The sequence below is a fragment of the Salmo salar genome, chromosome ssa04, assembly GCF_905237065.1.
Source record: "Salmo salar chromosome ssa04, Ssal_v3.1, whole genome shotgun sequence".
NCBI lineage: Eukaryota > Metazoa > Chordata > Actinopteri > Salmoniformes > Salmonidae > Salmo > Salmo salar.
In genome coordinates this window covers 23,535,762-23,679,940 of record NC_059445.1, presented here as the reverse complement: position 1 = coordinate 23,679,940, position 144,179 = coordinate 23,535,762, and the positions used below count along the sequence as shown (strand labels likewise).

Genomic DNA, 144,179 nt, shown 5'->3' with positions numbered 1-144,179 from the left:
CTCCGGGCAGACGGGCCGCTCTGGCAGCTCCGGGCAGACGGGCCGCTCTGGCTGATCCGGGCAGACGGGCCGCTCTGGCAGATCCGGGCAGACGGGCCGCTCTGGCAGATCCGGGCAGACGGGCCGCTCTGGCAGATCCGGGCAGACGGGCCGCTCTGGCGGCTCCTGACTGGCGGGCGGCTCTGGCGGCTCCTGACTGGCGGGCGGCTCTGGTGGCTCCTGACTGGCGGGCGGCTCTGGCGGCTCCTGACTGGCGGGCGGCTCTGGCGACTCCTGACTGCCGGGCGGCTCTGGCGACTCCTGACTGGCGGGCGGCTCTGGTGACTCCTGACTGGCGGGCGGCTCTGGCGACTCCTGACAGGCGGGCGGCTCTGGCGACTCCTGACTGGCGGGCGGCTCTGGCGACTCCTGACTGGCGGGCGGCTCTGGCGACTCCTGACTGGCGAGGCTGGGCTGACGCACTAGATGCCTGATGCGTGGGGCTGGTACTGGATGTACCAGTCTGGGCACACGCACCTTAGGGCTAGTGCGGGGAGCGGGAACAGGCTGAACAGGACTAGGCTGACTATTTGGAAGCTTGGTCCGGGTTGCTGGTACTGGTCATGCTAGACTCGGAGTACTCACTCCCGGGATACTCCGAGAGGAAGGAACCGGAAAGACTGGGCCATGGAGGCGCACAGGTGGCCATGATCGCACCACCTGCACAACCCGTCCTGGCTGGATGGAACTAGTAGCCCTGCACAAGCGGGGTGCTGGTACAGGGCGGACTGGGCTAAATATTGGTCAGGACGTGACAATGTTACCCTAGCTACTAACTCCACACACTACAAACGTTGTACTGTACTGGGCATGTTGTTATTGAGAGACACTCCAAAGATTAAATTCAAATCAATGAAGAAAATTCCCAGAGATGAAACTCATAAAATGAAACTCTACAACAATAACTTTTCACACATGTATTTTTTGTGCACAAATAGTCGTGGTTATACATCTTTTTGGGGCATTCTTTTCAAAACATGTAGTTTTACAAACACCAGAACGTAGGCTACAAACTACTTGTGAACCAAATAAGAGAGCACAGAATCCCCTACCTGATTGCCATCCTCCTTAGAGGACAGTTTCTGATCAGGAGGATTTATCAAAGACAAGACCAACATACAGACTGGACAATACAGACCAATGCATCACATCACTTCTGCAAATTGCTATTTACACCGTGAATAGTGAAATCTAAGGTCAGCCTAAATATCTTATATTGAGGGATAATTAGCATTTTAAATTATTTTATCTAAAAGAAATTGTACCAAAATAAATTATCCAATGTCATTGGCCGGTAATTTTGTGTCACGACTTCCGCCGAAGTCAGTCTCTCTCCTTGTTCGGGCCTCGTTCGGCGGTCGACGTCACCGGCCTTCTAGCCATTGCCAATCCACTTTTCATTTTCCATTTGTTTTGTCTTTGTCTTACACACCTGGTTTCAATCCCCCAATTACTTGTCCATTATTTAACCCTCTGTTCCCCCATGTTTGTTTGTGAGTGATTGTTTTTATGTAATACGGTCCATTTATTGTGGGCTCGCTTATTGTGTATTTTATTTTGTCTATTTTAAGTAAAATATGTTTATTTACTCATATCTGCTGTCCTGCACCTGACTCCTCTACACCAGCTACACACAGACTACATTACAGAATCACTCACCCGAAGAATGGAGTAAGCAGGAGCAGACGCCCTCCCTGTGGACATAGAGGAGCGCATCCAGCAGCACGCAACCATATTGCAACATCTGGGCACCACCATGGATCGCGTGCTGCAGAAGATGGATCGTGAGAACGTGCCCACCCTCGTCTCCTGCCTCTCAGGCAAAGCCCTGCAGTGGGCCAACGCCATATGGAGTGAGGGAGTTCACCCGCCGCTTTCGGGCAGTGGGCGGCATTCATCCCCTGGGCAGAGATGGCCCAAAACTCACTCCGCCGCTCCTCCACTAACCTCTCTCCTTTCCAGTGCATACTGGGGTAATAGCCGGTTCTGGCACCTTGGCATCAGAGCCAGATCAAAGCTCCTGCAGTGGACGACTGGTTTAAGCACTCGGAGGAGACCTGGGACGCCGCCCATGTGCACCTGCAATGGGCCGTGAGGCGGCAGAAGGCGAGCTCCGACCGCAACCGCAGTGAGGCCCCGGTGTTCGCACCGGTGGACCGGGTCTGGCTCTTGACCCAAAACCTGCCCCTCTGCCTGCCCTGCCGGTAGCTGGGTCTGCGGTTTGTGGGGCCATTCAAAGTCCTGAGGAGAGTGAACGAGGTATGCTACAGGTTACAACTTCCCTCAGATTACCGTATTAATCCCTCGTTTCATGTGTCTCTCCTCAGGCCGTTGGTGGCTGGTCCACTCCAGGAGTCTGAGGTGCGGGAGGTTCCTCCACCCACACTGTACATCGAGGGGGCCCAGGCGTATGATGTTCGAGCCATCCTGGACTCGAGACGTTGGGCGAGGGGCCTTCAGTACCTCGTGGAGTGGGAGGGGTATGGTCCGGAGGAGAGATGCTGGGTGCCGGTGGAGGACGTCTTGGACACTTCGTTGCTGCGGGAGTTCAACCGTCTCCATCCGGATCGCCCTGTGCCTCGTCCTCCGGGTCGTCCCCAAGTTCGGTGTTGGCGCGCGGCTCAGGGGGGGTACTGTCACGACTTCCGCCGAAATCGGTCCTTCTCCTTGTTCGAGCGGCATTCGGCGGTCGACGTCACCGGCCTTCTAGCCATCGCCGATCCAATTTTCATTTTACATTTGTTTTGTCTTTGTCTTACACACCTATTTTCAATCCCCCAATTACTTGTTCATTATTTAACCCTCTGTTCCCCCATGTTTGTTTGTGAGTGATTGTTTTTATGTAATACGGTCCGTTTATTGTGGGCTCGCTTATTGTGTATTGTTTTTTGTCTATTTTGAGTAATATGTTTATTTACTCATATCTGCTGTCCTGTGCCTGACTCCTCTACACCAGCTGCACACAGACTACATTACATTTTGCTTATGTTAACCAAAAAAAAGTCTTAATACAAGTAATTTATCTTATAACAGCCGACTCTACTGAGGGCCGCACTAACCAGATGGAACTCAACCTCCAGGCTGGCACAGACCATCTACTTTTACCAATCTGATCTACGTGCACTGTTCCGGATTATGAGGGACAATCAGGATGACTGGGATGGTGAGACCCTGACCATGGCCTCCAGATTTGATCTTTGACTGTCAAAGGCATCCACCTGCTCATGGCCTATGATGGCATTTTCAATTAAACTGATGCATTTTTCCATGTTCTGCAGAACAAAGTCATGGAAATGGGTTTCTGCCATAGCCTGCTGGCTGCAACCTGGTTTCAGAGCATTTTGTATAATTCTGTACGGAAATCCGAGACACTCCATTTAGTATTATATATTACGCTTTGTATGGTATGTATTAATTTGTGGATGTCCATCACCCATTTAGTATGATATATTATGAATAAGAATTTGTATTATATGTTACGAATTTGCAAAATGTACAATATGTTAGCTAGATGGCTAACTTTAGCTAGACTAGGTTTTAGAGTTAGGGTTAAGGTTAGGGTTAAGTTTAGGAGTTAGGCTAAAGAGTTAAGGTTAGGGTTAAGGGAAAGGTTAGCTAAAAGGGTTCATGTTAGGGTTAGAGGAAGGGTTAGCTAAAAGTGTTAAGGCTAGGGGAAAGGTTAGCTAACATGCTAGTAGTTGCAAAGTAGCTAAAAAGTAGTAAGTAGTTGAACATTTGCTAATTAGCTAAAATACTAGCGTTGTTAGTGATGCAATTTTTATCTCGCAACCTTTGGGTTGCTAGATGTTCATATTATACATCTACCAATCCACCCCAACCAACCTACGTTTTTGCCTTAACTTACCATCTGTCTTATCTAACCATACCAAACATAACATATCATAATAATTTGAGTGTCCCGGATTTACATTTACTATGTCAGGTCTATGAGACCAGGCTGACAAACTCTGTGGCAAAAATCTGCTTTATGAGTGTCTGTGTGCGTGAGTGGGAGATGGGGACCAGAAAGTGAAAGTGCCTAGCTGGCCTCAGAACTCACCGCAAGTCACAGCAGAGCTAAGATAAGGTACTTTCCACATAAAGTGAAAGTAAAGTCAAACTCTAAAACAATAACTTTTCCCAGAGGTATTTATTGAACACAAACAGTCTTGATAATTAATATTTGCTTGAAGTTCTTTTCAAAACATTTATTTTTACAAACACCAGAAAGTAGGCTCCAAACCACTTGTGAGCCAAATAATGTGTGGATGAAGAATCCTTATTTTGGACAGTTAGTATAAAGTAGGCTAACCATTATGGGTGCTTAGAGAGAGAACAGAATCCCCCTACCAGATTGCCATCCCTCCTTACAGGACACTTTCGGATCAGGAGAAAAAAGAAGAGTTATCAGAGACCTGACCTGTATCAGACCAACATATAGACTGGACAATACAGACCAATGTATCACATCACTTCTGATAAAAGCAGCAAATTCCTCTTTAATACCAATTTAGTTATTGAATTTGTATTGGACACATCTAACTTCAAATGCAGAATTGACCCCAACACTGATTTAGTCATAAACAGCTCTTACAGAGCAACCTATTATAATGATTTGTTGTTATTTTATTGATATTGACAGATATAGGCATGTAGTAGTCTACATAATATTCATGAGCATTCCATTTTCTTTACAATGGAGAATTCCCTGGATCATAATAAATAAAACAAACTCAGATACACAGATTTGAAGTGCAACTGAGCACTTAACATTCACCATAGGGAGGGACCGAGTCCCCGTCATGTAGATAAACCTGGTTTATTGAAAAACATGCTAAGAATATAACACCCTGTGTAAACAGTGAAATCAAGATATAGTTTGTTTCAACCATTCCATCCATCCAAAAGCGTTGCTGTAAATGTAGAGTTTGAAACACTACCACCTACTCAAGGTGATAAGAGATCTGGAAGTCAAGATCATGTTTGTTTCCATTTTTTGTATTTCCCACAAAATGGAGGTAGGAAACCCTTTCCGCAGGTGTCAAGCATCTGCACTGATCCACAGATCCTCCTTTGTGTTGAAATAGTCTGCTCATGCATTCCAGACTCACATACCCATTGCGCTTAGCCATGTACAGTACGTCCTGTTCAGAAACACCCTCTAGATAGGCGTAGATGTGAAAGGATTAGATAGGTATGTGGAGATATTCCCTTTTTTACTTATACCTATCCATTTTCAAATATACATAAAGTGAAGTGACTAAGGGGTAGGGGTTAGATCTGAACATCCAATCACAGAACCTGTGCACTCTGTTTACAGTGAGCTCCAAATGTATTGAGACAGTGACACATTCGCTGTTCTTTTGGCTCTGTACTCCAGCACTTTGAAACTATACAATGACTGTGAGGTTGAAGTGCAGACTGTCAGCTTTAATTTGAGGGTATTGTCATTTATATATTACATGTACTTTTTGTACATACTGTAGTCCCCCCATTTTAGGGGACAAAAAGTATTGGGACAAATTCACTTATGTGTATTAAAGTAATCAAAATTTTAGTATTTGGTCCCTGATTAGATCAAGCTTGTGACTCTACAAACGTGTTGGGTGCATTTGCTGTTTGTTTTGGTTGTGTTTTGTGCCCAATAGAAATTAATGGTAAATAATGTATTGTGTGATTTTGGAGTCACTTTTATTAAATAAGAATGGAATATGTTTCTAAACACTTCTACATTAATGTGGAGACTACCATGTCCCATTTCTTTCTATCGTAATGTAAGTCTTCTTTTTCCTCTAGGCCTGACCGAGGTCCAGGATCAGGAAGAACAAAAAGGCCCAGTTTGTCAACACCCATAAACTGCTGCTGCTCCAATACAAGTATGAGGTGAGACAGTGAACGGATGGTGAACTGGGCAGTCATTCATTCTGTGCTATGAGTCTAGTCAATCTACCCTTGTTAGAAATGAACAAGCCTCTGTTATAGCTGAAGTCTTCAACTTCCTTCCCAGACTGATGTTTTGAGGATTCTTCTGGGCTACCTGGCTCAGGACAGAGAGAGGCCACTACTTATACAGGTGAGTGTAAAACAAAGTCTTTAGTGTTGTGATGAATACAATATATAGATTTATGACAATGTTGTTGACTGTGTGTGTTCAGGTGCTGCGGTCGCAGTGCCAGACCTGGGCCAAACCCCTCTGGTGCAGCAGCTCTATGTGAGCCGGGCTCTGCTGCTGTGTGTGGGACTACTGAGACATGCAGAGATACAGGAGCTACGCTCAGGTAACACCCCCAACACTACGATACAGTATTATGTCACACGATTAGAGCTGTTCACACTACTTTCTGACCTCTGGCTTGTGTTCATTGGAAAGCATTTTCCTACAGAAAACGACAATGGGCGTTTTGTTATGGGTTTTGTCCATGTAGACACGCCTTGTTGGAAGTCCAGTTTCTTCTGTTTGGTGCCTAATGATCACGACCCTGATGTACTTTCCCCTGTCAGAGCTGCTGCAGTGCATGCTGGGAAGGACGCAGAGCCACCTGGACAGCAGCGTAGTGCGTGTGAGACGCATGGGCATGGTGGTGGGGAAGTGTCTCCACTCCTGCAGGAACATCAGCGGACTCAAGCTCAAATTCGAGGTACAGTATGGCACCTTACCCAAGGTTTTGGGTGTGTCTCAATAGTCTGAAATGGCTCCCTAGCTTCTGTTCTCTGCTCATGCTGATCTAAAAGAACTTGACAGGTGAAAATAAATACCATAATGCTTCCACATACTGTAGCACTGTTGTATTGACTCTATGTTCCTGTCCTGTCCTGTGTATTAACCAGTGATGATTCACTTACCCCTTACGATATGTCAGCTGACCAGGAGATGAGCCAAGTCCCGCCTATCTACCTCTGAGACTGTCTGGAGGGCGGGAGGTGGACATTTAAGCTTATCAACACTCTGTTGAGGGACTGGTTAGGAAGAACACTTCCACTCACAGAGAGGTGATAGGTCACACACGACTTAATGTTAAATATTTACATCCCCTTATCGGTTCATCGCATTTAAGTGCCAGGTGTAGATTATCCATATCCATTACTTTGAGTGTTTTACTAAATGTATTTATTTTTGTGTTGCAGGGGCAGTCAAGAAATGGAATGGCAAGGCCACAGAACATGATCTACACAGAGCTGTGGAAGATTACCTCAAGCCTGCCCCTGGTAGAGCCGGGAGTGGTGTTTACCACTGCAGCCTGCCATGGTGGTGGTGTTTACCACTGTAGCCTACCATAGGGGTGGTGTTTACCACTGTAGCCTACCATAGGGGTGGTGTTTACCACTGCAGCCTGCCATGGGGGTGGTGTTTACCACTGTAGCCTACCATAGGGGTGGTGTTTACCACTGTAGCCTACCATAGGGGTGGTGTTTACCACTGCAGCCTGCCATGGGGGTGGTGTTTACCACTGTAGCCTACCATAGGGGTGGTGTTTACCACTGTAGCCTACCATAGACCACCACACCTTTAGCAGGCTTGGAAAGTGGCATTGATCTGTTTGTCTTTGTTTGATCCATTTGATTGGTTCAGTTTTCAGTAATTGAATCCTTTGACATATTGTTGATTTAAAAATGTTTTTAAAATGCACTGGATGGGTCGAAAAGATATACTAAACTTACATACCATGCACAATTTTGACATAGCGGAAGATGCATAATGAATGTATGCTGTTTCTCATGCTAAGATAGACCAAGATATGTGTTGCTTTTGCGCATACTTGTTCATTGGTTTTGCAAGTCGGTTGATTGGTTTTGCAATATGTTTATGCCATTGATTAAAAGAGTAAGAATAGGATGCAATGTCCAACCCAAAATCTAAGCTTGTTTTACTCCATTGTTTGGAAAATTAATTGTGAGAAGAAGAAGAAAAAAAAAAAAATCGCAGTTGGTTGCATAGATAATTATTATTACTAAATGTTACATGAAATGTATATATTAAATATCAAAACCGAATGAAAAACCCATTTGTAAATATGTATTGGCAATAATTCACTTAACTGTGAGGCATGGAATATTTTTTTCTTTTTTTTGTCAGGCTGGATGTTTGAAATATGAGTAGACATGATGATTGGAGTCATGCTTCTTCAGCAGTGGAATAAAGGCAATTAGCTCTTGAATGTTGTAAAGAAAATACTGTGTGTAAATACTGGAATGTTGTATGATTGTCAGTGGCGATTTTAGCATGTAAATCTCTTGGTGGGCATGTCAATCTTGGTGGGGCAAACTCCCCCAAAAAATGTAGACGCATGCCAGCTAATCCACCACACAACACAAAACAATACATTAATTGCACTATAACGGTGACAAACGGTGCCCACAAACTGTTAGGGCCTACACAAAGCTGTCCGATCAGCAGAGATTTAATTTCAGCACCATGGAGTGAATCCTTACCACCTCTAAACCTGGCTATCAGCGGAGCCTTGTCTGGCAGTGAAACAGTTAATTCAGCCTCATTTACTGCCTTTTTAAAAAACATAGCTGATATGGCTGACTTGCTTAAACAAATGTGGTTTCTACTGACAATTGAGATGTACAAACTATGGCATAAGGGGACGACAAGCGTATAAGAGGCAATCCGTAATTTCGATTACGACATTAATGAGCAAGGTGGAACAGATGTAATCAATATAACTATTTGTTCAGCACTTTTGAAACGTACAGCGACAGAATTCAGAACATGGTCAGAACCCTAAGATAAATAAAGGGGGCATATAAGCAGACAATGAAAGCGCTTTCATTTTTCGATGATTACGTTTCTCTAAACAGGCTATAGGCTACATGTGCACCACCAAGTCAGAACAGTAGGCTAAGTTATGAGGGGGAAAGGGATCAAATTATTAGGGTAAGCCACATGGGCTACTAACAGCTAACTACACAACATACACTTAGTATTACTTTCTTAGCTACAGTATACATATCTCGTATTGTGTTCCGGAACTCCAATTTGAGCAGCAGCAGCTGAAAAATGAGCTCCTACAAATATTGAAATTTACATGGTTTTTAGAGTGAAGTACATCGGAAAAAATCTAAAGAAAACTGCAAGACTGAATAGGAGAAAAAACAAGCAACAAACAAAGAAGATAGGCTTTTGAAAAATAACTATTTTTCATAAAATTGTAGTTATCTTAGCTAGCTGAATTGTTTACCAGTTGCTAAGCAGTTGCTAGGGACTCTTTTGGAAGAAGCTAGCTAGCTAACGAAGAACAACAAAGAATATCTAGTTAACAGAAGAAAAGAAAGAGAAAATCAGGACAGAAGAAAAAGGATATCAAAGTGAAACAGTTCTCTAAAGACACAGGAGACAATAATACAAGAAACAACACTTCTGTAGCTTGTCAACTATGTGTCTGTCTATCCCTGTTCTCTCCTCTCTGCACAGGCCATACAAACGCTTCACACCGCGTGGCCGCTGCCACTCCAACCTGGTGGTCCCAGCGCGCACGACCCACGTGGAGTTCCAGGTCTCCGGCAGCCTCTGGAACTGCCGGTCTGCAGCCAACAAGGCTGAGTTCATCTCAGCCTATGCTACCCTCCAGTCCCTAGACTTCCTGGCGCTGACGGAAACATGGATTACCACAGATAACACTGCTACTCCTACTGCTCTCTCTTCGTCTGCCCACGTGTTCTCGCATACCCCTAGAGCATCGAGCCAGCGGGGTGGTGGCACTGGAATCCTCATCTCTCCCAAGTGGACATTCTCTCTTTCTCCCCTGACCCATCTGTCTATCTCCTCATTTGAATTCCATGCTGTCACAGTTACCAGCCCTTTCAAGCTTAACATCCTTATCATTTATTGCCCTCCAGGTTCCCTTGGAGAGTTCATCAATGAGCTTGACGCCTTGATAAGTTCCTTTCCTGAGGATGGCTCACCTCTCACAGTTCTGGGTGACTTTAACCTCCCCACGTCTACCTTTGACTCATTCCTCTCTGCCTCCTTCTTTCCACTCCTCTCCTCTTTTGACCTCACCCTCTCACCTTCCCCCCCTACTCACAAGGCAGGCAATACGCCTGAACTCATCTTTACTAGATGCTGTTCTTCCACTAATCTCATTGCAACTCCCCTCCAAATCTCCGACCACTACCTTGTATCCTTTTCCCTCTTGCTCTCATCCAACACTTCTCACTCTGCCCCTACTCGGATGGTATTGCGCCGTCCCAACCTTCGCTCTCTCTCTCCCGCTACTCTCTCCTCTTCCATCCTATCATCTCTTCCCTCTGCTCAAACCTTCTCCAACCTATCTCCTGATTCTGCCTCCTCAACCCTCCTCTCCTCCCTTTCTGCATCCTTTGATTTTCTCTGTCCCCTATCCTCCAGGCCGGCTCGGTCCTCCCCTCCTGCTCCGTGGCTCGACGACTCACTACGAGCTCACAGAACAGGGCTCCGGGCAGCCGAGCGGAAATGGAGGAAAACTCGCCTCCCTGCGGACCTGGCATCCTTTCACTCACTCCTCTCTACATTCTCCTCTTCTGTCTCTGCTGCTAAAGCCACTTTCTACCACTCTAAATTCCAAGCATCTGCCTCTAACCCTAGGAAGCTCTTTGCTACCTTCTCCTCCCTCCTGAATCCTCCTCCCACTCCCCCCCCTCCTCCCTCTCTGCGGATGACTTCGTCAACCATTTTGAAAAGAAGGTTGACGATATCCGATCCTCGTTTGCTAAGTCAAACGACACCGCTGGTCCTGTTCACACTGCCCTACCCTGTGCTTTGACCTCTTTCTCCCCTCTCTCTCCAGATGAAATCTCGCGTCTTGTGACGGCCGGCCGCCCAACAACCTGCCCACTTGACCCTATCCCCTCCTCTCTTCTCCAGACCATTTCCGGAGACCTTCTCCCCTACCTCACCTCGCTCATCAACTCATCCTTGACCGCTGGCTACGTCCCTTCCGTCTTCAAGAGAGCGAGAGTTGCACCCCTTCTGAAAAAACCTACACTCGATCCCTCCCATGTCAACAACTACAGACCAGTATCCCTTCTTTCTTTTCTCTCCAAAACTCTTGAACGTGCCGTCCTTGGCCAGCTCTCCTGCTATCTCTCTCAGAATGACCTTCTTGATCCTAATCAGTCAGGTTTCAAGACTGGGCATTCAACTGAGACTGCTCTTCTCTGTGTCACGGAGGCTCTCCGCACTGCTAAAGCTAACTCTCTCTCCTCTGCTCTCATCCTTCTAGACCTATCTGCTGCCTTTGATACTGTGAACCATCAGATCCTCCTCTCCACCGTCTCCGAGTTGGGCGGCCCACGCTTGGATTGCGTCCTACCTGACAGGTCGCTCCTACCAGGTGGCGTGGCGAGAATCTGTCTCCGCACCATGCGCTCTCACCACTGGTGTCCCCCAGGGCTCTGTTCTAGGCCCTCTCCTATTCTCGCTATACACCAAGTCACTTGGCTCTGTCATATCCTCACATGGTCTCTCCTATCATTGCTATGCAGACGACACACAATTAATCTTCTCCTTTCCCCCTTCTGATAACCAGGCGGCGAATCGCATCTCTGCATGTCTGTCAGACATATCAGTGTGGATGACGGATCACCAGCTCAAGCTGAACCTCGGCAAGACGGAGCTGCTCTTCCTCCCGGGGAAGGACTGCCCGTTCCATGATCTCGCCATCACGGTTGACAACTCCCTTGTGTCCTCCTCCCAGAGTGCTAAGAACCTTGGCGTGATCCTGGACAACACCCTGTCGTTCTCCACTAACATCAAGGCGGTGACCCGATCCTGTAGGTTCATGCTCCACAACATTCGCAGAGTACGACCCTGCCTCACACAGGAAGCGGCGCAGGTCCTAATCCAGGCACTTGTCATCTCCCGTCTGGATTACTGCAACTCGCTGTTGGCTGGGCTCCCTGCCTGTGCCATTAAACCCCTACAACTCATCCAGAACGCCGCAGCCCGTCTGGTGTTCAACCTTCCCAAGTTCTCTCACGTCACCCCGCTCCTCCGCTCTCTCCACTGGCTTCCAGTTGAAGCTCGCATCCGCTACAAGACCATGGTGATTGCCTACGGAGCTGTGAAGGGAACGGCACCTCCATACCTTCAGGCTCTGATCAGGCCCTACACCCAAACAAGGGCACTGCGTTCATCCACCTCTGGCCTGCTGGCCCCCCTACCTCTGAGGAAGCACAGTTCCCGCTCAGCCCAGTCAAAACTGTTCGCTGCTCTGGCACCCCAATGGTGGAACAAGCTCCCTCACGACGCCAGGACAGCGGAGTCAATCACCACCTTCCGGAGACACCTGAAACCCCACCTCTTTAAGGAATACCTAGGATAGGATAAAGTAATCCTTCTAACCCCCCCCCCCCTTAAAATATTTAGATGCACTATTGTAAAGTGGTTGTTCCACTGGATATCATAAGGTGAATGCACCATTTTGTAAGTCGCTCTGGATAAGAGCGTCTGCTAAATGACTTAAATGTAAATGTAAATGTAAATCTCCCTGGCATATTGCATAATTTATGCAGCAGCATACAATAAATTGTTGGACTCACCTTGTGCTGTGCTCACTTGAACAGGAAGGTGGAGCGGCGGTCCTTCTTGTAGGCAAATTTTGTCATCAAACTTTGTCATCAAAGTCTTGCATTCTCTGGCTTTATGGTGCTTTCAAGACAACTGGGAACTCATAACGTCACTGACCTTTAGGTCGGAGCTCAAGAAAGAGGCACGAGTTCCCGACTCGGAATTCCGAGTTGGATGAACGTATTTTACCAGAGTTCCCAGTTGTCTTGAACTCACTGAAGGCTGAGATTACCGAATTCAAAGTTTCCAGTAATTTTGAACATGGCAGAAGTCATGCTGGATTGACACCATGGCCAATGTGTTCAACCTTTTCTGGGCCATGGTGTGTTTGCGAGTGAATGTTTATCCTCAAGGATGATCAATGGAAACAGGATGCACCTGAGCTCAATTTCAAGTCACAAAGCAAAGGGTCTGAATAGGGCTTTCTGAATAGGGCTTTCTCCTATAGAGCTCCATTTTTATGGAATGGTCTGCCTACCCATGTGAGAGACGCAGACTCAGTCTCAACCTTTAAGTCTTTACTGAAGACTTATCTCTTCAGTAGGTCCTATGATTAAGTATAGTCTGGCCCAGGAGTGTGAAGGTGAACGGAAAGGCTGGAGCAACGAACCGCCCTTGCTGTCTCTGCCTTGCCGGTTCCCCTCTTTCCACTGGGATTCTCTGCCTCTAACCCTTTTACAGGGGCTGAGTCACTGACTTACTGGTGTTCTTCCATGCCGTCCATGGGAGGGGTGCGTCACTTGAGTGGGTTGAGTCACTGACGTTGTCTTCCTGTCTAGGTTGGCGCCCCCCCCTTGGGTTGTGCCATGGCGGAGATCTTTGTGGGCTATACTCGGCCTTGTCTTCGGACGGTAAGTTGGTGGTTGTAGACATCCCTCTAGTGGTGTGGGGGCTGTGCTTTGGCAAAGTGGGTGGGGTTATATCCTGCCTGTTTGGCCCTGTCCGGGGGTATCATCGGATTCGGCCACAGTGTCTTCTGATCCCTCCTGTCTCAGCCTCCAGTACTTATGCTGCAGTAGTTTATGTGTCGGGGGGCTAGGGTCAGTCTGTTACATCTGGAGTATTCTCTTGTCTTATCCGGTGTCCTGTGTGAATGTAAATATGCTCTCTCTAATTCTCTCTTTCTCTCTTTCTTTCTTTCTCTCGGAGGACCTGAGCCCTAGGACCATGCCTCAGGACTACCTGGCATGATGACTCCTTGCTGTCCCCAGTCCACCTGGCCATGCTGCTGCTCCAGTTTCAACTGTTCTGCCTGCAGCTACAGAACCCTGACCTGTTCACCGGACGTGCTTGTTGCACCCTCGACAACTACTATGATTATTATTATTTGACCATGCTGGTCATTTATGAACATTTTAACATCTTGACCATGTTCTGTTATAATATCCACCCGGCACAGCCAGAAGAGGACTGGCCACCCCTCATAGCCTGGTTCCTCTCTAGGTTTCTTCCTAGGTTTTTGGCCTTTCTAGGGAGTTTTTCCTAGCCACCGTGCTTCTTTCACACGCATTGCTTGCTGTTTGGGGTTTTAGGCTGGGTTTCTGTTTCTGCTGGGTTTCTGGCTATATAAATATATTTGATTTGATTTGAATACTTATGTAAATACAGTGTTTCTGTTGTTTTTTTTATTACATTTGCAAACAATTCTAAAAACATGTTTTAGATTTTTGATGATGGGGTACTGTGTGTGGATTGATGAGGAAAACAAATAATTTAATACATTTTAGAATAAGGCTGTAACATAACAAAATGTGGAAAAAAGTGAAGGGGTCTGAATACATTCTGAATGCACTGTACATGAAAAGGCACAAAACTGTCTATATAAGGTCCCACAGTTCACAGTGCATGTCAGAGCAAAAACCAAGCCATGAGGTCGAAGGAATTGTCCGTAGAGCTCCGAGACAGGATTGTGTCAATGCACAGATCTGGGGAAGGGTACAAAAAAAATCTGCATCATTCTATAATGGAAGAAGTTTGGAACCACCAAGACTCTTCCTAGAGATGGCTGCCCGGACAAACTGAGTAATCGGGGGACAAGGACCTTGGTTAGGGAGGTGACCAAAAACCTGATGGTCACTCTGACAGAGCTCCAGAGTTCCTCTGTGGATATGGGAGAACCTTCCAGAAGGACAACTATCTCTGCAGCACTCCACCAATCAGGCCTTAAACGTAGAGTGACCAGACGGAAGCCACTCCTCAGTAAAAGGCACCTGACAGCCCACTTGGTGTTCACCAAAAGGCACCTAAAGGACTCTCAGACCATGAGAAACAAGATTCTCTGGTCTGGTGAAACAAAGATTGAACTATTTGGCCTGAATGCTAGCACCATCCCTAAGGTGAAGCATGGTGGTGGCAGCATCATACAGTGGGGATGTTTTTCAGTGGAAGGGACTGGGACACTAGTCAGGATCGAGGAAAAGATGAACGGAGAAAAGTACAGAGAGATCTTGATGAAACCTGCTCCAGAGTGCTCAGGACCTCAGACTGGGGCGAAGGTTCACCTTCCAACAGGACAACAACCCTAAGCACACAGCCAAGACAATGGAGTGGCTTCCAGACAAGTCTCTGAATGTCCTTGAGTGGCACAGCCAGAGCCCGGAATTGAACCTGATCGAACATCTCTGGAGAGAACTGAAAATGTAAAAAAAATATATATATGTTTTTTTCTTTGTCATTATGGGGTATTGTGTGTAGATCGATGAGGATTACTTTTTTTGTTGTTGCGATTTTAGAATAAGGCTGTAACATAACAAAATGTGGAAAAAGTCAAGGGGTCTGAATACTTTCCGAAAGCACTGTATGTATGTATATACAGTACCAGTCAAAAGTTTGGACACACCTACTCATTCAAGGGTTCTTCTTTATTTTGACTATTTTTTACAGTGTAGAATAATAGTGAATACATAAAAACTATGAAATAACACATATGGAATCATGTAGTAACCAAAAAAGTGTTAAATTTTTTTAGATTCTTCATTGCCACCCTTTGCCTTAATGACAGCTTTGCACATTCTTCGCTTGGTGGGCTAAAAATCGGCACCTGCTGGAGGAAACAGATTTTGGGCCGAGTTGGGCCTCTGGCTTCGGCTCTTCCTCTCAGCCTTTACAGACAACAAGGGATGAGAAATGAGAACAATGAGAAACCTAGTCCTACAAAGTAATCCACCCTGAATAGGAATGAGAAAAATGACACTAGGCTGGTTTTATTTTTGCACAAGAACTCTGCCTGGAAGATCTAACAGACGTTGACCAAGTAAAAAAAAGAAATGGGTAAAAGGAACATAGGTGGTTTCTATAGATAAGATGGCATAAACATTTTCTTTGCCAAAAAGATGACAGTTATTAAGAACTTGGAGGTGGTGAACGATGGGAGATTCTTGATATTTGAACTTTCATTACAATCAATCTCAATCCTTTTTGTTTTATGAAAAAATGTGATGTATTGATGTTCATTTCCTCTTTTGATCCCCCCAAAACTAGCGAAATGTAAACAAAACCAAAAAGATATACATATATTTATACCATGGCTGGGTCTAATCATGAATGCTTATTGGTTAAAACTCTGTTCCATTTGACTGCGCAATCCACTGTCTCATCAGCCCAGCCAGGCAATTTATAAACTCTCCACTATAAAAAGCATCTAGACATTATCTCACATTTCTTTTAGACTAACATTTCATTTTCAACAGCGGAGATTTGTATAAACCTTTCTGTCTGTCTCTCCGACATTTGCAACATTGTTTTAATATTGAAATTCGATCTCCTGCTGTTCCATAGTATGAACGTGTCGGGACATGACAGACATGTAGAGTTTCACAGCCAGTCGAAATCATGAATCATGAACTTCCCTGGTCATCTCTACTGCCTCTGATCTGGCGGACTCACTCAAAACAAATGCTTCGTTTGAAATTATGTCTGAGTGTTGGAGTGTGCCGATGGCTATCCGTCGATAAAATAAAACAAGAACATGGTGCCGTCTGCTTTGCTTAATATAAGGAATTAGAAATGCTTTATACTTTTACTTTTGATACTTAAGTATATTTGAAACCAAATACTTTTAGACTTTTACTCAGGTAGTATTTTACTGGGTGACTTTCACTTTTACTTGAGTCATTTTCTATTAAGGTATCTTTACTTTTACTCAAGTATGACAATTGAGTACTTTTTCCACCACTGGGAACTGGAACAGGCTTGTTTTCTTTGTGACACTAATCCGTCTGAAATATCCGCAGGTGGGTCTGGTTTGGTGTGCTTTGGACATACTATACAGTACTAGTCAAAAGTTTGGACAAACCTACTCATTCAAGGATTTTTCTTTATTTTTACAATTGTAAACATTGCAGAATAATAGTGAAGACATCAAAACTATGAAGTATATAAACGATATCATAACCGCCATCGATAAAAGATAGTACTGTGCAGCCGTCTTCATCGACCTGGCTTCTCAAATGACTGCCTCACCTGGTTCACCAACTACTTCTCAGATAGAGTTCAGTGTGTCAAATCGGAGGGCCTGTTGTCCGGACCACTGGAAGTCTCTATGGGGGTGCCACATGGTTCAATTCTCAGGCCGACTCTTTTCTCAATGTCGTCACTCTCGCTCTTGCTGCTGGTGATTCGCTGATCCAACACTACGCAGACGACACCATTCTGTATACATCTGACCCTTCTTTGGACACTGCTAACAAACCACTAAAAGACCTTCAATGCCATACAACACTCCTTCGGCCTCCAACTGCTCTTAAATGCTAGTAAAACTAAGTGCATGCTCTTCAACCGATTGCTGCCCGCACCCTCCCGCCCGACTAGCATCACTACTCTAGACGGTTCTGACCTAGAATATGTGGACAACTACAAATACCTAGGTGTCTGGTTAGACTGTAAACTCTCCTTCCAGACTCACATCAAACATCTCCAATCCAAAATTAAATCTAGAATCGGCTTCCTATTTCGCAACAAATCCTCCTTCACTCATGCCACCAAACATACCCTCATAAAACTGACTATCCTACCGATCCTCGACTTCCGCGATGTCAATTACAAAATAGCCCCCAACACTCTACTCTGCAAACTGGATTACATTTACATTTAAGTCATTTAGCAGATGCTCTTATCCAGAGCAACTTACAAATTGGTGCATTCACCTTATGATATCCAGTGGAACAACCACTTTACAATAGTGCATCTAAATCTTTTAAGGGGGGGGTTAGAAGGATTACTTTATCCTATCCCAGGTATTCCTTAAAGAGGTGGGGTTTCAGGTGTCTCCGGAAGGTGGTGATTGACTCCGCTGTCCTGGCGTCGTGAGGGAGCTTGTTCCACCATTGGGGTGCCAGAGCAGCGAACAGTTTGGACTGGGCTGAGCGGGAACCGTGCTTCCTCAGAGGTAGGGGGGCCAGCAGGCCAGAGGTGGATGAACGCAGTGCCCTTGTTTGGGTGTAGGGCCTGATCAGAGCCTGAAGGTATGGAGGTGCCGTTCCCCTCACAGCTCCGTAGGCAAGCACCATGGTCTTGTAGCGGATGCGAGCTTCAACTGGAAGCCAGTGGAGAGAGCGGAGGAGCGGGGTGACGTGAGAGAACTTGGGAAGGTTGAACACCAGACGGGCTGCGGCGTTCTGGATGAGTTGTAGGGGTTTAATGGCACAGGCAGGGAGCCCAGCCAACAGCGAGTTGCAGTAATCCAGACGGGAGATGACAAGTGCCTGGATTAGGACCTGCGCCGCTTCCTGTGTGAGGCAGGGTCGTACTCTGCGAATGTTGTGGAGCATGAACCTACAGGATCGGGTCACCGCCTTGATGTTAGTGGAGAACGACAGGGTGTTGTCCAGGATCACGCCAAGGTTCTTAGCACTCTGGGAGGAGGACACAAGGGAGTTGTCAACCGTGATGGCGAGATCATGGAACGGGCAGTCCTTCCCCGGGAGGAAGAGCAGCTCCGTCTTGCCGAGGTTCAGCTTGAGGTGGTGATCCGTCATCCACACTGATATGTCTGCCAGACATGCAGAGATGCGATTCGCCGCCTGGTTATCAGAAGGGGGAAAGGAGAAGATTAACCTCTCTAGGCTAGGCGGGACGAATTCGTCCCACCTACGTAACAGCCACTGCTATCCTGTGGCGCGATTTTCAAAACCTTAAAAATCCTATTACTTCAATTTCTCAAACATATGACTATTTTACAGCCATTTAAAGACAAGACTCTCGTTAATCTAACCACACTGTCCGATTTCAAAAAGGCTTTACAACGAAAGCAAAACATTAGATTATGTCAGCAGAGTACCAAGCCAGAAATAATCAGACACCCATTTTTCAAGCCAGCATATAATGTCACCAAAACCCAGAAGACAGCTAAATGCAGCACTCACCTTTGATGATCTTCATCAGATGACAACCCTAGGACATTATGTTATACAATACATGCATGTTTTGTTCAATCAAGTTCATATTTATATCAAAAACCAGCTTTTTACATTAGCATGTGACGTTCAGAACTAGCATACCCCCCGCAAACTTCCGGGGAATTCGCTAACATTTTACTACATTACTCACGATAAACGTTCACAAAAAGCATAACAATTATTTTAAGAATTATAGATACAGACCTCCTCTATGCACTCGATATGTCCGATTTTAAAATAGCTTTTTGGTGAAAGCACATTTTGCAATATTCTAAGTACATAGCCCAGGCATCACGGGCTCGCTATTTAGACACCCGGCAAGTTTAGCACTCACCATAATCATATTTACTATTATAAAATTTCATTACCTTTTGTTGTCTTCGTCAGAATACACACCCAGGACTGCTACTTCAATAACAAATGTTGGTTTGGTCCAAAATAATCCATCGTTATATCCGAATAGCGGCGTTTTGTTCGTGCGTTCCAGACACTATCCGAAATAGTAAAGAAGTGTCACGCGCATGGCGCAATTCGTGACAATAAAATTCTAAGTATTCCATTACCGTACTTCGAAGCATGTCAACCGCTGTTTAAAATAAATTTTTACAAAATTTTTCTCGTAGAAAAGCGATAATATTCCGACAGGGAATCTCCTTTTCGGCAAACAGAGGAAAAAATCCCAAAGGGGGGGCGGTCGGGGTCACGCGCATAAGCTAGTGTCTCTTGATCGGCCACTTGAGAAAGGCGATAATGTGTATCAGCCTGGGGCTGGAATGACGACATTCTGTTTTTTCCCGGGCTCTGAGCGCCTATGGACGACGTGGGAAGTGTCACGTTAGAGCAGAGATCCTTAGTAAATGATAGAGATGGAAAAGAAGTTCAACAAATGGTCAGACAGGCCACTTCCTGTAAAGGAATCTCTCAGGTTTTGACCTGCCATTTGAGTTCTGTTATACTCACAGACACCATTCAAACAGTTTTAGAAAATTTAGGGTGTTTTCTATCCATATGTAATAAGTATATGCATATTCTAGTTACTGGGTAGGAGTGGTAACCAGATTAAATCGGGTATGTTTTTTATCCAGCCGTGTCAATGCTGCCCCCTAGCCCTAACAGGTTAATTGTGTGTCGTCTGCATAGCAATGATAGGAGAGACCATGTGAGGATATGACAGAGCCAAGTGACTTGGTGTATAGCGAGAATAGGAGAGGGCCTAGAACAGAGCCCTGGGGGACACCAGTGGTGAGAGCGCGTGGTGCGGAGACAGATTCTCGCCACGCCACCTGGTAGGAGCGACCTGTCAGGTAGGACGCAATCCAAGCGTGGGCCGCCCAACTCGGAGACGGTGGAGAGGAGGATCTGATGGTTCACAGTATCAAAGGCAGCAGATAGGTCTAGAAGGATGAGAGCAGAGGAGAGAGAGTTAGCTTTAGCAGTGCGGAGAGCCTCCGTGACACAGAGAAGAGCAGTCTCAGTTGAATGCCCAGTCTTGAAACCTGACTGATTAGGATCAAGAAGGTCATTCTGAGAGAGATAGCAGGAGAGCTGGCCAAGGACGGCACGTTCAAGAGTTTTGGAGAGAAAAGAAAGAAGGGATACTGGTCTGTAGTTGTTGACATGGGAGGGATCGAGTGTAGGTTTTTTCAGAAGGGGTGCAACTCTCGCTCTCTTGAAGACGGAAGGGACGTAGCCAGCGGTCAAGGATGAGTTGATGAGCGAGGTGAGGTAGGGGAGAAGGTCTCCGGAAATGGTCTGGAGAAGAGAGGAGGGGATAGGGTCAAGTGGGCAGGTTGTTGGGCGGCCGGCCGTCACAAGACGCGAGATTTCATCTGGAGAGAGAGGGGAGAAAGAGGTCAAAGCACAGGGTAGGGCAGTGTGAACAGGACCAGCGGTGTCGTTTGACTTAGCAAACGAGGATCGGATATCGTCAACCTTCTTTTCAAAATGGTTGACGAAGTCATCCGCAGAGAGGGAGGAGGGGGGGAGTGGGAGGAGGATTCAGGAGGGAGGAGAAGGTAGCAAAGAGCTTCCCTAGGGTTAGAGGCAGATGCTTGGAATTTAGAGTGGTAGAAAGTGGCTTTAGCAGCAGAGACAGAAGAGGAGAATGTAGAGAGGAGTGAGTGAAAGGATGCCAGGTCCGCAGGGAGGCGAGTTTTCCTCCATTTCCGCTCGGCTGCCCGGAGCCCTGTTCTGTGAGCTCGTAGTGAGTCGTCGAGCCACGGAGCAGGAGGGGAGGACCGAGCCGGCCTGGAGGATAGGGGACAGAGAAAATCAAAGGATGCAGAAAGGGTGGAGAGGAGGGTTGAGGAGGCAGAATCAGGAGATAGGTTGGAGAAGGTTTGAGCAGAGGGAAGAGATGATAGGATGGAAGAGGAGAGAGTAGCGGGAGAGAGAGAGCGAAGGTTGGGACAGCGCAATACCATCCGAGTAGGGGCAGAGTGAGAAGTGTTGGATGAGAGCAAGAGGGAAAAGGATACAAGGTAGTGGTCGGAGATTTGGAGGGGAGTTGCAATGAGATTAGTGGAAGAACAGCATCTAGTAAAGATGAGGTCAGGCGTATTGCCTGCCTTGTGAGTAGGGGGGGGAAGGTGAGAGGGTGAGGTCAAAAGAGGAGAGGAGTGGAAAGAAGGAGGCAGAGAGGAATGAGTCAAAGGTAGACGTGGGGAGGTTAAAGTCACCCAGAACTGTGAGAGGTGAGCCATCCTCAGGAAAGGAACTTATCAAGGCGTCAAGCTCATTGATGAACTCTCCAAGGGAACCTGGAGGACTACAATTTTATGAAAAATAGTAACTTTTTTCAAAAGCCTATCTTCTTTGTTTGTTGCTTGTTTTTTCTCCTATTCAGTCTTGCAGTTTTCTTTTGATTTTTTCCGATGTACTTCACTCTAAAAACCATGTAAATTTCAATATTTGTAGGAGCTCATTTTTCAGCTGCTGCTGCTGCTCAAATTGGAATTCTCTGGATGTAGTCTATCACAGTGCCATCTGTTTTATCACCAAAGCCCCATATAATACCCACCACTGCGACCTGTATGCTCTCGTTGGCTGGCCCTCACTACATATCCGTCGCCAAACCCACTGGCTCCATGTCATCTAAGTTGTTGCTAGGTAAAGCCCCACCTTATCTCAGCTCACTGGTCACCTTAGCAACACCCACCCGTAGCACACGCTCCAGCAGGTATATTGCATTGGTCATCCCCAAAGCCAACACTTTTGTCCGCCTTACCTTCCAGTTCTCTGCTGCCAATGACTGGAACGAATTGAAAAAATCTCTGAAGTTGGAGTCTTATATCTCCCTCTCTAACTTTAAGCTTCAGCTGTCTGATCAGCTTACTTAACACTGTACCTGTACACAGCCAATCTGTAAATAGCACACCCAACCGACTACCGCATCCCCATATTATTACTTACCCTCTTGCTCATTTACACCCCAGTATCTCTACTTGCACATCATCATCTGCAAATTTATCACTCCAGTATTAATGCTAAATTGTAATTATTTTTGCCTCTAGGGCCTATTGCCTACCTCCCTAATCTTCTACATTTGCACACACTGTACATAGATTGTTCTAGTTTTCTTTTGTGTTATTGACTGTACGTCTGTTTATGTGTAACTCTGTGTTGTTGTTTTTGTAGCACTGCTTTGCTTTATCTTGGCCAAGTCGCAGTTGTAAATGAGAACTTGTTCTCAACTGGCCCACCTGGTTAAATAAAGGTGAAATAAAAATTAAATAAATGAAATAACACATATGGAATCATGTAGTAACCAAAAAAGTGTTAAACAAATCTCGAGATTTGAGAATCTTCAAAGTAGCCACCCTTTGCCTTGATGACAGCTTTGCACACTCTTGGCATTCTCTCAACCAGCTTCACCTGGAATGCTTTTCCAACAGTCTTTAAGGAGCAGCTTTTCCTTCACTCTGCGGTCCAACTCATCCTAAACCATCTCAATTGGGTTGAGGTTGGGTGATTGTGGAGGCCAGGTCATCTGATGCAGCACTCCATCACTTTCCTTCTTTGCCAAATAGCCATTACACAGCCTGGAGGTGGGTTGGGTCATTCTCCTGTTGAAAAACAAATGATAGTCCCACTAAGTGCAAACCAGATGGGATGGCATATTACTGCATAATGCTGTGGTAGCCATGCTGGTTAAGTGTGCCTTGAATTCTAAATAAAGCAGTGACAGTGTCACCAGCAAGAGATGCAGAGATCATCCAATCACCTACTCTGTCACACACAAAGACATGGAGGTTGGAACCAAAAATCTCAAATTTGGACTCATCAGAACAGAGGACAGATTTCTACCAGTCTAATGTCCATTGCTCGTGTTTCTTGACCCAAGCAAGTCTCTTCTTCTTATTGGTGTCCTATAGTAGTGATTTCTTTGCAGCAATTCGACCATGAAGGCCTGATTCACGCAGTCTCCTCTGAACAGTTGTTGTCTGTTACTTGAACTCTGAAGCATTTATTTGGACTGCAATTTCTGAGGCTCTGCAGCAGAGGTAACTCTGGGTATTCCTTTCTTGTGGCGATCCTCATGAGAGCCAGTTTCATCATAACGCTTGATGGTTTTTGCAACTGCACTTGAAAAAACTTTCTTGAAATTTTCCAGATTACAGTAATGATGGACTGTCATTTCTCTTTGCTTATTTGAGCTGTTCTTGCCATAATATGGACGGAATAGGGTTATCTTCTGTTTACCACCCCTATCTTGTCACAACACAACTGATTGGCTCAAACGCATTTAGAAGGACATAAATTCCACAAATGAACATTTAACAAGGCACACCTGTTAATTGAAATGCATTCCAGGTGACTACCTCATGAAGCTGGTTGAGAGAATGCCAAGAGTGTGAAAAGCTGTCATCAAAGCAAAGGGTGGCTGCTTTGAAGAATCTCAAATATAAAATATATTTGGATTTGTTTAACACTTACTTTAATTACTGGGTTTCTACTAAACGAACATATGGAATTGTTTTAAGATGGTCATACTAAGGATCATTTAGCTATTTGATTTAGAATTTTAGGACCCCTGTAAGTATGAAATATATATATATATACTGTATATACACACACTATTTATTTTGGGTTGAAACAGATAGTAAAAACATTTCTCAAAAGGAAGTATTTTTAAAGTGTCTGTCCAATATCAGAGATTTTAACACTAAAGTACTGCCATATACAGTCTTTATTAGGTACACTCATCTAGACCCGGTTCGGACACTCTTTTGCCTCCAGAACAGTCTGAATGCTTCAGGGACATCCTACAAGGTGTTGGAAACATTCCACAGCGATGTTGGTCCATGGTATCATGCAGTTGATGCAGATTGGACGGCAGTACATTGATGCTGCAAACAGCCCGTTCTATCTCATCCAAAAGACTGGGGACTGCGCAAGCCACTCAAGTAAATTGAACTTGGTGTCATGTTTTCCCCTCCTCAATTGTCCAGTGCTGGTGATCGCTTGCCCACTGGAGCCGCCTTTTGTTTTTAGCTGATAGGAGTGGAAACAGTTGTGGTCGTCTGCTGTAATATCCCATACATGACAAGGATTGACGAGTTGTGCGTTCCAAGATGCCGTTCTCCATACCACTGTAGTAATGCGCCGTTATTTATCTGCCTGTTAGCTTGCATAATTCTTGCCATTCTCATTCAACGTCTCTCATCAACGAGCTGTTTTTGCCCACAGGACTGCCGCTGACTGGATGTTTTTTGTTTGTCGCACCACTCTCTGTAAACCCTGGACACTGTCGTATGTGAAAAGCCCAGGAGGTTGGCCATTTCTGAGATGCTAGATCTGGCGGGCCTGGCACCGACGATCATACCACGCTCAAAGTCACTTAGGTCACTCGTTTTGCCCATTCTAACGCTCAATCAAACAGTAACTGAATGTCTCAATGCCTGTCTGCCTGCTTTATACAGCAAGCCACGGCCATGTGACTCACTGTCTGTAGGAGTGATCCATTTTTGTGAACGTGAAGGTGTACCGTATAAACTGGCCACTGAGTGTATACTTCCATTCATTTTTTTTAACTGGTACAGGGCTACCTTCAGACAAGTCTTGTGAGGCTTGTGGGCATCCTAGAGCAAAACAACCAACATGTACAGCACGTGTTTGTGAGAGTCTCCCCTTTGGTGGGGTCATATTTGTGTTACTTCAGACGAGTCCCGTGACACTTGTGGGGGTTGTTAGCAAAACGGAGAACACCATCGTGTTCATCAATCTCATTTTACCATAATTTGTAGGCCATTTTTTTTTATAGGCCCAACCCTTCGGACGCTACAGACGTTTTCATGAGAAGACCAATTTCCGTGATGTCTCCTGGTCCACCTTCCACCGCAGATGCAGAAGGCTGACATCGGCGGATGCGGTATATTGAGACACAGCCCATGCAAAAAACATATCTAGCTTAAACTGATGGATTTTGATGAGCATTCATTTATTATGCTAATTCGATTTCAGCGGGGTGCAGACATCGACTCTAGGGGGACAGATTTCTTTGTCCGACAAGTTGACGTGTTTGGCACTTCAGAGTCAAGAAGTGCGGCTGCGGGTCCGGACTCTGCGCACGCTACGAGTTTGTGTCACAATAGGAGGAGAAAGGCAACTCTAGGTCGGTGTCCTCTTCAGCTTCCCCTCCTTAGAAACGGTCTTGTTTTGAAGAATGTTGTCAGAATCGTATTGTGGACTAACAGCATGAAACTACTAGAGAGTGATATCGAGATGTTAGGAACAGGAAATAACAAATACATATGTTATTAACTGACAGCTATAGTGCTTGCCCGTTTGTAGTCCTAAAAAATAGAAATGAGTTACGGTTTGTTCAGCCATCCCTATGGGGAAAGAATAGGGTTTTGGGATAAATGCAGAAAATAAGGTCTGAGGTTAGTTAACACAGGTTTAGGAGATCTTATACGTTTTGTTCTATGAGATAATGTCCGTCAGTTAACAGGACCTTAATGAATAATGAAGCCTTTATGTGCTTTTTCTGATTACATAAATGCTTAAAAATTCAAAATTGACATTAGCTGATGAATAATTACATCATAAAACAAAAGTATAAGATAACCTATACCTGTGTTTAACACAGGCCTTATTTCGGTGTTTATTATAAAACTGCATTAATTTCCATATAGGCTTTGCCCATCAAACCATGGCTGAGTTAGTGCCTACAAAAAGCCAGGCAGACTAACGTTAGTTAACTAATTAATTTGCTAGCTATCATACAGTAGGCATATAATTAAGAAATACGACACGAGGGGGTGTGGTATATGGCTAATATACCATGGCTAAGGGCTATTCTTTTGCACGCCGCAAAGCGGAGTATTGGCCATATACCACAAACCTCCGAGGTGCCTTATTGCTATTATAAACTGGTTACCAACGTAATTACAGCAGTAAAAATACATGCCTTGTCATACCCGTGGTATACGGTCTGATATACCACGGCTGTCAGCCAATCAGCATTCAGGACTCGAACCACCCAGTTTATAATAATAATTATATAGTTAATATAAGTAGACATGCAATCATAATTGACTGTAGCTCATGTAAAGCACCTACAAGCTACCGGTGGCTGAAAACACAATCGTTGCGGGATGAACGAGTGAGGAATTGCAGGGCAAGGGCGGTCCATTTAAAATTCATTCCTTCCTCCCTCGCACTGCAAGTGTAAACTCGTCAGACGTCATGATAAGTCATCAGAGGTGTCCACTTGATTTGAAGGCTGAGGGTATGTCTTTTAAGCGTTTGGAATGTAACCAGTGTATTGAACAGCGAATGTGTAGGCATTCATAGAACTACGTCACTGTATAGAACGGCGAACGTGTAGCCAAAAACTACAAAGCCCACATGGTAGTGGTACACAAGACGCTGTCTGATGATGCTGCTTTGACAAAAGAACCCACACCCCTCAATACTTACCACAGCCACAAAGTCATAAACCCCTCTATTTCTACAATATTCATAAAATCGGATTTTAAACCTAACCTTAACCACACTGCCAACCTTATACCTAACCTTAAATTAAGACCAAAAAGCACATTTTTGTTTTCATGAATTGTTTTGCATATTTTGGACTTTGTGATTGTGGTAACTAGTGAAAGCCTTAAATCATCCGGAAAAGGAACGCTATTGAGTGAGTTGAATAGCTATTTAGTATTTGCTTTAAACGTTAGTATCGTTTAAATTAATCTGATAGCCATTACATTGGTCAATTATTTAAATGCATGTTGGTTTTGTTCATTCACAACATATATATATTTCTTCAAGAAACATGCCACTGTCGTGGCGGTTTTGCACCAGTTCACGTTAGCTAGCTAGCGTTATTAGCCTTTGATGGCAGTCGGTAGATAAAAGGCAATAGGTGAAATTCTTGCCACTTTGATACTTTCCTCATAGCAGGGAAATAGCGTTCTGTTTAGTAAGCTAGGCAGATAAATGTCATTACTTAATCATTATTACCATATGCTTATTTGCATTCGCCTTAACAAGATACTGACAGCTAGCTAACTCCGTTTAATTTGTGTTTATACCGGTAACTTTGCTGCTTGTTAGTTAACTAACGTTACAGGATCTTGCTATCAGAGCCAAAATGTGCAAGTCGAAGATCTGAATTAAAATTTTGTTGAATGACAGTTTGCAATACATTTTCTTCTGATTTGTTCTCCTTCAAAGCTGTGAAGTTGGCCTACTTGGTGATGGTGGGGTTGTGAGGACCTGGACTACAAGGAAGGCACAAAAGACGACAGGCTGGGAAGCTCTGAAACAACCATCATGCTCAGGAACTGCACTGTCAATGTTAAGGACATTACTGCAAAGCTGTCAAGTGCTCATTGACTAGCTGACCTCTTATAGGGCCCTTATCCCCTACTTTTCGACTTCACGAGTAGACACACTAACAAATGCAGTAAGAGGGAAGTAATATTCACCCACAAACAGACACTCTTGAATTGAAAACATGGTGGATAACCGCTACGCTACGGCCCTGGTCATTGGCTCTGTTCTGAGTCTGCTGGCCACTGTCTATCTCTCCATTGCTGTGGGAACACAGCACTGGTACCAGTACCGAAGTCCGCCCGGCAACCATGAGGCCAGCAATGCTTCGGAGCTCCGTGAGGACTTCATCAACGGGGAGTTTGATGAAAAGACCTACAGCGACACGCTGTTCCGCCTCAACGGCACACTGGGGCTGTGGTGGAGGTGTGTGCAGGTGCCAGGCAAGTCATACTGGTTCAAAGAGCCTGGTAAGAACCTACACACACTAGAGTGGAGGAGCGGGGTCACTGAACACATGACTAAGTCACATTGGTTAAAAGCGTCTGCTAAATGGCATTTATTATATTACTATATATTATTATGATTATATATAAATATATTATATTTATTACAGCGTTCATTGCAGGTGTTGGTACAGAAAGGGTGCGCTGGATACACAGGTGGACCAGTTACACATAGCTGTGCCAATCAGTGTTAAACACCATGCTAATATTGTATTATAAAATAAAGGCCTCCTTTTTTCTGATACCCACACAGGAGCAACACTGGGTTTGATAATTGTATATATATTTGGTGCTTACTTCCAATGAGCCTGGGGTTCAATATGATCGCAGGTTGTCGACAATGCAGCTTTTTAAAGGTAATTTCTGATTGAGCGGACATCTGCAGCGTTTAACCGTGAATGCAAACGTGTGAACATTGCCTTTAAAAGCTGCAATGTCGACAACCCACATCCGATTGAATCCCGGCCTAACTCTCTGTCTCTTCTCTTGTATTTTCAGATCCTAAAATGGTAACACAGTGTGTGAGCTTCACTCTGCCTCAACAGTTTGTACCCAAGTACAAAGAACCAGGGAATCACAACACTGGGGAAGACCTGCTTCGGACATGTGAGTCTTGCCTTGCAGCCACACACACATACAGTGCCTTTGGAAAGTATTCAGACCCCTTGACTTTTTCTAAATTTTGTCACGTTACAGCCTTATTCTAAAATGGATTAAAAATAATAATAATAATCCTCAGCGATCTATACAGAATAACCCATAATGACACAGCGAAAACAGGTATTTAGAATTTTTTTGCTAAAAAATGAAATACCATATTTACATAAGTATTCAGACCCTTTGCTACTAGACTCGATATTGAGCTCAGGTGCATGCTGTTTCCATTGATCATCCTTGATGTTTCTACAACTTGATTGGAGTCCACCTGTGGGAAATTTAATTGATTAGACATGATTTGGAAAGGCACACACCTGTCTATATAAGGTCCCACAGCTGACAGTGCATGTCAGAGCAAAAACCAAGCCATGAGGTCAAAGGAATTGTCCATAGAGCTCCGAGACAGGATTGTGTCGAGGCACAGATCTAGGGAAGGGTACCAAAACGATTTCTGCAGCATTGAAGGTCCCCAAGAACACAGTGGCCTTTCTTAAATGGATTAAGTTTGGAACGACCAAGACTCTTCCTAGAGCTGGCAGCCCGGCCAAACTGAGCAATCGGGGGAGAAGGGCCTTGGTCAGGGAGGTGGGACCTTATGGTTACTCTGACAGAGCTCTAGAGTTCCTCTGTGGAGATGGGAGAACCTTCCAGCAGGACAACCATCTCTGCAGCACTCCACCAATCAGGCCTTTATGGTAGAGTGGCCAGACGGAAGCCACTCCTCAATAAAAGACACATGACGGCCCACTTGGAGTTTGCCAAAAGGCACCTAAAGGCTCTCAGACCATGAAAAAAAAGATTCTCTGGTGTGATGAAACCAAGATTTTACTCTTTGGCCTGAATGCCAAGTGTCACGTCTGGAGGAAACCTGGCACCATCCCTACGGTGAAGCATGGTGGTGTCGGCATCATGCTGTGAGGGTATTTTTCAGCGGCAGGGACTGGGAGACTAGTCAGGATTGAGGGAAAGCTGAACGGAGCAAGGTACAGAGAGATCCTTGATTGAAAACCTGCTCCAGAGCGCTCAGGGCCTCAGACTGAGGCGAAGGTTCACCTTCCAGCAGGACAACGACCCTAAGCACACAGCCAAGAAAACGCAGCAGTGGCTTCAGAACAAGTCTCTGAATTTCCTTGATTGGCCCAGCCAGAGCCTGGACTTGAGTCTGATCGAACATCTCTGGAGAGACCTGCAGCAACGCTCCCCATCCAACCTGACAGAGCTTAAAAGGATCTGCAGAGAAGAGCGGGAGAAACTCCCCAAATACACATGTGCCAAGCTTGTAGCGTCATACCCAAGAAGACTCAAGGCTGCCAAAGGTGCTTCAACAAGTACTGAGTAAAGGGTCTGAATACGTATTTAAATGTGATATTTCTGTTTTTTATTTTTCATTAATTAGCCAAAATTAGAATAAGGCTGTAACCTAACAAAGTGGAAAATAGCCAAGGGGTCTGAATGTTTTCCTAAGGCACTGCACATACACACAATGTATAAACATACTGTAGTTCAAACAACGTTCACTACTTTTATTTAGTTTAAGTTTTATAAAACATGTATTTTTCGTTTTTATATTATTTAGAATCCGTTTTAGTTTTAGGGACAGAAAGTAGACTATGTGTGGGAGGCTAGGAAATGCATCAGGTGATGGGTCAGGTCATAGGTTAGGTTTAAAGGTAGACTCAACGAGATGACATAGATGCACGAAGTTAACAGTAGTAGTGGGTCAATTTCCTCAACAACCAGCAGCATTAAAGAGCGAGGCTAAACTTCTCAGCTGTTTTAGTCCCGTAGCTACCACGTTGTAGAAGCGTGAAGTGCACCCGTATACATGCACAGCTACTTTGTGTTAGAGCGAAGTCTTGCATCACGCTCCTTTCGTTGGATGTGATCGAGTAGTAAGGCTAACAAAGCCGACTGTTCGATGAGTGAAGTCTGGGGAGGTGCATCTGTGACATTAGTGGTTTTCAAACAGCAAGGCTCAGATCAACATGATGGCAGTGTCAACAGCCTTCCCTGTGGCTCAGTTGGTAGAGCATGGTGTTTGCAACGCCAGCATGGTGTGTGCAACGCCAGGGTTGTGGGTTCGATTCCCACGGGGGGCCAGTACAAAAAAAAATACAAAAAAATGCATGAAATGTATGTATTCACTACTGTAAGTCGCTCTGGATAAGAGCGTCTGCTAAATGACTAAAATGAAAAAATGTAAATGTAACATAGCTGCGATTGTTTATCTTTTTTTTTTCTCTTTATAAATGTTGAAATGAACTTTCTAAACCCCCATATCACACACTCAACAGCAGAAAACATAGGCCTAACTTGTACAATGAATTGGTTAGAGAGGTCTCAAAGATCACTTTGATTTGTATCCCCTGTTCTGCAGTTGCACCTCTGACTTCACTCCTCGACTTTCGTCTACAGTCGGTTGCTTGAACCTTACCACTCAAACCCAATCTGTGACCCACCAGATTCAGAAGCTTGAAAACCCTGTTAGATTTATTTTCCTAAAATTTAGAGAGAAAAAAACACTGATCTTTTTTTGTGTTCTTTTTGGAGTCGTATAATTTTAGTTTTTCAAACAGGTTTGTTAATTATTTTATTTCAGTTTCCAGATTAGTTTTAGTTTGTTTTCATTTACTATAATAACCTTGGTTCAAACTAAGTGTTTCATAGAAATGAGTTGGAAATTTGGTGGTTTGTTATTGTTACTGACAGGCATGTGATCTCTTTCCCTTTCTCTCTCAAGCAAACAGACACACAGCCACGCATTCGTAATAAACATTGGTTTGGCATTACAAAGCTCTTTCTTCAGATATTGTTTATCTGTCTACGAAACTATAAAAATAACTTTATTTGTACTGCACTTTTCTGACATTTCTAAATTGGTTTCTCTCGGTGTCTGAGCAGACCTGTGGAGGTGCCAGTTCCTGCTGCCTCTGGTGTCCCTAGCTTTGGTGTTCCTCAGTGGGCTCATCGGTGTGTGCGCCTGCCTCTGCCGCAGCATCACCCCCACCCTGGGTGTAGGAGTGCTCCACCTGTTGGCAGGTTTGAGAACTACATGGATAATCACAATGCCTCTCAACTCCCTTAATCTCACCACACACACAAATTACACCCAACAACACATGTAAAAAGTACTAATGAAAGCTAGGGGATTCATGAAAGTCAAATGTACAATTGAATGAAGTTACATTCATTGTTGTCCTTCCCATCCAGGTCTATGTTCCCTGGGCACAGTGTGCTGCTTCCTGGCTGGCATGGACCTGCTCCACAGGGTCTCAGTGCTTCCCAAAGGTGTGGACGGCTCCCTGGGCTGGTCCCTCTACCTGGCCCTCATCTCCTCACCGCTGCAGATGATGGCGGCCGCCCTCTTCCTGTGGGCCGCCCGGAGCCACCGCCAGAACTACACCCGCATGACTGCCTACCGGGTGGCCTAAAGAGACTGGGGTTTATTTTATATGTCAGGGTTGCTTTCAGTAAGAGCATAACGTTTTGAAATGGAAAATGTGAAGTTGTAGTGTTTCCAGTCACATGCAGACTCCAATTTGTAGAAGGTGAGATTGTTTCTATGAAATGGCTACGTTTCTAAAATTTTTACAAACTGCATGTTTTACTGAATGTGACCCTAAACTAATCCTAAATGGCAGTCTACACAACAATGATTTATACTCCTGAGGGGTATCCTACGAAGCAGACTTGAGTAGTTAGCAAGGTAACTTTGGTCAAGTCCGAGTTCAATTCGGCATACGAAAGTGGCTCACCTTTTAGCCAAATACGTACATTTCTATGGCAACGAACCCTAAAGAACTAACCTGCTCCGGGGCAGACTAACTTGCAGCTAACTCCACTTACCCTGAATAAAATGACTGAGCCTTGAGTTGAGGACCAATGGAATCAGATTCCCCTCTATCAACGATTGCGTTGTCATCCCTTTCATTTGAGGAAGACGAATGATTTAATCAAATGTTTTGTTGGTGTAAAAAAGAAAAAAAATGGTATTTCTTTACACATTTAGTAATGACCAAATGCATTTCAAACTTCAATGTAATGTAACACTTTTGTATATAACGGCCTAAATATTTTGGGGGGGATTGGAGTGGGAAGAAAGTGCTTGTGCGTTGACGAGCACGCCAAAGACGGCATTCACGAGAAGTAATAAAACAAAGATGGCTGGTTAATTTTGGAAAACCCTGAGTAGTTTTAGCTTGCTTCGTTGGACACCCCTCTGCTCTTGGAAGGCCTTTGTATGTTTGCGTCTGTCTTAGCCCAGCGCCAAAGCTGTTAAAGGTCCTGATCTGGGTCTCGTTCCGGGGGGTGCAACGTACTGAAACATTGCGAATAGAAATGTGATAATTAGAGCTGACATTTCTTACTCGTCATGTCAGAGTATCTGAAGGCTCCACAACGTTGCACCCTACTGAACACAACTCGAGTCATTTTGTGCCGGGCTGGGACAAAAGCCTGCGCACTTTGGCCTCGCCAGGACGAGGCATGAAGAGCACATGGTGGCCCAATGATTCACTCTGTAACAGCTACGCATTTAAAGTGTTGTCGTCATGACAATCCTCCCCGTTACTATACCTGAATGACAGATTTTAGGGTGACAACCTTCACAACACCTTAACTACACCCCACAGGGTGGCCTAAACAATCACTCCACCTTAAGCACAACTGTTTGACAGCTGACACTAGCCAATAAAACCTCAAACGAGACATCACCTGTATAAACGTATCCTAAGAGATTCATAGAGACAAGTGGTCAATTTGATTTGATTTTGCGATTAATTTGTCCCCAGCAGCACATACTGTACGGGCATCAGGTAAAACAAAACCTGTGGTTGATTATGAGAAGGTGAGGTGCGTTTTATGTTTTTCTTGAAACCTTTTGTTTGTATGTGCATCTTTAGCGATGCTTTTTTTTTTATTCAAGTAAACAACAGTTGGAGTCATATTTTGCCTTTGCTTCTGTTGCCATCTCTACCATTTATGAATGAAAGCTTTTTGCATCACTGCATGGATGGATAATCCTAGCCTTTTTTGTGGGTTTTCCTAAACTACATTTTTTGTTGTTGTGGTTTTGTATTATGCTATCTATAGCGCGTTGTAGTGACATGACCCCATTTGCCTACATTTAATTTTTTTAATTTTATTTCAGCAGATGACAATTTCCTGCTTAATTTTGTCATATGTTGATTGAATGTCACCTATTGGAATGTAACCACTTCTTTGCCATTGTCATCCATATTTGTTAACTTAAACTTTTTGAATGTAAAGACATTTTGTCCTGTGTTGTTTTGACGCCACTATAGCTAACCTGTGTTTTGATCTTCCTCTTGATGTTTATGATATTTTTTTGGTTATGTTGAAGTAAGTGTAGTTACAATACTTAGGTTTTCTGAAGCCTACAGTGTTTTGAAGCCTGCTTGAAACTACCAATGACAAGACAACTGGCACTAACTCCAAGTACGCTTGGTAAATGAGCACTCAACAGATACGGTTTACTTGGACACATTTTATGAAGGGTGTTTAAATGTGTTGAAACACCTTATGGCTTTTGTGTTTTTATATGTCACTATACCTAAAGCACACTGCTTAACTTTTTTCCATAAGAATAAAGTAAACCTTTGCTGACCTCCGGTCTGGTCTGAGTGTTAATATTGTATGTGCGTGAGAGTGTGTTTTAAATAATTAAATGGTGTGTGTGTAACATGAGGAAAGACCACACCTTAAACAATTTACATCTCCTTCCCTCTTGACAATCAAACAATTTACAACTCCCATTCGCCAATCAATGGCTGTATATACTCACCCATTCCAGTTCTTGTTATCGTGATCTTTGATAGTGTTCTGCATCCCTCCACCACCCATCTCCTCCCTTCTCTGCTCTTCTTGTTTTTTCCAGGATACATTAACTTTGCTGAGAAGCAGATACCACCAGGACTCTCACCCCAAACACTGTCTTCATCTCCCGATACCATAACGTCCAAGAAACCATCCTCCCGAACCATCACGCTCTTTCAACCATTCTGAACCATTATGCTCCTTTAATCATCCAGGGTTCTTCTCGATGCTGTGACACTACCTCTGACGATGCCTACCAAGACAACCACCTATCAATCATCCAACTTCATGCCAAACTAAAGCTGATTTTTGCATGACGACATTCTGCGTTGATACACTACATGACCTACAGTATGTGGACACCTGCTCGTTGAAAATCTTCCAAAATCATGGGCATTCATTTGGAGTTGGTCCCCCCTTTGCTATAACAGCCTCCACTCTTCTGGCAAGGCTTTCCACTAGATGTTGGAACATTTCTACGGGCACTTGCTTCCATTCAGCCACAACTGCATTTGTGAGGTCGGTCACTGATATTGGGCAATTAGGCCTGGCTCGCAGTCAGTGTTCCAATTCATTCCAAATGTGTTTGATGGAGTTGAGGGTAAGGCTCTGTGCAAGCCAGTCAAGTTCTTCCACACCGATTTCGACAAACGATTTCTGTATGGACCTCACTTTGTGCACTGGGTCGATGTCATGCTGAAACAGGAAAGGGCCTTCCCCAAATGTATGCCACAAAGTTGGAAGCACAGAATCGTCTAGAATATCATTGTATGCTGTAGCATTAAGATTTACCTTCACTGGAACTAAGGAGCCTAGCCCGAACCATGAAAAACAGCCCCAGACCATTATTCCTCCTCCACCAAACTTTACAGTTCGCACTTTGCAGATTCGTCCATCGGACTGCCAGATGGTGAAGCGTGATTCATCACTCCAGAGAACGCATTTCCACTGCTCCAGAGTCCAATGGCGGCGAGCTTTACAGCACTCCAGCCAACGCTTGGCGTTGCACATAGTGATTTTAGGCTTGTGTGCGGCTGCTCGGCCATTGAAACCCATATCAGGAAGCTCCCGATGAATAGTTATTGTGCTGAAGCTGCTTCCAGAGGCAGTTTGGAACTCGGTAGTGAGTGTTGCAACCGAGGACAGACGATTTTTACTCGCTATGCGCTTCAGCATTCGCAATCCCGTTCTGTGAGCTTGTGTGGCCTACTACTTCGTGACTGAGCAATTGTTGCTGCTAGACGTTTCCCCTTCACAATGACAGCACTTACAGTTGACAGGGGCAGCTCTAGCAGGGCAGAAATTTGACACACTGACTTGTTGGAAAGGTCTCATCCTATGACGGTGCCACGTCGAAAGTCACTGAGCTCTTCAGTAAGGCCAATCTACTGCCAATGTTTGTCTATGGACATTGCTAGCTGTGTACTTGATTTTATATACCTGTCAGCAATGGTTGTGGCTGGAATAGCCAAATCCACTCATTTGAAGGGGTGTCCACATAATTTGTAAATATAGTGTACCTTTAACCTTTTCCTGCATTAAACTATCTCAAAGGTGTCGTCTGTACGTAGAACATTTTTAAATGGAGCAATGAAATGCAACATTACATCACTATGAAGACAACTAATTAAACAGAAAATGTACATGTTTAATTGAAATACTAGGTTATTGCATTGAACCATGCATCCTTTCACATACAGTATTCCTGAGGATATTTGGTGATGACTAAAAACAATAGAATTAAAAATCAATTGAAAATGAGGTTAGACTAGTCAGTGCTTCTTAAGGTTCTGTGCGTGTTTTCCCTTTAATTCTCCCGCTCTTCAAATTGTCTCTTTTCCTCCCCCTCTACCTTCATCAACCTTTCTTCACTTGCAAGGGGGGGATAGTGAGTGTCATCTTTCGTGCCAGGTGGAATGCAATACTCTTCTCATAGTATGCACACTCGTTCACAAAGTAGGGATGGAGGACTTCTACCCCTTCGTACTTCACTATCTCCCCAGAAAACATCAGGAACATGGGATCTCCCGGATGGAGGAGGCAGAAGTCACGGTCCTGGTGAGAAAGATTCACATCAGCATGCTTTGCATTTAGATAATGTACTAGGTCTATGCTGTGAAGTTATACTAAAATGAAAACAATGCCTTCCAACATGGAGAAAGTTATCATTTGTTTTGTTTTGTTTTAAACCTTCTAATAGTGGGGAAAGCAGAATGTTGCTTGAGAGTGATCAGTGTGCATAAGTAGTAGATTGAGAAAGTCTTCCTATTGGGAAGAAGGGAGTCCTAGTTGGAGGAAATTATCAGATTATGGAGACTAGTGAAAGTAACAAAGTGAATGGTAATTGGCTTTCAGATAACAATCCAATAATGCAATATTTTAGTAATTTGAAGAAGATTAAGCATTGGGATTGATATTAAATTAGAGGCCGCTCACTCTTCAAGGCCTGGTCCACTGCTCTCATGTTTAAGTCATCTGTTGTTTGTGATTTAAGATAAGCTTCCTGTGGAACAATAGCTGCCAGTACACACTGAACTCAAACAGGCTGTAAGAGACACAGTGTGGAAATTTGGGACATTTTGTACACCATTGTATGTCAATGCAACAGGTTAAAAAAGATTAAGATTACATGAGAGTTGTTTACTTTAGAAGGTGCCCAATTCAGCTTTACGGGACACCGTATCATCTGATGTGTCTGAAAAGTGCAGCGTGCTATTCAGGTAGGATGCAATTTTGTATTTTTTTTGTATTTTTAAGAATTTATTTTATCTTTACTGCATATCATTGTTATTATTGTAGGCCTATTTATTCATCTAAACCAATTCTTGAAATATGCTAAATGTGTTTTGTTTCATCCTGCTGAGACATTTATGTTGGCTAAATGAAGTTTGATCGGTCTTTTTAATTATGTGCTCTGTATTTAACTTAAGATATGTTAGAAGTAACTTTTGTAAAATAAATATCATTAGCCTATAGCTGTAATGTGTTGAGTATGGTAGGCACTAACCTTTCTTGGTCATTTCTGCAATATAGACTGTTTAAATCTTCTGTGAAGGTTTTGTTTCATTCTGTTGAGCCATTTTCTTTGGCCAAATTAAGTTCCAACTGTAATGTTGTGTCTGCCTTGGTATAATATTCTGCTCATATTTTCCCTATAAACAATGGCTTGACTTACTTTTGATATTGCCCTAATAAAATGTTGAAACGGTGTGGCTATTAACCTATTATACTGCAGGCCTATGATATTAAGGCAGTCCACTACGGTGCTCCAACTGACTCTGACAGTTGAACTTGAGGTGAGGAAGAAAGTTTTAGGCCTACCAGAGTTACTCCTATAATCTAACAATATAATGTTTATCTTTATAAAAAATATTATAATAGAAAAACAACGAATTAGCCTCCTGTACGCCTATATCTGTATAGCAGACACAGTAGCCTGACGCAGTATCTGACAAGGACAAAGAAATGCATGTCGGTGTCGTAGCATGCCGCCAGCATATCTCTCTCTCTCTCTCTCTCTCTCTCTCTCTCTCTCTCTCTCTCTCTCTCTCTCTCTCTCTCTCTCTCTCTCTCTCTCTCTGGGCTCTGGGGCTAGGCTTAAGATTCTCTTCCTTTATATCTATTTTTAAATATTAATATCATATAGTGGACACCTAAGCCTATACAGTGCCCTGATGCATTTAGCGTACAAACCTCTGACAGCTGAACCGTGAGGTGGACAATTATTGTTTTAGGAAACTAAAAAACAAATAAAACAATATGCTATGAAGTTTTACTTATGCTAAACATGGAAACAAAATGAATAGAGTTTTTGTCATTTGTTATAGGCTGTTTTTAAGGACATGTAAATGTGGCTAATTTGGCCATTATCCATAGTTTATTGTTTGCGTTGGCTGCGTGGGTGGACACTCTAATTGGTTAAGCACCCAATGCATATGGACTACCGGTAAATTTCTCAAATGTCCGATTAAATAAAAACCTTCCCAACTACTTGTCCAGCGTCAAATTGTCATAATCGGAAACCCTGATATGTGTATACTGTATACAGTATATAGTATAGACTACACTAGGGTACAAAATAAACTTCCCAATGACACTGATTCACCCAATGATGAAGGTGAAGCATAGGCTACTCACTGGTGATGGCCGATGAGCTCGTGACAATATCTCAAGATAAGCTACTTTGAAAAACAGTGCTGTTCACTCAGAATCACTCAAAAGTTGTTTCGAATTTTTCAGCAGTAGGCATTTACTTTTCAAACGGTAGGCCTACGTTTTTCTCAAAATTGTATTTTGAAATTTGTGAAAGGCAAACTGGCAGCTGCAACCAACCATAGAAATACAATCCAAAAATGACAGCTCCCACTCATGTCAGAACTGGCAGCCATTGATAGTGTACAAAACTTAATCCACAGCTATTTTTTAGAAGCTAGTTATCCTCTGTCGCTAAATTATACACTCTGGTTTAGTATTTTGAATGATTTAATTTATGTCTTTTCAGACAGGAGTAATATAACTTTAGGAGAAAACATTTTATTTTTGTTGCCTAATTATGGCAAAAGTATTTCAATTTATCAGGGGGTGCTGCAGCTGATTCCAGCAGCTATGCATTGAAGGGTTCATTTACAGGACTTTAACCAACTGCAGGAAGATTCAATTATATACAAGGGCAGAAGGTTCCTGAACCTGTAGTTGGGGATGTATGGCAGCAGTGATTTGATTGGTCTCTGGGTCTCTTGGGTAGTCTACACTCTTCACGAAGGTGTACACATCGTCCACCTCGCCACCTTCAAAGGCACTTCCTGGTAGAGATAAGATGAGAGATGGTTTGTAATTGGTTAATGACTAGAATAGAATCGAAAAATGTAATTTCTCTTGAAAGGAAACTTGTCTTGATACATACATATACGTTATATACAAGAGCACAGGCCAGTTATAGTACACAAGATAGGAAAAAATATGCAAAATACAATAACCACAAATGCCATAAAGACTAACAGCATAGTGTTGAATGGTAGGCACTTGTGCATGAAGAAAATCTAATTGTATCTGTTCCTGGTACGTGGGAGCTAGATGCTTGTAGGTATGAATGATGTTAATGCTATTCTTGTTGTTGACCAAGGCTGTAGGCCAGGTAGCGATGATCAAGGGTTGTTGTGTATTCTGTGTGTAGGGGATGTGAGGGGTCAGCAATGTTTACGGTCGATGGGAGTTCAAGTACCAGAGTTGAAGCACTGGACCCAATCTAGTGTCTGGTCGACTGCCTCCTTCATGATGTTGAAGATGTCGGCTCTGACCACACCATGGGGTTGAGGTCCCACCTCTATCGCTGTGGAGTGACAGCATTAGAATGAACACATTTGTCATGTAAATGTTTCCTATGAACACATAGCACAAGCACAAACACTTACAGAAGCCATGCTTCCCCAGGGAGTCCTGAGAGTAGGCATCAGCTAGTGGTAGATCCAGCAGGATAAACCTCACTGGCGCTGAGGTTATCTTCCTCTGAGAACACAACAGATTAACACTTTACACTCCCATATAACCCAGATTATAGCAGTCAGATGAAGCCCTTCTCCTCATAGAAATCAGGTCAGATGGTGCATGCACATCCCCTTTAAGACAGACATAGAGTCATGTTGAAATTATACTCCAATCAATCCAGCCAGCTAAATTAAGTTTCCATCCAATTGGGAACAGATTTTCATACGAATATTCTAAAATCTGCATTAAGAAAATATGCCAATTTTCCCACCAGTGGTGTGTTTCCACTAAATTAACTTGTTGAGGATAGAAATGAGTGCGTGATGTACTTTTTCGCAATGTGTTTCCATCACATTCTCAACTCTAAAAAAACTGTTGCGTGAAATAGCAAATGTTCTTGGCACTCGCGCTCTAGCAAACCGCAGCGTACAACAGCTCGCAGATACACTGCGGGTAGGCTATGTGGGTAGGCTAGTCTACATTATAAGATTATTATGGGTAAGAGCAAGAATGCTTTTTATTTGTCAAATGGCAGTCAAGCATCGATCATCATGTCACCAGAATAAGGCTCTCGATATTTATTGGAAAGGAGCATCAAGCACTTTCACCATCTGTAACCTAATAAACTCTATAGTTTCCCGAGTCGTAGTGGGAGGACCACACACCATATCACCGTGTGACTCCAAGTTGACTTATACATGATGGTTATTATATCAATATTTGCGCATTAAAGGTGTTTGTAGCGCCATTTCTTTACTATCATAACACATTTTGACACAAAAAGATCCCACCATATCGAATGAACATTGATAAATTGTACCGAAACGTCCTGTTTCCATCGCAGGTGTCATGATTATTTTTTTTTACACAGTGTGACTTTACTCGCATAAAAACTGTGGATGGAAACGTGGTTAAAGACAGCAACAGACAGAATAATGTCCTTCCCCTTCCAGACAGCAATGCTTCCAACCAGCATATTGTCTCAATGACAGTAACAGACAGATTAACCATCCACTTTCCCTTTAAAACAGATTTATTTTTATTTTATTTCACCTTTATTTAACCAGTTAGGCTAGTTGAGAACAAGTTCTCATTTACAACTGCGACTTGGCCAAGAATAAAGCAAAGCAGTTCGACCCTTACAACAACACAGAGTTACACATGGAGTAAAACAAACATACAGTCAATAATACAGTAGAAACAAAAAGGTAAAAAAGTCTATATACAGTGTGTGCAAATGAGGTAAGATAAGGGAGGTAAGACAATAAATAGGCCATGGTGGAGAAGTAATTACAATATACCAATTAAACACTGGAGTGATAGATGTGCAGAAGATGAATGTGCAAGTAGAGATACTGGGGTGCAAAGGAGCAAGATAAATAAATAAATACAGTATGGGGATGAGGTTGTTGGATGGGCTATATTACAGATGGGCTATGTACAGGTGCAGTGATCTGTGAGCTGCTCTGACAGCTGGTGCTTAAAGCTAGTGAGGGAGATATGAGTCTCCAGCTTCAGAGATTTTTGCAGTTCATTCCAGTCATTGGCAGCAGAGAACTGGAAGGAAAGACGACCAAAGGAGGAATTGGCTTTGGGGGTGACCAGTGAGATATACCTTCTGGAGCGCGTGCAACAAGTGGGTGCTGCTATGGTGACTGGTGAGCTGAGATAAGGCGGGGCTTTACCTAGCAGAGACTTGTAGATAACCTGTAGCCAGTGGGTTTGGCGACGAGTATGAAGCGAGGGCCAGCCAACGAGAGCGTACAGGTCGCAATGGTGGGTAGTATATGGGGCTTTGGTGACAAAACGGATGGCACTATGATAGACTGCATCCAATTTGTTGAGTAGAGTGTTGGAGGCTATTTTGTAAATGACATCGCCGAAGTCGAGGATGGGTAGGACGGTCAGTTTAACAAAGGTATGTTTGGCAGCATGAGTGAAGGACGCTTTGTTGCGATATAGGAAGCCGATTCTAGATTTAATTTTGGATTGGAGATGCTTAATGTGAGTCTGGAAGGAGAGTTTACAGTCTAACCAGACACCTAGGTATTTGGTAGTTGTCCACATATTCTAAGTCAGAACCGTCCAGAGTAGTGATGCTGGACGGGCGAGCAGGTGCGGGCAGCGATTGTTTGAAGAGCACGCATTTAGTTTTACTTGCATTTAAGAGCAGTTGGAGGTAACGGAAGGAGAGTTGTATGGCATTGAAGCTCGTCTGGATGTTAGTTAACACAGTGTCCAAAGATGATCGATCTTAATTCCCTCGCACGCAAACAAAATAACATAGAGAGCCTATTTGATGGCCCACATTGGGGGCTGGCAGTACAACTAAGAACAAGAGGACGTTGTTCTTAGTTGTACAAAGATCAGGTCTTGGATCAGTTTCCCTTGTCCTTGATCCTCATTTTATTTAATTGAATTGAAACTCTGGTCACCTGGATTTGTCTATAGATGTGCAGGATGACCCAGTCTTGGTCAGAGTAGGAGATGAGACTGAGGCCCATGTTGGCTGTGGTGTTGTGGAGATCACACACCAGGTCCATGGCCCCCATGCTGCCCTTGGGCCCCAGTAGAGTGTTCAGCTCCTGGGCTCGCCTCATCTCGTACGGAGTGGCGTCCGTCACAGGTGAACTAGGGAGGGAGAGAGAGGGGGAGGGGTGTGGAGAGTGAGAGAGAGAGAATGGAGACAGAGAAAGAGAGAGTGGGAGTGGGAGAGGCAGAAACAGAGAGTGAACGAGTGTGCATACTAGAAGAAAGGTGTATCGCCTTGGCATGGGAGAATGTCAACTACTCATCTTTCCTGGTGAGAAACTGAGAGGAGGAAGTAAATGCCACCAACTCTTTGGGATGTCATCCCTTCAGCTCTGTAGGGTTGAGTAAATCTTGAGTATCAATAAGTACTAAGAATGAATATGAATTATGATATAGTCCCATAAATGCAAAAACTTTAATAGACTGTTCAGATAAGTAGTGGCCTTGGTAGCCAGGCACATAACAGCCCAGGCTGCAAGGTTCAGAATATTCCAAAACAATATCCAAAGTTATCTGGAAATGTTGCCATGACCACATTGTTAATTTACTGACTCCACGGTGGAGGGATATATTATTTGGAAGCTATCTTGTGTATGCTTCCTTGTCTCTTTACAATGCATCGTAAGATCTCATCTTTGATTCACACAGTTCACACCTGAATAGTTAATTTGCCAACAGGTCCGTACTTGTTAGTGGTAAGAAGATAGGATACATTTGTAGTTGTGGTGAACTATCCCTTGATGGATCACACTGATTGCATGTGTAGTTTCATTTGTGCTTATGGCAACCTTTACCTGAGTATGGCGTCGGTGAAACAACGATTGAGGTCCACGTCAGTGTATCGTTTGCACATTTGGACAGCACGCGGGTTGGATATGACTGTGGTCAAGGTCGCCGACCCTACCTTCTCTATCTTCTGCCTCTGCAGCTCCCTCACCAGATACACGCCCGACATCTCGTTGCCATGGGTGCCACCGCAGAGGGCGACGCGGGACTGCGCTGGGAAAGAGACTGGCTCCATCTGCTGGCCAGAGAGCGATAGAGCGAGCGAGCGAGCGAGAGAGAGAGAGAGAGAGAGAGAGAGAGAGAGAGAGAGAGAGAGAGAGAGAGAGAGAGAGAGAGAGAGAGAGAGAGAGAGAGAGAGAGAGAGAGAGAGAGAGAGAGAGAGAGAGAGAGAGAGAGAGAGAGAGAGAGAGAGAGAGAGAGAGAGAGAGAGAGAGAGAGAGAGAGAGAGAGAGAGAGAGAGAGAGAGAGAGAGAGATATAGTAAAATAATAACCAAAGTGTAAGCAAATAGTAATCTTTGAGCTCTCTATCCCATTACTCATTACCGGGGCCATGGTAATGTGGTGAGCAGACATTTGCCTCAGCACTTTTCACCAGTTCTGATTTATTTTTATGAACTTAATGATCTGCTGATGAGTATTTTTGTCTTCTCATACAGGAGCAATAAAGGCCTAGTTCATTGTTAAAACACATTTTTTATTTTATCAGCCAGTGCTGCAGCACCCTCAGCACCCCACCCTCAGCACCCCTAGCTATGAATGCCATACATTGTTAATCTTTCACTTAAACAGTGGGTATAAACCAGAAAAATACGTTTTAGGCTAGGCCTACTGTAATTCATTACAGTTTTGTGGTTTTCAGCCAAAATAAATCACCTGGGGCAACATTACAGCAGGCTAAACTTGCCCGGCTGCTCAGTTCACTTGCCCCAGACAAGGTTTACCTGGTTACAATCAGGAAGAAAATAAAATTGAACCACCACTCTGGGACCTGTGGTGCCACCTCTGCTCATTACAGGTACAAGAGTCAGACAATGCCCTAAATAACCCCAGAGGCCCTAAAGGTATTCCCGGCCATTATGTTCACAGTCTACTATGGACAACTCTCTGCAGTAAGACCATTACTTATTCTGGTTCCGATGTCCCCTGGGGTGGTTAAGTGATTCTTCATGGGCTCCTTGGTCCAGGTTTACTGTATGAACTGAGGCTTGGTAGGGTTAAGTTAATTGTTTAGATTTGAGTTAAGGAGCATTGTTAGCATCCAAGCTGTTTACCATTAACCATGGTTGCACTAAAACAGATTAGATACAGACATTTCTTTCTCTCTCTCTGCAAATGCTGTTCATTAACTTTGAATGCACCAACCTTTACAGTTTTCGCAAGCTAGTGAAGGTCGGCGTTGTTATTTGAAACAATGGGTAGAGGAGAGTGGGGTAAGTTGAGCCAAAGGGGTAAGTTGAGCCACCGGTGTTTCTAGGAAACCATACACAAAATGAACAGTTTGACCAAGTATTTAGGAAGAGGTCATAATTTCATGGAGTCTGTGAAGGAAGAAACCACATGGAAAAAGTTAGTTTCAAAAAACGTATTTTTACCAAGTAAAATAAATGTTTTGTGTTAAAGGTTTCATGACGCAATAGTAGATCATTTTAAGATTATTCTATTCATCAGTTGGGGTCTCTATAAGCTTCAATATGAGGTCCGTAAACCTAGCATGAAATGACCATGGGGTAAGTTGAGCCATTGACAAGTTGACCAAATTTAAGTGTTTAGTTCCTATGCGTAATCCAAAGCATTATCACTGGGATATGAGGTAACAATGAGTGTTAAACGTGTTACAATTGTTTGTTAGGTGTTAAGCCTGTGTTAAAAGATACTGAAAATGATTAAAAGACAAAAAAGTGATTATGTTGAATTGTGTTTGGCAAATAAAGATAAATATGGTCTTAAAAAGGTAGTGGTTATATTTCATTCAGTACAGAAATATGTAGGTGGCTTAATTTACCCTGTCCCACGGCTCAATTTACCTCATACCTGTGGTAAATTGTGCCAGGAGACCCCTTTTTTTGGACAAACTGTTTTCAAAACTGTAATGTTTACATGAATTCAATTAAAGTTGCATTTAGGTAACAACCATTGTAAAACTGTTCTATGCAGGAAACTAAGGCCTGACCTAATAGCTTCTATTCATTGTATGTTACTTATCCACAGTTTAAAAATTTGACTCAGGTTTCTGTCTCTATCTCTGTCATACTCTTATCTCTGTCTTTCTCTGTCCGTCTTTGTCTTTCTCCATGTTATTCTCACTTCCCCTCACTCTAATCCCAATCTATCATAAATTATTCTACTCATCAGCTGCTCACCAGGACCTTGATTAGCTGAATCAAGGTTAGCGCAAAAGCCTACATAACCAAGCTCTCCAGAATGGTTGGCCACCTGTGCTCTAATCTATAAGTGGCTTCTCCTAATGTATTTTGTTGCATGGCACACTATGGAAAAGAACTGTGAATAGAATAAAGCTATTTTCATAGAGAATGGTGTTTCTCAAATGTTCTATCATAAATATATAAAATGGCTCTCAGAGCTCATATTGTATAAATCCATCATGGTGTCACCATACACTGACAACAATGTTTACATCCTGAACTTTAACCCTCTGTCATATAACGTGTCCTGAACTTTAACCCTCTGTCATATAACGTGTCCTGAACTTTAACACTCTGTCATATAAACAGACCCACTTCGTTTGTCTTCCCTGTGCCAGAGAGCAAGGGAAATCTAAATTCTGGACAAACAGGCAAGCAGGAAATGTAACAGCTGATATACCAGTATGTGTTTCCGGCCACTCAGTTTCTGCACTTCAAGGCACACATGTAGTATGTATACAAAACACCCCTCCCACAAACTAGTGTGCAGTCACACACAGACACCAGACACCACACTCAATCATTAACATCCAAAGGAATCCATATGAGAGACAGGTAAGAACTCTAGACATGGTATAGAGAAAGGTGTAAGGCTAGCAGTCTTACCGTGTGGTGAAGGGGAAAGTTCCTTCCCTGGCTGGGACTACAGTCTCCCAAGTTATACTGAGCAGTCAGCAACCTTTGAACTTTTCAACTAGCCCGCCCATGCGTGAGCCAAATTTCACAATCTGTAAACAAAGCAAACCAGGCACTACACCAGGACTTTTCAATGCCAGAGGCAAGAAAGACCTGACACACACACCACGCACACACACACACACACGCACACACAACGCAGACCACGCCCTTAGAAAATCCTCAATTTTCACAGACGGAACTTTCTTTGATCTATCCCTCCCTTCTTTCCTTTCCCCTCTTCCTGGTGCCTCCTGTCCGTTAATGTTATTCTCAGATCAGATTTCAGTTAGCAACATTTATGATGTAATAGGAACTCCCTCTGCTGGTCCTAGACCACTGCAGTACGAAGTACTGAGTCTCCCAGAGAGAGAGAGAGAGAGAGAGAGAGAGAGAGAGAGAGAGGTAAGACATTGATTGTGATCTGAGCCATCATCATACATTTTTCATAAGTTGTTAGGTGCAAGGTTTGTGGGGGGAGAGGAAGGAATGGATGAGAAAGAGAAGGTTAGTGGGGGGTGGGGGAAAGGAAGGGATGGATGAGAAAGAGAAGGTTTGTGAGGGTGGGGGAGAGGAAGGGATGGAAGAGAAAGGCCAGTTTCTTGGACGACTGCAGTGCCATACCAAAATGCAAAGTCAGCAATTGACGTATCTTAATCTACTGGTGCTTGTAATTCATAGCTTTTTACTATTTAATTACCTTTTTAATGTCCTTTTGAGTAAATACTTGCTAATGTCTATACCGTAAAAGAAAGTTTTTCCAAAACATATACTTTCCCTGTGTCAACTAATAACATTCTAAAGTGGGTGTGTTGTACCTCTAATGCTTTCTTAATTTTCTTCCTCATTGCCCTCCCTCTTCGCCTGTTTTGTCCTCCTTTTCCATCTTCCTTTCATCTCCACCACTCTCTCTCTCTCTCTCTCGCTCTTTCTCCAAAGCTGTAATTAGCCCACTAATCCTGTTGGGTCAGTCAATCACAGATAAGACTCAAACAGGACAGGAGAGACTAGGAGCAGAGGTGGCAACACCGAGATCTCTTCTTCATGATGTAACTAAGTAAAACTCCAGAACCTACTTGCAGTAGGAACCTTATGGGTTGCCCTATTGCCTGGGGCAAGTGAACTGAGCATTTAGGAAAACAACAAAACTGAAAAGAATTCCAGTAGGTCTAGCCTAAAACTGATCTTTCTGGTTCATCCCCGTTGTGTACGTGAAAGTGGACAATTTATGGCAGCCGGGCAAGCTGAGCCTGCTCTGTGGTTGCCCTATGGAAAGTGAAGAATTGTGGTTGACCCATGGAAACTGTGGTTGACCCATGGAAAGCACTTTGTTTTCTTTGTAGACGTGCGTCATGCCCGGCCCGCGTAACCTGTGATTTCCATGAATCTAATTGGTCTGGACACACACACACACACACAAATAGAGTCAAAGTTTATTGATCGTGTACACAGATTTGCAGATGTTATAACAGGTGCAAAGAAATTCTACTGCTTCTAGTTCCAACGTGCAGTAACAACACCTAGCAATACAAAACAATACACACATACAAGAGTACAAACAAAGAAATTAAGAAATATCAGAAGGAGCAATTTCAGAGTCTGGAATAAAAATAAATAAACATGGGACAACATCCCTGTGGAACGTTTTCGACAAATTGTAAAGTCCATGCCCCAACAAATTTAGTCTGTTCTGAAAACAAAAGGGGGTGCCTACTCAATATTAGGAAGGTGTTGCTAATGATTTGTACACTCAGTGTATATATACAGTACCTGTCAAAAGTTTGGACATACCTACTCATTCAAGGGATTTTCTTTATTTTTACTAGTTTCTACATTGTAACACATATGGAATCATGTAGTAACCAAAAAAGTGTTAATCAAATCAAAATATATTTTACATTTAAGATTCTTCAAAGTAGCCACCCTTTGCCTTGATGACAGCTTTGCACACTCTTGGCATTCTCTCAACCAGCTTCATGAGGAATGCTTTTCCAACAGTCTTGAAGGAGTTCCCACGTATGCTGAGCACTTGTTGGCTGCTTTTCCTTCACTCTGCGGTCCAACTCATCCCAAACCATCTCAATTGGGTTGAGGTTGGGTGATTGTGGAGGCCGGGGCATCTTTGACTGGGCTGAGCGGGAACTGTGCTTCCTCAGAGGTAGGGAGGCGAGCAGGTCAGAGGTGGATGAATGCAGTGCCCTTGTTTGGGTGTAGGGCCTGATCAGAGCCTGAAGGTACGGAGGTGCCGTTCCCCTCACAGCTCCGTAGGCAAGCACCATGGTCTTGTAGCAGGTGCGAGCTTCAACTGGAAGCCAGTGGAGAGAGCGGAGGAGCGGGGTGACGTGAGAAGGTTGAACACCAGACGGGCTGCGGCGTTCTGGATGAGTTGTAGGGGTTTAATGGCACAGGCAGGGAGCCCAGCCAACAGCGAGTTGCAGTAATCCAGACGGGAGATGACAAGTGCCTGGATTAGGACCTGCGCCGCTTCCTGTGTGAGGCAGGGTCGTACTCTGCGAATGTTGTAGAGCATGAACCTACAGGATCGGGTCACCGCCTTGATGTTAGTAGAGAACGACAGGGTGTTATCCAGGGTCACGCCAAGGTTCTTAGCACTCTGGGAGGAGGACACAATGGAGTTGTCAACCGTGATGGCGAGATCATGGAACGGGCAGTCCTTCCTCGGGAGGAAGAGCAGCTCCGTCTTGCCGAGGTTCAGCTTGAGGTGGTGATCCGTCATCCACACTGATATGTCTGCCAGACATGCAGAGATGCGATTCGCCACCTGGTTATCAGAAGGGGGAAAGGAGAAGATTAATTGTGTGTCGTCTGCATAGCAATGATAGGAGAGACCATGTGAGGATATGACAGAGCCAAGTGACTTGGTGTATAGCGAGAATAGGAGAGGGCCTAGAACAGAGCCCTGGGGGACACCAGTGGTGAGAGCGCGTGGTGCGGAGACAGATTCTCGCCACGCCACCTGGTAGGAGCGACCTGTCAGGTAGGACGCAATCCAAGCGTGGGCCGCCCAACTCGGAGACGGTGGAGAGGAGGATCTGATGGTTCACAGTATCAAAGGCAGCAGATAGGTCTAGAAGGATGAGAGCAGAGGAGAGAGAGTTAGCTTTAGCAGTGCGGAGAGCCTCCGTGACACAGAGAAGAGCAGTCTCAGTTGAATGCCCAGTCTTGAAACCTGACTGATTAGGATCAAGAAGGTCATTCTGAGAGAGATAGCAGGAGAGCTGGCCAAGGACGGCACGTTCAAGAGTTTTGGAGAGAAAAGAAAGAAGGGATACTGGTCTGTAGTTGTTGACATGGGAGGGATCGAGTGTAGGTTTTTTCAGAAGGGGTGCAACTCTCGCTCTCTTGAAGACGGAAGGGACGTAGCCAGCGGTCAAGGATGAGTTGATGAGCGAGGTAAGGGAGAAGGTCTCCGGAAATGGTCTGGAGAAGAGAGGAGGGGATAGGGTCAAGCGGGCAGGTTGTTGGGCGGCCGGCCGTCACAAGACGCGAGATTTCATCTGGAGAGAGAGGGGAGAAAGAGGTCAAAGCACAGATTAGGGCAGTGTGAGCAGGACCAGCGGTGTCGTTTGACTTAGCAAACGAGGATCGGATGTCGTCGACCTTCTTTTCAAAATGGTTGACAAAGTCATCCGCAGAGAGGGAGGAGGGGGGAGGGGGAGTAGGATTCAGGAGGGAGGAGAAGGTGGCAAAGAGCTTCCTAGGGTTAGAGGCAGATGCTTGGAATTTAGAGTGGTAGAAAGTGGCTTTAGCAGCAGAGACAGAAGAGGAAAATGTAGAGAGGAGGGAGTGAAAGGATGCCAGGTCCGCAGGGAGGCGAGTTTTCCTCCATTTCCGCTCGGCTGCCCGGAGCCCTGTTCTGTGAGCTCGCAATTAGTCGTCGAGCCACGGAGCAGGAGGGGAGGACCGAGCTGGCCTGGAGGATAGGGGACATAGAGAATCAAAGGATGCAGAAAGGGAGGAGAGGAGGGTTGAGGAGGCAGGATCAGGGGATAGGTTGGAGAAGGTTTGAGCGGAGGGAAGAGATGATAGGATGGAAGAGGAGAGAGTAGCGGGAGAGAGAGAGCGAAGGTTGGGACGGCGCAATACCATCCGAGTAGGGGCAGAGTGAGAAGTGTTGGATGAGAGCGAGAGGGAAAAGGATACAAGGTAGTGGTCGGAGACTTGGAGGGGAGTTGCAATGAGATTAGTGGACGAACAGCATCTAGTAAAGAAGAGGTCAAGCGAATTGCCTGCCTTGTGAGTAGGGGGGGAAGGTGAATGGGTAAGGCAAAAGAGGAGATGAGTGGAAACAAGGGGACAGAGACGAATTAGTCAAAGGTAGACGTGGGGAGGTTAAAGTCACCCAGATCTGTGAGAGGTGAGCCATCCTCAGGAAAGGAACTTATCAAGACGTCAAGCTCATTGATGAACTTTCCAAGGGAACCTGGAGGGCGATAAATGATAAGGATGTTAAGCTTGAAAGGGCTGGTAACTGTGACAGCATGGAATTCAAATGAGGAGATAGACAGATGGGTCAGGGGAGAAAGAGAGAATGTCCACTTGGGAGAGATGAGGATTCCAGTGCCACCACCCCGCTGGCCAGATGCTCTCGGGGTATGCGAGAACACGTGGGCAGACGAAGAGAGAGCAGAGTTCGAGAGAATCTGTAGAGAAGAATGGGAGAAACTCCCTAAATACAGGTGTGCCAAGCTTGTAGCATCATACCCAAGATTATTTGTCCTCCTGTTCAATAAAATGGCGCCGGAGAAGAAGGCAGACGCTTTACGTGTCCCCAACAGATTGTGATTTTTGTTCGTTTTTTTGCGTTGTTTGTAACTTGTTTTTTTTTTACTTATTTTGAACATAATGTTGCCGCTACCGTCTCTTATGACCGAAAATAATTTCTGGATATCAGGGCTGCGATTACCAACCACGGACTGGAGGAATCCTTTTTTCCCTTTAACGAGTCTGACGAGCCCGACAAGAACAATATACTGCTTTCTCAGGAACAGGCCCAGATCCCCATGATTTGCGTGAAGATGAGGCGGAGAAAAAGGGGCCAGAGGGCAGGCTGCCTTCTGAGAATTCGTAGGCGATCTAATAAACCGCCACATCCTTCCATTCTGCTAGCAAACGTGCAATCTTTGGAAAATACAATCGATGACCTACATGAAAGATTAAACTACCAACGGGACATTCAAAACTGTAATATCCTATGCTTCACAGAGTCGTGGCTGACCGACGACACTATCAACATACAGCTGGCTGGTTAAACGCTGTACCGGCAGGATAGAACAGCGGCGTCTGGTAAGACAAGGGGCGGCAGACTAGGTATTTTTGTAAATAACAGCTGGTGCATGATATTTAAGAAAGTCTTGTCGTGGACGAATCAGAATTAGTTAGGTAACATAGATAATTAAGATGTTTTATTAGTATAATATGCTTATTTGAGGTACTTGTCATTAGAAAGTGTCCATTGGACTCTGGTGTCTTTTCAGTTGCACGTCTACCTTAGCTGGGGCTCAGACACTTGGGGTCCAGAGAGGGCAGAGGTCAGATTTGTCATCATGGGAATGTGTCTTTACCTATTTCTTAAACCATGTGAAGGGATGGCGTGATTAATGGGGAACCAATGACTTGTCTCCACAATGTCTGTGAGCAAGTCACTCCCTCCTTTTCTTTATTGTGGGGAGGATTATGGCAGTAAATGGACCCTTGTATGTCCTCTCTTAGATCTCACACTTATCCTGGGATATTATATGGCCTAGAGGCTCACTCCCTCCAGTGAGCCTGTCCAGGAGTGGGGTCAAGAGGGGGTTTGCTTGAGATGGGAGTATCTAGAGTTGACAATTGATATATGCCATTGGATGAAATAGTTCTGTTCAATACCGTACCAGGGAGGGACGGTTCTAAGGAGACCAGATACTGGGCTATACCATTAATCCTGTTGACATAGCAGTTACTGTCTGATGTGTTTTATTGATATCTGTCATACAAAACTTAACCTTTGTGAACTGTTACTAAGTATCTGTGGTTTGTCAATGTACGTTGAAGGGGGTGTATCGTTGCTATAAAAAATCCCTGTAGCCATTCTGTAATCACCTTGTTCAATGATTCATTTGAGAGAGTGCATTATTGGGGGTCAAGAACTTTTGCAAAAGTATCTTAATTAAGTATTAAAGATGTAGTTTTAACTCGGACTGGTGTGTTTGTAACTCCTCATTTGGTAATGCAGAAATTAGCCACTACAGTCTCGAGCTATTGCTCGCCTGAGGTAGATTATGTCATGATAAGCTGTAGACCACACTATCTACCTACAGAGTTTTCATCAGTATTTTTCGTAGCTGTTTACATACCACCACAGTCAGAGGCTGGCACTAAGACAGCATTGAATGAGCTGTATTCCGCCATAAGCAAACAAGAAAACGCTCACCCAGAGGTGGTGCTCCTAATACCCGGAGACTTTAATGCAGGGAACTTAAATCCATTTTTCCAAATTTCTTTAAATGTGCAACCAGAGGAAAAAAAACTCTGGACCACCTTTAGTCCACACACAGAGATACATACAAAGCTCTCCCTCACCCTCCATTTGGCAAATCTGACCATAATTCTATCCTCCTGATTCCTCTTTTCAAGCAAAAATTAAAGCAGGAAGCACCAGTGACTAAATCAACAAAAAAGTGGTCAGATGAAGCAGATGCTAAGCTACAGAACTGTTTTGCTAGCACAGACTGGAATATGTTCTGGGATTCTTCCGATGGCATTGAGGAGTACACCACATCAGTCATTGGCTTCATCAATAAGTGCATCGATGACGTCGTCCCCACAGTGATCATACATACATACCCCAACCAGAAGCCATGGATTACAGGCAACATCCGCACTGAGCTAAAGACAAGAGCTGCTGCTTTGAAGGAGCGGGACTCTAACCCGGAAGCTTATAAGAAATCCCGCTATGCCCTCCGACGAACCATCAAACAGGCAAAGCGTCAATACAGGACTACGATCGAATCGTACTACACCGGTCGTCGGATGTGGCAGGGCTTGCAAACCATTACAGACTACAAAGGGAACCACAACCAAGAGCTGCCCAGTGATACGAGCCACCCAGATGAGCTAAACTACTTCTATGCTCGTTTCGAGGCAAATAACACTGAAACATGCATGGGAGCACCAGCTGTTCCGGAAGACTGTGTGATCACTCTCTCCATGGCCGATGTGAGTAAGACCTTTAAACAGGTCAACATTCACAAGGCCGCAGGGCCTGACGGATTACCAGGATGTGTACTGAGAGCATGTGCTGACCAACTGGAAAGTGTCTTCACTGACATTTTCAACCTCTCCCTGTCCGAGTCTGTAAAACCAACATGTTTTAAGCAGACCACCATGGTGCCTGTGCCAAGAACACTAAGATAACCTGCCTAAATGACTACCGACCAGGAGCACTCACGTCTGTAGCCATGAAGTGCTTTTGAAAGGCTGGTCATGGCACGCATCAACACCATTATCCCAGAAACCCTAGACCCACTCCAATTTGCATACCGCCCCAACAGATCCACAGATGATGCAATCTCTATTGCACTCCACATTGCCCTTTTCCACCTGGACAAAAGGAACACCTATGTGAGAATGCTATTCATTGACTACAGCTCAGCGTTCAACACCACAGTGCCCTCAAAGCTCATCAATATGCTAAGGACACTGGGACTAAACACCTCCCTCTGCAACTGGATCCTGGACTTCCTAACGGGCCGCCCCCAAGTGGAAAGGGTAGGTAACAACACATCCTCAACACAGGGGCCACTCAGGGGTGCGTGCTCAGTCACCTCCTGTACTCCCTGTTCACTCATGACTGCACAGCCAGGCACGACTCGAACACCATCATTAAGTTTGCCGTTGACACAACAGTGGTAGGCCTGATCACTGACAACGATGAGACCTGGCCGTGTGGAGCCAGGACAGCAACCTCTCCCTCAATGTGATCAAGACAAAGGAGATGATTGTGGACTACAGGAAAAAGAGGACCGAGCACACCCTCATTCTCAGTGGAGCAGTTTGAGAGCTTCAAGTTCCTTGGTGTCCACATCACCAACAAACTAACATGGTCCATACACATCAAGACAGCCGTGAAGAGGGCATGAAAAAACCTATTCCCCATCAGGAGACTGAAAAGATTTGGCATGGGTCCTCAGATCCTCAAAAGGTTCTACAGCTGCACCATCCTGACTGGTTGCATCACTGTCTGGTATGGAAATTGCTCGGCCTCCGACTGCAAGGCAATACAGAGGGTAGTGCTGAACGGCCCAGTGCATCACTGGGGCCAAGCTTCCTGCCATCCAGGACCTCTATACCAGGCGGTGTCAGAGGAAGGCCCTAAAAATTGTCAAAGACTCCAGGCACCCTAGTCATAGACTGTTCTCTCTGCTACCGCATGGCAAGCGGTACCAGAGCGCCAAGTCTAGGTCCAAGAGGCTTCTAAACAGCTTCTACCCCCAAGCCATAAGACTCCTGAACACCTAATCAAATAGCTACCCAGACTATTTGCATTGACTCCCCCCCCACCCTTTTACACCGCTGCTACTCTCTGTTGTTATCATTTACGCATAGTCACTTTAATAACTCTACCTACATGTGCAACTAACCGGTGCCCCAGCACATTGACTCTGTACCGGTACCCCCCGGTATATTGTCTCGCTATTGTTATTTTACTGCTCCTCTTTAGTTACTTGTTACTTTTATTTGTTATTGTTATCCATATTTTTTAAAACTGCATTGTTGGTTAGGGGCTCGTAAGTAAGCATTTCACTGTAGGTCGACACCTGTTGTATTCGGCACATGTGACTAATAACATTTGATTTGATTTGATTTTGATTTGACTCGAGGCTTTCATCACTGCCAAAGGTGCATCAACAAAGTACTGAGTAAAGGGTCTGAATGCTTATGTAAATGTAATATTTCAGTTTTTTTATATTTATAAATTTGCCAAATTTGATAAACTGTTTTTGCATTGTCATTTTTATTTGTATTTTTTTATTTCACCTTTATTTAACCAGGTAGGCTAGTTGAGAACAAGTTCTCATTTGCAACTGCGACCTGGCCAAGATAAAGCGTAGCAATTCGACACATACAACAACATAGAGTTACACATGGAATAAACAAAACATACAGTCAATAACACAGTAGAACAAAAGAAAACAAAAAGTCTATATACAGTGTGTGCAAATGAGGTAAGATAAGGGAGTTAAGGCAATAAATGGGCCATGGTGGCGAGGTAATTACAATATAGCAATTAAACACTGGAATGGTAGATGTGTAGAAGGTGAATGTGCAAGTAGAGATACTGGGGTGCAAAGGAGCAAGATAAATAAATAAATACAGTACGTAGGTAGATAGATGGGCTGTTTACAGATGGGCTATGTACAGGTGCAGTGATCTGTGAGCTGCTCTGACAGCTGGTGCTTAAAGCTAGTGAGGGAGATATGAGTCTCCAGCGTCAGAGATTATTGCAGTTCGTTCCAGTCATTGGTAGCAGAGAACTGGAAGGAAAGACGACCAAAGGAGGAATTGGCTTTGGGGGTGACCAGTGAGATATACCTTCTGGAGCGCGTACTACGAGTGGGTGCTGCTATGGTGACCGGTGAGCTGAGATAAGGCGGGGCTTTACCTAGCAGAGACTTGTAGATAACCTGTAGCCAGTGGGTTTGGCCAACCAACGAAGCAATGGCCAACCAACGAGAGCGTACAGGTCGCAGTGGTGGGTAGTGTATGGGGCTTTGGTGACAAAACGGATGGCACTGTGATAGACTGCATCCAATTTGTTGAGTAGAGTGTTGGAGGCTATTTTATAGATGACATCACCGAAGTCAAGGATCGGTAGGATGGTCAGTTTTACGAGGGTATGTTTGGCAGCATGAGTGAAGGATGCTTTGTTGCGATATAGGAAGCCAATTCTAGATTTAATTTTGGATTGGAGATGCTTAATGTGAGTCTGGAAGGAGAGTTTACAGTCTAACCAGACACCTAGGTATTTGTAGTTGTCCACGTATTCTAAGTTAGAGCCGTCCAGAGTAGTGATGCTGGACGGGCGAGCAGGTGCGGGCAGTGATCGATTGAATACAGTGCATTTAGTTTAACTTGCGTTTAAGAGCAGTTGGAGGCCACGGAAGGAGAGTTGTATGGCATTGAAGCTCGTCTGGAGGGTTGTTAACACAGTGTCCAATGAGGGGCCAGAAGTATACAGAATGGTGTCGTCTGCGTAGAGATGGATCAGAGTATCACCAGCAGCAAGAGCGGCATCACTGATGTATACAGAGAAGAGAGTCAGCCCGAGAATTGAACCCTGTGGCACCCCCATAGAGACTGCGAGAGGTCCGGACAACATGCACTCCGATTTGACACACTGAACTCTATCAGAAAAGTAGTTGGTAAACCAGGCGAGGAAATCATTTGAGAAACCAAGGCTGTCGAGTCTGCCAATAAGAATGTGTTGATTGACAGAGTCGAAAGCCTTGGCCAGGTCAATGAATACGGCTGCACAGTAATGTCTCTTATCGATGGCGGTTATGATGTCGTTTAGGACCTTGAGCGTGGCTGAGGGGCACCCATGACCAGCTCGGAAACCAGATTGCGTAGCGGAGAAGGTACGGTGGGGTTCGAAATGGTCGGTAATCTGTTTGTTAACTTGGCTTTCGAAGACCTTAGAAAGACAGGGTAGGATAGATATAGGTCTGTAGCAGTTTGGGTCTAGAGTGTCACCCCCTTTGAAGAGGGGGATGACCGCGGCAGCTTTCCAATCTTTGGGAATCTCAGACGATACGAAAGAGAGGTTGAACAGGCTAGTAATAGGGGTTGCAACAATTTCGGCAGACAATTTTAGAAAGAGAGGGTCCAGATTGTCTAGCCCGGCTGATTTGTAGGGGTCCAGATTTTGTAGCTCTTTCAGAAAATCAGCTATCTGGATTTGGGTGAAGGAGAAATTGTGGGGGCTTTGGCGGGTTGCTGTGGAGGGTGCCGGGCTGTTGACCGGTGTAGGGGTAGCCAGGTGGAAAGCATGGCCAGCCATAGAAAACTTCTTGTTGAAATTCTCAATTATAGTGGATTTATCAGTGGTAACAGTGTTTCCTAGCCTCAAAGCAGTGGGCAGCTGGGAGGAGGTGCTCTTATTCTCCATGGACTTTACAGTGTCCCAGAACTTTTTTGAGTTATTACTACAGGATGCAAATTTCTGCTTGAAAAAGCTAGCCTTAGATTTCCTAGCTGCCTGTGTATATTTCCTAACTTCCCTGAAAAGTTGCATATCACGGGGGCTATTCGATGCTAATGCAGAACGCCACAGGATGTTTTTGTGCTTGTCAAGGGCAGACAGGTCTGGAGTGAACCAAGGACTATATCTATTCCTAGTTCTAAATGTTTTGAATGGAGCATGCTTATTTAAGATGATGAGGAAGGCACTTTTAAAGAATAGCCAGGCATCATCTACTGACGGGATGAGGTCAATGTCATTCCAGGATACCCCGGCCAGGTCGATTAGAAAGGCCTGCTCGCAGAAGTGTTTTAGGGAGTGTTTGACAGTGATGAGGGGTGGTCGTTTGGTCGCAGACCATTACGGATGCAGGCAATGAGGCAGTGATTGCTGAGATCTTGATTGAAAACAGCAGAGGTGTATTTGGAGGGTGAGTTAGTTAGGATGACATCTATGAGGGTGCCCGTGTTTACGGATTTGGGGTTGTACCTGGTAGGTTCATTGATAATTTGTGTGAGATTGAGGGCATCAAACTTAGATTGTAGGATGGCCGGGGTGTTAAGCATGTCCCAGTTTAGGTCACCTAGTAGCACGAGCTCAGAAGATAGATGGGGGGACAATCAATTCACATATGGTATCGAGGGCACAGCTGGGGGCAGAGGGAGGTCTATTGCAAGCGGCAACAGTGAGATACTTGTTTCTGGAAAGGTGAATTTTTAGAAGTAGAAGCTCGAATTGTTTGGGTACAGACTTGGATAGTAATACAAAACTCTGCAGGCTATCTTTGCAGTAGATTGCAACACCGCCCCCTTTGGCAGTTCTATCTTAGCGGAAAATGTTATAGTTAGCGGTGGAGATTTCAGGGTTTTTGGTGGTTTTCCTAAGCCAGGATTCAGACACGGGTCAGACATCCGGGTTGGCAGAGTGTGCTAAAGCAGTGAGTAAAACAAACTTAGGGAGTAGGCTTTTAATGTTAACATGCATGAAACAAAGGCTTTTGCGGTTACAGAAGTCAACAAATGAGAGCACCTGGGGAGTGGGTGTGGAGCTAGGCACTGCAGGACCTGGATTAACATCTACATCACCAGAGGAACAGAGGAGAAGTAGGATAAGGGTTCGGCTAAAGGCTATACGAACTAGCCGTCTAGCACGTTCGGATCAGAGAGTAAAAGGAGCAGGTTTCTGGGCACGATAGCATAGATTCAAGGCAGGGTGTACAGACAAAGGTAAGGTAGGATGTGAGTACATTGGAGGTAAACCTAGGCATTGAGTAATGATGAGAGAGATATAGTCTCTAGAGACGTTTAAACCAGGTGATGTCATCGCATATGTAGGAGGTGGGACAACATGGTTGGTTAAGGCATATTGAGCAGGGCTAGAGGCTCTACAGTTAAATAAGACAGTAATCACTAACCAGGACAGTAATGGATGAGGCATATTGATATTAGAGAGAGGCATGCGTAGCCAAGTGAACATATGGGTCCAGTGAGTGGTTGGGCTGACTGGTGACACGGCGATTCAGACAGTTAGCAGGCCGATGCTAACAAGCTAACAGTGGGGTATTATGGGGTATTGTGTGTAGATTGATGAGGGAAAGATTTTTTTGTTGTATCCATTTGAGAATAAGGCTGTAACGTAACAAAATGTGGAAAAAGTCAAGGGGTCTAAATACTGTATATAGCACTGTATATAGCATATACACTGAGTGTACAAAACATTAGGAACACCTTCCAAATATTGAGTTGCACCCCCCTTTGCCCTCAGAACAGACTCAATTCGTCGGGGCATGGACTCTACACGGTATCGAAAGCATTCCACATGGATGCTGGCTCATGTTGATGCTTCCCACAGTTGTGTCAAGTTGGCCAGATGTCCTTTGGGTGGTGGACCATTCTTGATACACAGGGGAAACTGTTGTGCGTGAAAAACCCAGCAGCGTTGCAGTTCCCAACACAAACCGGTGTTCCTGGCACCTACCCCCATACCCCTTTTAAAGGCACTTAAATCTTTTGTCTTGCCCATTCACCCTATGAATAGCACACATACACAATCCATGTCTCAATTGTCTCAAAGCTTAAAAATCCTCCTTTAACCCATCCCCTTCATCTACACTGATTGAAGTGAGTTTAACAGGTGACATCAATAAGGGATCATCGTTCTCACCTGGATTCACCTGGTCAGTCTGTCATGGAAAGAGCAGGTGTTCCTAATGTTTTGTACACTCATTGTATGCCATTTAGCAAACATCCAAATCGACATACATTTATTAACATCCCATTGGTGAGACTAATCTCTACACCTCTACACCTCTCCTACACAGTTCTATAAATGAGGCAGGTCAAAGGCTAAGGTAACAACCTCTTACCAGCCATTCAATTCCAACTCCATTTTCTCCCAAGGCTAGCTATCGTTCTCCCATGATAGATAATTGTATTATGCATTGGAAAAAGAGGGCAAGAGAGGATAGATCGACATTGTGCATCCTAATAGTTTTATTTTATTGCCTTTTTAGGGCTTTTGTGTAAAGTATAGGAATGTGTGAGAGATTTGAACTGTTCCATCTTTCCCTTTCAGAGAATGGAATGTAATAGAATACTATACAATAGAATAGCTTAGATTTTTCTGTTGGGCCGGTGTGTGTGTGTGCGCCTACGTGTGTCTGTGTGTGTGTGTGTGCGCGCAAGTCACCCCACTTTATTTCCACACCACCAGAAGATGGCCCTTTCAGCTCCCCATAAGTAATCCAGCTAGGAAGGAGCGCAGACAGTTATATAACTCATTAAAAGGGGCACATCAGGTGTAATCCTGCCTAATTGCCAGGGGAACCCATCAGGTGTAATCCTGCATAATTGCTAGGGGAACCCACCAGGAGAAGGGGAGAGAGAAGCCTAATTGGCATGACTCCCTCTGCAGCGAACACCTGTGGTCGGGAACATTAATGTCTTAACATCGGTGTGGCGTCATCTTTTCTACTTTTTATACCGAGCATGTGGATTAGTGGATAAAAGGCACTTTCCCACCTGCCCCTGTGAGTGTCCCAAATAGCACCCTATTCCATAGTGCACCACTTTTGACCAGAGCCCCCAAAGTTATGCACTATAATGGGAATAGGCTGCTGTTTGGGATGAAGCCCCTCTGTCCTTTCCACGCTGCTTAGGTGACACAAATGAGGATGCATGGTGGTTTGGATGCTGTTGAATACCGAGGGGGCTGTGTAGTTTTCAGATAATGTAACTTTTATTACGAGATACAAGGTAATAAGTCACAATGGAGCAAGAACTCCAAAGCTGAAGCTTCAAAAATACATATTGGTTTGGTACCTTGAAAGTTAAATTGATTGTTTTGAATGAGTGCATTAGGATCATAGAGTCAGTCCATCCCGAAAAGGTTGACATAGGCCTATTGGGAACTGTATTCATTTTGGTGGTAAGGCCTTGGCAGATCCATCTATTGAAAATCGATCGTGGGAATTAAGAGAGTTATTTAGGGTAAAAACAACACATTTTGGAGATACTAGACACATTTATCAAATATGACTGTTTAATAAACTTAGTTAATAAACTTATATTTTCAATACTTTGATCACGGAGATGTACCATGAGTGAAATTAACGACTCAGTCAATGGAGGCAACAGATGCGGCAGGCCTTTAATCAGTGCCTGATGCGTGCCTGTCGTTCATCATGATTATGTAAGGCATTTATAAGTGACTCGCCATCAAATTCCATGCTTGCCATATGTTTATGTCTCATTTGTATGAAAGCGTAGCTGAATGATCTACAGTTCAAGTGAATGACAGGTTGTTATTAGAAAGGGGAGTGGAGTGTGACTTGAAGAATTTAATGGAACACCACCTGATCGATTCCCTACGCGCAGCGCACGACTCAGCGCAGTCCATCCCTTTGGATCCTACTGCTGCTCAGAGCTCTAGGATACGTTCACTTATGCGTAGCAAAACAAAGGATAATCTCTGTTTCCAAAGAACTGTTCGAATATTATCTGTAGCCTATTTAAGTAGTACTCTATCATATAGATCAGAAGTTCCGCGCTCTTCAAGTGTCAATTATTTATTGGAGTTGTCACTAGACATTTTGTTACGACTGTCTCCCAAACGCGTTGTCCCTGAATTGACGGGAACAGCAATATAAATGAAGAGGGACTTAACGTGACCGTATTGAGCAGAGCACTTTCGCGTTTTGGTGCGCTGCGAAGGTGTGTGCCAATTCAACTGCTGCCACCTCCAGGCATTGAATCCAAGTAAATATCGTCAGGGTGACTAGAGGAATGGCTGCGGCAAACAACGGATCAAACACAACTAGGACCTTTACAAATCAGTTCGTACAACCGCCTTGGCGCATCGTGCTATGGTCGGTCGCGTACAGCCTTGTGCTCGCCGTGGCAGTTTTTGGGAACCTGATAGTGATTTGGATCGTATTGGCGCACAAGAGGATGCGGACCGTGACAAACTACTTTTTACTCAACTTGGCTTTCTCTGACGCCTCAATGGCCGCGTTCAACACGTTGATTAATTTCATATATGCTGCTCACGGCAATTGGTACTTTGGAGAATCATACTGCAAGTTCCACAACTTTTTCCCAGTCACAGCAGTGTTTTCAAGCATCTATTCAATGAGCGCAATAGCAGTCGACAGGTGAGCTCTGGAGACATCAACTTCAATTTCATACATTCTATTACATTTGGTGAATTGATTTGTATTGGCCTATATTAAATTTGTTATTATTTGTTTAATGCTACTCCGGTTTCATGTATAATAGCCTAATGTACTGATTCTATAACCAAAACCCTTAAATCAAATGAGAAAAAGGTAGGCCTAATGGTATAACAAGACACCTGATGTTGCTCAGATGCCATCATTTTCATACATCATCATTATAGCCTGTTATGCATGCTATGTATGGATACAGGTTATTAACACACAAACAAACACACACGGAAAACCAACCCTCTCCTTACATTCTGTCAAAATGAGAATGAACTGAATGTAGCTTTTAATCCACTAATCTAACCAATAAAGATCCTGTGACACAAATTGCATCCCAAATGGCACCCTTTTCCCTATATATTGCACTACTTTTGAGCCCTATGGGTGCTGGGCAAACGTACTGCACTATAACGGGAATAGGGTTCCATTTGGGATGCATTCAACATTAGAAAACACTTGAGGTTCTTGAGGATTTTATCAAGCATTTCATTACTCAGTTGGTGTATAAAAGAGCCAGAGTACTTCTAATGAGCTCCACTGTGCAGCCAACCTATCATTGTGGGGGTACGTTCTGATTAAATAATTAAATTGGAGTACCTGCAGTGAAATAATGGCTTGTAAGTGCCAAGAGTGCTTATATGAAAGCTATACTCACACCAACACACAGACACACATGCAAACGCAAGCAATTGTGTACACACATGCACACTGGATTTACCCTGCTGTGCTTCTTCTCAGGGCAAAACATCGCAGGGCCTCATTTATCAAAGGTGCATTTGGACGAAAAAGATTAAATCTCGCATGTGCCAGTTTTCCTATAAAAGTTGGTATTTATCAATTTTGAACTTGATGGGAAAGTGTGTACAGTTTAAGTCGGAATTTTACATACACTTAGGTTGGAGTCATTAAAACTCATTTTTTAACCACTCCACAAATTTCTTGTCGGTTAGGACATATACTTTGTGCATGACAAAATACTATTTTCCAACAATTGTTTACAGACATATTATTTCACTGTATCACAATTCCAGTGGGTCAGATGTTTACATACACTAAGTTGACTGTGCTTTTAAACAGCTTGGAAAATAACAGAAAATTATGTCATGGCTTTAGAAGCTTCTGATAGGCTAATTGACATCATTTGAGTTGTAGAACTCAGAAAAAGTCTGGTTCATCCTTGGAAGCAATTTCTAAACGCCTGAAGGTACCACGTTCATCTGTACAAACAATAGTACGCAAGTATAAACACCATGGGACCACACAGCCGTCATACGCCTCAGGAAGGAGACGCATTCTGTCTCCTAGAGATGAATGTACTTTGGTGCGAAAAGTGCAAATCAATCCCAGAACAACAGCAAAGACCTTGTGAAGATGCTGGAGGAAACCGGTACAAAAGTATCTATATCCATAGTAAAACGAGTCCTATATCGACATAATCTGAAAGGCCGCTCAGCAAGGAAGAAGCCACTGCTCCAAAACCTCCATAAAAAAGCCAGACTACGGTTTGCAACTGCACATGGGGACAAAGATCAAACTTTTTGGAGAAATGTCCTCTCGTCTGGTGAAACAAAAATAGAACTGTTTGGCCATAATGACCATCGTTATGTTTGGAGGAAAAAGGGGGACACTTGCAACCCGAAGAACACCATCCCAACCAAGAAGCACAGGGGTGGCAGCATCATGTTGTGGGGGTGCTTTGCTGCAGGAGGGACTGGTGCACTTCACAAAACAAATGGCATCATGAGGCAGGAAAATTATGTGGATATATTGAAGCAACATCTCAAGACATCAGTCAGGAAGTTAAAGCTTGGTCGCAAATGGGTCTTCCAAATGGACAATGACCCCAAGCATACTTCCAAAGTTGTGGCAAAATGGCTTAAGGACAACAAAGTCAAGATATTGGAGTTGCCATCACAAATCCCTGACCTCAATCCCATAGAAAATGTATGGGCAGAACTGAAAAAGCATGTGCAAGCAAGGAGGCCTACAATCCTGACTCAGTTACACCAGCTCTGTCAGGTGGAATGGGCCAAAATTCACCCAGCTTATTGTGGGAAGCTTGTGGAAGGCTACACGAAACGTTTGACCCAAGTTAAACAATTTAAAGGCAATACTAACAAATACTAATTGAGTGTATGTAAACTTCTGACCCACTGGGAATGTGATGAAAGAAATTAAAGCTGAAATAAATCATTCTCTCTACTACTATTCTGACATTTCACATTATTAAAATAAAATGGTGATCCTAACTGACCTAAGACAGGGAATTTTTACTTGGATTAAATATCAGGAATTGTGAAAAACTGAGTTTAAATGTATTTGGCAAAGGTGTATGTATACTTCCGACTTCAACTGTATCTCCATGCGTATCTAAGACCATGCATACTCAGAACCTAATGGTTGATCAACTCTTTGCAAGCAAAGATTGTTATTTTGAGGAAAATTCAGGTGTTTGATGCACAGGAATTATAATAATGGTAGGCTAATAAAAACACTAAAACGTATATAAAACAGATGCATTTGCCTTTTGGAAGAAGATTACATAGCAGCATCTCGCCTAATAGCCTATATTTACATCAATTATATAGGCCTAAATCATAATCATATAGCAAGGGCATGTCTCTACTTTTCTAACATAACTCGTTTATTCCCTCTGTACATGTCAGAGTGCTCAAGGAAGCAGGAGGGTTGAAGTCAAAACAGGTAGGGCAGGGCAAAGTCACACAAATGCCCAATAAACAGCCCGAACACAGCATAGGGACGCAGCCCAAAACAAGCTGTCACAAAACCCACAGGCAGAGGGAAAAAACACCTGTACCCCAGACGTACAACCTGACGAAAAATAATCACGCACAAAAAACAAACCTACACAGAAAGACTAAATACCCCCCCCCACTAATGAACTAATACTAAACAGGTGCAACCTAAACTAGACCTGACCAACAGAAAATAAAAGGAGGATCGGTGGCAGCTAGTAGGCCGGCGACGACGACCGCCGAGCGCCGCCCGGGCGAGGACCCCCACTTGATGTGCGGCTCCCACAGCGCGCCGACGACGGCCTCAAGGACGCCCCGGAGGGCGAGGCGCAGGGCAATCCGGATGGAGGCTGTGGAACTCCCGTATCAGCGATGGGTCCAAAATGTCCTCCACCGGTACCCAGCACCTCTCCTCTGGACAGTACCCCTCCCAGTCCACGAGGTACTGCAGGCCCCTTACCTGGCGCCTGGAGTCCAAGATGGACCGGACTGTGTACGCCGGGCCCCCCCCCCCCCGATGTCCAGGGGGGGCGGAGGGACCTGCTGTACCTCAGCGTCCTGCAGTGGACCAGCTACCACCGGCCTGAGGAGAGACACATGAAACGAGGGGTTAATACGATAATAAGAGGGAAGCTGTAACCTGTAACACACCTCATTTATTCTCCTCAGGACTTTAAATGGCCCCACAAACCGCGGACCCAGTTTCCGGCAGGGCAGGCGGAGGGGCAGGTTCCGGGTCGAGAGCCAGACTCTCTCCCCCGGGGAAAACACGGGGGCCTCACTGCGGCGACGGTCTGCGCTCTCCTTCTGTCGTCTCCTGGCCCGTTCAAGGGATTCCTGAACGGCGTTCCAGGTCTCCCTAGAGCGCTGGACCCAGTCCTCTACCGCAGGGGCCTCCGTCTGGCTCTGATGCCAGGGCACCAGGACCGGCTGGTAACCCAACACACACTGAAAAGGCAATAGGTTGGTAGAGGAGTGGCGGAGAGAGTTCTAGGCCATCTCGGCCCATGGCACGAACCTCGCCCATTCCCCTGGCCGGTCCCGGCAGTAGGACCACAGAAATCTGCCCACATCCTGATTAATCCTCTCTACCTGCCCATTACTCTCGGGGTGAAAACCTGAGGTCAAACTGACCGAAACCCCCAGTCGCTCCATAAACGCCCGCCACACCCGGGACGTGAACTGGGGACCTCGATCAGAGACGATGTCCTCAGGCACCCCGTAGTGCCAGAAGACGTGGGTGAATAGAGCCTCCGTGGTCTGCAGGGGCGTAGGAAGACCGGGTAAAGGGAACAGACGGCAGGACTTAGAGAACCGATCCACAACGACGAGGATTGTGGTATTCCCCTGAGACAGCGGGAGGTCGGTGAGAAAATCCACCGACAGGTGGGACCATGGTCGCTGTGGAACGGGGAGGGGCTGTAATTTCCCTCTAGGCAAGTGCCTAGGAGCCTTACACTGGGCGCACACCGAACAGGAGGAGACATAGCGCCTCACATCCTTCACCAAGGTGGGCCACCAGTATTTCCCACTAAGACCCCGCACCGTCCGCTCAATCCCTGGGTGACCCGAGGAGGGTAACTTGTGCGCCCACCGGATCAACTGATCACGGACACAGAGCGGGACGTACTTACAACCCACGGGACCTTGAGGGGGAGTAGGTTCCGCCTGTAACGCCCGCTCGATGTCCGCATCCACCTCCCAGACTGCCGGTGCCACCAAGCAGGAGGCTGGAAGTATGGGAGTGGGATCGGTGGACCGTTCCTCGGTGTCATGGAGACGAGACAGTGCGTCAGACTTAGTGTTTCGGGAACCTGGGATATACGAGATTGTAAACTGAAATCTCGTAAAGAAAATCGCCCACCTGGCTTGACAAGGGTTCAGTCTCCTCTCCGCCCGGATGTACTCCAGATTACGGTGGTCGGTCCAGATGAGAAAAGGGTGTCGCGCCCCCTCAAGCCAGTGTCTCCACACCTTCAGGGCTCTTACCACAGCCAGCAACTCCCTGTCCCCCACATCATAGTTATGCTCCGCCGGACTCAGCTTCTTAGAGAAGAAAGCACAGGGGCGAAGCTTCGGAGGCGCGCCCGAGCACTGTGATAGCACGGCTCCCAAACCCCGCCTTGGACACGTCCACCTCCACTATGAATGGCAAAGAGGGATCCGGGTGCGCCAGCACTGGAGCATCAGTAAACAGAGCCTTCAGCCGACTAAAAGCCCTGTCCGCCTCCGCCTCCGCCGACCACCGCAACCGCACCGGTCCCCCCTTCATCAGTGAGGTAATGGGAGCGGCCACCTGCCCAAAGCCCCGGATAAACCTCCGGTAGTAATTGACAAACCCCAAGAACCGCTGCACCTCCTTCACCGTGGTGGGAGTCGGCCAATTACGCACGGCCGAAATGCAGTCACATTCCATCACCACCCCGGATGTGGAAATGTGATACCCTAGGAAAGAGACAGCTTGTTTGGAGAACTCACATTTCTCAGCTTTGACGTATAGGTTGTGCTCCAACAGTCGCCCAAGCATTTTGCGCACCAGAGACACATGCGCGGCGCGTGTGGTGGAGTAGATCAGAATGTCGTCGATGTATACCACCACACCCTGACCTAGCAGGTCCCGGAGAATCTCGTCCACAAAGGATTGGAAGACGGCAGGAGCATTTTTTTAACCCATACGGCATGACGAGGTACTCATAATGGCCAGATGTGGTACTAAATGCAGTTTTCCACTCGTCCCCCTCTCGGATACGTACCAAATTGTACGCGCTCCTGAGATCCAATTTCGTGAAGAAGCACGCGCCGTGAAATGACTCCACCGCCGTGGCAATGAGAGGTAGCGGGTAACTGAACCCCACCGTGATGGAATTTAGACCTCTATAGTCAATGCACGGGCGAAATCCCCCCTCCTTCTTCTTCACAAAAAAGAAGCTCGAGGAGACGGGTGATTTGGTTGTCCGAATGTGTCCCTGCCTCAAGGACTCAGTGACTTATGTCTCCATAGCCACTGTCTCCTCCTGAGACAGAGGATACACGTGACTCCGGGGAAGTGCAGCGTTCACCTGGAGGTTCATCGCACAGTCTCCTCGTCGATGAGGTGGTAATTGAGTCGCCTTTGTTTTACTGAAGGCGATAGCTAAATCGGCATACTCTGAGGGAATGTGCACGGTAGAGACTTGGTCTGGACTCTCCACCGTCGTCGCACCGATGGAAACCCCTATGCATCTGCCCGAGCACTCCTTCGACCACCCCTTAAGAGCCCTCTGTCTCCACAAAATCTTAGGGTTGTGAGTGGCTAGCCAGGGCATCCCTAGCACCACCGGAAAGGCCGGGGAATCAATGAGAAAGAGACGGATACTCTCCTCGTGACCCCCCCCCGCATTACCAAGACCAGTGGCACAGTGACCTCCCTGACCAGCCCTGACCCTAGTGGTCGACTGTCTAAGGCGTGCACAGGGAAGGGTTGGTCTAACTGAACCAGGGGAATCCCTAACTTACTGGCGACCCCACGGTCCATAAAACTCCCCGCCGTGCCTGAATCGACTAACGCCTTAAGCCGGGAGTGAGGGGAAAATTCAGGGAAGGAAACTAACACATACATATGACTGACAGGGGGCTCTGGGTGAGGTTGGTGCTGACTCACCTGAGATGTTGACGGAGTGCTCTGCCTGCCCTCTGGACTCCCGGGCGAGCTCCTCCAGCACCGGTCGACAGTGTGCCCTCTGCGACCACACTGGGTGCAGGAGAGGGCTCCCCCTCCAGTCTTCCTTGCTGCAGCCTATCTCCATAGGCGTGGGAGCAGGAGGGCTGGGAGGTGGAATGAACAGGGCCCGGTTCTGACACCCGCGGGCGGCCAGCAGGTTGTCCAGACGGATGGACAGATCAATCAGCTGGTCCAGGGTGATAGTGGTGTCCAGACAAGCTAACTCCCGGCGGACGTCCTCCCTCAAACTACAACGGTAGTGATCTATCAGGGCCCTCTCATTCCGCTCCAGCCGCCAAGTTCCGGAACTCTAAGGCGAAGTCCTGCGCGCTCCTCGTCTCCTGTCTCAGGTGAAACAATCGCTCACCCGCCGCTTTACCCTCCGGGGATGATCGAACACTGCACGGAAGCGGTGGGTGAACTCCGGGTAGTGGTCCCTGGCTGAGTCCGGACTGTCCCAAATGGCGTTGGCCCATGCCACGGCCCCACCCGTGAGTCACGAGACGAGGACGCTGACACTCTCCTCTCCCGAGGGAGGGGGACGGACGGTCGCCAGGTATAGCTCCAGCTGGAGTAGGAAACCCTTACACCCAGCAGCCGTCCCATCGTACTCCCTCGGGGGCGCGAGTTTAACATCACTGGTACTGGGTGCTGTTGGCGCTGGTGGCGGCACTGGCTGTTGAGCAGCCGCGTTAGATGGGGTGGGAGCACTTCTGTCCAAACTCTCCAGGCATGCCAACACCTGGTCCATGGCGTTGCCCAGACGATGAAGGATGGCGGAGTGTTGGGCAACCCTCTCCTCCATGGACGGGGTTGGCGCTGCGGCTCCTGCTGACTCCATCAGTGGTGAGTGATTCTGTCAGAGTGCTCAAGGAAGCAGGAGGGTTGAAGTCAAGCGCAGGAGACAAGTCCGTGAACACACGTATTTAATAAATAATACACACTTTGCCAAAACAGGTAGGGCAGGGCAAAGTCACACAAATGCCCAATAAACAGCCCGAACACAGCGCAGCCCAAAACAAGCTGTCACAAACCCCACAGGCAGAGGGAAAAAACACCTGTACCCCAGACGTACAACCTGACGAAAAATAATCACGCACAAAAAACAAACCTACACAGAAAGACTAAATACCCCCCCCCACTAATGAACTAATACTAACCAGGTGCAACCTAAGCTAGACCTGACCAACAGAAAAAAAAGGAGGATCGGTGGCAGCTAGTAGGCCGGCGACGACGACCGCCGAGCGCCGCCCGGGCGAGGAGGGGCGCCACCTTCCGTCGATGTTGTGACAATACAACAAATACAAGGCTACCATTTATTCATCGCTCATTTAATAGCCGACCATGCTCAAAAGTAAATAGACCAGTAGCCTATGACAGTAACGTTAGGCTGCAATATTGCTGTGCGATAGGAGCGCGACATATACTATTTAATCTCAGAGCCTATACCAAGGCAGGAGATAGAAACACAATCATGTATTGACAAACAAAATGTTGAACAACAATTCGTCTTTTGCATAGAAGCGTGGGCTGTAGGTAGAAAGTACTTTTAAATTGTTCAATATACGATCTTGCAGAATGTGCAGCCATTGTTTGGCAACTGCTAGGCATGCATTTTATTGTTTAAAAAAGTCAACGCTAAAGATTAAAACATTCTGCCCACACCTCAACAGAAGCATCTGAGGATTTCAGAAAATGTATCATGTGTTGGATAGATGTCTGAAGAGGTTACAGAAGACGGAAATGCAAAGTGTCCCACTTTTTCAGAATTTAATCAAATAACGGTAGCCTGCTAATAATTTGGCGCAGTGCATTATTTATGACAGTTTTATAACCTTAACATCAAAACAGAAATAAATGAGGCCCCAGGTGTCTGGAGGTCAACTCTATACCTTTACAAGTTGTGTTGCACAGTAGGACTACAGTCCAACATCTCTTTTCATCTGACTTTGAAGTTAGTCAAAGGAGTTAATCTGCACCTGCATGGGCATGACCACGACCTGACCACTTATAGGCCTACTGTGGGCCTTTGATACACAGAATCAAAGACAGAGCACAAACACACACATACAGCACAGGTATACTCTCATGCACGCACATACACACACAAACACATACACACACACACATAGAGACAAGCAGACAGACAGAGAGGAAAGGTAAGATCTGAGGATGAAACCTGACAGTCTAGCAGTAAATTCTGGGGAAATGGAATCTTTGTTTGCTGGAAACCAAACAAACAGCACTGTTGGATCCAATTAAAAATAGAACGGGAAGAGTCAAAGAGTCAATCAAACATAACTAGCTCCACATGGGGCATCCTTTGTTTTGAGTACCTGAGATACTGCATTTTAAAGCAATCCGAAATTGGGCACAGACACACACACACACATTACTATCCTAATGGTGGCCACTCCAGAGAAGATTGGTATTTTATTTACTGTTTGATTTGACATCGTAGTATTTCAACCTGGTCTCTGGCTTTTGTCAAGATGAGCTTGTTTAACTCACATTCGGAAAATGGAGGCCTCAATGTTTGACAATACTTAGAACTCTCCAGTGAGACAGAAACAATACTCGCATCTCATCCTCTTTTTTGTCGCTTTTATATTTGATCAAACACAGCCACCCCCAAATATTTTTGTAAATGAGAGCTTATAAAGAATGCAGTTGTACAACAAGACATTTCCCACTGGGCACAGATGTCAATTCAACGTCTATTCCACATTGGTTCAACGTAATTTCATTGACATTATGTGGAAATTACATTGATTCAACCAGTGTGTGCCCAGTGGGTCCTGCATACTAAATTGTATGCATTAACTGTAGTTATGGTGTTCGCTCTATTCAAAATAAAAAAAGTCTAACCTCTAAAGCAAGCAGTGTATGGAGGAACAAAATACCAAATCAACCATGACCTTTGACCTAATATCCTTTCACCGGAGACGGAAGAGGAAGCGAGACATATCACTGGGTCCTTATACAGTCACTGAACTAAGTAGACCAGACCCAGCTTCGGTCGTATTGGTGTCTATGGGAGACACACACAGTTAAGTAAACTGTGACAACGTTTTTCAATGGTAAACGGCCTGAGTAAAACATCTTCATTTATCCACCATCTTTGCTTTCACCCCCTGACTGACCTCTTGACCTCTTGAATGATTATAGAGACTGTTTTAGAGACTGATGGACAGGGTCTGGTAGTGCTCCAGTCCTCCCTGTCAGAATAAGCAACAGAGGACTTCGAAAGTATATCAAGTCCTGTAGAAATGGCTCCATAGTTATTGTGTGTAACCTAATGTATGTTCCTCTAACACCGCGTGTCATATCTTACCATTCTGATAGATTGGAGGAAAAAAGTGGTTGTAACGTTAATCATTTGGTTGTTATTTCATTGGTTACCTCACTGCAGATGCCCCAGGGGCAGAGTGGCCATACTCATTGAATTTGGCACATTTAAATCTTAGAGCAATCACTAGTAGAACCTTTCTCGTGAATTACCTCATTACTGAGCGCAAAGTTGATTGCATTTTTCTCACTGAAACACGGCTGTCTTCAGACTGTAGTGCCGCTCTTGTTGAAGCCTCCCCCTACAGCTTTTCATACTCTATCAGAAAAGGAGAAAAGGGTGGGGGGGTTCAGCCTCCCTTTTTTACTAATGCTCTCAGCTGTAATGACATTTCATTTGACGACTTTGGGTCTTTTGACCATCTATACTGTTATACTGTTTAAATGTCAGCCACCAGTTCTGGCTATAACCCTGTCTAGGCCACCAAAGCACTGCCCCACATTTTTTTTACTGATTTCTCTGAAGAATTATCTGTTGTCCTTGAGAACTATGATAAAATTATTGTGTTGGGCGATTTTCATATTCATGTTGACAAAGAGACTGACTCCAAGGCCATTAAATGTATTAATCTTTTGAGCTCTACGTACTTTATCCAACATGTTACTGGGCCCACCCATAACTGTGGCCTTACTCTGGACCTGATTATTACCGAGTGGCTTTCTATTGACAAATCCTCTATTGTTTATGTTACTTTATCTGATCACCACGGTGTATTTTGTTATGTTTTTGTTGCCCATAGCACAGGGTAATACTGAACACATTATAAAAAATGTTAACTTACCTCCGAAGTTTATTGAGTGTATGAACAATACACCATCCCCTATTCTGCCTTCCTCTTGCGATGATTTAAAGTTTACATACACCTTAGCCAAAGATATTAAACTCAGTGTTTCACAATTCCTGACATTTAATACTAGTAAAAATTCCCTGTCTTCGGTCAGTTAGGATCACCACTTTATTTTAATAATGTGAAATGTCAGAATAATAGTAGAGAGAATTATTTATTTCAGCTTTTATCTCTTTCATCGCATTCCCAGTGGGTCAGAAGTTTACATACACTCAATTAGTATTTGGTAGCATTGCCTTTAAATTGTTTAACTTGGGTCAAACGTTTCGTGTAGCCTTCCACAAGCTTCCCACAATAAGTTGGGTGAATTTTGGCCCATTCCTCCTGACAGAGCTGGTGTAACTGAGTCAGGTTTGCAGGCCTCCTTGCTCGCACACACTATTTCAGTTCTGCCCACAAATGTTCTATAGGATTGAGGTCAGGGTTTTGGAATGGCCACTCCAATATCTTGACTTTGTTGTCCTTAAGCCATTTTGCCACAACTTTGGAAGTATGCTTGGGGTCATTGTCCATTTGGAAGACCCATTTGTGACCAAGCTTTAACTTCCTGACTGATGTCTTGAGATGTTGCTTCAATATATCCACATAATATTCCTGCCTCATGATGCCATCTGTTTTGTGAAGTGCACCAGTCCCTCCTGCAGCAAAGCACCCCCACAACATGATGCTGCCCCCCCCCCGTGCTTCACGATTGGGATGGTGTTCTTCAGCTTGCAAGCATCCCCATTTTTCCTCCAAATATAACGATGGTCATTATGGCCAAACAGTTCTATTTTTGTTTCATCAGACGAGAGGACATTTTTCCAAAAAGTACGATCTTTGTCCCCATGTGCAGTAGCAAACCGTAGTCTGGCGGTTGCTTCTTCCTTGATGAGTGGCCTTTCAGGTTATGTCGATATAGGACTCGTTTTACTGTGGATATAGATACTTTTGTACCTGCTTCCTCCAGCATCTTCACAAGGTCATTTGCTGTTGATCTGGGATTGATTTGCACTTTTCGCAACAAAGTACGTTCATCTCTAGGAGACAGAACGTGTCTCCTTCCTGAGCTGTATGACAGCTGCGTGGTCCCATGGTGTTTATACTTGCGTACTATTGTTTGTACAGATGAACATGGTACATTCAGGCGTTTGGAAATTGCTCCCAAGGATGAACCAGACTTTTTCTGAGGTCTTGGCTGATTTCTTTTGATTTTCCCATGATGTCAAGCAAAGAGACACTGAGTTTGAAGGTAGGCCTTGAAATACATCCACAGGCACACTTCCAATTGACTCAAATGATGTCAATTTGCCTAGCAGAAGCATCTAAAGCCATGACATAATTTTCTGGAATTTCCAAGCTGTTTAAAGGCACAGTGAACCTAGTGTATGAAAACCTCTGACCCACTGGAATTGTGATACAGTAATTTATAAGTGAAATAATCTGTCTGTAAACAATTGTTGGAAAAATGACTTGTGTCATGCACAAAGTAGATGTCTTAACCGACTTGACAAAACTATAGTTTGTTAACAAGAAATCTGTGGAGTGGTTGAAAAACTAGTTTTATTGACTCCAACCTAAGTGTATGTAAACTTCTGACTTCAACTGTAGTTGATAACTTGAATAGCAAATTAAGGGCAATCATTGATGCCATAGCTCCAGCAAGGTTGAAAAAGACCACATCCAAACGGAGTGAGGAAACGTTCAAATTTAAGAAAAATTGCAGAAAGGCAGAGCGGAAGTCGAGACAGTCAAAGTTGCAGGTACATTGTTCTGAGAGAGCAACTTGGCATATATAACAAGACAATTTGGAATGCCAGACAAGCTCATTTTTCTAACCTGATCACTAATTATCAGAATAATTTGAGAGTGCTATTCTTGACAATTGATAGGTCGATAAATCCTACCCCCGCAAAACTATATGAACTTTCCTCCACATCTAAATGTGATGCGTTTGTGGCATATTTCAGAGATAAGATAACAAAACATTGGGTTGGGTATCAATCAAGCGAGACCAAATGAGAAGTGTGACAATATGTGCCCTAGCCTACCACGCAAAGGCACTATGGAGTATTTTCCCTGGTTGACACAGACATGCTCAGGAAAGTGATATCACAACTTAAGCCTTCTACCTGCCTTATCGATCCTATAACCACCACATTCTTCAAAACAGTTTTTCATTACATATCTGAAGTACAAGCTATTGGTAATCACTCACTGCACTAAAAACTGCTATGGTGAAACCCTTCTGAAGAAAAGTCATCTAGATTCTTCAGCTCTTAGCAATTTTCAGCCAATCTCCAACCTTCCATTATTAAGCAACATTCTGGAGAAATTGTTTTTTTAAACAGCAAAAAAAAAAAATCTAATCTGGTTTTCTTGCCCACCACAGCACAGACAGCCTAAGATAAAGTGGCAAATGATCTGAGAGCCAACACAGACGCTGAACAGCTCTCTGTCCTTGGGGTGTGGGTTGGTCTCTCCGGTTCAGTTCTAAATTGGTTTAGGACCTCTTTAACCGGTCAAGAGTTTTTTGTCAACCTTAGTGAACATAACTCAGAGAAAATACATATCCCACGTTGCGTTCCACAAGGTTCGATTTTCAGTTCAGTACTGTTCTGTTTATATGTTGCCCCTTGGCGCTGTTATCAGAAAGAACAACATTGGTTTTCACTGCTACGCAGACGATACACAGCTTTACACTTCTGTGTCACCAGAGCATTTTAGCTCCACAGATAAATTATTAGACTGTATTAGTGATTTAAATACTTGGATGGTTCACAACTTCCTCCAGCTAAATCAAGATAAGACCGAGGTACTTATTATTGGAGCCAAAGCACACAGAATCTGGCCGCATATTTTAAATAACGGTCAAATAAGATAAAACACCAGGTAAAAACGTAGGTGTCATTTTAGATTCTGAACTAAATTTCGAATCACACATTAGGAATGTGACCAAATAGCTTTTTACCACCTGAGGAACATTGCCAAGGTATGGCCGTTTCGCTCTCAGGCTGATACCGCGAGACTCATCCATGCTTTTATTAAAAGCAGGCTTGACTACTGTAATGCTCTCCTGTCTGGTCTGCCAAAGAAAGCCATTGGCCAACTGCAAAACATGCAGAACGCTGCAGCATGGCCAGATGGAGAGCACACATTACAGCGGTTTTAAAGTCTCTGCACATGCTGCCTGTGAGTTTAAGAATTCATTTTAAGATTATTCTATTGGTTTTTAAATTAATCCACAATTGTGCACCCCAATACATATCAGACATGCTTTTGAGTTATGTACCCAGTAGGTCTCTCAGGTCCTTTGGCACTGACCTTTAAACTATCCCAATGTCCAGGACCAAGAGGCATGGAGAGGCAGCCTTTCGTTACTATGCCCCCAGCCTCTGGAATAGCCTGCCAAAGAACCTGAGGGGGGCTGAAACTGTGAACATACAGTACCAAAGTTTGGACACACCTACTCATTCAGGGGTTTTTCTTTATTTTTACTATTTCCTACATTGTATAATAACAGTGAATTCATCAAAACTATGAAATAACACATATGAAATCATGTACTAACCAAAAAAGTGTTAAACAAATCAAAATATATTTTATATTTGAGATTCTTCAAAGTAGCCACCCTTCGCCTTGATGGCAGCTTTGCACACTCTTTGCATGCAGTCCAGCTTTACCATGAGAGTGCTTTTCCAACAGCCTTGAAGGAGTTCCCACATATGCTGAGCACTTGTTGGCTGCTTTTCCTTTACTCTGCGGTCCAACTCATCCCAAACCATCTCCAGGTCATTTGATGCAGTATGCCATCACTTTCCTTCTTGGTCAAATAGCCTTTACACAGCCTGGAGGTGTGTTGGGTCATTGTCCTGTTGAAAAACAAATTTGGACTCATCAGACAATAGGACAGATTTCCACCGGTCTAATGTCCATTGCTCGTGTTTCTTGGCCCAAACAAGTCTCTCCTTCTTATTGATGTCCTTTAGTAGTGGTTTACTTGCAGCAATTCGACCATGAAGGCCTGATTCACTCAGTCTCTCTGAACAGTTGATGTTTGAGGCTGGTAACTAATGAACTTATCCTCTGCAGCAGAGGAAACTCTGGGTCTTGCTTTCCTGTGGCTGTCCTCATGAGTGCCAGTTTCAACAAAGCGCTTGATTGTTCTTGCGACTGCACTTGAAGAAACACGCTATCGGAGTCGATACAGCCAGCTGGTTTCTTCGCGCATCACACCGACAGAAACAAGCATCTTTCTGGTAAGAAGAAGGGTGGGGGTGTATGCCTTATGATTAACGAGACGTGGTGTGATCATAACAACATACAGGAACTCAAGTCCTTCTGTTCACCTGACTTAGAATTCCTCACAATCAAATGCTGACTGCATTATCTACCTAGAGAATTCTCTTCGATTATAATCACAGCTGCATATATCCCCCCCAAGCAGACACATCGATGGCCCTGAACGAACTTCATTTGACTTTATGTAAACTGGAAACCACATATCCTGAGGCTGCATTTATTGTAGCTGGGGATTTTAACAAGGCTAATCTGAAAACAAGGTTCCCTAAATTCTATCAGCATATCGATTATGCTACCAGGGCTGGCAAAACCCTATATCATTGTTATTCTAACTTCCGCAATGCATATAAGGCCCTCACCCGCCCTCCTTTCGGAAAAGCTGACCACGACTCCATTTTGTTGCTTCCAGCCTATAGACAGAAACTAAAACAGGAAGCTCCCACGCTCAGGTCTGTTCAACGCTGGTCAGACCAATCGGATTCCACGCTTCAAGATTGCTTCGATCACGTGGACTGGGATATGTTCCGCATTTCGGCGAACAACAACATTGATGAATACGCTGATTCGGTGAGCGGGTTTATTAGCAAGTGCATCGGCGTTGTCGTACCCACAGCGTCTATTAAAACATTCCCAAACCAGAAACTGTGGATTGATGGCAGCATTCGCGCAAAACTGAAACCGCGAACCACTGCTTTTAATCAAGGCAAGATGACCGGAAACATGACCGAATACAAACAGTGTAGCTATTCCCTCCGCAAGGCAATCAAACAAGCTAAGCGTCAGTATAGAGACAAAGTAGAGTCGCAATTCAACGGCTCAGACATGAGAGGTATGTGGCAGGGTCTAGAGTCAATCACGGACTATAAAAGGAAAACCAGCCCCATCGCGGACCAGGATGTCTTGCTCTCAGACAGACTAAACAACTACTTTGCTCGCTTTGAGGACAACACAGTGCCACTGACACTGTCCGCCACCAAAACCTGTGGGCTCTCCTTCACTGCAGCCGACGTGAGCAAAACATTTAAACGTGTAAACCCCCGCAAGGCTGCAGGCCCCGACGGCATCCCCAGCTGCGTCCTCAGAGCATGCGCAGACCAGCTGGCTGGTGTGTTTACGGACATATTCAATCAATCCTTATCCCAGTCTGCCGGCCCCACATGCTTCAAGAGGGCCACCATTGTTCCTGTTCCCAAGAAAGCTAAGGTAACTGAGCTAAATGACTACCGCCCCGTAGCACTCACTTCCGTCATCATGAAGTGCTTTGAGAGACTAGTCAAGGACCATATCACCTCCACCCTACCTGACACCCTAGACCCACTCCAATTTGCTTACCACCCCAATAGATCCACAGACGACGCAATCAGAAATCACACTGTACACTGCCCTAACCCATCTGGACAAGAGGAATACCTATGTGAGAATGCTGTTCATCGACTACAACTCAGCATTTAACACCATAGTACCCTCCAAACTCGACATCAAGCTCGAGACCCTGGGTCTCGACCCCGCCCTGTGCAACTGGGTCCTGGACTTCCTGACTGGGGCCCCACAAGGGTGCGTTCTCAGCCCTCTCCTGTACTCCCTGTTCAACCACGACTGTGTGGCCATGCACGCCTCCAACTCAATCATCAAGTTTGCAACCGACACTACAGTGGTAGGCTTGATCACCAACAAAAACGAAACGGCCTACATGGAGGAGGTAAGGGCCCTCGGAGTGTGGTGTCAGGAAAATAACCTCACACTCAACGTCAACAAAACAAAGGAGATGATCGTGGACTTCAGGAAACAGCAGAGGGAGCACCCCCCTATCCACATCGACGGGACAGTAGTGGAGAGGGTAGAAAGTTTTAAGTTCCTCGGCATACACATCACGGACAAACTGAAATGGTCCAACCACACAGACAGCATGGTGAAGAAGGCGCTGCAGCGCCTCTTCAACCTCAGGAGGATGAAGAAATTCAGCTTGTCACCAAAAACACTCACAAACTTTTACAGATGCACAATCGAGAGCATCCTGTCTGGCTATATCACCGCCTGGTACGGCAACTGCTCCGCCAATAACCATAAGGCTCTCCAGAGGGTAGTGAGGTCTGCACAACGCATCACCGGGGGCAAACTACCTGCCCTCCAGGACACCTACACCACCCGATGTCACAGGAAGTCCAAAAAGATCATCAAGGACAACAACCACCCGAGCCACTGCCTGTTCACCCCGCTATCATCCAGAAGGCGAGGGCAGTACAGGTGCATCAAAGCAGGGACCGAGAGACTGAAAAACAGCTTCTATCTCAAGGACATCAGACTGTTAAACAGCCATAACTAACATTGAGTGGCTGCTGTCAACATACTGACTCAACTCCAGCCACTTTAATAATGGAAAAATCTATGTAATAAATGTATCACTAGCCACTTTAAACAATGCCACTTCATATAATGTTTACATACCCTACATTACTCATCTCATATGTATATTCTGTACTCTATACCATCTACTGCATCTTGCCATCTTGATGTAATGTATCACTAGCCACTTTAAACAATGCCACTTGTATATGTTTACATATCCTACATTACTCATCTCATATGTATATACTGTACTCTATACCATCCACTGCATCTTGCCTATGCCATCACTCATTCATATATTTTTTTTATGTACATATTCTTATTCATTCCTTTACACTTGTGTGTATAAGGTAATTGTTGTGAAAGTGTTAGGTTAGATTACTCGTTGGATATTACTGCCTTGTCAGAACTAGACGCACAAGAATTTCGCTACACTCGCATTAACATCTGCTAACCATGTGTATGTGACAAATATTATTTTTTTTTAATTAAAATTTGTTTTGATAAAAGTTCCTGAAATGTTCCATATTGACTGACCTTCATGTCTTAAAGTAATGATGGACTGTAATTTCTCTTTGCTTATTTGAGCTGTTCTTGCCATAATATGGACTTGGTCTTTTATCAAATAGGGCTATCTTCTGTATACCAACCCTACCTTGTCACAACACAACTGATTGGCTCAAACGCATTAAGAAGGAAAGAAATTTCACAAATGAACTTTTAACAAGGCACACCTGTCAATTGAAATGCGTTCCAGGTGACTACCTCATGAAGCTGGTTGAGAGAATGCTAAGAGTGTGCAAAGCTGTCATCAAGGCAAAGGGTGGCTACTTTGAAGAATCTCAACCATAAAATATATTTTTATTTGTTTTTTTATTAATTTTTTTTCCTGTGAAGCGCATTGCATCACATTCATGTCTGGAATGTGTTGTATAAATAACGCTTGATTTGATTTGACATCCTTGCAGGTACATGGCCATCATCCACCCGCTGAAACCCCGGCTGTCGGCCACAGCCACCAAGGTGGTGATCTTGTGTATCTGGGCGCTGGCCGTGGTGCTGGCCTTCCCCCTCTGCTTCTACTCCACCATCCGCATCCTGCCCCGCCGGACAATCTGCTACGTGGCTTGGCCCCGTTCATCAGATGACTCCTTCATGTGAGTGAGACACTCTGGGTGCATCTCAATAGTCTAAAGTGTCTTCCTTAACTCACCTCCTCTTGTTCATCTTTGCTGATCTGGAAACAGCTTTGGGTTGATTGGTAATGAAACTGTATATTGAGGTGAACATGCTGCTGGTGGTTTGATGTGGGCTACCGTGGTTGTGTATTGATAAGAACACTGGGAGTTGGAGGTACACTTCAAACGGGCTAATTCCCGGTGTATTCATATATTAAAGAATGTTGCTAGGATAAGGATGGTTTTCTCTAGGAATCAACAATTAAATCACTTTATATATCAATGTAAGGCAGGGCTCTTTACCTAATTCCTGGAGAGTTACCGTCCCGTAGATTTTCACTCCAACCCTAATCTAGCGAACCTGATTCTAATTATTAGCTGGTGGAAAAACTGAATCAGGTTAGTTACAACTGGGGTTGGATTGAAAACCTACAGGAGGGTAGCTCTCCAGGAACAGGTTTGGAGAGCCCTGATGTAAGGCAAATAACTTGGCCAATTATACAGGCACTAGTCAAAAGCACATACATCCAAATATACTCAAAACTCAATAGTATCTACAATATGAAAAAGGATCTAAGTAATATCTACACAAACAAACCTACTTAGGCAATGGAGTTACTTAGATACCAACAAATAATACGATCAATAATGGCGCATAGACAATCATATAAAATGTGCTCAAATCAAAGGTACACGATAAAGGAGCACAAACATATACTGAACAAAAATGCAAACGCAACATGTTAAGTGTTGGTCCAAGGTTTCATGAGCTGAAATAAAAGTTAACAGAAATGTTCCATTTGCACAACAAGTGTATTTCTACAAAACAATGTACATCCCTGTTAGTGAGCATTTCTCCTTTGCCAAGATAATCCATCCACCTGACAGGTGTGGCATATCAAGAAGCTGATTAAACAGCATGATCATTACACAGGTGCACCTTGTGCCGGGGACAATAAAAGGTTACTCTAAAATGTGTAGTTTTGTCACACAACAAAATGCCACAGATGTCTCAAGTTTTGAGGGAACATGCAATTGGCATGCTGACTGCAGGAATGTCCACCAGAGCTGTTGCCAGATAGTTAAATGTTAATTTCTCATAAGCCACCTCCAACGTTGTTTTAGAGAATTTGGCAGTGAGTCCCACCGGTCTCACAACCGCAGATCATGTGCAACCATACCAGTCCAGGACCTCCACATCCTGCTTCTTCACCTACGGGATTGTCTGAGACCAGCCACCTGGAAAGCTGATGAAACTGTGAGTTTAAACTCATCTGCGTGCTCGTCGTCCTCATCAGGGTCTTGACTTGACTGCGGCGTCCTAACCAACTTCAGTGGGCAAATGCTCACCTTCGATGGCCACTGGCACACTGGAGAAGTGTGCTCTTCACGCATGAATCCGTTTTCAACTGTAGATGGAAGACAGTGTGTATAGCATCATGTGGGAGAGCAGTTTGCTGATGTCAATGATGTGAACATAGTGCCCCATGGTGACGGTGGGGTTATGGTATGGGCAGGCATAAGCTACGGACAAAACACAATTGCATTTTGTCGATGGCAATTTGAATACACATAGATCCTGAAGCCCATTGTCGTGCCATTCCTCCTCTGCCATGACCTCATGTTTCAGCAGGATAATGCATGGCCCCATGTCCCAATGATGTGTACACAATTCTTTGAAGCTGAAAATGTCCCAGTTCTTCCATGGCCTGCATACTCATCAGACATGCCACCCATTGAGCATATTTGGGATGCTCTGGATTGACGTGTATGAGCGTGTTCTAGTTCCCACCAATATCCAGCAACTTCTCACAGCCATTGAAGAGGAGTGAGACAACATTCCATAGGCCACAATCAACAGCCTGGTCAACCCTATGCAAAGGAGATGTGTCGTGCTGCATGAGGCAAATGGTGGTCACATCAGATACTGATTGTTTTTCTGATCCACGGGTATACCGTTTTTTCAAGATATCTGTGACCACAGATGCATATCTGTATTTCCAGTCATGTGAAATCCATAGATTAGGGCCTAATGAATTTATTTCAATTGAATGATTTCCTTATATGATCTGTAACTCAATTAAATCGTATAAATTGTTGCATGTTGCGTTTATATTTTTGTTCAGTGTACTTTGAATAAACTCATCCTTGAATAATTGTTTGTATCAACTGGAATTAACTGAAAGTTTGTCAGGTTGCCACATTGATTGCATACAGGTTAATATAAGGTGGTGAGTGTCCCGCTTCTGGAGAAGTGGGTGGTGATTGGGTAATTGGAATGTCAGTCCGTATGAGTAGGGGAATTTCATACACACAGGATAGCTAGCTAGCCTAGATAGATAGATAACCAGTGCAGACTAGTTAATGATGAGAGCAAACTAGACTACTGAATATAAATGTGAATTAGATTAAATATAATTTGCAGAATTACCATGTTTTCCATTACATTCACAGGAATGCTCTGCTTTTCCTTCCCCTGACAGCGATCTATTCTGCTCTGGTATACAGGTATCATATCATTGTGACGGTGCTGGTGTATGTGCTGCCCCTAGTGGTGATGGGTATCACCTACACCATTGTGGGTGTGACGCTGTGGGGAGGAGAGATCCCGGGGGAAGCATCAGATAACTACCACAGCCAGCTCACAGCCAAGAGGAAGGTAACGCAAAAATACAACTCCATTATACACATAAGGTCCTTTGGTAAAGCATGTGTTTTCCATTTGTAAACCAATGTGTCAACCATTAATTGAATACAGTAGATTCAGCCATTCATTTTAACTGGCACAGTCATGAGACGTCCCAATTGTCTGTTTCATTCACTCCAGTTCATTTGGTGTGAGAAGTAGAATACTGTAGGCCTTTTAAAAATATGGATCTGAAAAGAATTTCAGCAAACAATAATAATAATAATAAACTGAATATGCGCTTCTGGTGGATTTGAGGGTTTTTCCGTGTTTGACCCAATACATTGTCATTACAATAATTGATGTAGCTATACCATTGAAATGAATGACTGACGCTGTACATGGCACAATGATCTCTCTGTATTCCCCACTGGATTTGGCTACCCATCAGGTAATCCAACATTATGCAGGCAAACATCAGAGATTGGTCTCCTCATTCATTGTGATCTAAAAAGCAAAACTGGTCATAAATCAGCACTTCTATTCGGAGATGCTTGATATATATGGCCCCTGGTCCCCACAGTTATCCATAAGGATTCAGGTAATTTGAACGTGTATGACTAACATCTATTAGGCCAGATGTGGGTTTAACAGATGTGGGTCAGATTATAGAAAGGCAACGGCCAATCCGACAGGTCTAGATATGGGAATTATTGGGATTATTCCAGGACACCCTGTGAGGTAAACCAGACTATTTCAGGGTTGTTATTGTTTTATTCATGAGGATTACACTCAGATTACAGGGGATCAGCACACCTGGTTCTTTGTTTTGGACAGATAGCCGAGGTGTAAGGCTCGGGCATCGTAGTGAGGAATCAAACGCAGGAAGCAGCGACCACAGGGTAGTGGCTTTTAATAGTTGCAACAGGCGAGCACACACAAGCCACCCCAAACAGCGAAATAATGCGCACACAAAATAATGTGTCCCAAACACAGGGGAAATAACATGCGGCGCAAAAACAAACGCACAAGCGTAAACCCAAGCCCAACAGGAAAATAATCCCGCACAATGAACAAGCGGACCAGCTAACACTAATAGCCCCGCTAATCACCCCCACTAAGAACAGGTGCACACAATCACAAACAGGGGGAAAACAAAAAAGGGAAACAGTGGCAGCTAATAGGCCGGTGACGATGACCGCCTAGCGCCACCCGAGCAGGAGGGGGCGCCACCGTCGGTGGGAATCGTGACAGTACCCCCCTCCTGACGCGCGGCTCCTGCAGCGTGCCGACACCGGCCTCGAGGACGACCGGAGGGCGAGGCGCAGGGCGATCCGGACGGAGGCGATGGAAATCCCTCAACATGGATGGGTCCAAGACGTCCTCCGCCGGCACCCAGCACCTCTCCTCCGGACCGTACCCCTCCCAGTCTACGAGGTACTGCAGGCCCCTCACCCGGCGTCTCGAGTCCAGAATGGCCCGTATGCTGTACGCCGGGGACCCCCCAATGTCCAGAGGGTGCGGAGGGACCTCCAGCACCTCACCTTCCTGCAGGGGACCAGCTACCACCGGCCTGAGGAGAGACACATGAAACGGGGGGTTAATACGGTAATAGGAAGGAAGTTGTAACCGATAACACACCTCGTTTATCCTCCTCAGGACTTTAAAGGGCCCCACACACTGCGGCCCCAGCTTCCGGCAGGGCACGTGGAGGGGCAGGTTCCGGGTCGAGAGCCAGACCCTGTCCCCCGGTACGAATACGGGGGCCTCACTGCGGTGGCGGTCAGCGCTCCTCTTCTGCCGTCCACTGGCTTGCTTCAGGGATTCCTGGACGGCTCTCCAGGTCTCCTTGGAGCGCTGTACCCAGTCCTCCACCGCAGGAGCCTCGGTCTGGCTCTGGTGCCATGGTGCCAGGACCAGCTGGTAACCCAAAACACACTGAAAGGGTGACATGTTAGTAGAGGAGTGACGAAGTGAGCTCTGGGCTAACTCCGCCCAAGGAATGTACATCGCCCACTCCCCTGGCCGGTCCTGGCAATACGACCTCAGAAACCTGCCCACCTCCTGGTTTACCCTCTCCGCCTGCCCATTACTCTCGGGGTGATAACCAGAGGTCAAACTGACCGAGACCCCCAGCCGCTCCATAAACGCTTTCCAGACCCTGGATGTGAACTGGGAACCTCGATCAGAGACAATGTCCTCCGGCACCCCGTAGTGCCGGAAGACATGGGTAAATAGGGCCTCCGCAGTCTGCAGTGCAGTAGGGAGACCGGGCAACGGGAGGAGACGGCAGGACTTTGAAAACCGATCCACAACCACCAGAATCGTAGTGTTCCCCTGAGACGGGGGGAGATCTGTCAAGAAGTCTACAGACAGGTGCGACCATGGCTGTTGCGGATCGGGGAGAGGCTGTAACTTCCCTCTCGGGAGATGCCTAGGAGCCTTACTCTGGGCGCACAGCGAACAGGAAGAGACATAGAACCTCACGTCCTTAGCCAAGGTGGGCCACCAGTACTTCCCCCTGAGACTCCACACTGTCCTCGCAACACCAGGATGGCCCGAAGTGGGTAGCGTGTGCGCCCACCGAATCAATAGATCACGAACACCGAGCGGCACGTACATGCGACCCACGGGACACTGTGCAGGCGCAGGTTCCAATACTAATGCCCGCTCGATGTCCGCGTCCACCTCCCATACCACCGGTGCCACCAGCCTAGACGCTGGAATGATGGGAGTTGGATCTATGGGCCGGTCCTCTGTGTCACAAAGACGGGACAGTGCGTCGGCCCTCGTGTTCAGGGAGCCTGGTCTGTAGGAGATCGTAAACCTAAACCGGGCGAAGAACATGGCCCACCTTGCCTGACGCGGATTCAGTCTCCTAGCTGCCCGGATGTACTCCAGATTTCGGTGGTCGGTCCAGATGAGAAAGGGGTGCTTAGCCCCCTCAAGCCAGTGTCGCCACACCCTCAAGGCTTTTACCACCGCTAGCAACTCCCTGTCCCCCACATCATAGTTATGCTCCGCCGAACTGAGCTTCTTCGAAAAGAAAGCGCAGGGGCGGAGTTTCAGTGGCATACCCGAGCGCTGTGAAAGCACGGCACCCACCCCAGCCTCGGATGCGTCCACCTCCACTATGAATGCTAGAGACGGGTCCGGGTGCACCAACACGGGTGCGTCGGTGAACAGCGTCTTCAACTTCTTGAAGGCTCCGTCCGCCTCCGTCGACCACCGCAAACGCACCGGCCCCCCCTTCAGCAGTGAGGTAATGGGAGCCGCTACCTGGCAAAAACCCCGGATAAACCTCCGGTAGTAATTGGCAAAGCCTAAGAACCGCTGCACTTCCTTCACCATGGTTGGAGTCGGCCAATTACGCACGGCCTTAACGCGGTCACACTCCATCACCACCCCCGTGGTGAAATGCGATAACCCAGGAAGGAAACGGCTCGTTTGGAAAACACACATTTCTCAGCCTTAACGTATAGGTCATGCTCCAGCAGTCTACCAAGCACCTTGCGCACCAGGGACACATGCGCGGAGCGGGTGGCGGAATATATCAGAATATCATCGATATAGACAATCACCTTGTTACCTGTATAAAAGACACCTGTCCACAGAAGCAATCAATTAATCAGATTCCAAACACTCCACCATGGCCAAGACCAAAGAGCTCTCCAAGGATGTCAGGGAAAAGATTGTAGTCCTACACAAGGCTGGAATGGGCTACAAGACCATCGCCAAGCAGCTTGGTGAGAAGGTGACAACAGTTGGTGCGATTATTCGCAAATGGAAGAAAGACAAAAGAACTGTCAATCGCCCTCGGCCTGGGGCTCCATGCAAGATCTCACCTCGGGGAGTTGCAATGATCATGAGAACGGTGAGGAATCAGCCCAGAACTACACGGGAGGATCTTGTCAATGATCTCAAGGCAGCTGGGACCATAGTCACCAAGAAAACAATTGGTAACACACTACGCCGTGAAGGACTGAAATCCTGCAGCGCCCGCAAGGTCCCCCTGCTCAAGAAAGCACATATACATGCTCGTCTGAAGTTTGCCAATGAACATCTGAATGATTCAGAGGACAACTTGTGAAAGTGTTGTGGTCAGATGAGACCAAAAAATGGAGCTCTTTGGCATCAACTCAAATCGCCGTGTTTGGAGGAGGAGGAATGCTGCCTATGACCCCAAGAACACCATCCCCAACATCAAACATGGAGGTGGAAACATTATGCTTTGGGGGTGTTTTTCTGCTAAGGGGACAGGACAACTTCACCGCATAAAAGGAACGATGGACGGGGCCATGTACCGTCATTGAAAATGGGTCATGTATGGGTATTCCAGCATGACAATGACCCAAAACACACGGCCAAGGCAACAAAGGAGTGGCTCAAGAAGAAGCACATTAAGGTCCTGGAGTGGCCTAGCCAGTCTCCAGACCTTAATCCCATAGAACATCTGTGGAGGGAGCTGAAGGTTCGATTTGCCAAACGACAGTCTCGAAACCTTAATGACTTGGAGAAGATCTGCAAAGAGATGTGGGACAAAATCCCTCCTGAGATGTGTGCAAACCTGGCGGCCAACTACAAGAAACGTCTGACCTCTGTGATTGCCAACAAGGGTTTTGCCACCAAGTACTAAGTCATGTTTTGCAGATGGGTCAAATACTTATTTCCCTCATTAAAATGCAAATCATTTTATAACATTTTTGACATGAGTTTTTCTGGATTTTTTTGTTGTTATTCTGTCTCTCACTGTTCAAATAAGCCTACCATTACAATTATAGACTGATCATTTCTTTGTCAGTGGGCAAACGTACAAAATCAGCAGGGGATCAAATACTTTTTTCCCTCACTGTAAATGTCACAATCAGTTCATGGAATTCACAGGATTTTTGAAGTGAATTGCTTCCTTCTTGATGGCTCTAGATTGTCAGGTTATGGAATACACCTAATTCTATTGTGTCTCTACCATCTCAAATGTATGTATGCACCGTTGGACCACCGTTGGACCATCAATGGTAGTCCTGACCACCAAACCTGGCATGAAGTGGCCGACCAAATGTTGATTTTTGATCGACATCTTGTCTCAGAACTACACAGAATAAAGACAATGTACTTTCTTTTTCCTCTCTTTCTCCCTCTCACTCCTATTTTCTTATTCTCTCCTCTCTTTCTCTCATTGCTTTCTCCCCCTCCCTCTCTTCCACCCTGTCTCCCCAATCCCTGTCGCTCTATTCCTCCCATCCTCCCACTATCCCCTTCCTAACCCCCAGGTGGTGAAGATGATGATCATTGTGGTGGTGACCTTCGCCCTCTGCTGGCTGCCGTACCACGTCTACTTCATTGTGACGGGCCTCAACAAGGCTCTGATGAGGTGGAAATCCATCCAGCAGGTCTATTTGTCAGTGCTGTGGCTGGCCATGAGCTCCACCATGTACAATCCCATCATCTACTGCTGCCTCAACAGCAGGTAGGATCCAGCACCTGGGTACTGTTAAGTAGGTACCAAAACATACGATGAAGATAAGCCTTACCCATAACTAATTTCTATGTTCCATTTTTTAAAAAAATCTTTGTTCCTACTGAACACACCCTAGGTAACCACATGCTAGATGGATAAGACCAGATGAGAAACTACCAGTGTACCTTTTTAGAATTCATAAGCCACCTCTCAAATGTTAAAAATCTAACAATGCACTCATCTGTCTGGTTTGGGTTGTGGTTTGGATACAGGTTCCGGGCGGGCTTCAAGCGGGCGTTCTGTTGGTGCCCGTTCGTCCGGGTATCCAGCTATGACGAGCTGGAGTTGCGCGACAACAACATCCGCAACCGATCTGGCCACCAGGGCAGCATGTGCACCCTCTCCCGCGTGAACACTGGGACCAACAGCACCAACGATCGCCACCACAGCATCAAAAAGGCAGTCTCCAGCTGCCATGGCAATGCCATTGTTAACAGAGATAACAATGGTAACCATGGCAACCAACTGGTGGTAGCCAAGGCCAACCTTTACAGTGACCCTGATGATGTGGCCGACGATCAGTTCTCCTGAGATGTTTATGATGACCACGACCACCTTCTAGAATGTTCACGAGTGGTTTGGAAAGTCGTTGTCAACATTTCGCCTTCCAAACTGTCCCTCAAACATTCCAAGCAAGCCTTTACATTTTTATTTTATTTTACCAAGCATAAGTATTTCTTGTGAGTTTGTTGCAAACACGGTTGTTCCGTATAAAGTATTTTCTGCTGGCTTGATGCAGTGAGATTCATTCGATTTTATTTGTATTTTGCTTAGCTTTCGAAAGCATTTGTTTCTGCCTTTTCTCAATTCCAAACCCCCCCTCACGACACTGACTGGACATCTGGTAGGCTGCTGTCTCGACGGGCAGATTTGTGGGCAGATTTGTGACATCTGGACTAAGCAATGAAGGCAGAGCTTACCAGTAGTTTACCAATGTGGGCATACATCTATTACTCAGACAGGCTCCCCTTGAAAGATTGTTAGGAGGGGTTGGTGGTTGGGCAATATATATAAACACATAATAATGAAAAGGGAAGGTTGTTCCACACAGATTGTTTATTAATGTGTCTTTCTGTACCATAATCATACATCCTTTATCAGCTTGTCATCAGTTCTGCAGACTGATACCCCACAGATTGAAATAACTGTGGGCTGTATGTCCTGAAATGATATTGTTTTTAGAGAGAGAGAGAGAGAGAGAGGCACCTGGGGCAAGATAGATTATTCAGTGTTTCTCTTTCAGCCTGCAATTTCCTGAGGATAAATGAGAATGATAGGATGTTTCATTTTGTTATTGAAATTTCTCTCATAAGCTGCTTTTATCGTTATAGGAATTGTACAGTGCCATTTCTTTTTTAAATGTATGAGATATATGTCTTATGTAAGCAGAGGATTGGTTTTTGCTTTTGTGATATACCGTGGTGTATACTTACTGTGGTTAGGGAATTTTTAGCACTTTAATCATTGAGGGATAAACGCAGACAAACACATGCACAGACACACACATACACACGCACGCACACACACACACATTCAGCCATCAACATGAAAGTATTTCACGGAGACGTACTGTGAAGTACTGTGCACTGTGTACTAAAACTAATCATCATGGGAAATAGTGCAGTATTAAAACACAATCTGAGAGCTTTTTTTGATAAAAACCCACCCATCCATCTCTTTGATTCCATGAAGACCTTTAATCCAGAGCTCAGGGCTCTTACATAAACATGCCAGTACTCGCTCTCCCTCTCTCTGATAAGCGTCTCATCACCTTATCACACACACTCGCGCACACACACGCATGCATGCACACACGTGCGGTCGCATGCACACACTCGCACGGGCAAGCACACACACACACACCCACGTGCGGGTGCACGCACCCACATACACACACACACACACACACACACACACACACACTAATCCCAGTGAAAGGATACTGCAGTTATTTATTGTGTAGTGGGATTATCACTGTAATGTGAATTGGCAATATAGGTCCTTCTGGCATAGTACTACAAAATATTGCAAGTTATTCCTGACATTTAATCCTAGTAAAAATTCCCTGTCCTAGGTCAGTTAGGATCACCACTTTATTTTAAGAATGTGAAATGTCAGAATAATAGTACAGAAAATGATTTATTTCATCACATTCCCAGTGGGTCAGATGTTTACATACACTCAATTAGTATTTGGTAGCATTGCCTTTAAATTATTTTACTTGGGTCAAATGTTTCGGGTAGCCTTCCACAAGCTTCCCACAATAAGTTGGGTGAATTTTGGCCCATTTCTCCTGACAAAGCTGGTGTAACTGAGTCAGGTTTGTAGGCCTTCTTGCTCACACACGCTTTTTTAGTTCTGCCCACAAATATTCTATGGGATTGAGGTCAGGGCTTTGTGATGGCCACTCCAATGCCTTGACTTTGTTGTTCTTAAGCCATTTTGCCACAACTCTAGAAGTATGCTTGGGGTCATTGTCCATTTGGAAGACCCATTTGTGACCAAGCTTTAACTTCCTGACTGATGTCTTGAGATGTTGCTTCAATATATGCACATAATTTTCCTCCCTCATGATGCCATTTATTTTGTGAAGTGCACCAGTCCCTCCTGCAGCAAAGCACCTCAACAGCATGATGCTGCCACCCCCGTGCTTCACGGTTGGGATGGTGTTCTTCGGCTTGCAAGCATCCCCCTTTTTCCTTCAAACATAACGATGGTCATTATGGCCAAACAGTTCTATTTTTGTTTCATCAGACCAGAGGACATTTCTTCAAAATGTCTGATCTTTGTCCCCATGTGCAGTTGCAAACTGTAGTCTGGCTTTTTTATGGCGGTTTTGGAGCAGTGGCTTCTTCCTTGATGCGCGGCCTTTCAGGTTATGTCGATATAGGACTCGTTTTACTATGGATATAGATACTTTTGTACCTGTTTCCTCCAGCATCTTCACAAGGTACTTTGCTGTTGTTCTGGGATTGATTTGCACTTTTCGCATCAAAGTACATTCATCTCTAGGAGACAGAACATGTCTCCTTCCTGAGGCTGTATGACAGCTGCGTGGTCCCATGGTGTTTATACTTGCATACTATTGTTGGTACAGATGAACGTGGTACATTCAGGCGTTCGGAAATTGCTCCCAAGGACAAACCAGACCTATGGAGGTCTACAATTTTTGGCTGATTCCTTTTGATTTTCCCATGATGTCAAGCAAAGAGGCACTGAGTTTGAAAGTAGGCCTTGAAATACATCCACAGGTACACCTCCAATTGACTCAAATGATGTCAATTAGCCTAGCAGAAGCTTCTAAAGCCATGACATAATTTTCTGGAATTTCCAAGCTGTTTAAAGGCACAGTGAACTTAGTGTATGTAAACTTCTGACCCACTGGAATTGTGATACAGTGAATTAGAAGTGAAATAACCTGTCTGTAAATTTTTGGGGAAAAATGACTTGTGGCATACGCAAAGTAAATGTCCTAACTGAATTGCCAAAACTATAGTTTGTTAACAAGAAATTTGTGGAGTGGTTGAAAAAGGAGTTTTAATGACTCCAACCTAAGTGTATGTAAACTTCCAACTTCAACTGTACACTGCACAGGAGTTTGATGGCACCTTAATTGGGGACGACAGGCTCGTGGTAATGGCTGGAGCGGAATCAGTGAAATGGTATCAAATACACCAAACAAATGGTTTCCATGTGTTTGATGCCATCCCATTTGCTCCGTTCCAGCTATTTGTATTAGCCGTCCTCCCCTCAGCAGCCTCCACTGATACATTGACTACACTAAATATTAGGTACACCTACCGAATACTGAGTTGAACCCTTTAAAAGGCCACAATAAAATGTGCCGTTTTTTCACATCACACAATGCCACAGATGTCTCAAGTATTGAGGGAGCATGTAATTGGCATGCTGACTGCAGGAATGTCCACTAGGGGTGTTGCCAGAGAATTCAATGTTCCTTTCGCTACCAAAAGCCACCTTAAAGGTAATTTTATGGAATTTGGCCTCACAGAGGCTGGTGCATGGCGTTGTGTGGGCGAGCGGTTTGTTGACATCCGCAATCATCACCTCATGTTTCAACATGATAATGCATAGCCCCATTTCGCAAGGATCTGTACACAATTCCTGGAAGCTGAAAAAGTCTCAGTTATTCCATGGCCTGCATATACTCACCAGATATGTCACCATTGAGCATGTTTGTGATGCTCTGGATTGATGTGTAAGAGTGTTACAGTTCCCGCCAATATTCAGCAACTTTGCATAGCCATTGAAGAGGAGTGGGACAACATTGCCTGACCAACTCTATGTGAATGAGATGTTGCGCCGCATGAGGCAAATGGTAGACACATCAGATACTGACTGTTTTTCTGATCCATGCCCCTACTTTTTTTTGTACACTATATACACAAAACCCCATAAAATGTGTGGATTCTGCTATTTCAACCACACCCGTTGCTAACAGGTGTTACCATCCAGCACACAGCCATGCAATCTCCATAGACAAACATTGGCAGTGGAATGGCCTTACTGAAGAGCTTAGTGACTTTCAACATGGCACCGTCACACAATGCCACCTTTCCAACAAGTCACTTCGTCAAATTTCTGCCCTGCTAGAGCTGCCCCTGTCAACTGTAAGTGCTGTTATTGTGATGTGGAAATGTCTAGGAGCAACAACGGCTCAGCTGCGAAGTGGTAGGCCAAACAAGCTCACAGAACAGGACCATCGAGTGCTGAAGAGCCTAGCGTGTAAAACACCTCTGTCCTCGGTTACAACATTCGCTACCAAGTTCCAAACTGCCACTGCAACCAACGTCAGCGCAATCATGATATGGGTTTCCATGGCCGAGCAGCCACACACAAGCCTAAGATCACCATGCGCAATGCCAAGCATCGGCTGGAGTGGTGTAAAGCTCACCGCAATTGGACTCTGGAACAGTGGAAACGTTCTCTGGAGTGATGAATCACGCTTTACCATCTGGCAGTCCGACGGATGAATCTGGGTTTGGCGGATATCAGGACAACGCTGTCTGCCCCAATGATAGTTCCAACTGTAAAGTTTGGTGAAGGAGGAATAATGGTCTGGGGCTGTTGTTCATGGTTCGGGCTAGGCCCCTTAGTTCCTGTGAAGGGAAATCTTAACGCTACAGGATACAATGACATTCTAGATGATTCTGTGCTTCCAACTTTGTGGCAACAGTTTGTAGAAGGCCCTTTCCTGTTTCAGCATGACAATACCCCCGTGCATAAACTGAGATCCATACAGAAATGGTTTGTCGAGATCTGTGTGGAAGAACTGGCCTTTGGGATGAATTGGAACACTGACTGCGAGCCAGACCTAATCGCCCAACATCAGTGCCCGACCTCACTAATACTCTTATAGCTGAATGGAAGCAAGTCCCCGCAACAATGTTCCAACATCTAGTTGAAAGCCTTCCCAGAAGAGTGGAAGCTGTTATAGCAGCAAACGGGGGGACCAACTCCATATAAATGCCCATGATTTTGGAATGAGATACTCAATGAGCAGTATAGATATGAAGGTTCTTTCTCCATCTTCCTCACATTCCTTTCTCTCTGACTCTCTCTCTCTCTGACTCTCTCTCTCTCTGACTCTCTCTCTCTCCATATGAATGTACAGTAATGCTTTAAAAAAAAGTATTAAAATGTGCGTATATTTGCCAAAACTTAACAGCGGTAAAAACGTTATTTTCAAGGTTATTAAAAATAAAAATAAATACATTGTTTACCTCAATTATAGTGAATATTTTAGGTTCAGCTACTGCAATGCATAGTCAGAAATGTTCAGGTTTATGTTGTGCAGCTTTGATGGGTGCAAAGTTCAATCACATGTACAAAAAAATACCTGTTTTATCTCCATGGAATAGTGTTTACTGGCTTTTTAAGGCGGTGTGCATATTGCAATGTTTAGATTAATTTATAGATGCTCACTCACACCACAATCAAACTACAGCATTTTGGATAATATTTGTATTTTCTCATAATTGTCATTTAGTACCAATCAATTTATTTTCATACACAGACACTTGACGTAAAACTCATGCTAGCTTGCATATTCATGAATGTACCAAAGTATATAAATTGTGCAAATAATTGTTAAAACTGCCATTTTTCAATTACAGAATGCCTCTAGTCTATTTGCCTATTCTGGCTACTGTGTGAGTATGCATTGATTGAATAAAGGTGTTTGCTGTCCAATGCTTGTGATTTAACACTATCTTCAATCCCTACTTTAAACATTTGCACCATTTTTCAGGGTGTTCACTGTTCAAGAAATGACAGCAACATGGGTGATGTTTCTCCAAACTGCCCCAAATGACATATCTGAGAGTTCCGTTTGGACTGTGAAGAACTACTAGTTTTTGAGATCTGTTTCGAGAAGCTCTTAAGTGCAAAGGCAAGGCTACTGTATTTCAACACCAGTCTATAGATAATCATTGCTCACGCTATTGTGGCCCTCAACAAGCTCTCCCCTATAATCATTGCTCACGCTATAGTGGCCCTCCAACAAGCTCTCCCCTACACTAATACACCACTAGAGAGTGTCAGTGTGTCATCCATGACTACAGCCTGATGTCGGGTATGCTTCTATCTCTCCATCTGGAGACAGATTGGCATTGCTGCACAGGAAAGGGAAAGGGAAAGGAGGGATACCTAGTCAGTTGTACAATGGAATGCATTCAACTGAAATGTGTCATCAGTGGTCTCATCAAGTTCTTCTGACTGTGTGGATGAACGATGAATGTGTCTCAGTGGTTTTCAAAAAGTAACTTTTCCTCCGTAACAACTGTTGGATGAAGGGACTGAAAATAAGAAACTCACGTACAGTGTGTGTGTGTGTATGTGTTCGTGTGTGTGCCTGTTTATGTGCATGCTGTTTGTCTCTGTGTGTGCGCATGTCTGCAAACTCATGTGTACAAATGTTCCTGCAATAATTCAGTAAACCGGCGGTGCTATCTGGACGTCCGCGCAGTCGTCACCACTTATTGACCTCCTGTCAGGCTGAGCATACCTCAGACAGGAAAAGACAGCTGGGAAAACAGAGGAGTCTCATCTGGCTCTGAAACACCTCTACAGGGTCATTTCCATGTGTCAATGTAATTTACTTTCTTTACACCTCTGGAAGAAATAGTGCCCTGGAGAAACAGTTTCACGTACAAATAGTGCCCCAGAGAAACTGTCATGGACAAATAGTGCCCTGGAGATATGGATGGTGTTAACAGATACACTACCGTTCAAAAGTTTGGGGACACTTAGAAATGTCCTTGTTTTGAAAGAAAAGCACGTTTTTATGTCCATTAAAATAACATCAAATTGATCAGAAATATAGTGTAGACATTGTTAATGTAAATGACTATTGTAGCTGGAAACGCCAGATTTTTTATGGAATATCTACATAGGCGTACCGAGATCCATTATCAGCAACCATTACTCCGATGTTCCAATGGCACGATGTGTTAGCTAATGAAAGTTTATCAGTTTAAAAGGCTAATTGATCATTAGAAAACCGTTTTGCAATTATGTTAGCACAGCTGAAAACTGTTGTTCTAATTAAAGAAGCAATAAAACTGGCCTTCTTTAGACTAGTTGAGTATCTGGGGCATCAACATTTGTGGGTTCAATTACAGGCTCAAAATGGCCAGAAACAAAGAACTTTCTTCTGAAAGTTGTCAGTCTATTCTTGTTCTGAGAAATTAAGGCTATTCCATGCGAGAAATTGCCAAGAAACTGAAGATCTCATACGACACTGTGTACTACTCCCTTCACAGAAGAGAGCAAACCGTCTCTAACCAAAATAGAAAGAGGAGTGGGAGGCCCCGGTGCACAACTGAGCAAGAGGACAGGTACATTAGAGTGTCTAGTTCGATAAACAGATGCCTCACAAGTCCTCAACTGGCAGCTTCATGAAATAGTACCCGTAAAACACCAGTCTCAACGTAAACTGTGAAGAGGCGACTCTGGGATGCTGGCCTTCTAGGCAGAGTTGCAAAGAAAAAGTCATATCTCAGACTGGCCAATAAAAAGAAAAGATTAAAATGGGCAAAAGAACACAGACACTGGACAGAGGACCAACACTTTGGATGTTACGTTTATATTTTTGTTCAGTATAACAACAGACTTTCAGCACACTTATAGGGAAAGGGAATTCAACACACTTAGACAAAGAAATTGATAATATGATTATTGTGGCTGCTGTTTTGTTAGACTTCAGTGCAGCTTTTGACATTATCAATCATAATCTGCTGCTGGAAAAACGTATGTGTTATGCAGTGGCGATTTTAGCATGACAATCTTGGTGGGGCAAAAATATAAAAAAATTGTGGGATGCATGCCAGCAAAGCCACTACACAACACAACACTAAATATCACATTAGCTGCACTATAACGGTGACAAACGGTGCCCACAAACTGCTAGGGCCTACATAAAGCTGTCCCAACAGCAAAGCTTGCTTTTCAGCACCATGGAGTGAATCGTTACCACTGCTACACCTGGCTATCAGCGGAGTCTGGCAACGAAACAGTTAATTCAGGCTCATTTACTGCCTTTTTAAAAAACATATGGTATAGTGCCACAAAGAGGGACATATGCTAATTACAATTGGCCTAGAAGAGAGCAGCACGTCTGGCCCTTCGATGTACACGGAGAGCCAACATTGATAATATGCATGTCAATCTCTCCTGGAAAAAATTTGAAAAAAGATTGACTGCATCAGTGCTTGTCTTTGTGAGAGGTATAGACATGTTGAAATCACCGAGCTGTCTGTTTAAGCGACTAACGCACAGCTCAGACACCCATACATGCCCAAGACATGCCAAATCATCAAAATCAAATCAAATGTATTTATATAGCCCTTCTTACATCAGCTGATATATCAAAGTGCTGTACAGAAACCCAGCCTAAAACACCAAACAGCAAGCAATGCAGGTGTAGAAGCACGGTGGCTAGGAAAAACTCCCTATAAAGGCCAAAACCTAGGAAGAAACCTAGAGAGGAACCAGGCTATGAGGGGTGGTCAGTCCTCTTCTGGCTGTGCCGGGTGGAGATTATAACAGAACATGGCCAAGATGTTCAAATGTTTATAAATGACCAGCATGGTCAAATAATAATAATCACAGTAGTCGAGGGTGCAACAAGTCAGCACCTCAAGAGTAAATGTCAGTTGGCTTTTCATAGCCGATCATTGAGAGTAACTCTACCGCTCCTGCTGTCTCTAGAGAGTTGAAAACAGCAGGTCTGGGACAGGTAGCACGTCCGGTGAACAGGTCAGGGTTCCATAGCCGCAGGCAGAAGAGTTGAAACTGGAGCAGCAGCACGGCCAGGTGGACTGGGAACAGCAAGGAGTCATCATGTCAGGTAGTCCTGAGGCATGGTCCTAGGGCTCAGGTCCTCCGAGAGAGAAAGAAAGAAAGAAAGAAAGAAAGAGAGAATTAGAGAGAGCATACTTAAATTCACACAGGACACGGGATAAGACAGGAGAAATACTCCAGATATAACAGACTGACCCTAGCCCCCCGACACATAAACTACTGCAGCATAAATACTGGAGGCTGAGACAGGAGGGGTCAGGAGACACTGTGGCCCCATCCGATGATACCCCCAGACAGGGCCAAACAGGAAGGATATAACCCCACCCACTTTGCCAAAGCACAGCCCCCACACCACTAGAGGGATATCTCAACCACCAACTTACCATCCTGAGACAAGGCCGAGTATAGCCCACAAAGATCTCCGCCACGGCACAACCCAAGGGGGGGCGCCAACCCAGACAGGAAGACCACGTCAGTGACTCAACCCACTCAAGTGACGCACCCCTCCTAGGGACGGCATGGAAGAACACCAATAAGCCAGTGACTCAGCCCCTGTAATAGGGTTAGAGGCAGAGAATCCCAGTGGAGAGAGGGGAACCAGCCAGGCAGAGACAGCAAGGGTGGTTCGTTGCTCCAGAGCCTTTCTGTTCACCTTCACACTCCTGGGCCAGACTCCACTCAATCATAGGACCCACTGAAGAGATGTCTTCAGTAAAGACTTAAAGGTTGAGACCGAGTCTGCATCTCTCACATGGGTAGGCAGACTATTTCATAAAAATGGAGTTCTATAGGAGAAAGCCCTGCCTCCAGCTGTTTGAACATAATGCCACCAGAACAGACTACGGGAAATGCACAGTACTACAAAGTAGAGCCATGACTACATCATGTAACTCAGTCAAGCAGTAAAATCAGATTTAAAAAACTGATAACACGACACCTTATGGAACAGTGCGGACTATGAAGAGACACACAATGGCACACACAGCATTCTCAAACACATGCTAACACACCTGCCACTGGCACTGAGTAAAGCCTGTCTATGTATGCTGATGACTGAACACTGTACACACACACATTTTAATAACGTTATTTTGCTGTATTATTGATTTTGTATTGTAGATATGTTATGGTAGAGTTTCGTGTAATAATGTGTTGTGTTATGAATCGTTTTATTGTATGTAATTGTGATTGGACCCCAGGAAGAGTAGCTGCTGCCTTGGCAACAGCTAATGAGGATCCAGAATAAATACAAATTCAAACGTGAATTAGTACCTAAGCTACTGTACATACATGGAATTGTTTGTTTGTGTGTGTGTGCATGCATGCATGTCTTGCAAACCTTCAGTTTGTTAGAGGTCAGTCCCGATGGTCAGGAAAACCGAGAAATGCAGCCATTGCTCAGCAACCTATTAGAGGAGCCTTCAGAGGTTAAAGAAGACCCGGTGTAAGAGATAAAAAGAGAGAACGAGAGGGGGAGAGAGAGAGGGAGAGAGAGCCAGGGGTTGTGGAAGGGGGTTCATTTCCAATCAGCAAGATCGCTGTACATGCTGAACAGAGTTGAGTCTGAACATTTCACACACTAGAATCTAAGCCGGGCCTAACCTGGAGAAGAGGTAACAGTCGTGATTGCCGTGAATCCTTGAATTTGTCAAAACGTTCTCGCTGTACTCCTCATCCTCATTGTTCACTCCCTCATATACTTCAGCCATACTAAAGACCTCTGCTGGAGAAAACAGCTGCTCAATGCTTTCTGAGTCACAAGTGCGGGCATCCACATTGACTACAGTGCAGGAAGTGATGTTGAAAAGGGTCCCATTGTTTGTAGCAGCTTCCTGCGAGTTGGAACGTTTGGCCCTGGTTGAGGTAAACCTCCCAAATCGCACTTCTGAAACTGCTTGTGCCTCATACTTTTTGCTTGAGCCACGAAACACAGTTTGGCACTTCTCTGTCCTCAAAAGCCTCATGGCAACCATCATCAGGAAGTGGAGGGATTTTAACCGGAAGTCACCGTTGTAGACATTGACATTCCCCCCGAGTCTCCACTCAATCGTTGAAAGTCTTTCGGAAATCCTCTCCCCCATGTCCATAAGCCACCAATGCAGCCGTCTGTTCCTTGACACTTCCTGGGATTAACTTTGTACACTGCTTTGCCTCCCATGCCGCATGATATGCCATACTGGCATTCAGCTCTGCTTTCAATAGACCCCCTTCTTTAGCATCTGCTTTAGACATTGAATATACTGGTCATCCACTGCATTAGGAGCCATGTCCATTTTCTTTACCACAGCAGTAACCTAAAGAATAAAGTAAAAATATTATTTCAACCCAGAGAAACTGGCAAACGACCCATGTGGGACCCAACTTTTCAATACAACAATCTAATTTAGCAATTTTGTGCCATCTGACCTTTTATCAATATTTTCCATGACCTGTTGATTTTCAGAAAAAAATATAACTTCTTAGCCTTGTATACATTTTTTATCTTAATAATTGAAACTGTTTATAATCGGGAATTGGCCTATATGGCGAGGGCCAAATTGAAATGTTTCTCACTGAAGAAATATGAGACGCCTATGCATAGCCATTGGTAAAACTGAAATGGAACACTTTGGAGATTATGAGGAAATGATCAGAACAAAGGTGAGGACACAACAGTCAACCTGACACAATACAGAATACAACATTTTACTGAGGAAAGATTTTGGGACTTTCAGTGCCACATATCACCGATAAGAATTACACTTCAATCCAAACTCTGCATAGCTTGTCCCACTTGTGATGAAGTGATAACTAAAACTTACCCTGCAGCAAGGAGGACCAATGTTAACACCATCATTCTCTGAACTCACATGTTCTTGTTTCCTTTGTAGAGCAGTGAATGTAAATCTTAGTGGGGCAAACAAAACAAAAAGTGGGATGCGTGCCAGCAAAGCCACAACACAACACTAAACAATACATTAATTGCACTATAACGGTGACACATGGTGCCCACAAATGTTAGGGCCTACTGTACATAAAGCTGTCTCACCAGCATTCCAAACACCTTACCACTGCTATACCTGGCTATCAGGGAAGCCTTGTCTGGCAGCGAAACAGTTCATTCAAACTCATTTAGTGCCCTTTAAAAAAATATAGCCGATATGGCTGACTTGCTTAAACAAATGTGGTTTCTATTGACAATTGAGATGTACAAACTATGGCATAAGGGGACGACAAGCGGATAAGAGGCAATCCGTAATTTCGATTAAGACATTAATGAGTGAGCTAGGATGGACGTAGTCAAAATAACTATTTGTTCAGCACTTTTGAAATGTACAGCAACAGAATTCAGTGTTCTCTTACAGTGTTCTCCCTGCACACGAAGTCAGAACCGTAGGATAAATAAAGGGGGCATATAAGCAGACAATTAAAGCTCTTACAATATCCGATGATTATATTTCTCAAAAACAGGTTATAGGCTACATGTGCACCACCAAGTCAGAACAGTCGGCGACATTAAGAGGTGAAAATATAACTAATTATTAGGGTGAGGTACTAGACAACATACACTTAGTATTACCTTCTTAGCTACAGTATACATATCCCCCTGGCATATTACATAATTTATGCAACAGCATACAAGACATTTTTGGACTCACCTTGTTGTGCTGTGCTCACTTGAACAGGAAGGTCATCAAACTTTGTCATCAAAGTCTGGCCTTCTCTGGATTTAAGGTGCTTTCAAGACAACTGGGAACTAGAAGGAAAAAAATGGTTGAATCATGATGACGTCAATGATCTTCAGGTTGTAGCTCTAGAAAGAGGCCCAAGTTCCGGATTTACAATTCCAAGTTGGTTGAAAGTTCAAAACGTATTTTCCCAGTCGTAGCTCGTTTTTCCCGAGTTCCCAGTTGTCTTGAATTCACTAAAGTCAGATTTTGTAGGTCCGAGTTAACAGTTGTTTTGAGAGCGGGACAAGTCATGCTTCATTGACGGTTTATAATTTTAAATTAGGAAAAGAGACCCTTAATCTTAGACTTGGTACAACACAGCCACTCCACTGAATAGCAGGCTAACGATTTATTTGCAAGGCTTGCAGTTAGCCACTGATTCCTTCCAAACCACTCATTGTTGAATTTGCGATTTCCAACTTGTTGTGAAATGTTTATGTCCAATGGCTGATGAGCATCGATACGTTTTATCTACAATTTCATTATTTCTCGAAATATGACAATGATTAAAAAGGATTTGCCGATAGATTGTCGACTTGATTTATGAGGATGACTGCTATTATTAGAAAAAAAGGGGTGAAAAGTTGAAACCATCAATTCAAATCACATCTAATTTTATTAGTCACATACGCTGAACACAACAGGTGCAGACCTTACAGTGAAATTCTTACTTATGAGCCCCTAACCAACAATGCAGTTTTTAAAAAAAGTATATATATACGCGAGTAAGAATAAGAAATAAAAGTAACAACTAAAGAAAATTCTCAGAACAGTCTAAGTTAAGTCAGTTATACAATTAAAGAAACTTCTTAGAACAGTGTAAGTTACGTCAGTTATACCAGGACCTCTGCGTATTGATATTTGCACCACAGTTGTAAGGCAGGCTTGACCTCAACTCTTCTTTGCAGAAACCCCCATGTGCTTCAATGAGACAACACTCAAATGAATTGTTCTTCAATTCTGGTCCAGGGGACACAGTGTGTGCAGGTTTTAGTTCCAGTCCAGTACTAAAACATCTGATTCAACTAATCAAGGGCTTTATGATCGGTTGATGAGTTGTATCCAGTGAGCTGGAGCTGGGCTGGAACAAAAGCCTGCACAACATGCAGGTTCCAGGATAAGGATGAAATATTAGCCAAAACATGTGTGGCTCCAGCTGTGATTGAGTCAGTGCAAACACCTTGTAACTAAGACCTAAAGGCTAGTGCTACAGGTGATTTTGAGCATGGCTTGAGCTTGGAGAAAGGGCACTCTCTGTCCACATCCCTCATAGGTATGACAGTCATTTCCCCTCACACATATTACACAACCTAAATAATACGAGGTCATACTGTTTGTCTGGACTGTCAGGTTATGAGCCTTACATCATTAATTCAATGTACATACTTATCACCCCACTGTATGTAAAGTTGTCTACAGCTAGAAAAGCTTGCTACTTTTAATTATCTAATACATTTAATAAATCAATCACTCCTTCCCACCCCATCTCAATGCATATATACCAAAGGTGTCCTATCCAACACTCAAAAATGCTCAACTTGTTTCTTTATTCAATAACAAAACAAGAGGAAAATTCAATTACATCTATGAAAACTGGACACCACTCACTCAATTGTTGTGATACCAAAATATTTGCTAAATGCATACCATATTGTTTAAAACGTCTTATCAAATATTATCTATTGACCATTATCTTTTTTTTTTACAAAAAAAATGAATTGCAAAGAAATACATTTTTCAAGAGAATATCATTATGCTAAGAGGGATTTGGCAGGGTTAGCGCTTTGTCACATTTGATGAATATCTATGTGTCTGCATGCACTGATATTACATACATGCAATTGTGTGTGTGTGTGTGTGTGTGTGTGTGTGTGTGTGTGTGTGTGTGTGTGTGTGTGTGTGTGTGTGTGTGTGTGTGTGTGTGTTTGTCCTTTTCAATAGATGCAGTCAAGAGGTCAATGGAACGCGACCAAAACAATGGAAATGCCATGGAAACGCATGGGGTAAAAGTTGTCGTGGGGGAAAGATCCAGAATCTCCTCAATGGCCACCAGCAAAATTAGCCCATATTTAGGCTATTGTTTATGTGTGTTTCACACTATGTTGAGGTAAAAATCTGAGAATAATGCTGGTATGGATGTCAACCCGAATACATGTTGATGTCATCATCACCAAGAAACTGCATTACAGTTAAAACCGACTTTGACTACCACCATCGATTTCTATATGCTAGCTATGCTACCAGTCTATATGAATGGGAGTTAGCCTTTAGCAGTCACTTCTTCCAAACCTGAAAAGGGACTATTTCTAAATGTTATGCCGCGAAAACAGACAAATATATCCAAATCAGACTTTAGTAACCACATTCTGGGCATGTTACAATATATAAAAAAATTACGATTTAACAAATATCTATTTTGTTAGATCAGATTGGTTGAATGTGCGTCCTTCTATCCCCCACGGTCTGCGTTCCATTGACTTCATTACCGCATCTATTAGCATTCAACACTTTAGTTTATCAGAGACGATCAGTCCTGGTGATCAGGGAGATAGAGAGAGATACAACCACAAGAACAGAGAGGCTACTGCCAAGCCATTGAGTAGAGGAGCCTTTGGGGGTGATTGATGGAGGACTCGTACTTGTAGGAGATCTGGTGAGACAAACAGACAAAGACAGATGTTCATTCTCCAAAGAATAAGGTAGACATTTTAAAACCACTTGACTCTTGTGTCGTCTACACCTGTTTGGTAGTCTAATGTTTTCATATCTTTTCGCTTACATAACCTGGCCTCACCTGGGGAAGAGGTAACAGTCGCGGATGCTGTCAATGCTGTGAGTCCTTGAACTTGTCAAAACGATCTCTCTGTGCTTGTGATCTGTATTTCTTACATTCTTTACCTCAGCCACCCTAAACACCTCTGCTGGGGATATCAGCTGATCAATGCTTTCTGAGAAGCAACTGTACTCATCCATGTTGACTACAGTGCAGGAAGTGATGTTGAAAAGGATCCCATTGTCTGAAACATCTTCCTCCGAGTTGGAACGTTTGGCCCTGGTTGAGGTAAACCTCCCAAACCGCACTTCTGACCCTACTTCTGCCTCATACTCTTGGTTTGTGCCACGAAACACAGTTTGGCACTTCTCTGTCTTCAAAAGCCTCATGGCATCCATTAGAAGGAAGTGGAGGGATTTGAACCGGAACTCTCTGTTATAGACATTGACATTCCCACCCTGAGTCTCCACTGCATTGTTGAAAATCTTTCTGAACACGTTTCCCCCATGTCCATAAGCCACCAATGCAGCCGTGTGTTGCTTGACGCCTCCCGGGATTAACTTCGTACACTGCTTTGCCCCCCAGGCAGAACTATACTCTATACTGCCTTTCAGTTCTTCTTCCAGCAGACCCCCTTCCACAACCTTCTTCAGCATCTGCACCCGACAGTGAGTGTACTGGTCATCCACGGCATTAGGAACCATGTCCATTACCTTTGCCTGAGTCACCTGTAATAGTAAAGAGAATTGTTACCCTTTTTAATACAGGTAGTGTCACAGTGTAACAATGTGTAGGCACTCAACATTTTATGACAATACAATTCTAATTTGCCAAGTTCAAATTCAAGCATTTGCCAAATTAAGTACATCAAGGCCAGTTTCCCAGACCCAAAGTAAGGCTAGTCCTTGACTAAAAAACATGCATAATGGAGAGTCCAGGAATAGGCTCACTCTGGATCTGGGAAACCGGCCCAGAAGTCTATAATTACAGTATGGCTGTTTCAATCAGTGGTGTAAAGTACTTAAGTAAAAATACTTTAACATACTACTTAAGTAGTTTTGGGGGGTATCTATAATTTACTTTACTATTTATATTTTTGACTACTTCTACTTCACTACATTCCTATAGAAAATATTGTACTTTTTACTCCACACATTTTCCCTGACAAACAAAAGTACATTTTGAATGCTTAGCAGGACAGGAAAATTGTGAAATTCACGCACTTATCAAGAGAACATGTGGTTATCCCTACTGCCTATGGTCAGGCATATTCACTAAACACAAATGCATCTTTTGCAAATAATGTCTGAGTGTTGGAGTGTGCCCCTGGCTATACGTACATTTTAAAAACAAGAAAATGGTGCTGTCTGTTTTGCTTAATATAAATAATTTTTTATTATTTATACTTTTACTTCAACTTTTGATACTTAGGTATATTTTAGCAAATACTTTTACTTGTGATACTTAAGTATATTTAAAACCAACTACTTCTAGACTTTTCCTCAAGTAGTATTTTACTGGGTTACTTTTACTTGACAAACTTTCTATTACGGTACACTACCATTCAAACGTTGGGGTCACTTAGAAATGTCCTTGTTTGTAAAACAAAAGCTAATTTTTTGTCCATTAAAATAACATAAAATTGATCAGAAATACAGTGTAGACATTGTTAATGTTGTAAATTACTATTGTAGCTGGAAACGGCTGATTTTTTATGGAAAATCTATATAGGGTACCGAGGCCCATTATCAGCAACCATCACTCCTGTGTTCCAATGGCACATTGTGTTAGCTAATCAAAGTTTATCATTTTCAAAGGCTAATTGATCATTCGAAAACTGTTTTGCAATAATGTTAGCATAGCTGAAAACTGGTGTCTGCTGATTAAAGAAGCAATAAAACTGGCCTTCTTTAGACTAGTTGAGTATCTGGAGCATCAGCATTTGTGGGTTCGATTACAGGCTCAAAATGGCCAGAAACAAATAACTTTCTACTGAAACTCATCAGTCTATTCTTGTTCTGAGAAATGAAGGCTATTCCATGCGAGAAATTGCCAAGAAACTGAAGATCTTGTACAACGCTGTGTACTACTCCCTTCACAGAACAGAGCAAACCGTCTCTAACCAGAATAGAAAGCGGAGTGGGAGGGCCTGGTGCACAACTGAGCAAGAGGACAAGTACATTAGTGTCTAGTTTGAGAAACAGATGCCTCAGAAGTTCTCAACTGGCAGCTTCATTAAATAGTACCCGCAAAACACCAGTCTCAACGTCAACAGTGAAGAGGCGACACCGGGATGCTGGCCTTCTAGGCAAAGTTGCAAAGAAAAAGCCATATCTCAGACTGGCCAATAAAAAGAAAAGATTAGCAAAAGAACACAGACACTGGACAGACGAAGATTGGAAAATATTGTTATGGACAGACAAATCTAAGTTTGAGGTGTTCGGATCACAAAGAAAAACATTCGCGAGACGCAGAAAAAAATGAAAAGATGCTGGAGAAGTGCTTGACGCCATCTGTCAAGCATGGTGGAGGCAATCTGATGGTCTGGGGCGACTTTGGTGGTGGTAAAGTGTGAGATTTGTACAGGGTAAAAGGGATCTTGAAGAAGGAAGGTTATCACTCTATTTTGCAACGCCATGCCATACCCTGTGGACGGCACTTAATTGGAGCCAATTTCCAAGGCTATAATTGCTGCAAACGGAGGATTCTTTGACGAAAGCGAAGTTTGAAGGACACAATTATTATTTCAATTAAAAATCATTATTTATAACCTTGTCAACGTCTTGACTATATTACCTATTCATTTTGCAACTAATGTCATGTATGTTTTCATGGAAAACAAGGACATTTCCAAGTGACCCCAAACGTTTGAACGGTAGTGTATCTATACTTTTACTGAAGTATGACAATTGGATACTTTTTCCACAACAATCAATTCAATCTTACAAAAAATGTATGTGTTTGGTCAAAACTCTTACCCTGTGAGAGAGCGCAGCAAAGAGGATCAATATGAATATCTTCTCTCTCTGACACTGCATTTTCTCAGCAACGGCTGCCTTGTGTGTTCTGGTGACCAATGAATGAGGGATTGAGAGGAGATGGGACCGATCTGAGATGAGAAACAAAATGCAATTGAGAGTAAATTACATTGTGAGGTTATAAATCGCAAACAATAATCTTAAACTTACACAGACACAATTTTACTGTATGTTTACAACATTTAGGGGTCTTTCATCACAAAATGTCCAGGCAATGTTTAACTACACAACTACTTCCTATTCTCACAGGTATTATTCTGAAAGTTGACGCATCTACTACATAGATATTTTCAGTGTGGTATGTTCCTAGACTCAAGTGTAAGTAGCCTACATTTGTTTTAATTAAGTTATACTATTAATGACTCAAACTATAGGCCTACAATTCACTGTTATAAAAGGCCCTCAAAACCTAACAAGCATAACATGGGACAATCAAAATAATGCATGAAAGATAAGATTTGGACACATACCTTCAGAGTCGTGTGGTGCTCTCCTTGGGTAGACTAAATAACAGAATGAGAGAATATCAGTGTGCCTCTCTTCGGGGTCGTTTGCAAATATTTTCCACTCACTCCCTGATGACCAAAAATGGAAGGAAACCGAGGCCCTTATCTTTACAGAGCAACTCCTTTTCCTTCCTCCTGACTGGAGGAGGAAATAACAAACCAAACAAAGTATCATTTTTTCCCCGTCATACCATAGTTTGGGTTGGCAATGGGCCTAGTGCAGTTTTACCAAGCCGTGCAATGGTTGTCAGTAGTGATTTTAGGGTTTTGGTGTTTTGCCTGATACAAAAAATCTAAATGTAATGAACAAACATACAGAGTCAGACTCTGGAAGTTAGACAGATAAGAGTTGTGTAACATTGGCACTGCATAGGGCTACAATATGCAATAGACATTTTACTAATCAGTTTTGGATTTTATCAGAGTAGATGGGAATGAAATAGAATCGACTGAGTTGTTCGACTGAGTCATGAATCGAGGCATCTCTATCTATGACACAGTCGGCCAGTGATACCTTAACTGGGGAGGACGGGCCCATAGTAATGGCTGGAACGGAATTAATGGAATGCTATCAAACACATCAAATACATGGTTTTAATGCGTTTGATACCATTCCATTCACCGCATTCCAGCCATTATTATGAGCCGTCCTCCCCTCAGCAGCTTCCTGTGATGCTATGGCATTTCTGTCTGCAACGTTCCACAACATCTGCATACTGATCATGGCCTGGTATGTAGCCCTTAGCCCTTAATAATGTCCTTAACAAGTCATATAATAAGTTACATGGATTTTCGTTGTGTGCAATAATAGTGTTTAACATGATTTTTGAATAACTACCTCATCTCTGTATCCCACACATACAATTATCCCTCAGTCAAGCAGAGAACTTCAAACACAGATTCAACCACAAAGCAGGGATGCAAACCGGTGAGGTCCCAAAAAGGTGACACTTTTTTTGTTGTTGCATTGAAACACTCAAAAAATCCCTGCTAGGGGGAAATGCAGGTTTTAAATAAATAAACAACAAAAATTATGATCTACATGATCAGTCTCTGTGTGTAAAATAAAAAGTGGTCAATGTGAACCTAACTACCAGCTAAAAAATGTAAAGAAAGCAATCCAATGTTATTTGTTACCTAAACTTTACTGCAAATGACACTCAAGTCTTGAGAAAAAAACAACACATTAATAGTCCAGTTAGCCATGACAGCCTTTATAATAGAACGCTTGTGACCACACACATAAATGTTGCACTTGGGGGAGAAAAAACCCAATCTTAAAGTAGAAATAGAATGAAACAAACAGGCATTCTATTTTTGCTCTATTATAGTGGCTCTATAGACATCAATCAAATGCACAAGGCTACATGTGTGCAAAAATAAAGTTCACTGAGTAAAAAAAAGTATAATCCCCCTCACTCACACATGTTACTGTCAAATTCAACACAACAAAAACAATATCTTTGGGCTACGCTGCACATTATTACATTGTACACTTTCTGCCGGTGGACATCTGTTCTACAATATGCCAGCAAAAGTGAGAAAGAGGATAAGGGTGTGGTGTTCCTTCCACATCTATAGTGGCATCCAGTTTAAACCAGGCCCAGCTCCAGCTACACTTAATCCCTGAATCCACTTGTTTAACAAGTAATGCCCCATTCTCACCTAATTCTCTCATTCTTAGTTAACATATAGTGGTTAGTTCGTTAGTTAACTAGTTAACATTTCACACAGATTGCCAGGGTCCAGTAAGCAACTAACGCGTTATAACTTGAGGAACGGTGTTGTGTCGAAAATCTAGTGAAGAGCAGAAATCTCAACTAGCAAGCAAGTCGCAGCAAGCAAGTCGCAGCAATGAAGAAAGCGAAGGGGATGAATTCTTCATTGCTGCGACTTGCTTGCTGCGACTTGCTTGCTAGTTGAGATTTCTGCTACTCACTCCGTTGTCAGTTTAGCCTACATTTCACTGATCTTGGTGGCAGTTTTCGGTTTGACAATTTGTTTCAAGTGTATGTGGCTGTTCTAGCTTGTATGGCACCCTGGGAGAACCCCCCCCCCCCCTTCAGCGCCCGCACTCGGGGGTCACCTCTTGATGCCCATGTCGCCCATACCTCTATGTTTAATATAACACACATACATTAATTATTCATTTCGGTTGCCTATCCTGACGTGAAGTTTGTTCTATTGAAAGTATTTGACTCTGATGTGGAGAATTCTGGCAGGGGGGAGATTTTCGGCACAACGGCAAGGAGTCGTATACCAGTTAATACTACAGCGAATTGGTTAGGTTACTAATGTTAGCTCACACGATGTTAGCTGTCTGACTTTATTAGCAAGCTAATTTTCACACCATCAACTCAATTATTTATCAGATAAGTTGGCTAATGTTGCTCAACATAAATTGGCTAATGTTGCCCAACATTTCTCTAGCTAGCTAACGGGTCCAGCTAGCAAGATACTTAACAGTGCTAATAGTTGTTCACCACACTTTCTCCCTCACCTCAAACTTTCCAAAAGCCAGTAGTTTTTCGGTTACAGCTCATGAAGTACGCTTCATCACCTTCTCACCCCGGTCTCCGTGGTCAGGCTTCTCACCTAAAGTTACCTCTTCGTTATCGTTCAGGGGACGCGCTGCTGTAACTGACAAGCTGACTTTCCAGAGGCGCGCTGACGCTGTAAGTAGTAAATTGGTTGTCTCCTCTTTCTTCAGTAGCGTGCTGCGCTGCATTCTGCTGTTATGTATTGTAAACGATTGGCTGAGCCTTCGTCGGTAGTGAACATAAAGTGTTATGTTTGGGGAACATCGAATACAACACATTACTAAGTACCACTCTCCATATTTTAATGTTATGGGTATGCTTGTAATCATTAAGGACTGGGGAGTTTTTCAGGATTAAAAAGAAACGGAATGGAGCTAAACAAAGGCAAAATCCTAGAGGAAAACCTGGTTCAGTCTGCTTTCCACGAGACACTGGGAGATTAATTCACCTTTCAGCAGGACAATAAGCTAAAACACAAGGCCAAATCTACACTTGAGTTGCTTACCAAGAAGACAGTCAATATTCCTGAGTGGCCGAGTTACAGTTTTGATTTAAATCTACTTGAAAATCTATGGCAAGACCTTAAAATGGTTGTCTAGCAATGATCAACAACCAATTTGACAGAGCTTGAAAAATGTTGAAAAGAATAATGGGCAAATGTTGCACAATCCAGGTGTGGGAAGTAGAGGTCGACGGATTAATCGGAATGGCCGATTAATTAGGGCCGATTTGAAGTTTTCATAACAATCGGTAATCGGTATTTTTGGCTACCGATTTTCTGAATTTTTTATTTTTTTTAATAAATATATTTCTTTTAAAAGTCAGTTAAGAACACATTCTTATTTTCAATGACAGCCTAGGAACGGTGGGTTAACTGCCTTGTTCAGGGGCAGAACGACAGATTTTTACCTTGTCAGCTTGGGGATTCAATCGTGCAACCTTAGGGTTAACTAGTCCAACGCTCTAACCACCTGCTTTACATTGCACTCCACGAGGAGCCTGCCTGTTATGCGAATGCAGTAAGAAGCCAAGGTAAGTTGCTAGCTAGCATTAAACTTATCTTATAAAAAACAATCAATCAATCATAATCACTAGTTAACTACACATGGTTGATGATATTACTAGTTTATCCAGCCTGTCCTGCGTTGCATATAATCGATGCAGTGCGCATTCGCGAAAAAGGTTGCTCCAACTTCTACCTAACCATACACATCAATGTCTTTCTTAAAATCAATACACAAGTATATATTTTTAAACCTGCATATTTAGTTAATATTGCCTGCTAACATGAATTTCTTTTAACTAGGGAAAATGTGCCACCTCTGCAACAGAGTCAGGGTATATGCAGCAGTTTGGGCAGCCTGGCTCGTTGCGAACTGTGTGAATACTATTTCTTCCTAACAAAGACAGCCAACTTCGCCAAACGGGGGATGATTTAACAAAAGCGCATTTGCGAAAAAAGCACAATCATTGCACGACTTTACCTAACCATAAACATCAATGCCTTTCTTAAAATCAATACACAGAAGTATATATTTTTAAACCTGCATATTTAGCTAAAAGAAATCCAGGTTAGCAGGCAATATTAACCAGGTGAAATTGTGTCACTTCTCTTCCGTTCATTGCACGCAGAGTCAGGGTATATGCAACAGTTTGGGCCGCCTGGCTCATTGCGAACTAATTTGCCAGAATTTTACGTAATTATGACATAACATTGAATGTTGTGCAATGTAACAGGAATATTTAGACTTATGGATGCCACCCGTTAGATAAAATACGGAACGGTTCCGTATTTCACTGAAAGAATAAACGTGATAATTTCCAGATTCGACCATATTAATGACCTAAGGCTCGTGTTTCTGTGTGTTATTATGTTATAATTAGGTCTATGATTTGATAGAGCAGTCTGACTGAGCGATGGTAGGCAGCAGCAGGCTCGTAAGCATTCATTCAAAACAGCAATTTACTGCGATTTGCCAGCAGCTCTTCGCAATGCATTGCGCTGTTTATGACTTCAAGCCTGTCAACTCCCAAGATTAGGCTGGTGTAACCGATGTGAAATGGCTAGCTAGTTAGCGGGTGCGCGCTAATAGCGGTTCAAACGTCACTCGCTCTGAGACTTGGAGTAGTTGTTTCCCTTGCTCTACATGGGTAACGCTGCTTTGAGGGTGGCTGTTGTCGATGAGTTCCTGGTTTGAGCCCAGGTAGGAGCGAGGAGAGGGACGGAAGCTATACTGTTACACTGGCAATACTAAAGTGCCTATAAGAACATCCAATAGTCAAAGGTATATGAAATACAAATCGTATAGAGAGAAATAGTCCTATAATTCCTATAATAACTACAACCTAAAACTTCTTAGCTGGGAATATTGAAGACTCATGTTAAAAGGAACCACCAGCTTTCATATGTTCTCATGTTCTGAGCAAGGCACTTAAACGTTAGCTTTCTTACATGGCACATAATGCACTTTTACTTTCTTCTCCAACACTTTGTTTTTGCATTATTTAAACCAAATTGAATATGTTTCATTATTTATTTGAGGCTAAATTGATTTTATTGATGTATTATATTAATTTAAAATAAGTGTTCATTCAGTATTGTTGTAATTGTCATTATTACAAATCAATGGGTAAAAAAAATCGGCTGATTAATCGGCATCGGATTTTTTGGTCCTCCAATAATCGGTATCGATACTGCCGTTGAAAAATCATAATCGGTCGACCTCTAGTGGAAAGCGTTTTTTATTATTATTATACCTTTATTTCAACAAGGAACCAAGGTCTCTTTTACAGCTGGGCCCTGCATATACATGTTTACACATACAGTTTAACTACAATGATTAAAAAACTAAACAAGACAAACAAAACAATCACAGATAATACACAAAAAAAATAGATCAACAGATTTAATTTACACATAGGTTATTCTACTAACAGCACAAGAACTTGCATTACCTGAAACAGTTACAAGCAATACAAAAATAATAATGCTCCAATAAATATTTAAAATGAGCAAGGGGGACAAGAGTCTCAAGTTTAAGTTTAGTCTGCAGGCTATTCCATAGGCAAGGAGCGTAACAGGAAAAGGCAGCCATACCCAACTCTGTGGAAATCGCATGGGCCTCAAGTGTAATCCATGCTTTGAGACCTGGTTTTAGGAATTATAATTCTAATATTGATGAGTGACGATAAATAAGAAGGTAGCTTATTCAGAAGTGCTTTATAGACAAACACGAGAGCATGTTGTTCTCGTCTCACGGACAGCGAAGTCCAACCAACATTATGATATAAAACACAGTGGTGAGTTCTGTAGCAAGCACCCGTAATAAACCTAAGTGCTCAATGATAAGTAGCATCCAGCGATTTACGACTTGATGCCGTTGCATGCATGTAAATAATATCCCCATAATCTATAACAGACATAAAAGTAGCTTGCACAATTTGTCTTCTATTTGTAGAGGACAAGCATGTCCTGTTTCTATAGAGGAAGCCTAGCTTGATTTTAGCCGTTTACAAAGTTCGTCGATATGCATTTTAAAAGACAGTTTATCATCCAACCATATCCCTAAGTATGTACATGACAGTGTCATCAGCATATAAATGAATTTGCCACTTTCTTATCTCATCACCCATATTGTTTATGTAGAGAGTGAACAGTAATGGACCAAGTATAGAACCTTGCGGGACCCCTTTAACCAACTCCAATGGCTCTGACTGGATGCCGTCGACTCTAACAGCCTGAATTCTATCCTTTAGATAGTCATGAAACCAACGACAGGCATCCAGTCCCAGTCCTATTGACGACAGCTTACCCAAAAGTATCGCATGGTCTACAGTGTCAAAGGCTTTAGATAAATCTATGAACAAGGTGGCACAGTACTTTCTATTATCTAGGGCATTAGTAATAGCATTTACAACACATACAGTGGCCGTAATAGTACTGTGTTTAGGTCTAAAGCCAGATTGATTAGTAGAAAGAGTATTATTAACAGTTCAAAAAAGATTGTAGTTGCCTATTCACCAGTGACTCTAGAATTTTAGCCAAACAGGAGAGCTTAGAGATGGACCGATAATTATCCAATTCACTACCATATAGGGCACTGCGTTCATCCACCTCTGGCCTGCTCGCCTCCCTACCTCTGCGGAAGCACAGTTCCCGCTCAGCCCGGTCAAAACTGTTTGCTGCTCTGGCACGCCAATGGTGGAACAAGCTCCCTCACGACGCCAGGACAGCGGAGTCAATCACCACCTTCCGGAGACACCTGAAACCTCACCTCTTTAAGGAATACCTGGGATAGGATTAAGTAATCCTTCTAAACCCACCCCCCCCCCCACCCCCACCCTCCCCCCCCAAAAAGATATAGATGTACTATTGTAAAGTGGTTGTTCCACTGGATATCATAAGGTGAATGCACCAATTTGTAAGTCGCTCTGGATAAGAGCGTCTGCTAAATGACATAAATGTAAATGTACCATCACCTCCCTTGAGGAGTGGTAAAACAAAAGCTGTTTTCCAAGATTTAGGAATCTTTCCTACGACAAATGTTTGATTAAAAATATGCGTCACTACACCAGCAATAATAGGCGCCGCACACTTGAGTAAATATGGATCCAGATTGTCAGCGCCTAATGATTTCTTAGAATCTATAGCAGATAGTGCAGATAAGACCTCATCTACTGTGACTTTTTGAAAATTAAAAACCGGATTACTGTTTTCCACGTCAGTTAAAGGCCGAGGGGCTGAAACAATAGACCGGTCAGGATCATGTTGGCCATTTTTTCTTTCAAAAAGAAAACCAGCATAAATAAAATGCTTATTAAAAACATCACAAATTTCAGTTTGGTCACTGATGATCCCAGATTCCGATGTAATTTGCTTCGGCAGGGAAGTCAAGGAGTTTCCTTGTTTAAGTGAGTTGACAGTTTTCCAGAATTTAGTGGGATCACCAGCAGACTTTGTCATAGCATCAAGAAAATACCTAGATTTTGCCTTTTTTATTCCTCCGGTCCATTTATTTCTCAATTGCCTAAAAAGCAGCCAATCAACTGTTTCACCTGTTTTCCTCGCCAAGGCCCATGCTTGATTCTTTTGCAGGAAAAGGATTTTCAAATCAGAGGAGAACCAAGGATTAGTTCGATTGTTTACCCTAAGTCGCTTTAACGGGACGTATTTATCAGCCATGATGGTAAAAATTTATGAAAAGAAAGAGAACGCTAAAACTGGGTCCATTATGCAGTTTACGGATAAAAGCTCTGAATAATAAAGGTCATGGATAAAGGCTTGCTCTGAGAAGTGTTTATAATTTATCTTTAGAATTATACGTGGGTCAGGGTTTTTTAGCCTAGTATCTCTGATACATGCAATAGGGCAGTGGTCACTGATGTCATTAGCAAATAACCCACTAGCTATATATTTGTGAGGTGTATTTGTTAAGATAAGGTCTATTAATGTAGATTTTTGGGGGTCTTTTGGATTAGGACGGGTAGGTATAGTTATTAGTTGAGTAAGATTTAGTACGTTACAAATATCTTTTAATTTAAACGATGCTGGCATCAGCCAGTCCAGATTGAGATCTCCGATAATCAATAATTCAGAGTTTACATAATTAGACATTAACTCAAACAATTTTCTTAGTGCAGATACCGGAGCTGAGGGTGGGCGATAAACTCCCGCTAGCGTTAATAGTGCATTATGACCAAGGACCACACTTAGAACTAAGCATTCATACTGTTTCTGAACAGAAGTTGAAATGGACACAGTGACATCTAGGTTGCATTTAACATATAGGGCAATACCTCCTCCTCTACCCATTCTGTCTGCTCTGAAGATATTGTCTGGAACAGGGACACAGAGCCAGGATTCAGATATAATCATTATGTCAGCATGTGATTGTGAGACCAGTATTTCAATCAAATCTAGCTTTTGGATCAAGCTTCTAGCATTCAACTGAATAAGTCCTTAGAGACTTATCCAGAAAGACTCACAGCTGTAATCGCTGCCAAAGGTGATTCTACTAAGTATTGACTCAGGGGTGTGAATACTTATGTAAATGAAACATATCTGTATTTCATTTTCAATAAATGGGCAATAAAATTCTAAAAACATATTTTCACTTCGTCATTATGGGGTATTGTGTGTAGATGGGTGAGAGAAAACAAATATTTAATACATTTTCAATTCAGGCTGTAACACAACAAAATGTGGAATAAGTCAAGAGGTATGAATACTTTCTGAAGGTATTGTAGCCTAGCCAGAATCCGACTGGACGTCATTCCTTGGAAAAATCCAGGAGAGCTTCATAAAAAAAACAACTAATGCCAACAGTTTTATCTGAGTGCACAAATCAGTATGCCTACCTACCAAAGTCCAGCACTACTACCACCCTTGTTAAAGCCACACACTCCTGGCTGACAGCTACCGACTCCACAAAAACAACAATGGTGAGGGTGTTACTTGCTGATATGTCAAAAGCCATTGATCGAATAGATCACGCAAAGCTCCTGCAACATCTGTCTGCACTTTTAGCCCTTGGTCAGAGGTCACCTCTGGTGTGCCACAGGGGGCGCGGTTGCACCATAGCTGTTTCACCTTCACATGTCCACCCGAAAAGTTGTCTTCAGTGACACTCTGGACACTGGACGATGTAGGGCTGTCCCGAGCCATACCATTAACCAGCATCAAAGAGGACATTTCCATGGGCTTGGAGGCAAAGCAGCTGGAAGAGTGGGCCACATCCAACAACATGCTTCTGAATGGGAAAAAGTCTGTGGAAATTCGGACATGTTATTTCAAGAGATCATCCACCACCCGCACCACTAATCCTAGAAGGACAGGAAGTACCAGTGGTAACAACAACTAAGTATCTTGGTTTTCATCTAGACTCTAACCTCAGTGGTGACACACGTGGAGCAGTCAGTGAGGAAGGCCTCAAAATGCCTGCACTTTTTGAATGGTCTTGCCAGAAATGGCCTATCCACTGAAGATCTGGTCAGTCTATACTATACTGGTTAGACCTTGTCTGGAATACGATGGAGTGATGTTAGTTGGATGCAGTAAAAAGAAGCAGGCCCAACTAGACAGGGTGCAGAGGAGGGCCTTGAGGACCATCTCCAGAGTTGGAGCAGTCCAACCACAGCTCCCCTCACTGCAGAGCAGGCGAGAGCAGACTGCAGTGCATCTGGTGAAGGACATGCACACTCTTGACTATCCACTGAATGACCTGCTCCCTCCAAAAAGAGGTAACTGCACCACCAGGCTCCTGAGAAACAGCCATCAACTGTCCTGCATAACTGCACAAACGAACCGCCTGTGAAAACGCCAATCTACACACTGCTATCAGACTGTATAATAACTCTTAAATGGTTCTCCCAAAAATTATATATTTTTTTTAATCCGATTTTAGTATTTACATTGCCATCATGAAAAATGTCCTGTAATGTTTTCAATTGTTCAATATTCTATACATGTCACGTATTATGTATTATGTATTTTAAATTAGTGTTTTGCAATGATTAATAATGTAAATTCTGCATTTCTTCAGTTTCATCTGTGAGCAAGAATAAATCAAATCAAACTCTTCATTAAGTTCTCTCTCTAGTCAGAATGCTGCTATGACACGATCAAGACTGCACGGAGCCAGCGAGAGATATGGCTCGGAAAAAGTACCTCAATCCAGGAATGGAATACAGCGGTGTACTCCTAATTATCCCAACTGACAAATTGAGAAGATTGAAATACTGCTAGTTGTTAATGAATGTTACTTTTTCGTCAGCATGCTAGGCTAGCTAATCCTTTAGCAGCCCATTGGATTCCATGAAAAGGTGATGCCTAGCGTTGGGGTGAGTAGCTACAGGAAGTGTTGTCGAATCCAATAGGCTACTCCAGTCAATATAGACACTGTTATATGGGGTGATAATTTTTATTTTTATTTTTTTATTTCACCTTTATTTAACCAGGTAGGCAAGTTGAGAACAAGTTCTCATTTACAATTGCGACCTGGCCAAGATAAAGCAAAGCAGTTCGACACATACAACAACACAGAGTTACACATGGATTAAAACAAACATACAGTCAATAATACAGTAGAAAAATAAGTGAAGTGGAAGAAAGTGCAAAGTAGAAATAAAAATAAAGGGGTGCAAAGGATTAATAAATAAATACAGTAGGGGAAGCGGTAGTTGTTTAGGCTAAATTATAGATGGGCTATGTACAGGTGCAGTGATATGTGAGCTGCTCTGACAGCTGGTGCTTAAAGCTAGTGAGGGAGATATGAGTCTCCAGCGTCAGAGATTTCGTTCCAGTCATTGGCAGCAGAGAACTGGAAGGAGAGACGGCCAAAGGAGGAATTGCCTTTGGGGGTGACCAGAGAGATATACCTGCTGGAGCGCGTGCTACAGGGGGGTGCTGCTATGGTGACCAGTGAGCTGAGATAAGGGGGGACTTTACCTAGCAGCGTCTTGTAGATGACCTGGAGCCAGTGGGTTTGGCGACGAGTATGAAGCGAGGGCCAGCCAACGAGAGCGTACAGGTCGCAGTGGTGGGTAGTATATGGGGCTTTGGTGACAAAACGGATGGCACTGTGATAGACTGCATCCAGTTTATTGAGTAGGGTATTGGAGGCTATTTTGTAAATGACATCGCCGAAGTCGAGGATCGGTAGGATGGTCAGTTTTACGAGGGTATGTTTGGCAGCATGAGTGAAGGATGCTTTGTTGCGAAATAGGAAGCCAATTCTAGATTTAACTTTGGATTGGAGATGTTTGATGTGAGTCTGGAAGGAGAGTTTACAGTCTAACCAGACACCTAGGTATTTGTAGTTGTCCACATATTCTAAGTCAGAACCGTCCAGAGTAGTGATGCTGGACGGGCGGGCAGGTGCGGGCAGCGATCGGTTGAAGAGGATTGCATTTAGTTTTACTTGTATTTAAGAGGAGTTGGAAGCCACGGAAGGAGAGTTGTATGGAATTGAAGCTTGTTTGGAGGGTTGTTAACACAGTGTCCAAAGAAGGGCCAGAAGTATATAGAATGGTATCGTCTGTGTAGAGGTGGATCAGAGACTCACCAGCAGCAAGAGCGACCTCATTGCTGTATACAGAGAAAAGAGTTGGCCCAAGAATTGAACCCTGTGGCACCCCCATAGAGACTGCCAGACGCCCGGACAACAGGCCATCCGATTTGACACGTTGAACTCTATCAGAGAAGTAGTTGGAGAACCAGGCGAGGCAATCATTTGAGAAACCACAGCTATTGAGTCTGCCGATGAGGATGTGGTGATTGACAGAGTCGAAAGCCTTGGCCAGGTCAATGAATACGGCAGCACAGTATTATTTGTTATCGATGGTGGTTACGATATCGTTTAGCACTTTGAGCGTGGCTGAGGTGCACCCATGACCAGCTCTGAAACCAGATTGCATAGCGGAAAAGGTGCGGTGGGATTCGAAATGGTCGGTAATCTGTTTGTTGACTTGGCTTTCGAAGACCTTAGAAAGGCAGGGTAGGATAGATATAGGTCTGTAGCAGTTTGGGTCAAGAATGTCCCCCCCTTTGAAGAGGGGGATGACCGCAGCTGCTTTCCCATCTTTGGGAATCTCAGACGACACGAGAGGTTGAACAGGCTAGTAATAGGGGTTGCAACAATTTCGGCAGATAATTTTAGAAAGAAAGGGTCAAGATTGTCTAGCCCGGCTGATTTGTAGGGGTGCATATTTTGCCGCTTTTTCAGAACATCAGCTGACTGGATTTGGGAGAAGGAGAAATGGGAAGGCTTGGGCGAGTAGCTGTGGGGGGTGCAGTGCTGTTGACCGCGGTAGGGGTATCCAGGTGGAAAGCATGGCCAGCCGTAGAAAAATGCTTATTGAAATTCTCAATTATAGTGGATTTATCGGTGGTGACAGTTTCCTATCCTCAGTGCAGTGGGCTGCTGGGAGGAGGTGTTCTTATTCTCCATAATAAATAACATTGTCGCTGCTGCAAGTTAGCTAGCTAGTGTTGGCTGTAGCGGAGTTGTCTTGGCGTCTCTCTCTCCCTCGGTCTGCTCACTCCCATCTCTCTTTCCTGTTCTTCCACAGCTGCAACAATAAAGTACCATCTTCTCCCTCGCATAGCTGGGTTCAGGTTTCAAACGTAGGTTTTTAAAAACCACATGTATTTCAAATATCCGGATATCAGACAAAAATGAATGTTACTATTCGAATAGTAAAAGTATTTCAAACTCCCATCCCTACTTACTGCATAGGTTATTATATACCTATTTACCTGTTCAATTGTCATTTTAACTAATGATGGACATTGATTATTTTAGAACTTTTATGCCTTAGTAGTTTAGTACAACTGCCACACTGGTGTATAGTATCATAACCCAACAATTTAACCAATTTGAGTATTTTCTTTACTCTGCCTGGTTAAGTCAGTGTGCACCCTCCGAAAAATACTGCTGACAGTTATTTTTTGAAAAATAATGATAAACGTGAGCTTAAAAATGAAGATTGGTAATTAATTTAAAATCTTTTTTTTTTAAACAGGGCAAATATGAGGGACGTCTCTGGGGCATGGGTCTTTTCAAACTCCGAAACAATTTTCAGTTGAGCATTTAGCAGTCATGCATGACACAGCATAAAGTAGGCGTTGCAGCCAGTTCCACTGAAATGCATCTGGGGAGGAATCGACTGGGTGGTAATGTTTCAAGCATTATCATGTGTGTCAAATACGTCAGTTTATTGTAGGCTATTTCCAAGATAACTGGGCTGTTATTGTCAATAGACGTTCACTTTCGTTTTCGGCCTTGCGCCATAAGTAACTATTCGAAACTGTATTTATATTTGCTTGTAGGCGTGTTTTCTTTTATGCCCTCTATAAATACAGTTTAATTTAAGATTCATTTTAGTTTCCTGTTTTGTTGATGATAATGATGATGATTAGTCTTTCTGTATGTCATGGTTGGTTGCGGTCATATAAACCAATCATTGAGTCGGACACATCGGCAGGTGTCTCTCCTTCAAGTGTTAGAATCTGTATGGACTTGTTTATGAATATAACACAACAATGATTTCATGGGGAGAGGATAGTCGTAATGGCTTTGGTTTAGTGAAGCCGAATGGTTTAGATACGACAAAAACGGATATTAGTTGCGTTAATTTGATACACCTTAAATCTAAAATTCAGGGTCTGTCCGCAGGTAACAGTGTGGTCGCGTTTATCAGAAATAATGGGAGACTAGTGTCTGTCGCACAGATTCAAGAGGACCAAGATGGGAGAAGATTCACAGGGAAACTGAGTAGGTCTAATCTCCTTTCCAATCAATTTTTATAAAATATTTTCTTGAGTTGCCCAATCATATGTTTTATGTGCTTTAGAGAGTGTGAAACGTAAGGAGACGATTCGGGCTCTGAGTTGTGGAGATTCTCATGCTGTTTTACTGTCTGAAGAGGGCCGGGTTCTCTGCTAGGGGACACAACAAGTACATTATACATTACACAATAGCATATGTGTTGACTTTTGTTAAATATATTGAAATAATCAAGGTCCAGACCGAAGACCCTGAACAGTACATTATTTGAAACAGGTGTGTTAGTGTTGGGTTTAAACAAAAGTCTTCACACTCAGTAGCTCTCTCAGGCTGTAGCTGGAGACTCCTGATTTATCTATTATCAACCACATTTTTTGGTGGTTTTATGTGAAAAAAATTAAGAAAAGTACAGAAATGTGCTTTTTCTGTCTAAAAACTATTTTAACCAGGATGAGAGAGAACAATGTGACATGTGTTTGAGGGTTATGTGTTGTAAATAATTATAAAAAATAATATATAAGAATAACAATAAAACAAACCCAATTTTCTGTAGACAGACATGCCCCAGCTCCTGTTGATTGCCTGAATCTGAAGAAGACTGTTTTGATTTCATGTGGAGGAGAACATACTGCCGTTCTGACAAAGGTTGTATATCTGTCTGACATAATTACACTTTTCCCTATCATTTGAACTAAATGTTGTTTGGACCATACAATATGTCTACATTTTATGTGCGTTTATTTATATTGGTGTCTCAATGTTCGCTGCAGCCAGCAACTGGAACAAGCTGCAACAAGCACTCAAACTGGACAGTTTTATCTCTTCATTCAAAGACTCGATTATGGACACTCTTACTGACAGTTGTGGCTGCTTTGCATGATGTATTGTTGTCTCTACCTTCTTGCCCTTTGTGCTGTTGTCTGAGCCCAATAATGTTTGTACCATGTTTTGTGCTGCTACCATGTTGCGCTGCTGCCATGTTGTGTTGCTACCATGTTGCTGTCATGTTGTGTTGCTACCATGCTGTGTTGTCATGTGTTGCTTCCATGCTGTGTTGTTGTCTTAGGTCTCTCTTTATGTAGTGTTGTCTCTTGTCATGATGTGTTTTCTCCTATATTTTTATTTAATTAATTTATATTTTTAATCCCAGACCCCGTCCCAGACGGGGGGACCTTTTGGTAGGCCGTCATTGTCAATAAGAATTTGTTCTTAACTGACTTGACTAGTTAAATAATGTTGAAATAAAAAAAGAAATGAAATGTTTTAGTTTTTAGTTCCCTGGAATTTTGTATTGAAACATCCTCATTAACTAGAGGAAAACACTGTATGATAACTGTCTGGGTTGATTTTGTTCTAGGGAGGTGTGGTGTTTACATTTGGCTCAGACCGCTATGGACAGCTTGGACACAACTTTCTCCGAGATGAACTACGTCCTTGAGTGGTGGGGCAACTCTGGGGGTCAAAGGTGACCCAGATAGCCTGTGGAAGGTAGGCTACACTTATTACACATGATCTGGAATTGACAAAATGTTGTGACACAACAAAAATTGTGATGTAGAACCTGTTTGGTTATTTTCATCTTAGCATAAGACCTTTTTAGAAGTCATTGTTGATTTGAGAAATGTTTTCTCTGTCCGTTTGCCACATTAGACACCACACATTAGCATTTGTCAGGCCCTCCAATAAGATCTACTCATTTGGGTGCGGAGAGCAAGGGCAGCTGGGAAATGGAGTAAAGATTGATCAGTCTGTGCCCCTTCCAGTACAACTGCCAGGTAAAACATTCATTTATGGTATAACATTAGCCAGAGTACACGCATTTTCAGAACAGATCAAACTTGAATAAAAGTCAACTCAACAAATGCTTATTTCAATACTCAACTAAAATTACATGAAGTAAAACATGAAATAGCATTAACATGATCATCAACTATTTTTGTCAACATTTCAGACCAGATTGATGACCAGAAAATGGAACACATTTTTGCTGGAGGAAACCATTCCTTTGCATTGTGCACTCTTGGTCAGGTATGGACACAATTTGGTTTGAAACAATGAGTTAGCAAAACAGGACATAGTTTGTCCTTTGTACCTAACATTGCTGTGATACGTTGCATCACTTTGTCATCTTCCCAGGAGTCTGAAGAAAGGTCTAACAATCTCAGGTCAAGTGTGGGCAAAGTGACACAACAAACTATAGATGAAGAAATCATTGACAAATGGATCTCAGAATGTGATTCAAAATCATGGAAAAAAGGACAGAAGTAAGTATGATATAAGTAACTATCATTTACTGTTGTTATTTCCTTATTTTGTTTATGTACGATCAAATACTGAACTGAAAGTTTACTCAAACTTGTATTTGCAGGGATATCACCAAAATGTTTTCTTCTGCATCATGTTTAAATGGGAGTTTTCTTGATAAAAGGTAACAGTATATAATATTGGTTCAAATGATTGACTTATGTTTGAAATATTACATTATCAAAGTATACTGATTTAAATATGGCATATATATTGACATTTTTTTCTTGCTTTTATTAGTTGTGACAAACATTACCAAACCTCACCAAAACAGTCTGGCCTGGATTTTTCACTTGTCCAAGGCGCATTCCGGAAGCTGGCGAAAAAGGACAAAGTTTTGACTGAGGTATTCTGTCAACATATTTATATAATATACCGGTATACTCGAAACACTGATCTCCCTCACTAGCTTTAAGCACCAGCTGTCAGCGCAGCTCACAGATCACTGCACCTGTACATAGCCCATCTATAATTTAGCCTAAACAACTACCTCTTCCCCTACTGTATTTATTTATATATTTTGCTCCTTTGCACCCCATTATTTCTAGTTCTACTTTGCACTTTCTTCCACTACAAATCTACCATTCCAGTGTTTTACATTTACGTCATCCAGTGTTTTACATTTACGTTTTACTTGCTATATTGTATTTACTTTGCCACCATGGCCTTTTTTGCCTTTACCTCCCTTATCTCACCTCATTTGCTCACATTGTATATAGACTTATTTTTCTACTTTATTATTGACTGTAAGTTTGTTTTACTCCATGTGTAACTCTGTGTTGTTGTATGTGTCGAACTGCTTTGCTTTATCTTGGCCAGGTCGCAATTGTAAATGAGAACTTGTTCTCAACTTGCCAACCTGGTTAAATAAAGGTGAAATAAAAAAATAAAAATGTAATCTAATTCCTAGTTGTCTTTATCTTGCCATAGCTGTTCAATAGCACATCGAATTGCTGAAATACTTGTCATTATCATTTGAATGACATACACCACTTTCATTGCACTAGGTTGAAGCTGTTGTCCAGCACACACTGCTTCCCTCCCTGTATGAGGAGCCCATTGGAGTGGAGGGCTTGAGGGTCTACCTGGTTCTCCCTGAGCTCCTGAGGGTCCTTCACAAACAGCACAGAAGGACAGATCTCACCAAAGCCGTTGCTGCTGCTATCCTCAGACTGCACCCCGACAAGCTGCAGGTCCTCGGTAATGTTTCCGTCCATTTAAAATGTTAAGTGTGTCACCCCAAATTCAACTAATCAACAATAACATTGTCGCAGATCTGTTTATGCTTTAAACAATTAAAGCAACTCTTTACCTTGGTCATTCGTTGCCATGCCAAATATGTTGACATAGCATGGCAATGATAGTCAGAGGAGTTGGCTAAAGTGCAAACAAATCTGGATCTGGGTAAATGACAAAGTTCTTGATGATTTGAAATAGTTTTGTTTGTGCTGAGCTAAAACGCACGTGCACACCCTGAAGGATTAATTCTATGCCCTCAGTGAATGTTTTGAGAAGAAATTGCATAATTCATCTCTTCTTTAACATGTCCTGTAGTTGACTGGTGGTCCTCACTGAAGCTCTCTGTCGCGACCAAGCACATTAGGATGTGGAAGAAGGCCCTATCGGTGATTCTGACAACTACCCATCTCCGCACCCCTGGCCTCAAACACCTGTTCCAGGTCCTCGACCATCTCCACAGAGTCAGTGTCCATGCATCTCTGCCCTTACAATCAATTTGATAAAGTTGTTGACCATTTTGAACAGGCAACATCCGGTCCCAACATGGTGCCAGGGTCATTTTAATGGAGCCTATGTATTTACTTTATTGCACAAATCAATGAAACCGTAACTGAGAGTTGATGAAATAACATTTTGCTGATACACAATTATATTTTGCTAATACACTTAATTTATTTATAAAGTATTTTCTTGTCATATTAAAGCTCCTTGACTTTTGTATATTATTTAAAAGGCAAACCAAAAGGCTGGTGGGGCCCAGATTGTTCCCGACAGTTCTTTTTGTTTGGAGGATACTGAGTTCCATCCCATGTTCCTAGAGGAAGATGTGAAGCTTTGGCGTTCATTGTCAAAGCAGGTAAGAAAAGTAAAGTTATCTAGTCTCAGTCTTGAGGTGTTTGTTTGTTGTTTTGTTAAGATTTAGTGTCAAAGGCTGCATCTCAATAGAAGCTTCCTATGCTTCATCAACAATGATCTGAAAAAACAGACAATGGTGGTTTCCTACTAGAGAATCTGTCTGTCTCTTGAATTTTTTGTTTTATCAGTGCAGACGAATGAAATAAGATGGAGAGGAAGCTACTTTAGGCTTTTGAGATGCATTGTATGTTTTCTTTTACATCACTTTCAGGATCAGACAACTGCCATCTTTTGTCGTTACCCATTCTTGATGAATCTGCAGAGCAAGATAAACGTTTTTAACATCAATGCTGCACTCACAAAGGTAATGAATCTTGCTTCTCAATATATAGTATTATAATATACAGCAGATACTATAAATCAGGGTGGCTAAACCCCCTACTAGAGACCAACTGACTGTGTATGCAGGCTTTTGCTCTTGCCCTGCTCTAACACACCTGGTTCTACTAATCAGCTGCTCACCAGGATCTTGATTAGCTGAATCAGGTGTGTTAGAACAGGGCTGGAGCAAAAGCCTGCATTCCAAGTAGCTCTGGAGTGTTGACCATCAATACTGAAGAAACCAACCATATTTATTAACCTTGTTGATGGGAGAAACTGGTTGAAATTAATACTAGAAAAGCACTAACTGAAGACTTAGTATTGCACTGTATTGCAGAATCCCCCTAACAATCGCCAAAGGACTGGCATGTGGCCTTTTGACATGTTCCCCGTGGCGGCTCCTGCTCCGTTCTTTGAGCTGAGGCTGAGGAGAGCATCACTCATCGAAGACACTTTCCATCAACTGAGTGTAGCATATCACAGTACCTTCAAGAGGTCCATTGTGGTAAGTCCATATTTTTAAATATGATGAGACAATGTTTTGAACAGAGAAGGGCTATGCCAAAATGTACTGCTTACCTCTCTCAGGTGTATTTCGACGAGGATGCGACGCTGACAGCTGTCTACAAAAGGGACTACTTCCTCCATTTGTTTGATAAGCTGTTGGTTCCCGAATCTGGGATGTTCATGTACAACGACACCAACACGCTGGCCTGGTTCCCTGCAATGGTGAGGCACGTTTAGGGAAGTTACACTTGAATTATGAGGTTTTCTGCTCCTCAACACATTATTTTATTTCTATATCGATAATCATTGTACTTTCAAAAAGCTTCAAATGTGCTGGTAGTGAAACACTATAATTATATGTTCCTGGAGAGGATCTACTACTGTATTACTACTGTATTACTAGCCTACTGCTGTATTGTAGAAACCACAGTACCTTCCCTTTACTGTATATTAAGCTATCATTTTCCCCAGGTTATCAACAGCATGTCCTATATTTTCACTCATGGCGTATTTCTTGTCTCTTGTCCAACACATCCTTACTAACAGCCTAGAGTGGAGGAGAAGCGTTATTTCCTGTTTGGGGTTCTGTGTGGGATGGCCCTGTACAACAACAACATGGTGCACCTCCCCTTCCCCATGGCCTTCTTCAAGAAGCTGGTGAACATCAAGCCCTCTTTAGAGGACCTGAGAGAGTTTAGCCCCATTGAAGCTGGGTAAGTTCAGACCATAATATATTGTTATCCCTTAGTCAGTAATGTATTACAGTACAGGCAGTTGTATTTGTTATAAGGACACCAAGGACAGATTAAGAAATTGCATCTCAATGCATTTTATTGCATCTCAGGGGCAGGGCACTTGCTCTGTGTGGATAAGCAATTATTCATTATTTGGATAAATAGTTTTTAATTTATGAAAGCATCATGATTTATTGATTGCAGATTTTATAATTGTCACATATTATTTTCAATGCTTTTGAAGGAGTTTGCAGTACATCTTGGATTACCCTGATGATGATGTTGAAAACATGGACATGACTTTCTCAGTATGTATTGCATTTGTCACGGCTGTTGTCGGTGAATGAGGACCAAAACGCAGCAGGTACGTGAATGCTCATCTTGATTTTTAATTATCTTTCAAAACGAACATACAAAATAACAAAAACACGAACGATCAACAAAAACAGTCTGGTAAGGCACAAGGCGAAACACAGAACAATCACCCACAAATCACACATACAAACACACCTAATATATGGAACTCTCAATCAAAGGCAGATAGACAACACCTGCCTTCAACTGAGAGTCCCAACCCCAATCAACCAAACATAGAAACACACAACCTAGACTAACCATAGAATTACTAAACATAAACCAAAACCCGGAATTACTAAATCAAACACCCTTTACACAAAACACACCACCCCGAACCACAGAAAACAAATACCCCCTGCCACGCCCTGACCAAACTACAGAACAATTAACCTTATATACTGGCCAGGACGCGACAGCATTCAAACAGTTTGATCGATGAACAAATAAAATCTAACATAATACAGATGTAGGATATTAATTTGATCACTCTTTTGTTGCTGACAATTTTCCTGCACAGCAGGAAATACAAACTTGTAGTGTATTCAAGGTTTTATAAGGCTTCTAAAGTTAGTAATTTACACTTTAAAATGACAGACTTGATTTGCCCATACGAGAAATGTGTCAACCCCTACAAAAAATGTCCATTCATTATAATACACATAATAATTCACATTTCCTGTTGCTGCAGGATTATTTTCCAGCTGTATCATTTTGGCTCAAATTAAGATCTTACATCTGTAGTTAATTGAAGTGAAGTGGTATGAATTACTGAACATAAGATCAATTATATTATTTCAGTGTGTATTTCTTTCCCAGATCACTCCCATCTATTTTTCCATACCCTCAGTCTGAAGTGTTATCATTGTTCATTTACCTCACTATTTTCATTACTCACTATTATAGGTGATGTGGGGTGACGTAGTGGTGGAACTTGATCCTAAAGAAACTGGAAAACTCGTCACAAGTGCTAACAAGTAAGATTATAGCAATATTTACTACTGACAAAATACAAGGTTTACAAAATGACAAGTTTTTCCATTGCTACAGCTACCAGGATTGGGGTCAATTCCATTTCGGCAATATCATCTCAAATTGAAATATAATTGTATGAATGGAGAAATCATAATGGAAAGTAAATGATGCTTCTCATTCCTTGAATTGACATCAACTGGAATTGACAGCAACCTATACTATCTACAACTCAATGGATATCTGACTCTGTCATTCTTTTGACAGGAAGGAGTTTGTTGACACCTATGTGAACTACATCTTCAACCAGTCAGTAGAGGTGGTGTTTGAAGAGTTCAGGAAAGGCTTCTTCAAGGTGTGTGACATGGATGTGGTGGAGTTCTTCCAGCCAGAGGAACTGAGGGGAGTGATGGTTGGGAAGGAGAACTTCGACTGGGAAACGCTGAAACAGGTCAGAACCATGTTTTGTTACTACATGACTGAAGCTCAATCACAAATCTACCCCAAGCCAATTGTCTACATCTGAGAGCATTAGACAAGTAAAAACATATAATATATGCAGAAATGTCACCTAGCCTTTCAGAGGGCAAGATGGAGCCTTAAAAACAAGTGTCCTGGGGTTGATTTGGGATTCATGGTGAACATGTTCTGCAACCTAGCTAAAATGTTGTTTTGATACATTGATTTGACAAATGGTTTGAATGTTGTTAAGTGTCTATTGCTTCACCATATTAATTGATGGCATTTCCCCCCCAAACTAGAACACTGTGTAGGAGAGTACCATGCTGGGCATCCCAACATCGTCACATTCTGGGAGGTGTTTGAGGAACTGACAGAGGATCAAAAGAAAGCGTTCCTGTGTAAGTATGGAACATTTTCATTGTAACAGATGAACCAATAACGTAGGCTACTGAGAATAACGTTCTGTTCTGTCATTCACTGCCCTCTCCCTTTTACCACCTTTGCCCCTTCAGTGTTCCTGACTGGCTGTGATCGTGTGCCCATCCTGGGTATGAACCAGATCAGGATGAGGGTCCAAACCCTTCTCAACTCCTCCCAACAGCATTTTCCAGAGGCGCTGACCTGTCACTCTCTGTTGCAGCTGCCCATCTACCCCTCCAAAGAGACACTACAGAGCAGGCTTATAGAGGCTGTTGGCCACAACAGAGGCTTCTGGAATGAATAATGGGTGTATAGTGTTGCTGCTGTATATACTCCTCTCCTGAGTTCATCTTTTCATTGTTCTATAGTTGGGTTTAAGATTTGGATTGTTTTAATGTAGGGTTGTATTTCAAATCCTAACTTGAGATCTGTGTGGTACTATGACATTATCATATTGCATTCATCAAATGTTATTAAAATATTTATAAATCAACAAGTACAGCATGGTTTGTGCCTGCACATTAAACAGATTTTAAAAAATGATAACAACCAAGATACAAGGAAATCCCAAAGTAATTGAAATAATCAAATTGTTAATAGAAGCATCAGGTTTTCAGTTGAACACAAGAACTATTCTTTTACAAGACCCACCAAATGGTTCATTACAGAAATCAATGAAAACATAATATCCCTGCAGTTAGGTGGCACACAATAAGACACGGATCATTTGGCACACATCCTTCTCAATCATCCTTCCCCAATTCACAATATAGGGCAGGATTTAACTCAAGGCGCTCTATAGCGCAGCGCACTATAAGATACATTTAAAGGTCATTTACACTTTAGCAGACATGCCAGCATTTACCATGAACGTGATCTCAGTGAACATCGGGAACAAGGCCTTTAAAAGGCGTATTTTCGGTTGTGTAGTGCCTTGACATAAAAATAAAACCTCCAGGCTCATGATTTGAGCACCACTGACCTCGACTTATATTTAGAGTACTACTCAAGTTCATAGCACTTCTAAATGAGTAATTTTCCTTCGTGAACTTGATTCCATTTCCAAAAAGACATACATACTGTTCAAATGACGCATACTTAATTCCCTTTGAAAAGAGACGCACGTGTAAACAAAGTCGTATCGGATTTTAAGACACTATATAGAGGTCATGTTAAAGGTACCCGTGATTAAATTACAAACATTCCTCTTTGATTTTTAAAAGATCAGTGCAAAATAGATCACTTCCAGATCAGTGGAGGCTGCTGAGGGGAGGACGGCTCATAATAATGGGTGGAACGGAGTGTTTGATGTGTTTCATACCATTCCACTGATTCCGCTCCACCAATTAAGGTGCCACCGACCTCCTGTGTTCCAGATAAATGCAGTAAGTGCATTTTTGATCAGCGATCATCATAAGAGATCTTCTTTATGTAACAGCGCCCTCTGGTGTTTGTGGTCAGACTTAACAATGGCGTTAAGGACCGGGGGTGTTTGTGAACTCCACCGTACAGCGCCTGGGGTTGCATGGGTCCCCCTCCAGCTCCAGGGTGGTCACATTGTTGGATGCACGTACAAGGTGAACTGTGGGCCGCGAGCGGGCCAGTAGCGGCCCAGGTTGAAACCGTTGATCCGCACCTGGCCCTAGTTATAAAAACAAAACAAAGTGAAAGCATAAAAAAAAAGGCTAGAAATAACGTACGTGTTCAGGATTCAGTAGTGTCAGGGACCATGAACAAATATGCTGCACCAGGGTATATGAAACTGACGTGATTCAGTAAACCAAGCTTATGTGATGAGTAACCTTGCCTGAGCTCTGAAGAGGTGAGTCTAAGGTTAATGCCTAGGCTTTAGCTCAGAGGGCTAACACACCAGTCTTGTCAGGGCACAGAAGACACAGATCAGTTATACTGACCAAAACTATAAACACAACATGCAACAATTTCAACCATTTTACTGAGATACAGTTCATGTCATGAAATCAGTTAATTTAATTCATTATGCCCTAATCTATGTATTTCACATGACTGGTCACAGATACCTTAAAAAAAAGTGTGGGCGTGGATCAGAAAACCAGTCAGTATCTACTGTGACCACCATTTGCCTCATGGGGTACTCTGTTCACAACTTGCCCACACAACGCCATACATGTGATCTGCAGTTGTGAGGCAGGTTGGACATATTTCCAAATTCTCTAAAACGATGTTGGAGGCGGCTTATGGTAGAAATATGAACATTCAATTATCTGGCAACAGCTCTGGTGGACATTCCTGCAGTCAGCATGCCAATTGCACGCTCCCTCAAAAATTGAAGCAAAAGTGGCATTGTGTTGTGTGACAAAACTGCGCATTTTAGGACAGCTCATAATAATGGAATGGAATGGCATCAAACACATGGAAACCATGTGTTTGTTGTGTTTGATACCACTCCACTAATTCCGCTCCAGCCATTAACATGAGCCCGTCCTCCCCAATTATGGCGTCACCAACCTCCTGTGTTGCGTTTATATTTTTGTTCAGTAATAGATGACCTGGTTAAGAAGCTAAGATTTTTCTACAGAAACAGATCGTTCCTTTCTCTAAGCAGTTGGAAGCAGATTATTCAGTCAACCTTTTTATCTGTTCTTGATTATGGTGATATTATTTATCAGCTGCTACTACTCTTAAACCTTTGGATGCCATCTCCCATATAACCCTTCGTTTTGTTATAGATGACAGTTTTGAGACTCATCACTGCATCCTGTATCAAAAGGTTAATGTATATCTATCTATAGATTTGTTTGGGTATAAAGTATATATTTATGTTGTATATACAGGGCAAATTTGTAAAAGAGGCCTAGGTCTCAATATGTCCTCCCTGTTAAAATAAAGGTATAAAAATAAAAATATTATAAAAGTTTGGGTTGGCATTGGGCCTAGTGCAGATTTACCAACCCTTGCAATGGTTTTGTTGTTTTACCATGGTACAATAAATAAAAATGTAATGAACAAAGATACAGAGTCAAACTCTGGAAGTTGGACAGATAAGCGTTGTGTAACAATGGCACTGCATAGGGCTACAATATGCATTACATATTTTACCAATCCGATTAGTTTTTTTATCAGAGTAGATGGGAATGAAATAGAATCGACTGAGTTGTTCGACTGAGTCATGAATCACCACATCTCTATCTATGACATTTATGTCTGCAACTGACCGTGGCCCTTTTATCTCCGTCCCAGTTTATGCACTTTATAGACCACTAGAGGGTAACGCGACCAAAGAAATCTCCACCGACAGTATTGCTGCCTTCATCCAATCTTTTTTGACATAAAATACCAACAGGTTCATCAACAGCATGTAAAAAAAAAATCTGTAATATGTCGATGTACACATTTCCTACTTTCACAATTTGCTTCGCAAAACAAGCTTTATTGGGTTATAGATTCATAGCAATAGGCATTCACAAAGACGTGGTTGCACAACTCTGTGTGATCAAACAAGCAAACTAATTATAACAAAGAATACGTTTTGAAATTGTAATACATTTTATCCACAAATTTGATCAATAGGATAATATTTATGGTCAGGGATTTGTTTAAAAATTCTGATGTAGCCTACGTCAGGGGTTTTCAAACCTCTCCTTGGGAACCCCCAGCCATTCCATGTATTTTACGGGGTATGGTAGTAGGTGCCAGGCGCACCAGTTTGAGTGTGTCAACAACCAAATCAAATCAAATGTATTTGTCACATACACATGGTTAGCAGATGTTAATGCGAGTGTAGCGAACTGCAACGCTGCTGGGTTTTTCACACTCAGCAGTTTCCCATGTATATCAAGAATGGTCCACTACCCAATGACACTCTCTGTCCACATCCCTCATAGGGATGACAGTCATTTCCCCTCACACACATTATACAAGCCAACTATTAAAGAGGTTATACATACTGTATGTCTGGACTGTCAGGTTATGAGCCTTACATCATTCATTCAATGTACTTGCTTATCTCCCCAATGTATGTAAAGTTGTCTCCAGCTGGAGAAGCTTACTACTTTTAATTATCTAATACATTTAATAAGTCAATCATTCCTTCCAATCCCATCTCAATGCATATATGCCAAAGCTGTTCTGTCTAACACTCAGTTTATTGCTTTATTTGTGTAGTAACCTGGTATATTTATGTTTACCAATAGATGGCAGTATTGACTCAAGACGGGGGGTTTCTTTCCGCTATCCGTAGCCGTTTTCTACGTCTGCCTTATATAACTAACTATGCTTGAGAAAGCCTAGTTTACGTCAGGTCGTACCCAGATGCATTAGGGAAAGTTATTCTAAGTAACCATGAAATACTAAAACGTACTTACGTGTCCAGTGTCATCAATCTAAGAAGCCTCTTAAAATACTACATATTTGGTGACTAGGATGACTGCGTTGGATTTGTTTGCCACGAATTCAACGGAGTGTTTGGCGTGTAACGCTGGATGTGGTGAAGATTCTGAAGAATTGATTCCCAGGATACGTGTAGGAAAAATATTGACTGTGTGAGGCGAGAGAGAATCGGAAAAGATGGCTTTGGAAACAATAGGTTCGCTACCACCATTTGATCCTAAAAATCAGGAATGGGAGGAGTACTGTGAAATAATGGAACATTTCTTTGCTGCTAATAAAATAACTGATGCAGCTATGGAAAGCCATACTCATAAGCGTTGTCTGTGCACAGACATACAGTTTACTGAGAAACATGTTGAGCCCAGATAAGCCAGGAGAAAATACATTCATACATCTAGTCCTTCTATTAAAATATCACTTCAACCCCAAACCCAGTGAAATAGTGCAACGATTCACGCATGAGTTAACCTACCGAATCAATTGGGAACATGTGGCTGAGCTGAGAACTAGCACTGGACTGTAACTATGGGAATACATTATCTCTAATGCCACGCGATCGGCTGTTGTGTGGGATTAATTATGACAGGATACAACTACGCTTGTTAACAGAGCCTAATATCACATTTGAGAATGCACTCAAACTGGCCCAGGCCACAGAGTCCGCGAATAGAAATGCACTGGATTTACAGGCAAGGTGCGCAACTATGTGCCATACAGTAAAGGTGAGTAGCTCTGAGCGCGCTGAATTTCAAAGAGGGGAAAGCCGCGGGGCAGCAGCCAATAATAAATAGACTGTTATAGTTGCAAAGGCAAACACGCAGCGCTTGACTGTAAATTCAAACATGAAAAGTGTTATGCCTGTGGGATAATGGGACACATGCGAGGGCGTGTCGCATTAAGAAAAGCCACCATCTACAGAAAACAGAATACCTCGCCACGCTCAAATCAAGTGATAGAAAATGAAAGTGAGTGCGTAGAAGCAGAGCAAGCGTTCTCACTGTACAGTGTACAGGAGGCGATATGAAAAAGGTGACGCCTTTCATTGTGGAAATTGGATTAAATGGATTTAAGGTACCGTTTGAAATAGACACAGGATGTAGCGTCACACTGATGAACAGGTCCCAATTCAATGAGAAGTGGAAAAAGTTGAAGTGCCTAAACTGAGAGACACACCCATTAAACTCAGCATACACAGGGGAGAAGATCACTGTGATTGGAGTTGCTGATGTTCAAGTGGAATATCAAGGTTTGCCTCTTGTAGTGGAAGGTACTGGCCCCAGCTTACTAGGGAGAGGGTGGTTGGAGGGGAAAAAATTTAACTGGGATGAAATCAAACATGTTACCACAGAGACATTGTCCCTGCAGCAAGTGCTTTCAAAGCATGAGTGTGTTTTCAAAGAAGAGCTAGGGACATTAAAAGGTGTCCATGCTACCATTCAAGTTGCTGCAGATGCTGCTCCCAAATTATGTAGGCCAAGATCAGTTCCATATGCTATGAAGCCTAAAGTGGATGTGGAAATTGGCAGACTCTTAGCAGAGGACAGAATTATTCCTTTCAAGTTCTGAGCTTACCTTTCGGGGTGTCTTTTGCACAAGCTATCTTTCAAAGAACCATGGGAGTTCTGCAGTGGATACCCAAGGTAGCACTTTACCTCTACGGCATTCTTGTCACGAGAGTAACAAAGGAGGAACATCTCAGAAACTTGGGTGAAGTTGGGTCTCCGGCTGAAGAGGAGCAAGTGTACACTGTTAACTGATGAAGTGCATTACCTGGGTCACAAGGTGGACGCCAAGGGGTTACCCACTGTAAAAGCTAAAGTGAGGGCTGTCGCGGAAGCTCCAGCTCCGACAAGCGTTACAGAGCTGAAAGCCTATCTAGGCTTACTGATCTATTACAATCGCTTCCTCCCTAACCTCTCTACCCTCTTAGCTCCACTGTATCAACTGTTAAGGAAGGATGTGGCCTGGAAATTGTCAGAAAGACAGGAAGAAGCTTTTGCAAAGTCAAAGGTGTCACTGCAATCAGCAGAAGTGCTGGTGCACTACTCATCTTATCTTGTGATGCCTCATTGTATGGTGTGGGGACGGTTCTGTCACACCGGATGGAGAATGGTGCAGAGAAACCTATCCGGTTCATGTCAAGAACATTGTCGCCAGCGGAGGAAAAAGTACTCCTCATATTCGAAATACAGAGATTCCACAAATACTTATACGGGAGAACAATCACTATTGTGACCAACTATAAGCCTCTGATCTCTCTGTTCCATGAACAAAAGCCAGTACCACAAATGGTCTCTCCAAGAGTTAAACGTTGGGCTGTGTGGCTCAGGGCCCACGACTACAGAATTTACAAGCCAGGTAGATGCCATGGGAATGCTGATGCTCTGAGTAGACTGCCCATTCCAGAAATCATCGCTCAAAAAGGAGAAAATGACCAAGTCTTGATGATCGAAGTGTTGGATGATGCGCCGGTGAACACAGCACAAATCAGGCAATGGACTTCAATAGGATTTGACATTATCACAAGTGCATGAATTTATCCTGAAAGGATGGCCTTCAGTGACACAGCCTCAGATCATTCCTTACTACGTTTGTCACTTGACCTTGACTGTTCGAGATGGGTGTGTTCTGTGGGGTTCAAGAGTAGTTATCCCACCACAAGGGCAGGGTATGCTACCGAAGTTGTTGCACCAGTCGCATCCAGGTATGTTGACAATGAAAGGCATAGCGAGTCATATGTCTGATGGCCAAAGATGGACCAGGATGTGGAAAATTAGGTTTGTCAGAGTAACAGGAAGTCATCCCCCGCCGCGCCATTACATCCATGGGAATGCCCGTAGAAACCACGGACACGACTACATGTGGACTAAAACTGAAGGACCTCGGTATTACTCTGGACCCTGATCTCTCTTTTGACGAACATAAACTCAGCAAAAACAGAAATGCCCCTTTTTCAGGACCCTGTCTTTCAAAGATAATTTGTAAAAATCCAAATAACTTCACAGATCATTGTAAAAGGTTTAAACACTGTTTCCCATGCTTGTTCAATGAACCATTAACAATTAATGAACATGCACCTGTGGAACGGTCGTTAAGACACTAACAGCTTACAGACGGTAGGAAATTAAGGTGACAGTTATGAAAACTTAGGACACTAAAGAGGCCTTCCTACTGACTCTGAAAAACACCAAAAGAAAGATGCCCAGGGTCCCTGCTCATCTGTGTGAACGTGCCTTAGGCATGCTGCAAGGACGCATGAGGACTGCAGATGTGGCCAGGGCAATGAATTGCAATGTCCGTACTGTGAGACGCCTAACACAGCGCTACAGGGCAGACCACGCAGTGGCAGACCACGTGTAACAACACCTGCACAGGATCGGTACATCCGAACATCACACCTGCGGGACAGGTACAGGATAGCAACAACAACTGCCCGAGGAATGCACAATCCCTCCATCAGTGCTCAGACTGTCAGCAATAGGCTGAGAGAGGCTGGACTGAGGGCTCGTAGGCCTGTTGTAAGGCAGGTCCTTACCAGACATTACCGGCAACAACTTCACCTATGGGCACAAACCCACCGTCGCTGGACCAAACAGGACTGGCAAAAGTGCTCTTCTCTGACGAGTCACGGTTTTGTCTCACCAGGGGTGAGGGTCGGATTCGCGTTTATCGTCGAAGGAATGAGCGTTACACCGAGGCCTGTACTCTGGAGCGGGATCGATTTGGAAGTGGAGGTTCTGTCATGGTCTGGGGCGGTGTGTCACAGGATCATCGGACTGAGCTTGTTGTCATTGCAGGCAATCTCAACACTGTGCGTTACAGGGAAGACATCCTCCTCCCTCATGTGGTGTCCTTCCTGCAGGTTCATCCTGACATGACCCTCCAGCATGACAATGCCACCAGCCATACTGTTCGTTCTGTGCGTGATTTCCTGCAAGACAGGAATGTCAGTGTTCTGCCATGGTCAGCGAAGAGCCCAGATCTCAATCCCATTGACCACATCTGGGACCTGTTGGATCGGAGGGTGAGGACTAGGGCTATTCCCCCAGAAATGTCCGGGAACTTACAGGTGCCTTGGTGGAAGAGTGGGGTAACATCTCACAGCAAGAACTGGCAAATCTAGTGCAGTCCATGAGGAGGAGATGCACTGCAGTACTTATTGCAGCTGGTGGCCACACCAGATACTGACTGTTCAGGGACACATTATTCCATTTCTGTTAGTCACATGTCTGTGGAACTTGTTCAGTTTATGTCTCAGTTGTTGAATCTTGTTATGTTCATACAAATATTTACACATGTTAAGTTTGCTGAAAATAAACGCAGTTGACAGTGAGAGGACATTTCTTTTTTTGCTGAGTTTAGTAGTGATGTCAACCTCAATACATGTTGATGTCATCATCACCAAGAAATTGCATTACAGTTAAAAAGCGACTTTGAGTACCATCATCGATTTCTCTATGCTAGCTACAGTGCCTTGCAAAAGTATTCACCCCCTTGGCTTTTTTCCTATTTTGTTTCATTACAACTTGTAATTTAAATAGATTTTTACTTGGATTTCATGTAATGGACATACACAAAATAGTCCAAATTGGTGAAGTGAAATGAAAAAAATTAGTTGTTTCAAAAAATTCTAAATAATAAAAACGTTAAAGTGGTGCGTGCATATGTATTCACCCCCTTTGCTATGAAGCCTCTAAATAAGATCTGGTGCAACCAATTACCTTCAGAAATCACATAATTAGTTAAATAAAGTCCACCAGTGTCACATGATCTGTCACATGATCTCAGTATATATACACCTGTTCTGAAAGGCCCCAGAGTCTGCAACACCACTAAGCAAGGGGCACCACCAAGCAAGCGGCACTATGAAGACCAAGGAGCAAGCCAAACAGGTCAGCGACAAAGTTGTGGAAATGTACAGATCAGGGTTGGGTTATAAAAAAATATCTGAAACTTTGAACATCCCATGGAGCACCATTAAATCCATTATAAAAAAATGGAAAGAATATGGCACCACAACAAACCTGCCAAGAGAGGGCCACCTACCAAAACTCATGGACCAGGCAAGGAGGGCATTAATCAGAGAGGCAACAAAGAGACTAAAGATAACCCTGAAGGAGTTGCAAAGCTCCATAGCGGAGATTAGAGTATCTGTCCATAGGACCACTTTAAGCCGTACACTCCACAGAGCTGGGCTTTATGGAAGAGTGGCCATAAAAAGCCATTGCTTAAAGAAAAAGTAAGCAAACACATTTGGTGTACGCCAAAAGGCGTGTGGGAGACTCCCCAATCATAAGGAAGAAGGTACTCTGGTCAGATGAGACTAAAATGTTGCTTTTTGGCCATCAAGGAAAACGCTATGTCTGGCGCAAACCCAACACCTCGCATCACCCCGAGAACACCATCCCCACAGTGAAGCATGGTGGTGGCAGCATCATGCTTGTGGGATGTTTTTCATTGGCAGGGACTGGGAAACTGGTCAGAATTGAAGGAATGATGGATGGTGCTAAATACAGGGAAATTCTTAAGGGAAGCCTGTTTCACTTTTCCAGAGATTTGAGACTGAGACATAGGTTCACCTTCCAGCAGGACAATGACCCTAAGCATACTGCTAAAGTAACACTCGAGTGGTTTAAGGGGAAACATTTAAATGTCTTGGAATGACCTAGTCAAAGCCCAGGCCTCAGTCCAATTGAGGATCTGTGGTATGACTTAAAAATTGCTGTACATCAGCGGAACCCATCCAACTTGAAGGAGCTGGAGCAGTTTGCCTTGAAGAATGGGCAAAAATCCCATTGGCTAGATGTGCCAAGCTTATAGAGACATATCCCAAGAGACTTGGGGGGGGGGGAATAGTTACACACGCTCAAGTTTTTTTTTTTTTTCACAAGAAAAAATATTTTGCATTTTCACAGTGTTGTGTAAATCAAATGATACAAACCCCCCCAAAAATCAATTTTAATTCCAGGTTGTAAGGCAACAAAATAGGAAAAATGCCAGGGGGGTGAATACTTTCGCAAGCCACTGTATGCTACCAGTTATATGAATGTGAGTTAGCATTTAGCAGTCACTTCTTCGAAACCTGAAAAGGGACCACTTCTAAATGTTATGCCGTGAAAACAGACAAATATATCCAAATCAAACTTTAGTAAGCACATTCTGGGCATGTTACAATACCTCAAAATGACGATTTGACAAATATCGATTTTGTTAAAACAGATTTGTTGAATGTGCGTCCTTCTATCCCCCACGGTCTGCGTTCCATTGACTTCATTACTGCCTCTATTAGCATTCAACACTTTAGTTTATCAGAGATGATCAGTCTTGGTGATCAGGGAGATAGAGATACAACCACAAGAACAGAGAGGCTACTGCCAAGCCATTGAGTAGAGGAGCCTTTGGGGATGATTGATGGAGGACTCGTACTTGTAGGAGATCTGGTGAGACAAACAGACAAAGACAGACGTTCATTCTCCAAAGAATAAGGTAGACATTTTAAAACCACTTGACTCTTGTTTCGTCTAAACCTATTTGGTAGTCTAATGTTGTCATATCTTTTCGCTTACATAACCTGGCCTCACCTGGGGAAGAGGTAACAGTCGCGGATGCTGTCAATGCTGTGAGTCCTTGAACTTGTCATACGATCTCTCTGTACTCGTGATCTTCATTGCTTACATTCTTTACTCAGTAGCCCTCTTTGTGGTAGCAGTCCAATACAACCCATTAATATATTACTGGTATTCTAGGCTACCGCTATTTAGTCTGAAATTACAATGTACTAAATAGTACCTTCTAGTGCTATATTGTTAATTTGTGAGCAGATACTTTAGCAGAATATTTCCTTAAGTGTATACCTTGATTGCATGACACATTAGTATTGTTTTTTAATGAAGTTGCCACTAGCCTATTTAATTTCCTTGTTTGAGGTAGTTTTTTTCTGTGCTCGATAGAGAGAACTTTAGGCTATTGCATCGATTTGTAAATGACCATAAGAAATTGAATATCCAAATAATAATTTGCTAGATTTTCACTCTCACCTTCTGAACTTGTTTAACAGTCCGTTGAATTGTCTCACTCCCTTAGAGGTCTGTAGCATAAGAGTAAACACTTCCTGTTACTATCTAGATACTGTACATCATCTCTTTCTTTCTCTCTCACACACGCACACACACACTTTGTCTTGCAATCTAGAGCCATAATCTTTACGCTTAATTCTATGCAAAAAAAAGGTTTATTTTTCTGCTAGGGATGTGCAGTTATTCGAATATCCGAACGAACGTTAGTATTTGAATACTTGTGAGTTTTCATTTTTTCGACAACATAAAAAATATACAGGCGTCTTTTTAACTTTTCAAAACTTTTTCTAAATTAAATTAAAATATCCATGTTACATACCCGGATATGCCATGACATTTCAAATTATACATTTAATAATGTAGTTTTTATATAGTGCACGTGCGCCCCCCAAAAAGACCAGTAGCCAACCAGAAGCCTTCAGGTGTGTAGCTTGTTGTTTGTGTTGGCCAATCAAAGTGGCTCAATGTCAAGCAAGTGGCGTGAGAGTTCACTGATGCAATGCAAGTTGGAAAAAATACAGAGTCCATGCCCTGACGAATTGAGGCTGTTCTGAGGAAAAAAGGGGGTGAACAAGTTGAAACCGTAATTCCCAGAACAGTGTAAGTTACGTCAATTATACCAGGACCTCTGCATACTGATATTTGCACCACAGTTGTAAGGCAGGCTTGACCTCAACTCTTCTTTGCAGAAACCACCATGTGCTTCAATGAGACAACACTCAAATGAATTGTTCTTCAATTCTGGTCCAAGTCACACAGTGTGCAGGTTTTAGTTCCAGTCCAGTACTAAAACATCTGATTCAACGAATCAAGGGCTTTATGATCGGTTGGTTAGTTGTATCCAGTGAGCTGGTGCTGGGCTGGAACAAAAGCCTGCACAACATGCAGGTTCCAGGATAAGGATGAAATATTAGTGAAAACATGTGTGGCTTCAGCTGTGATTGAGTCAGTGCAAACACCTTGTAACTAAGACCTAAAGGCTAGTGCTACAGGTGATTTTGAGCATGTCTTGAGCTTGGAGAAAGGGCACTCTCTGTCCACATCCCTCATAGGTATGACAGTCATTTCCCCTCACACATATTACACAACCTAAATAATACGAGGTCACACTGTTTGTCTGGACTGTCAGGTTATGAGCCTTACATCATTAATTCAACGTACATGCTTATCACCCCACTGTATGTAAAGTTGTCTACAGCTAGAGAAAATTACTACTTTGAACTATTTAATATATTTAATACATCAATCACTCCTTCCCACCCCATCTCAATGCATATATACCAAAGGTGGACTATCCAACACTCAAAAATACTCATCTTATTGCTTTATTTGATATCAAAACAAGAGGAACATTTAATTACATCTATGAAAACTGGACACCACTCACACTCAATTGTGATACAAAAATATTTGCTAAATGCATACCATATTGTTTAAAACGTCTTATCTAATATTATCAATTCACCATAATCTTATGTTTGACAAAAACAATAAAATGCAAAGAAATACATTTTAAGAGAATATCATTATGCTGAGGGATTTGACAGGTTTGCACTTTGTCACATTTGATGAATGTGTCTGTGTGCATTGATATTACATACATGCAATTTTGTGTGTGCGTGTGCGAGTGTGTGTGACCTTTTCAATAGACGTGGTAAAGAGGTTCATGGAACTCGACCAAAACAATGGAAACGCATGGGGGAAAGATGCCTCATTGCCCACTAGCAAAATTAGCCTACATTTAGGCTATTGTTTATGTGTGTTTCACACTATGTTGAGGTAAAAATCAGAGTATAATGCTGGAATGGATGTCAACCCGAATACATGTTGATGTCATCATCACCAAGAAACTGCATTACAGTTAAAACCGACTTTGACTACCACCATCGATTTCTATATGCTAGCTATGCTACCAGTCTATATGAATGGGAGTTAGCCTTTAGCAGTCACTTCTTCCAAACCTGAAAAGGGACTATTTCTAAATGTTATGCTGACAAAACAGACAAATATATCCAAATAAGACTTTAGTAACCACATTCTGGGCATGTTACAATACCTAAAAAAAAATGACGATTTGACAAATATCTATTTTGTTAGATCAGAT

The 144,179-nt window shown here is 43.5% G+C and overlaps 6 protein-coding genes across 13 annotated transcripts in view; 3 read left to right on the top strand and 3 right to left on the bottom strand.

Moving 5' to 3' along the window:
• The first annotated feature begins 26,835 nt into the window (after positions 1–26,835).
• Positions 26,836–34,551, top strand: cldnd (claudin d). Of its 2 annotated transcripts, none has more exons than XM_014195405.2 (5): positions 26,836–27,124; positions 27,664–28,205; positions 28,767–28,874; positions 31,827–31,964; positions 32,136–34,551. In XM_014195405.2, exons 2-5 carry the CDS (start codon positions 27,947–27,949, stop codon positions 32,354–32,356), a joined length of 726 nt encoding a protein of 241 aa, XP_014050880.2. In that variant the 5' UTR covers positions 26,836–27,124; positions 27,664–27,946; the 3' UTR covers positions 32,357–34,551. The 2 variants fall into 2 exon arrangements, with proteins under 2 accessions (XP_014050880.2, NP_001158875.1); NM_001165403.1 differs by having other exon boundaries at positions 27,110–27,124; positions 27,664–28,232; positions 32,136–34,550.
• A 1,836-nt stretch (positions 34,552–36,387) lies between these two features.
• On the bottom strand, positions 36,388–46,890 carry acy3 (aspartoacylase (aminocyclase) 3). 5 transcript variants are annotated; one of them, XM_014195403.2, is made up of 8 exons: positions 46,593–46,890; positions 44,926–45,033; positions 43,571–43,800; positions 42,680–42,875; positions 40,172–40,265; positions 39,982–40,089; positions 39,447–39,562; positions 36,388–36,815 (listed from the first exon to the last, which is right to left on the bottom strand). In XM_014195403.2, exons 3-8 carry the CDS (start codon positions 43,795–43,797, stop codon positions 36,618–36,620), a joined length of 939 nt encoding a protein of 312 aa, XP_014050878.2. In that variant the 5' UTR covers positions 43,798–43,800; positions 44,926–45,033; positions 46,593–46,890; the 3' UTR covers positions 36,388–36,617.
• A 14,953-nt stretch (positions 46,891–61,843) lies between these two features.
• On the top strand, positions 61,844–89,959 carry LOC106602667 (neuromedin-K receptor). 2 transcript variants are annotated; one of them, XM_014195422.2, is made up of 5 exons: positions 61,844–62,554; positions 80,874–81,062; positions 83,592–83,742; positions 88,980–89,176; positions 89,440–89,959. In XM_014195422.2, exons 1-5 carry the CDS (start codon positions 62,187–62,189, stop codon positions 89,756–89,758), a joined length of 1,224 nt encoding a protein of 407 aa, XP_014050897.1. In that variant the 5' UTR covers positions 61,844–62,186; the 3' UTR covers positions 89,759–89,959. The 2 variants fall into 2 exon arrangements, with proteins under 2 accessions (XP_014050897.1, XP_045572631.1); XM_045716675.1 differs by lacking the exon at positions 89,440–89,959 and having other exon boundaries at positions 88,980–89,186.
• A 13,830-nt stretch (positions 89,960–103,789) lies between these two features.
• Positions 103,790–111,288, bottom strand: LOC106602664 (T-cell ecto-ADP-ribosyltransferase 2). Of its 2 annotated transcripts, XM_014195419.2 has the most exons (5): positions 111,079–111,288; positions 108,543–108,575; positions 108,013–108,143; positions 105,056–105,762; positions 103,790–104,911 (listed from the first exon to the last, which is right to left on the bottom strand). In XM_014195419.2, the coding sequence occupies exons 3-5, from the start codon at positions 108,070–108,072 to the stop codon at positions 104,779–104,781; spliced, it is 900 nt and encodes a 299-aa protein (XP_014050894.1). In that variant the 5' UTR covers positions 108,073–108,143; positions 108,543–108,575; positions 111,079–111,288; the 3' UTR covers positions 103,790–104,778. The 2 variants fall into 2 exon arrangements, with proteins under 2 accessions (XP_014050894.1, XP_014050893.2); XM_014195418.2 differs by lacking the exon at positions 111,079–111,288 and having other exon boundaries at positions 108,543–108,695.
• Positions 111,289–122,191: 10,903 nt separating this feature from the next.
• On the top strand, positions 122,192–131,127 carry LOC106602661 (probable E3 ubiquitin-protein ligase HERC3). The gene is given in 21 exon segments (XM_014195415.2): positions 122,192–122,391; positions 122,957–123,048; positions 123,761–123,891; positions 124,054–124,178; positions 124,355–124,431; positions 124,540–124,667; positions 124,772–124,831; positions 124,948–125,053; positions 125,715–125,907; positions 126,262–126,407; positions 126,680–126,802; positions 127,073–127,165; positions 127,520–127,687; positions 127,771–127,911; positions 128,236–128,402; positions 128,668–128,731; positions 129,684–129,754; positions 130,017–130,200; positions 130,511–130,517; positions 130,520–130,609; positions 130,724–131,127. Coding segments are annotated over 17 exon segments (2,010 nt in total). The 5' UTR covers positions 122,192–122,391; positions 122,957–123,048; positions 123,761–123,891; positions 124,054–124,178; positions 124,355–124,374; the 3' UTR covers positions 130,936–131,127.
• A 12,257-nt stretch (positions 131,128–143,384) lies between these two features.
• Positions 143,385–144,179, bottom strand: part of LOC106594550 (uncharacterized) — a 1,592-nt gene continuing 797 nt past the window's right edge. Inside the window, exon 2 of the mRNA XM_014185919.2 lies at positions 143,385–144,179. This exon is cut by the window's right edge and continues 220 nt beyond it. The gene's annotated coding sequence lies outside the window, so the exon portion shown is untranslated.

What these genes read in the sequence shown, in the direction of transcription:
- LOC106602664 (XM_014195419.2), bottom strand. Translation starts at nt 108,072, where the DNA reads ATGCAGTGTCAGAGAGAGAAGATATTCATATTGATCCTCTTTGCTGCG. An exon ending in TTGCTGCGCTCTCTCACAGG is followed by an intron (nt 105,763 to 108,012) that starts GTAAGAGTTTTG and finishes TTACTATTACAG; the next exon opens with GTGACTCAGGCAAAGGTAAT. An exon ending in GACTGTTACCTCTTCCCCAG is followed by an intron (nt 104,912 to 105,055) that starts GTGAGGCCAGGT and finishes TTGTCTCACCAG; the next exon opens with ATCTCCTACAAGTACGAGTC.
- LOC106602667 (XM_014195422.2), top strand. Translation starts at nt 62,187, where the DNA reads ATGGCTGCGGCAAACAACGGATCAAACACAACTAGGACCTTTACAAAT. An exon ending in AGCTCACAGCCAAGAGGAAG is followed by an intron (nt 83,743 to 88,979) that starts GTAACGCAAAAA and finishes CCTAACCCCCAG; the next exon opens with GTGGTGAAGATGATGATCAT. An exon ending in TACTGCTGCCTCAACAGCAG is followed by an intron (nt 89,177 to 89,439) that starts GTAGGATCCAGC and finishes GTTTGGATACAG; the next exon opens with GTTCCGGGCGGGCTTCAAGC.
- acy3 (XM_014195403.2), bottom strand. Translation starts at nt 43,797, where the DNA reads ATGGAGCCAGTCTCTTTCCCAGCGCAGTCCCGCGTCGCCCTCTGCGGT. An exon ending in ACATCTATAGACAAATCCAG is followed by an intron (nt 40,266 to 42,679) that starts GTGACCAGAGTT and finishes TTGTGTTCTCAG; the next exon opens with AGGAAGATAACCTCAGCGCC. An exon ending in CCATACATCCCCAACTACAG is followed by an intron (nt 36,816 to 39,446) that starts GTTCAGGAACCT and finishes CTTTCTCACCAG; the next exon opens with GACCGTGACTTCTGCCTCCT.
- cldnd (NM_001165403.1), top strand. Translation starts at nt 27,947, where the DNA reads ATGGTGGATAACCGCTACGCTACGGCCCTGGTCATTGGCTCTGTTCTG. An exon ending in ATACTGGTTCAAAGAGCCTG is followed by an intron (nt 28,233 to 28,766) that starts GTAAGAACCTAC and finishes TTGTATTTTCAG; the next exon opens with ATCCTAAAATGGTAACACAG. An exon ending in GGAAGACCTGCTTCGGACAT is followed by an intron (nt 28,875 to 31,826) that starts GTGAGTCTTGCC and finishes GTGTCTGAGCAG; the next exon opens with ACCTGTGGAGGTGCCAGTTC.